Consider the following 125,243-nt stretch of genomic DNA (forward strand, 5'->3'; position numbering starts at 1 on the left):
GGAGTTCCGGGGCGCCGGCAGGGGGCCCCGCCCTCACCGCTCCCCGCCCGCCCCCCGGGACCCGGCGCCCGCTCCCCGCCCTCCCACCGGCCCGGGGACGCGGCTCTCGACGCTCATTGGCCGCGCGCCCCTGGGCCCCTCCCTCCGAGCGCCCGCGCGCCAGTCCCGGGCCGAGGGGCCGGGCCGGGACCCCGGGGCCGGGACCGCAGGGGCGAACCCCGCCAAAGCCCGAGGGAGGGAGGCAGAGGCAGGTGGGAGAAGACCCGGAGCTCATCCGCGGAGACCCGCGGGGCGCGGACGGCTCGGGGACCGGGGCAGCGGGGGGCGGCGCGGGCGACCCGGGCGGCGCGCGGCGGGCGAGCCCGGGCGGGGCGCGCCGAGCCCGGCGTGGCGGGCGAGCCCGGCGGCCGCGCGGCGTTTCTATCGGGGCCGGAGCAGCCCTCCTCCTCCTCCTCCCCTCCCTCCTCCCCCTCCTCCTGGTCTCCGTCCTCGACGTCTCTCGCGCGGCTGGCAGTGCCCGGGAGCCGAGCCGGGAGCAGCCGGTGACCCCAAAGCTCGACCCCAACTCCCTCCCCCGCCAGCCATGGATCCCAAGGACCGCAAGAAGATCCAGTTCTCGGTGCCCGCGCCCCCCAGCCAGCTCGACCCTCGCCAGGTGGAGATGGTAAGGCGTCGCGCCCCATCCAGGGGGCCGGGGCGCCGGACAGCGCTCCAAGTTCGCTTCCGACGCGGGCAACTTTTTCTCCCGCCGCCCCGACCCCGGGCCTCCGCGCTCGCGGCTGGGGCAGCGGACCCGGGCCGCGAGCCGAGCACAGGCTTCAGGCTTGCTCGGGGTCACCGTCCCCGCCCCCAGACCACCGCCCAGATCGCAGGTTCCAGCCCCGGAGCTGGTCCCGCGGGCAAAGCCTGGCTCCTCGCGCGGTGACTCCATTCCCTGGGACGTCGCCTCGGCTCCCCACGGTCCCGTGGGCGTCCAGTCCCATCCCGCATGCCTTGGCCTGGGGTCCCCAGAACGGTGCTCTGCCCTCTTTCCATCAGGTCCTGGCGTCCTAACCCTAAGGAGGTGAGGCCAGTCCTTCTCCATCTGGGAGGCTTCCCAAGGCAGCGGAGGGGGAGACAGAGGTCTACACCCCCCAAATCTAGCAGGGAGCACTTGTTGCTTAGACGCTCTAGGCTCCTGATGGGGATGTAAGACTGGGATGGAGGACTGGATCCAACGGGTGGGTCAGGTTGGTCTAAGCAGTTTTCCTTCTGGAGTGCTGGAAGCCTTGCCAGGGGGAGGTGACACAGTCGGCCACCTCACCTGGTTCTCTGTGCATTTCCCTGGAGCTCCAATGAGACCTACTTAACTGACAGTAGGTCTGATTGCCAAGGGGGGTTGGGGGACAGCTGCTAGATAAAGACTGCCAGAGGAAATGGACCCTTGTCTCCAGAGACGACCCAGGCCCACATCTGAGACTCCACTGGAGGTTAGAGGTGCGGGCAGGGCCTGCCTCAGTCCTCAGTTGCCCTCTACAGCTGGCCCTAGGGTTTGGGGGGCTTTTTGTGTGTGTCTTTTTTTTTCTTGAGCTCTTGAGGTGTCAGAGGGCTCCAGACAACCTCATCCAGTTTCAGCTACCAAAAGCTTCAGAAACTGGAGAGAACAAGGAGAAAAGATGAACAGGAAGATGATGGTTCTGGGGTAGCCATGGTGTGGGATGGGCCTGTGCTTCCAGTCATTAAGGGTTTTTTCCTAGACCTGTGTGCACTGCTGAACCTTTCAGAGCCTCAGGATTTTCATCTCTGTAGAGGAAAGGGTTGGGTGAGCTACTGAGTTCCTTTGGCCCTGCCAGTCTTTGATTCAAAGGCTCCCTGTGGACTCTAAAGCACTGTACCCTGCTGCTTGTGGGTGGGGGCCAGGGAGGGGGTATCTAGGGTGTCTCTCCTGCTCTCCCTTCCTCCATCTCCTTAGATCCGACGCCGACGACCCACCCCTGCCATGCTGTTCCGGCTCTCAGAGCACTCCTCCCCAGGTAGGGCTGCTTCGAATAGGGCCAACACTCCCCTCCTCCTCAGGGCCCCAGCCCAGACCCCACCCTAACTCTGGTGTCTTGAAGTGGGGATGGGGGCTCTACCAAAGTCCAGTGAGCAAGGAGCAGAGCTGAAGACTGGGGAGAGGATGAGGTCTGCAAGCCCCAACTTGGCTGGTCTTGTGTTGGCATGCCACCAACCAGCACCAGGAGGAAAGGGGCACACTTCCCCTCTCCCAAGAGACTGAGGCTTTGGGAAAAACGACTCAGATATTTTTCTTTCTCCCTCTCTTCTTCCTCCTCTGCTGGTGTATTTGGTGACCCCCCCACCCCAGAGGAGGAGGCCTCCCCGCACCAGGTGAGTTTCCTGAGGTGGCTGGAAGGAGGCAGGTCTGAGTTCTTTGGGTCAAGGTGGACAGGTGTCTGCAAAGCCAGACACTTTCACAGGGTGCCACAGGACACATTAGCATATCAATTGCACCTCCTCTGAAAAGGCCAGGTGCCAGTGTGTACCAGCAAGTCCTTCTTCTCTCAGACTTGGGACCTAAGGTCTTACCTAAGCCAGGCTCTGACTTATGGGGAGCTCTTCAAACAAAGGGGGAGGGGCCGGAGAGTCACAGGCTCAGCTTAGGTTCACTGTCTTTCCCTGCAGGCTATAATCATCTGCCAGGTTACTGCAAGGGGGGGGAGGGCTGGGGGAGCTCAATTCTCATGGATTTTTCCTACAGAGAGCCTCTGGAGAGGGCCATCATCTCAAGAAGAGAGCCAATCCCTGTGCCTATACACCTCCCTCACTGAAAGGTATGCCCCCCCCACACCCACAGGACTGGCTGTCCTGTGGAGGCCAGAGACTCTGCTGACCATGGGGGAAGGAAGGAAGGGGTGGGAGGACTATTTCCTCCACCACCACCTGACTTGGAGATGGTTCTTTCATAGTCTCTCACTTGCAAAAGACAAGAGACATGAACCAGTGGCTCATGCCTGAAATCCTAGCTACTCAGGAGGTAGGGATCTCAAGATCACAGTTTGAAGCCAACCTGAGCAGGAAAGGCTATGAGACTATTATCTCCAATTAACCACCAGAAAATCAGAAGTAGAACTGTGGCTCAAAATAGTAGAGTGCTAGCCTTGAGCAAAAAAAAACTCAGGGATAACAACCAGGCCCCGAATTCAAGCCCCTCAAGAGGATGAAAGGCACAGCTGTGAGTCTTAAAAGCAACTGAGTGTTGCTGGCTCATGCCTGTAATCTTAGCTACTCAGAAGGTTGAGATCTGAGGATTGAGGATCTTAGTTCAAAGGCAGCTTGGGACAGAAACATTTGTGAGATTCTCCAATTAAACACACACACACACACACACACACACACACACACACACACACACACAGCCAGAAATGGAGTTGTGGCTCAAGTGATAGAGGACTAGCCTTGAGTACAAAAACAAAAGTTCAAAGACAGTACTCCGGCTCTGAGTTCAAACACAAAGAAAGGAAGGAAGAAAGAAAGAAAGACAGACAGACAAAAGAAGGAAGAAGAAAATAAAGCTGAGAGCCGATGGCTCACCCCTGTAATCCTAGCTACTCAGGAGGCTGAGATCTAAGAAACACCCTTCAAAGCCAGCCTGGGCACAAAAGTCCATGACGCTCTTATCTCCAATTAATCACCAGGAAACCTGAAGTGGTACTGTGGCTCAAGTGGTAGAGCACTAGCCTTGAGCTGAAGAGCTCAGGGACAGTGCCCAGGCCTAGAGCTCAAGTCCCACAGTTGATGAAAGAAAAGAAAAGAATGCAGATTGTAGGGTTGAAAAAGAATACCCTGGCCTCAAATGACAACAAGCATCAAGGGAAAAGAGACTCCACTGTGCAGTGTCTCCTGGATCACCCCCACCCAGTGAGAGGGCACCTTCTCCCTGTGGGCATCCTCTGTCCCCCTTCCTGTTTGCCTGGCATTTGTAGCCATCTGCATCCTAGACTCTCCCCTTGCCTGTCTTAGTTCTGTATTAAAAGACAAAATCATTCCTGTAACACACACTTGCTGAGCACCTAGTATATATGCTAGGCTTCCCTGGTGGGCACTGGGAAGAATAAGATTTGGGGGTCAGGGATGTGGCTCAGGGCTTGCACTCTTGCTTAGCATACACGTGGCCTCAGATTTCTATCCCCAGAACAGCTAAAATTTTAAAAAATGAGTATGAAATCCCTGTGCTCCTGAGCCATCTGCCTTCACAGCTCACAGAGAGTTTGAAGTGGCATGTTTAAGTCTAGATTAGAAGAATCACAGAATTAACAAGTGAAAGACAAAGAAAGGGGAGAAGATATGAAAGGGGCAGGAGGTGTGATCATAGTGGGGAAAGAGTGGGATTTAGGGCTAGCCTGGAACGTTGGTTCCCGGTCAAGGAACTATGGGAGAGAGGCCTAAAGGAGAAGCAGGTGAGGACTGAGTGCAGGGAGGGGCCTCTTCTACCTAGGCGTCAGGTGCCTCCCCACCCCCCTCTTCAACTGTAGGTGGAGGTGCATCCTGCCTGGCCAGCCTCACCTCCCATGGAGGGAAGGAGGGAGACCCGGAAGGGTGCTGGGTGAGTTATGTTCCCAGCACCTGCCAAGGTCAACAGGTGCAGCTGTCAACTTGCCTGCCAAGGCTGGGAGCAGAGGGAAAGGAGAAGGGGTTCCTTCTCCTCTCCCAGGACAGGAAAGTAAAGGGACAGAGCTAAAACCAGCAGGCAGTGTAGAAGGACTTCCTCACTGGTGGAGATGGGTGGAAGGACTCAAAGTAGGTATGAGGAAGAGAGCATCTTCTCAGCAGATATCATAAGAAGCATGTCTGCTTCCCACTCTAGCAGGGCAGATATAACTGTTTTCTGAACCTTTTGGCAAGAGGCAGGGGAGGACACAGGGGATTCAACCCAGGGCCTTGAGCATAGTGAATCATGTTCTATCCCAAGATCTCACTGTCTTCCCCCTTCCTTCCTCCTTCCTTCCTTCCTTTCTTTCTTCCTTCCTTCTTTCTTTCCTTCTTCCTCCCTCCTTCCTTCCTTCCCTCCCTTCTTTCTTTTTTTTGTGCTGGTCCTGGGGCTTGACCTTTGGGCCTGGGCACTGATCCTGAGTTTTGTTTTGTTCTGTTTTGCCTAAGGCTAGCATTCTACCATTTGAACCACAGCTCACTGAATGGTTTTTTGGGGGGAGGTGGTTCATTGGAGATAAGAATCTCGCAGGATTTTCCTGCCAAGGCTGGCTTCAGCCCCCTGAGTAGCTAGGACTACAGGCGTGAATCACTGACGACAAGCTTCTCCCTGGATCCTTTTTTCTTTTGTGCCAGTTTTAGAGCTTGAACTCAGGGCCTGGGCACTGTCCCTGAGATTCTTGTGCTCAAGGCTAGCATTCTACCACTTGAGCCACAGCACCACTTGAAGCTTTTTCTGTTTATGTAGTATTGTGGAATCAAACCCAGGGCTTCATGCATGCTAGGCAAACACTCTACCACTAAGCCACATTCCCAGCCCCCTCCCTGGATTCTTGATTGTGAGCATGGGGCAACTGGGGTACTGCCCTATCCATGTATCCTACAGTGACTAAAAATGTGCCACAGCTCCAGTGTGCCCTGTGAGCCATTCTCAGAGTCTAAGTGGAGACAGGCAGAATGTGGAAAGCTGTTAGGAGAGGGGTGGGCCATCTGGGGGCTGTGCTGGAGTTCTCATAATTTAGAAGGGGAGACTTGAGGGGCTGGGAGTTTGGCTTAGTGGTAGAGTGCTTGCCTAGCATGCACCAAGACTCGGGTTCGATTCCTCGTACCACATATATAGAAAAGCCAGAAATGATGCTGTGGCCCAAGTGGTACAGAGCTCAAGGACAGTGCTCAGGCCCTGAGTTCCAGCCCCAGGACTGGGGGGGTGGGGAATGGGAGACTTGAGGAGGGGGATCAGGATCTCCAGAAGCAGAGAAGCTAGATAAAACAGCCTGGGAAGGAAAGGTTGCCCCAAAAGGATCCAGCAAGGCCTAAGGGAGGGGAGGTGAAGCATCTGGAGACTTGGGGACACCAGCACAGGCAGGCACTGCTGACAGCTACTGTCACTGTGGTTCAGGAACTAATCCTCCACCCTGGGCAGGAGAGAGGAAGCCCTGGATGCCACCTTCTCTCTTCCAGCCTCAGGGCCCTTTCTGTGCCAGGACAGACTTTACCCCTATCTGGGTGAGGGAAATGCCTGGCAAGACTGGGGGCTTAAAGAGAAGGATTCAAGGTCCCCCTACCCCACTAGGGTGGGTAGACTGCAGTAAGTTGACTAAGAGGGTACCCAAGGGTGCCCCAAAGCTGGAACACTCATCCTTGGCTCCAAGTGAAGTGTTGCCAAGTCCCCAAGGTCAGAGCAGGGAAATTTATTGTGCTTTTATTGCCTAGGTAGCTTGCCCAGAGCCAGTGGGAGGCGCTGGGCTGGGAGCTGGGGGCAGGGTGGGGCAGCGGGCACACACAATACACCCTCTGTGCCTGTCCCCAAGTTGGCAGAATCTCTGGCCCAGCTTACAGCACGAGGTTTTCAGCCAGAATCTACCCCCTGGGCTGGTAAGAGGAGGGGCAGCTAGCTGACCAAGAAACTGTGGCCCTGCCCTTCAGGGCATCATCTGCATCAGGAGCTGTGAACTTAATATTCCACCTGCTCCCAAATCCCACCAGTCCTGGCTTCCTGTTGATTTAGAGCCAGTCTCAGCTTGCAGCACCCCTTCAGCCCCCACCAATCCTTAGACTCCCTCTAGCCTGGCCCCTTTCTCACACCACATCGATGCCAAACTTCTCTCTAGCTGCCCACCCTGGTCTCCTTCTAGGCTGTGTCTGAGCAGGTCTTGGTGCTGGTGGGGGGTTTGCTGCTTTCTAGGTCACCACAGAGGGAGCTGGGAGCCTGGGGATGTGGGTCAAGATTGTGGGGGCTGCGTCTGAGCAGGATGTTTCTCTTGCACAGACTTCACCAGCCACAGAACTGCCGTGACCTTAGTCTCTGAGTCACATTCCTGCCCTTGGAGTCTGGGGCAGGGCATGTGAATTGACATCTAAGACTGGGCAGTACGGTGGAAGGGACGCAATGCAAAAAAGGATTGAGATAAGCAGGGAAACTGGCAAATCCCCCAGGTATAGGGGGATTTGTGCTAGGGCTGAAGTTGGTCAACACTGTCCAGTACTGAATATTTGGCAATACAACACTCTAGCCAGGGGATGTTAATCCACTGCTGTGTCCGCCTGGTCTTGCCCAGCCTGGCTCCCCGTGGTGCTGGTCTTTTTTTTTGGGGGGGGGGCATCATCTTGGGACAGCTTAAAGACCAGTGTGATGAAATCTGCCCCCTACTGCTCCCATCTGGCTTGGTTTGGTCCCCAGCAGACTGGCCTATCGAGTTTGGGCCTTGAACTCATGGTCCTGAAGGAGTTAATCTGCCCCTGGATGACCCTTGCATTCCTGGGTCCCCCTCCTGTGCTAGCTGTGCAGCAGCGCATTGCTGAGTCCCACCTGCAGACCATTAGCAATCTGCGTGAGAACCAGGGCTCGGAGGAAGAGGATGAGCTGGGAGAGTTGCGGGAGCTGGGTTACCCTAGAGAGGAAGAGGAGGAGGAGGAAGAAGATGACGAAGAAGAGGATGAAGAGGAAGACAGCCAGGCTGAAGTCCTGAAGAGCATAAGAGAGTCTGGTAAGCTGAAGGAGCTTCAACCTGGGGATTCCCACCACTACGGGCTAAGAGTGGGTCCTCCTTGAGCATCCTGAAGCCCCCTCACGAGCTGGTTTCTCACCCTGAAGTGACAGCACAGGCCACCTCCCATACAGCCATATCTGAGACCAGACCTACTGTGTCTTGGATTTAACTATAGAGAGGGAAAGGGTCCCATACCCCGATTTCTAAACATATGGTGTCATCTCAGCCGGATCCAGGGAGCCAGCTGGTTGATCTTCAGTCTTAGAAATGTTTTCTTTTTCCTTGCTAGGATAGGGTGTGGGAGGGTGCCCTCTAGTGTCCAGATAAAGAATCTAGGATTTAAGAACCAATCTGAGCCAGAGCACTGGTAGTTCACACCTAAAATCCTAGCTACTCAGGAAGCTGAGATCTGAGGATCAGGGTTCAAAATCATCCTGGGCAGGAAAGCCCATATGAAACCCTTATCTCCAACAAACTACTCAAAAAAGCTGTAGGTAGCACTGGCTCAAGTGATTCAAGTGATAGAGCATTAGCCTTGAGCACAAAGAGGTTCAGGGACCGTATCCAAGCCCTAAGTTCAAATCCCAGGACCAGCCAACCATCCAACCAACCAAACAACAACAAAAACATCGATCCTCTAAACCTCCAATTTCAGCTGCCTGGGGGAAGGGGTGGGGGGGGCTAGAGAAAGACCTAAAACCTACACAGTGGGCTGCAGAGCCAGAGGCCCTAGATCCAAATACCTTACAGAAGGTCTCAAATCCCAGAGAACTAGAAAGCAGGACCTCCCTTCCTCCCAGGATGGTTTCTTCCATATCCAGCTATGCAAGGTTGTACCACATTAAAGTTTTTGGTCTATTACTATTCATTTACTCTTCTAATTTATTTATATGTTTGTTTAGTAGTGGGGTCTGGGGATTAGGTGCAGTAAGCATTCTACCACTTGAGCCATGCCTCCAGCCTTTTTTGCGTTGTCTTTGGGATAGAGTTTTGTGCTTATGCCTGGGCTGCCCTGGGCCATAATCCTATTTATGCTTCCTGGAGTAGTTTTTGGCTGAGATGGGCTTTTACTAATTTTTTGCCTGAACTGGCCTTGAACCACAATCCTTCTGATATTTACCACCTGAGTAGTGAGGTTACAGCTATGAACAACCACCAGCCCCATTACTTATAGGAATTGTAGTCCCCTGCTTGAAGCATTTAGCCCTTGTACCCCAACAAGATCACTTGGGCCTCCCGACTGGGTCATATGACTTAACTATCAAGGGGTAGCAGTAGCCCCCGAGTACATCTGAGAAGCTTCTAGGTGCTGGCATTAGTTCAGGCAGGTATTACTTCACTGAAAATAATGTATAATGGCCCTTTTACACAGAATCTCCTTCAGAAAGGTGACAGTTGACACACCTAAGTCACAAGGCCCATTATTGGGAAAGCTTTCTAATCTAATCTGTCGGCTATGCTTCAAAAAGCTTGGGCCTTGGCCCTTAGATGTAGTTTATGGCTCTAGGACAGTCAGATAGGCATTCAGAATCTGTGCTTATATGCCCTCTTTTCCAGGTGGGCAGAAGATAACCTGTGGCCAGGGTCTGGAGGGGCCCTGGGAGCGCCCACCTCCTCTGGATGAGCCCCAGAGAGATGGAAGTTCTAAGGACCACGTGGAAGATACAAAAGCACTAAATGGTAAGGCTGAAGAGGGGCAGTGGGAGGCCGCTGGAGACCTTTGTGGGCAGGGCCCACTCCTGAGTCCTTCTCTGACTTGTCTTACAGAGCCTGGGGAGGAGCCTCAGTGCCCTGGTCTCCCTGGGCCTGGCACATAAGCTTCCAGTACTGCATCTCCCAGGAGGGAAGTGGAGGCATCACTATTCCCCAGAAATCTACTCTGTCCCCATATTGCTTTGTACCCTTCCCCCCATCTGCTAGGGCTGCAGCTTCTCACTTCTAGAAGACTAAGTAAGGCTGGTCTGTGTTTGCTTGTTTGCCCAAACTTGGCTGATGCCCGGAATTCCTCAATACATATCCCTGCCAGTCTTCCCTCCATTCACCCAGTGAGAAGTGGGATATGAGAGTGTCCACAATGGAAGCACCAGGAACCAGAAATCATTCTACTCCCCAGATCCTCTCCCCTGGGCACCAGAGACCCACAGGGCAGGACCCTAAGATCTGGGCAGAGGAGGTGCTGAGAACCTGCAGGTGTCCTTAGCTCTTCTTCATCCTTTCCCCTACAGGGACCCTGAGTTATCACTTCTCTCACTGGCTTCTACAGGGTCCAGGACTCAGCCATTTTCCTTCATGGTCTCAACATTTTGGACATATTCCCCTATCGCCCCTGCCCCTCCTGGGTGTCTGGAAGATGGTCTGGCAGCAGCTGCTTTGTTACATTTTCGTTTGTGCTTTGATGCCAAGAATGCAGTCTCATATATATAGTAAATATCCTTACAGGGCGCACAGGGGAGCCAGGTTCTCCTTGTACTCCCACTGCTCTGCCCCTTTCCCCCTTCCCTTCCCCCTAATTCTAGACCCAAACCTCTCCTGTGCTGTAATAAATCTTTGTAAAGAATTGTGCCGAGATCTCTTCTTTCAAGGGAGAGGGGGAAGGTGCTAATTTCATGATAGGGGAGGTTGAACGCAACAGGTTCAGGGCATTCTTTAGGAAGGACGGTGGAAGTTCTACCTCCCGCCAGGGGATGGCTGAAAGGAGACTGGGATAGCGGGCAGGACGTAGGAGTCCTTGAAGAGTAACTGGGTTGAGGAGGGTGGTTGGTGCCGGGAACCCCCAGCATTCGGAAGGCGGACGGAAACATCAGAGCTCCAGGCCAGCTGGGGCTGCACAGGGAGACCGTCTCGAACGATAAGTGCGCCGGTTTCCTCCCGTCAGCTTCCCTCACTCCCACAGGCTGCTCCTCCCGCAGCTCTTCCTTTTTCAACAGTGTCAGGCTGACGCCCCTGGTCTTCCATCCCACCCCTCCCGTCACCGACGGCACAGACCGAAAACAGTCCAATTGGTTGGCAGCGGCACTTCCGGCACCAAGCTCGGGGGCGGGGCCGAGCCCGGTTGGCGGTGAGGGGGCGGGCTCGGGGGCGGGGCCAAGCCCGGTTGGCGGTGAGGGGGCGGGCTCAAAAGCGGAAGTGGCGCCGCCGGGAGATCTCCTTCCGCTCTGCGAAGCTCCGGGAGCTGCTGAGCGGTACTGCGACTACTAGGGCAGGAAGAATAGGCCCCGTCCCAAAATGGAGCAGGTGGGTCTTGCAGAGATTTATGGGACCGGGTGGTGTCGCGAGGGCTTTCTCTGGCCGGTGGATCCCGCTCTCCTGCCGGGTGTCCGTTCTTGGTTCCGTCCGACCCTTCCCACGCCCTCGGCAATCCAGGTTCCGCCCCCCTCCTCCTCCTCGGCCTGGCTGCTGAAGGCTGCGCGGGGCTGGCGGCGGGGGGTCTCGCGCGTTCGTCCCCGGCGGCCCTCCCTTCCCGAGAGGGCGTCCCCGAGGACGTCGGGGATCGCTGTCCAAAGCCTCCCCACGCAGCGGTGAGAGGAGAGGCGAGGGGACTGTTACCCGGGCATTGGGGGCGGGGGTTGGGAGGGGTCAGGACGCGAGGATGAGGGGGAAAACATCTCTGCATCCCCCCGGCCTGCCTGTCATCCACTCTGCCCAACTTCCGTTGGGTACCACCGCCTGTAACTTCCTAATGGTTATCTTTCTTGAGTTCTGAAGGCGCATAATACCACTGACACTCACTTCTGGTTGACTCCCCTTCCTTTCCTTCGCCTTACCCGATCTTCCTCCTTCCTCCCCGACAGTAGGTCAGAGATACCGCTTCACATTTTCTTGCACGACTTCTCAGTCGGCACACGGACCCTGGTGGCCCCATCTTCTCTCTTAGCATCAGCTTCACACCAGCTAAGGACCCAGATCTAGATGTGGGTGGGACATCTCCCATGGAGCAGATCTCTGGGTCCAAATCTGAACCGTTCTTTGCTATCGCATCCCATCAAAAAACCATCTTGCATTTCCTCTTCTCAGTTTTCACATTTATGAAATGACGTTGAGGAGCTAACTTCCTGCTCCTTCTTTTTCTCTGTTACCACCCTTGTTGACATGTTTCTGATCAGGATGACTACAATGGTTTCCCGGAAACTTCCACACATGGCCTGCAGCCAGGCTCTAAACTCTCCTACAAGACCTTTTAGAACACAAGTCTGATTGTGTTGATTTCTTATAACCCTGATGGCTTCCCAAGGCCTGTGGGAAAAGGCTGAATGCCAATCACAATTTATTATATTCTCTGATGTGACTTTTCCTCTAGTAATCTCCAGTATGCACCCTAAGGTTCAATTATATGGCTGGGCAGGATGGTCTTGCTCACACATTCCTAGTCTCTATGCCTTGCACACAGTAGCCTCTCTAGCCTCAGATCTGCTGGGCTTCCTTCTACTCATCTTAAACTGTACTGCTCATACAATATGATCTTTAGTTCTCCCCCTCAAACTTAGTATCTCCTGCTTCACCTTTCTGAGTGCTAGGACTGCAATCATGAACTTCCAGGCCTGGCTAACACCCTCTATAGTAACATCATGACTGAGAATCTAGACTTAAGTTGTACTTGTCCCCCGCCCCCCACACACAATTTTTTTTTTTTGGCCATGGAACTTGAACTCGGGGCCTGGGTGTTGTCCCTGAGCTCTTCAGCTCATGGTTACTGCCCTACCTCTTGAGCAATACTTACTTCTGGTTTTCTGGTAATTGATTGGTGATAAGCGTCTCACAGACTTTTTAGTGCCCAGGCTAGCTTTGAGCTGCTATCCTCAGATCTCAGCCTACCAAGTACCTAGGATTACAGGTGAGAGCCACTGCACCCAACTCGTTTGTTTTCTGTTTTTTTGGGGGGGAGGGGTGGGACTTGAACCCAGAACCTTGTTTGTGTGTTTGCTTGTTTGGTTGGTTTGGTTTGGTTTTTCTTATTGGTTATGAGACTTGAACTCTGGGCCTGGGCGCTGTCCCTGAGCTCTTCAGCTTAAGGCTACTGCCCTACCCTTGAGCCACAGCACCACTTCTGGTTTTCTGGTGGTTAATTGGACATAAGAGTCTCATGGACTTTTTAGTGCCCTGCCTGGCTTTGAGCCACCATCCTCAGATCTCAGCCTCCTAAATAACTAGGATTATATGTGTGAGCCACCACCCCCAGCTCCTCTAGCACCTTTTTGAGTTGGATATTTTCAAGATAGGGTCTCACTTTATGCCAGGGCTACTGTGTTCCTAATTGTGTTTACTCATGTTACTGGGGATAATAGTTGTATGTCCAGCCATTGACTGAGATGGAATTTTGTAAGCTTTTATTACTGGACTGGGCTTGAACAACAATCTCTTCCCCCTCCCCCTTCTGCCTCTTTAGCTACTAGCAACTCTAGTAGTGCTGGGTATTAACCCCTGGGTCTTGTGCAGGCTATACAAGCATTCCACTACTGGCTACATCTCCAGTGATCTTAGGACTTTGAAAAAGTCAGTGCTTCACTTATGTGTAAAATGAAGATGAGTAATGTGTCTTCCTCATAAGGTTGTTGTGAGTATTAAATGAACTAGGCTTTAAAATTGCCAGGCATGTGAGAGCTCAGTAAATAAGCATTAGTTATTATGACTAATAGAGGAGCAATCAAGTTCACTGGTTATGATTTATACGTTTATAAGCTGCTTGAGGATAGTTGATGTGGCTTGTTATTCTAAGGACAGGATCTGGATTTATTAAATGAAGATTCAAGGGTGAAAAGATCTAAGCCTCTGATATTTGGTGTGGGCGGGGAGAAGGAAAGACAGGAACGTTGGGGATGCAGTTAGAGGTGACTAGAGATGTATCTCAATGGTAGGGTAGTATGTTTGCGTAGCTTGTATGAGATATTTGTATCCATCCCCACCAGGAGAAGAAAAACAGACATGAAAAAGGCCAAGACATGCCATGTTCTGGTGGCTTATTCCTGTAATCCTAGCTACTCAAGGAGGCTGAAATCTGAGGTTGTGGTTCAAAGGCAGCCTGGGCAGGAAAGTCCACGAGTCTCTATCTCCAGTTAACTACCAAAGAAGCTGAAGTGGAGCTGTGGTTCAAGTTTAGAGTGCTTATATTTGATATGAATCTGTTCAAGAAAATGGGTCTGGAAAGGGTAAGTTGTTACAGGGTTAAGCCATAATTCTAGAGTGTAGCCAAGGTAAGCAATAATTCTAGAGTGTAGCCAAGGGAGAGAAGAGACAGATGCAACTTCCCAGAGAAATGAATATACCCAAGGGAAGGAAATTGAGGTTGGAGTGGCATTCACCAGGGCCTGGCATGTGGGTGGTCAAGTTGGGGGTGGTGTTTGATGAAGAGTTTAGCTTCTGTTTCAGCTTGATTCCCCTCGTCTTCCTCCTTCTTCTGAAGGAAAAGAGAAGTAGACTTGTTTTTGACCTTGCCATCTAATTGGTCATTGTCACCATACCCCCCTTCCTATAAATTTCCACTTCCCCAGAGAACTTTCCAAGCCCTCTGGTTATGGCTGTTGGCTAGCTGTCCGCAAGAGCCACTGAACTCTGAATTATAAGAAAACCCCAAGTAGGCCATCTGTTCTCAGCTCCCTGAGAGTAGGACCCCTCTTACTGGAAGCATCCAGCAGGACTGGTGAACCCTCACTTTGGACAAAGGGCTGTGCTGTAAATGCCTAGCCCAGGCCTTGCCTCTGCTATGAACCCACAAGGTGGGCAATGAATTGAGCACATGCACTGTACTTGTGACATTGTTAGTTCCTTTGAGCTCTGTGACATGGATATGGTACTTCCATTTTGTGGATATGGAGACTATTGGGTCTAGGGCACACAGTATGGTAAGGAATGGCCTTGAGTTTTGATCTTAGGTCTGATGATGACCTCAGACCTGGCACATCCCCTTTCCAGGATGAGCCTGTGCATCCACATATCAGTGAACACCCTAGACGTGCAGGAAGTTCCTGGGTAAAGCCTTGGGTTGGAGCATGTTGGATTTGCCCATCATTCAGGGACCAAGTGATAGGTGGAGAGTTCAAGAGGAAGAGCCAGGGGTTTTGTGGGCCAGGATGGGAACTAGGTGAGCTAAAGCCATGAGGTTTGAGGCACTGGAGAAATTACGTTCTGTTTTTTTTTTTCCTTTGTGCTGGTCCTGGAACTTGAACTCAGGGCCTAGGTGCCATCCCTGAGCTTCCCCCCACCCCACCTCCCTGAAAGCTAGCACTCCATCACTCCATTTTGGTGGTTAATTAGAAATAAGAGTCTCAGGGAGGGGGTCTGGGAGTTTGGCCTAGTGGTAGAGTGCTTGCCTAGCATGCATGAAGACCCGGGTTCGATTCCTTGGTACCACATACACAGAAAAAAGCCAGAAGTGGTGCTGAGGCTCAAGTGGTAGAGCTCTAGCCTTGAGAAAGTCCAAGGACAGTGCTCAGGCCCCGAGCTCAAGCCCAGGACTGGCAAGAAAAAAAAAAAAAAAGACTCTCAGGGACTTTCTGCCAAGCTGACTCCAAACCCTCAGATCCTAGCCTCCTAAGTAGTTTATGATTAAAGATGTGAGCTACTGGCCACCTAGCTTTCTCTGCCCATCCTCCCTCTCTCCTTCCCTCCCTCTCCCACCCCCTCTCTTTCTTTCTCTTTCTGGGACTTGAACTCAGGGGCCTGGGCACTGTTCCTAAGCTTGTTTTGCTGCCCAAGGCTAGCAGCACTCTACCACTTGCGCCACAGCACCACTTCCAGCTTTTTCTGTCTATGTGGTATGAGGAATTGAAGCTAGGCTTCATGCATGCTCAGCAAGTACTCTACTAAGCCACACTCTCAGCCCCCTCTGTTTTTCTTTTCTATTTTGTTGGTCCTGGGGCTTAGGACCTGGGCACTATTACTGAGCTCTTTAGGTTTGGTTTTTGTTGTTGTTATTGTTTTTTTTTTTTTTTTTGGCCAGCCCTGGGGTTTGAGCTCAGGACCTGGGCACTGTCTTGGGCTTTCTCAAAGCTAGAGCTCTAACACTTGAACTACAGCTCCATTTCTGGCTTTTTCTATGTATGTGGTACCAAGTACCAGGTATGTGGTACCCAGTCTTCGTACTTGCTAGGCAGGTACACTCTACCACTAGGCCAAACTCCCGGCCCCTCCTGAGCTCTTTTGCTCAAAGCTAATGGTCTACCATTTTGAGCCACAGTGCCACTTCTAGTTTTGGAGTGGTTAATTGGAGATAAGAGTCTCATGAGAACTTTTCTACCCTGGCTGGCTTTGAACCACTATCCTAAGGTCTCAGCCTCCTGAGTAACTAGGATTATAAGGTTTGAACCACTGGCGCCCTGCCCCTCCCTCCTTCCCCCCACCCCGTTCCCCCCCCAATCCTGGAGATTGAACTCAGGGTCTGAGCACTGTCCTTGGGCTTTTTCAAGGCTAGCACTCTACCACTTGAGCCACTGTACCACTTCCGGCTTTTTGTATGTATGTGGTACCAAGGAATCGAATCTAGTGCATGCTAGGCAAATACTCTATCACTAGGCCAAACTCCCAGCTCTTTTCTCTTCTTTTAACAGAGCAGACGGCTGTGTTGAGAAAAGCTTTGGGCTGAGGACCTGGATATTCAGAACTCATAGCCACTGAGAGACGATGGCATGGCCAGGGGAATATAGAGGTAGCTGAGCAGCAGGCAGATATCAACTGAATCTAGGTCTTGATCTCCCCTTCCCAGAGCAAAGGCTCTTGTGCTCAACAGTCCCTACCCCAGGGAAAACTCGTCTGCCCCTTCCTAATGGGGGCCTGTGGGCAAGTCTCTCAGAGCCTACCTCCTTCCTATGGAAAGAGAGTGAATGATAGAGTAAAGGAGATGATGTCTTTGTGGTACCACCATGGGCTACTGCCAGCTGGATTTGTTGTTCTGTGGTAGCCTTCTGGATGACATTCAGGCCTCTAGTCTGCCTTTTGCCTCCCTCCTCATCTCCAAACCAGCTGCCTGCTGAGCTGGCTGGCTGCAGGACACAGGCTGAAGCCAACCTCCTCCACACCCAGAGCTTACCCTCACTTAAGCTGGGCACTAGCACACTGTTGGACTCAGACATTCCAGCCTGGCATGAAGCCAGCACACCAGCAGTCAGCACCCACGACTCTCTTCCTCTGAAGAGGAGGCAGGATAGGAATAGTAGCTGACTCTCACATGATGGTCACTGTGTCGGGGATACTGTAGGTCATGATATGGAATGAGTCATTTACCCCATAGAAGTAGGTTCCGGGTTAGGTTTGCATGATGATATATACATGGAATCTCAGTGGCTTGGGTGATGGAGACTGGAAGAGTAGAGGTTTAGAGCCATCCTGGTCAAAAAGTGAGTGAGACTCTAATCTCAACTAAGAAGCCAGGCCTGGTGGATCAGAAATGTGACGCCAGCCTACTCAAGAGGCATAAATAAGAGGATCGGGGAATGAGGCCTTGCCTAAGGCAGAATGATGAGGGAGGAAAAAGAAATTAAAGATAAATAAATAATTACAAATAAAAACAAAACCAGTTTTTTTAAAAGGAAGAGATATTTAAAAATATCATTACCCCATTTTACATTGGAAGAAACCAAAGCACCAGAGATTAATGACCAGGGAGATAAAAATCCACAGTTTACCCTTCTCTCAACTTGGAGGTTGGCTTTGTTTTTTCCTGCCAGTCCTGGGGCTTGAACTTAGATCCTGGGCACTGTCCTTGGGCTTTCTTAAGACTAGGGCTCTACCACTTAAAAGGCCACAGCACCACTTCCAGCTTTTTCTGTGTATGTGGTATCAAGGAATTAAACCTGGGTCTTCATGCATGCTAGGCAAGCACCCTACCACTAGGCCAAACTCCTAACCCCGGCCCCTCTTTTTTTTTTTTTTTTTTTCCCAGTCCCAGTCTTGAGCTCCTCTCTTTTTCTTTTGGCTCTCCTGCAGTTTGAACTCAAGGTCAAACATTTGCTAGGCAGATAAATAACTTGAGTCTCTCCCCAGCCCTTGGAGTCTAATTCTTGCCTGTTGTCCCTGTTTTGTTCTGAGTTGGAGACCCTCTGGCAGCCCTCAAGGTTAGCCTGAGGCTAACCTGAGGAAGGGAAAATAGCCGTCTGCCCTTCTCCCTGGGCCCTGAGAGAGCTTGGAAAATCCACACTGCCCAGAAATGTTTTCCTTCCAGGTCTAGATGTCCTTTGTCCACTGTGGGACAAGCCCTGGGACCCTGGAGATTGTTGGTGGGATGTAGGTGTCAACACTTCACAGATATCATTCTTCCTAAACGCTCAGAGTCCAGGCAGGTAACCCCACCTTACACGTATGCTGGCTGAGGCTTGCCTAGCCTAAGTTCTGTGTTCGTGACACAGGCTTGCCTTAGCCTAGAAACATCCATGGAGCTGTAGCTTTAGATCTGTTCCTAGGGCTTCTGGCTTGTGTTTAAGAGCTGGTAAAGACCCTACCTGTGCCCCTGTCACCCTGTGGAGATCAGGAACTGGGGTGGGAGTGGGAGAAGGCCTCAGCTGTCTGCATTAGAGGTCACAGGTGGGAGGGGGTCCCACCCTCTCAGATGGGAGGGAAATCCCTCCCTCTGCAGGGAACCAAGACTGTGCCCCCCTACTTCTTGTCCCCAGCCTGACCTGGAGATCCACTTTCTCCTGGAGCTGGAATTACTAGCCTCCATGTGAGTGAATCAGGGCCCCTGTGGGAGGAATAAGTTTGCTGTGGGCTACACAACAGGTGAGTTCAAGTGTGAAGCCAGGCTACTTAGGGCAGCTCTTATTACACATTCCTAGAGTGCATGTGACACACACTGCCATCAATCCCACCTTTCTCGGAAGGCCTTGCCAGACACTTGAGTAACTTAGCTACCACTGACTGACCAAGTACTTCTCCCACCCCCGTCAGTCTCAGCTCTGATGTGGAAATCCTCCAGACTCTGGGTTTGCTAAGGATTGGGGAACAGTGGGAAGAGGGTAGAAGGGAATGCTTGGTAATATATATATAAAACAAAGTATAGCAATCTGAAGTAAAGGAGTCAACTGCTCAGTATAAAATACACTTAGCTGGGAGAGAGTGAGGAAACAGAAATGTACTCATTACTTGACTCACATAATTGTAATCCCTCTGTACATCACCTCTATAATAACAATACAGTAAATTAATTTTAAAAAATACGCTTAGGAGCTAGGTGCAGGTGGCTCACTCCTGTAATCCTAGCTACTCAGGAGACTGAGATCTGAGGATCATAGTTCAAAGTCAGCCTGGGCAGGAAAGTCAGAGAGACTCTTAAGTCCAATAAAATACTCAGGAGAGGCTGAAGTAGTACTATGGCTCAAGTGGTAAGGTATTAGCCTTGAGCCAAAGAAGCTCAGGAACAGCATTCTAGGCATGCATACACACACACACACACATACACACACACACTTAAAGAGAAGGCCTGGGAATAGTTGGGCATGGTGGTTCATGCCTGTAATCCTATCTACTCAGCAGGCTAAGATCTGAGCCAACCCAGGCACTAAAGTTCATGAGACCCTTATCTTCAATTAACCACCAGAAAACCAAAAGTGGTGCTGTGGCTCAAGCTGTAGGGCAGTAGCCTTGACCTGAAGAGCTCAGGAACAGTGCCCAGGCCCAGAGTTCAAGCCCCACGACCAGCAGGAAAAAAAAAGAGGGCTGGTGATGCTTCTGCTCAGTGGTAGAGCACTTACCTATTACATGGGAGGCCTTAGGTTCAATCCTTAGCATTGCAATGATAATAATAATAATAATAATAATACAATCTTAGAAAGGTTTGAGCACAGGATCAGGAAATTAGCAACCCTAGCTTTGAGTCCTGGCTGCAGAATCCATTCCTTTTTTTTTTCCTCTTAACATTTCCTGACGTATTGGGGTTCTACTCCAGGGTCTTGTACACAAGAGACATACACTCTACCACGAAGCTACATCCCTCAGTCAGTCCACTGCTTGAATCAGCCACTTCCTTAATCTGTTATCCCAAATGAATCTTGCAGGGTTGCAGCTGTGGCTGTTCTTAGCATGTCCTGGGGGCCCATAAGGGAAGGGAAGCGAAAGTGCGGGAAGGGGTGTAAGGCCTGCACATAGCTATCTACCAGAAGCAGCAGTGACTTGAAGGTCCCCTGGACCACACACCTGACTTCCACCTCTCCTGCCCTCTTTCACCTTCCTTCACTCTCCAACCTAGAAAAGCAAAACCTCCCTTCTCTCCCCATCTTCTTCTCCCTCATTCTCTCCCCCTCCCTCTCTGCCGCCTGTGTCTCCTTCTCACTCTCCCTAAGCTTTAGCAGCTCAGCTTCCACAAACACACAGGTGTCAAGTCTGCAGCCATCTTGGGCCGGCTGTTTCACTGCCTCACGCGTGTGGCATGCTCCCATTCCCCTCCTGACACCTCTGAAGGCGCTTTGGAGGGGCCGGTGACAGCAGGTGGTGGGTTTGGGGGGGAAGGGGGTTCTGCTCCCAGGGGACTGGATGGCAGCCCTGCTGTCATTTCTGCCTCCTGCCTGGTGGGTGGGTGCAGACAATGGGTGGAGCCTGTGCTGCCAGCTGCCAGCCTCTGCCTTCCACTGGCCTAGAACAAGCCTGAGAATTCACTCCAGGCAGGCCCAGGCCTAACATGTTTTTTTTACTCCACCTACAGGTGGTCTGAGTAACTCACAGGCTTTTTGCTGTCCTGTGTTAACCTGCCTTTCACACTGCATCTGTCCTAGGAAGCTTTTTGTCTGGAGGGACTTTAAGGAAACATCAGTCCTTCATGGTGGCTCCCCATTTCACCTTCACCCATCACACTCCAGCTTGTGTGTGTGTGTGTGTGTGTATGTGTGTGTGTGTGTGTGTGTGTGTGGTGTTAAGCATAGAACCCTGGGCCTCAGTACACTAAACTTGAGCTACACCCCAGTAGTCCATTTCTTAAAAAATCTGTTTTATGTATTTAGGATTTAAGTAATGCTTTTAGTTTGTTTGTTTGTTTTGATGGGTCTTGGGTCTTGAACTCTGGCCTAGGTGCTGTCCCTGAGCTCTTCAGCTCAAGGATACCACCCCACCCCTGGGCTTGGGCCTTCTCCCTCAGCTTTTTACATCAAGGCCACCACCCTACTCTTGAGCCGAGATAAGAGTCTCAGGTCCTTTTTTGCCCAGGCTGGCTTTGAACCTTGGTCCTCAGATCTCAGCCTCCTGAGTAGTTAGGATTGCAGGTGTGAGCCACCGCACCCGGCTTTATTATTATCTTATGTAGTTATTTTTAGTGTTGGTCCTGGGGCTTGAGTGGTGTCCCTGAGCTTTTTTGTTCAAGGTGAGTACGTTATCACTTAAGCCACAGCTCCACTCTCAGCTTCTTGTAGTTAACTGGAAGTAAGAGTTCTATGGACTTGCCTGACTGGGCTGGGGGCTGGCTTTGAACCATGATCCTCAGATCTCAGCTTCCAGCCTCCTGAGCAGCTAGGATTACAGGCATGAGCCATTGGTACCCAGCTTCAAGGTTTGTTTTTTTTTTTTGTGTGTGTGTGTGTGTGTGTGTTACTGTTTTGTTTTGGTCTTGGGACTTGACTCTGGGCCTAAGCGTTTTTCCCTGAGCTCTTTAGCACAAGGCTACTGCCCTACTCCTTGAGCCCAGCAACACTTCCCAGTTTTCTAGAGGTTAACTGTAGATAAGAGTCTCACAGACTTTAGTGCCCCTGAGCTGGCTTTCAACTGCTGATGCTCAGATCTCAGCCTCCGAAATAGCTAGGATTACAGGCATGAGCCACTGTGCCTGGCTATCAAGTTTCATTTTTTAAGATCTCTCTCTCCCTTTCTCTGTCTCTCTCTCTATCTGTCTCTCTGTCTCTGTCTCTCTCTCCAGTCCTGTGGCTTGAACTCAGGGCCTGACCACTGTGCTTGAGTTTTTTTGCTCCAGTGCTCTACCACTTGAGCCACAACACCATTTCTGCCTTTTTCTATATATATGGTACCAAGAAATCTGAACCCAGGGCTTCATGCATGCATGCTAAGCAAGCATCTACCACTAGGCCACACTGTGAGCCCCCAAGATTTCGCTCACTTTTTTTTTTTTTTTTTGCCAGTCCTGGGGCTTGAGCTCAGGGCCTGGACTGTCCTTGGGCTTTCTCCAAGTTAGAGCTCTAACACTTGAGCCACAGCACCACTTCCAGCTTTTTCTATGTATGTGGTACCAAAGAATCAAACCTGGGTCTTCATGCATGTTAGTCAAGCACTGTACCATTAGGTCAAACTCCCCGTTCAAGTTTTCTCTCTTAAAAATAAAAAAGTAAAGCTGGTTTGGTGGCTCAAAGCACCAAAGTTCTTGAGACTCTTATTTCCAGATAACCACTAGAAAACCCGGTGCTTTGGCTCAAGGATTAGGGTGGTAGCCTTGAGCTGAAGAGCTCAGGACACCACCCAGGCCCAGAGTTCAAGTCCCATGACCGACAAATAAATAAATAAAAGAAGGAGCCTGGCACTAGTGGCTTTTATCTGTAATCTTAGCTACTCAGGATTGTGGTTTGGTATCAGTAAGGGCAGGAAAAGTCCATGAGACTCTTATCTTCAAAAAGCTAGAAGTGGAGCTATAGCATAGGTGGTAAAGCTTTGAGTGAAAAGGCTAAGGGATAGTGCCCAGGTCCTGAATTCAGACCCGGGATGAGCTGCAATACTACTGACCTTTTCCCAGATAACCAGGCTTGGCAAGGAGGAATTAACTGCAGTTACTGAAAGTCGGGCTGCCCCAACTGCGATACAGGTAACTCTGTTTGGGACCTGTGCTCCATATGTACTGGAGCTGCTTCCCTGAGGTGGAGGTGGACTCTTGGCAAGCTGTGTCCCTAACCCCATCACCCCCTCCTCTGCCTTCAAGTCCTGGAGCTTGGCTTCCAAAGCCTCGCCTCTTCAGCTCTCCCAGGCTTTCCAGTGCTTGTTTTCAGCTCCAGCCGAGTCTCTCGCTTCCACAGGACATGTCCTGGTGTGTCAGTGTGGTTAGCTGCCACTCTAAGTGTGTCTCACACTCAAGCTGCTGCCACCCAAGTCCTGTGCCCAGGGAGGGAGGGGGAAGATAAGTAGGGGAGCTGTGACACCCAGAAGTGAGACAGGAAAGATAGGGATGGGGGAGAGGAGAAGGGGGGTTTGAAAGAGAAAGGCAGAGATAGAAATGAGGAGGGTGGAGAGAATGACTTCCCAAGGGAAGGGGGAGAGGAGGGAGGGAGGATGGGAAAGAGGAAGGGAAGGAGGGAAGAAAGATCCATGCAAACATGGATATGATGCCTTCTGGGGCTGTGGGTAAACAGGCATTCTTATACATAACTGGTGGGAAGGCAAACTGCAAAGGGAATTTGGCTACTCTGACAAAACCATGCATGCAATTTATCTTTCCCAAAGATAAACTTCTGGCAATGTACCTCTAATCCTAGCTACTCAGGAGGTAAGATCTGAGGATTGCTGTTCAAAGCCAGCCTGGGCAGGCAAATCTGAGAGACTATTACCTCCACTTAATCAGAAAAAAAAAAAACCCAAAGCAGATTTGAAGTAGAGTGCTCAAGTGGTTGAGCACCAGCCCTGAATCAAAAAGCACAAGAGTGGGGGCCGGGAGTTTGGCTTAGTGGTAAAGTGCTTACCTAGCATGCATGAAGACCTGGGTTCTATTCCTCGGTACCACATACATAGAAAAAAGCCAGAAGTGGTGCTGAGGGTCAAGTGGTAGAGCTCTAGCCTTGAAAAAGACCAAGGACAGTGCTCAGGCCCTGAGCTCAAGCCCAGGACTGGCAAAAAAAAAAAAAAAAAAAGCAAGAGTGTAAGGCCTGAATTTAGCTGTATTTGCACGTGCCCATGTGCACACATACACACAATTGTTACAGAACAGTTTCCAGGGTATGATGTTAAATGAAAAAAATAGCATGTAACAAAGGTCTGTAAGAAAGGTAGGATACAGGGAATATATATATTCTTTTTTTTTTTTCTTTTTCTTTTTTTTTTTTTTTTTGCCAGTCCTGGGCTTAAGCTCAGGGCCTGAGCACTGTCCTTGGCTTTTTCTCAAGACTAGAGCTCTACCACTTGAGTCTCAGCAACACTTCTGGCTTTTTCTAAGTATGTGGTGCCAAGGAATCAAACCCGGGTCTTCGTGCATGCTAGGCAAGCACTCTTCCACTAGGCCAAACTCCCGGCCCATATATATATTCTTTTGCATTAAGCACAAGAATTATAAACCAACACTAAAAAGATGTTACTGATATGAGTCGAATTATATCCCTCTGGGGGAAAAAGGATACACTGAAGTCTTAACACCCTGTACCTCAGAAGTAACCTTATCTGGAAATTGGTAATTGTGGACCTATCAGTTAAGATGAAGTCAAATTGAGCAGGTTGGCCCCAAATCTGACTGGTGCCCTTATAAGATGACAGCCATGTGAAGGGAGACATATGTGACCATGTGGAGTTGACAGGCTGGAGTTAGGCAGCTGCAAGCCACAGAATGCCAGACGTTGCTGACAGCCCACAAAGTTAAAAGGGAAAGAGAGGTTCAGGGCAAGCTGATACTGATTTGTATTCTGGCCTCCAGAACTGAGGTGATGTTTTTTCCTTTCTCTTTTGTTGTTCTGATGGTGGAACTTGGGACTTCAAAGGGGCTGGTCTAGCATTCCACTGAGTTGTACTTACCTAAATTTCCAATTTCTGTGTTTAACAGGAAAAGATGTAGTAGAGAGGTAAAAAGGATACAAAATATAAGTAGAAGCTGGGGGGGAGGAGCGGGGTGGGGCTCAAGTGGTAGTGTTCTTGTCTAGTAATTGCCAGGCCCTGTGTTCAAACCCAATCACACACACACACACACACACACACACACACACACACACACACACGTCACTTTATAAAAGACAGAAGAGAGGAGAGGGGAGAGAGAGGGAGATGGGTTTGCAGGATACAGGAGAGCCATTTGAGACATGGAAATGTCAGCAGCTCTGGAGCTATGTTCCATCAGAGTGAGGTATGCCTATGGTCAGGCATTTACCTGGCTGATGTATGTTAGGGGGACAGTCTCCATTGCTGGTGGCCTGTCACATCCCCTCTACCTCCTACACTGCTCACCTTCTCTCAGCTCCAGATGAACTTCACAAGGGACCCTGTGGGTGGCCCTGAGGGAGACCATAGGTTGAGTGGACTAGCTTACTGTGAACTTTCTGGCCACAAACCAGACTATTGGGGATCGGATAAATTGAGGGCCTAGGACAGCAGACCAAAGGCTCAGGGATAGCAGATTTAAAGAAGGGGTGCTTAGATTCTGCTTTCCCGAGACTTTCCTTCCACTGGCCACTAAATCTGTGTCCCGGTACTTGGGATATGAGAAGACTGGAGATGGCTGATCAAGTCCCAGCAGCTCAGGCTGCTCATCAAGCTATGTGTTGCACTCAAAACTCAAGCCCTTGCCAGTGTGGCTCACACCTGTAATCCTAGCTACTCAGGAGGCTGAGATCTGAGGATCAAGCAATATAAAGCCAAGAAACTCTTAATCTCCAATTAATCACTAGAACATGCAGGAAGTGGGGCTGTGGCTCAAGGGTAGGGTGGTAGCCCTGAGCTGAAGAGCTCAGAGATAGCGCCCAGCCCAGAGTTCAAGCCCCATGACCCCCTCCGCCCCCAAAAAATAACCTCAAACCTTCTGACTTCCAAGATGACCTTTTCTCTCCTGGACAGCAGGGCCCCTGAGGATCCCAACTGATAAGTGGGTCTGGGACACTAGAGCTGGGGCTGTGTGGAAGGGAGGGAGTCTTCTGAGGCTCTTTTGCTCTCATGACAGCTCAAGGTTACACAAGATGTTAAGGGAGGCGATGAGTCCATATCCATTCCCCCAGAGCTTTAGTTGTATTTTCGAATTGGGTGGAAGCATTCTGGCCCACAGGGGTTGAAAACGGCCATGGACATGGAGGGGGTTTGGGGCAGCAGAACACTGGGCTGGTCTTGGGAATGGTACACTCTTAGGGTTTGTCTTGTTCCCCTCTTGCATAGCATGAGGCTGAGGGCTAGGAGCCCCTCTGGAGGGTTTGTTTATCCAGCAGCCAGTTGTGAATCTCTATCACACATTTTGCTGGACAACTGCACAATGTGACTAGGTCAGGCAAAGCTCCTGTGCCTGAAGGTGGAGTTTACAGACTATGGGAGAGAGGACAAACCATAAAGTAAAATGGTCAGAGGCGATTCCAAATGCAATGAGTTCCCTGAAGAAAGTCAGGCAAAGTGATACGTGCTAAGCGGGGGCCAGGAAGGGGCTCTGAGAAGGTTTTCAGGCAGGAGAATATTCTAGGCAATAGAGGCAGCTTCAAGGGCCAGCTATAGGACAGGGTGTCACCAAGAATGGCTGTGCAGTGGGGGTAGGGGGGAGGAGAAAGGGACTGTCTTATGGGAATTGCTGGGCAGAGCACCCCCAATCCCAGAGCCTGGGACAAGGCCCTAAGAACAGCAGGGAATCCTAGGAGGCTAAGAAGGGAAATGGCAGCTGCCTTGTAGGAAAGGGCTTGTTGGAGGTGAGGATAGGCAGTGATGGTTGCACTTGGAGTGGGTAGGAGGTGATAGAGGTAGAGAGAAGGGATGTCAGTGGCCCTGTCTCTCACTCTCTCTGCTCCTAGTCCCTCCCAGTTGCCATGGATTAAGGGTGGAGGGGAGGGCTGGCTGCTAGGAGGAACTGTGGCTTTGTGCTAGGAAAACAAAGAACAGAGCCTGGGGCCCTCTTCTCCTGGGGGGTGGGAGGGACCGGCCCTGGGGCGTGGACTGGATCTGGGGAGGCTGAACTTCTGCAATCCACAGCCCTTCCTGCCACCCACCTAGGTCTGTTCCTCTAGAATTTAGGAGGAGGTGAGTGTGGCTCACTGAGGCCTGGGCTGTGGTGTTGGGACTGGGTGAGGCACCTGAAATGGAGGTGCTCAAGGCTCTATGGGAAGGAACATTAAGCAGGGGACCTCCAGCACTCTAAAGGTCATTTGCCTGCTCCCCCAGCCTTGCCGCTGAGGCCCTGCGATCCCCACTTCAACGTGGAGGCCCACCAGGATGAGCAAGCTGCCTGCGCAGCTGGCCTGCGACCTGGAGCGCAGCCTGCCAGCTGTGGCCTCCCTTGGCACATCGCTGTCCCGCAGCCAGAGCCTGTCCTCACACTTCCTCCCGCCAGCCCCGGAGAAACGCAGGGCCATCTCCGATGTCCGCCGTACCTTCTGCCTCTTCGTCACCTTCGACCTGCTTTTCATCTCTCTCCTCTGGATCATCGAACTGAATGTGAGTGCAGGTTGAGGCTGGGGGAGAAATGGTGTTGGGGTCCTCAGACCTCCATGTGTCTGTCTGCCACTTGTGAAGATTCCTCTGCCCATAGAATGAAGTATCCGTGTGAAAAAAACGAACATAAGAACGGCTGCTATTGTTAATAGGTTAACGCTGATGAGTGTGTTATATACATGTATGGAACTGCCACAATGAAACCCTCTGTACAGTTAATACTTGCTCCCAAAAAGAGGGATAGAAAAACAAAAAGCACAGCTGTTGTCATCTTCCAGATGGGGAAACTAGGACTCAGAAGAGTTGGGTCATGGGCCCCAGGCTCCCCTGTAAGTCTGGGAAGAAGGAGGGTGGATGGAACAGACCTTCCCTTCCTGATCTGCTGTGGCCTCTGTGCCATACTGCCCCCTGGTGGGAGGGCTCCATGTAAGATGAGAAGGGCCTCTGACTGAACTAATGAAACTTCTTTTCTTTTCTTTTTAAATAATGAAACCAACATTCATTTATTTGCATTTATTTTATGCTAAATTTTTGTTTCTTCAGTTTCTTTTGGGTTACAAAAGGAAAGAAAGAAAACCATTAAGTTTTTAGAAACACCAACTCTTCATTTTATGATCAAGTCAAGAAACTTGTTTTCTTTTGCCCTCTGGCTCCAATTCATCCATCCATTCATTCATCTGTCATTCATTCAGTAAACATTTATTTTTTTCCCTTCTGTTGTGGGACTTGAACACTGGATCTGGGCCTTGTCCCTGAGCTCCTCAGCTAAAAGAGCCTACCCCTGAGCCACAGCCCCACTCCCAGTTTTCTGGTGGTTTATTGGAGATAAGAGTCTCTCAGACTTTTGTGCCCTCCTGGCTAGCTTTGACTTTGAGCTGTGATCCTCAGACCTCAGACTCCTGAGTAGCTAGGATTATAGGCATGAGCCACTGCACCTGGCTGCTGTAAACATTTTTTGAGTCCCTGCTGTGTCCCAGGTATTGTGCTAAAAGCACAATGGGAAAAGCATCTGACCCTGGTCGCCAGTGTTCTAATGAGAGCTGGTTGCCTTTCAGCACAGGATCCATATTTCTACCCTCTGCAGGTTTGGCCCACCCTTGGGCCTTCAGTGCCACAGTGGCAGGCACAATCCTGTTCCCAGTTCCTGCTCTGTTTATTCATGACCTTAGTCCTTCAGAGCCTCTCCCCATTTTCCTTCTACAGCTTGGACTCAGAATCAGAATTCTGGATGGTGAGAGCTCCTCCTTCTCCAGGTTTCAAGTTGGATTTGATGGGAAAACAAACAGTGATGCTGTCTTGGCTTTTTCTATTCATACCTGACATTTTACCAGTTGAGCCACACTTGTACTACCAGCTTTTTGCTGTGATTAAAGTCTCTTGGATTTCCCTGCCGAGGCTGGCTTTGAACTGTGATTCTTATATCTCAGCCTCCTGAATAGGATTACAGGCACAAATCTCCAGCAGCTGATAATGACTTACCTGAGAGAAGTAAGGTGCTGCTGCGGCTGTGGTGGGGTGGCTCATGCCTGTAATCCTAGCTACTCAGCAGGCTCCGATTGGAGGATTACAATTCAAAGCCAGATTCAGAGATTTAAAGCCAGCTCAGGTACTGAAGTCTTGGAGACTCTTATCTCCAATTAACCGTAACCCCAGGCCCAGCCAGCGTTCAAGTCCCATGACTGACAAAAAAAAGAAGTAAGGTGCTTGGGGTAGGGCTAGAGTAGGGGAAAGAGAGGCAAGCTCGATTATTGTGTCTTAGTGGGCTAACAGGAGAGGCCCTGCCTTTCCTCAGGCAGGGCCCTGAGGTGGCTGACTGTCTTTTGCATCTCACCATAAGTGAGATGGAGCCACCACTATGGGAGGGCCGACGCCAGGGAGGTTCAGAGGTCTCTGGCTCTTCCTTTGGAAGGTGTCAGCTGTTATCAAAGCATACCCTGAGATGCACCCACACCCTACCTTTAATATGTATTTTATAACCAGAGAAGAACTGAGAAAACATTTTTCTCATTTTACTTTTGAAGTTATTTGGCTGTCAGCTGTGATTGCTTGCCATCCTCATGAATACTTGAGAACGTTTGCAAAGTGAGAAAACCTAACCCACAAATTGTTTTCAAATGTACTGAAAAATTTCAGATTAGATTTACCTATTAGTAGTGTTGGCATGGTGTTTCACTTGGCAGATATTTAGTGAAAATGTTAATTTTCCAGTTTTATTTCTATTCATTTCAGTCTGTTTAATTTCCCAGTTTATTTTCATACTTTGAACCTTTATTTATTTGTTTTTAGTGACCCTGGGGATGGAACCAGTCATATGAGCTCAGTGCTCTGCCCCAGAGCTATACTCTGGTCCTGTTTTTCATCTTTTGGAGCATATTATTTTTAGTTTTCTGCTGTATTGTGTCTCTGTGACCCATGAACCCCCAGGGTTCATGTGATTAGCACCAAGTTTTATAGCCAAAGGCTGCAAAGCAGGGATGAAAACCCCACTCCCCTGAGTCATCCTTGCAGCGCTGCCGCTGTTAGCTAACCTGGCTTCCAGGCTTGGGGTGAAGAGCTCAGAGCACTGATGGATGGTGGCTTCCAGGGATGGGAGAGGCTGTGAGCCCCAGAGGGAGCAGTGTGAAGAGGATGAGGGGGGCCGGGGTGAGGTGGAAGGTCAGGCTGGGGCCTTGCCAGCAAGCAGAGGAGAGATAGTATCTGGTTTTACAGGGCTTTGTGGTTTGGAAACAGAGGCACAAGTGGAGATATAACAGGTGTGCTTGTGTCAGAGAGGGGCTCTCCTAGCACTTTTTCTTTTTTTTTAAACCAGTACTGGGGCTTGAGCTCAGGGCCTAGGTACTGTCCTAGAGCTTTCTCAAGGCTAGAGCTCTAGCTACACCAGCACTTCAGCTTTTTCTTTGTATGTGGTACTGAGGAGTCGAACCTAGCACTTTGTGTATGCTACACAAGCACTCTACCACTAGGCCACACTTCCGGCCCCTAAGAGAGAGGGGTTCTCCTGACTGGAACCCCTACCCAGCCTCTGAAACACTTGGGAAGTGTTTTGTTCTGTTCTGTTTTGTTGAGTCAGGGTCTTGATATGTAGCCTAGGCTTAGCCTTACCATTGGCCTTAATGTTTTATTTCATAAATTAATATGTTTCTATGACATACAAACCCTTAGCCTAATTGTGATTGAGTTCTAAATGCTGAGTCCCAGTGATTGTAAATAGATTCCCTCCTTGAACACTTGTATGTTAAACTTGTTATTTAAAATATGATGTAAAAATCAACGTTAATAAATTCTTTTTAAAAAATTCATAATCATTACCCTTTAGCCTCCTGAGTGCTGGGATTTGAGGTGTGAGCCACCGTGTCCAGTTTACTTAGTATTATAAAGATTCCTGACTAGATGCTGTGGCTCACATCTATGATCCCAGCTATTCTGGAGGCAGAGATTGGGAAGATTGTGCTTTGAGGTCAGTTGTGCCAAAAGTTAGTAAGAGTGAATGTCAACAAATACAGCTGGAGTATTAGTTCATGTTTGTAATCCTAGTTACTTGGGCCTTAGGGAGAGAGGATCACAGCCTGAGGCTAGTCTGGGCAAAGTGAGATGCCCTATCTGAAAAATAAACAGAGCTGGTGGTTTGGCTCAAGTGGTAAAGCACCCATGAGCAAGAATAAGGACTAAATTCAAACTCCAGTATTCCCGCCCCCCAAAGAAAAAAGAAAAATTCTTGATGCTCAGCCCTGAGATTCAAGCGCAGTGGCCCTTAGCACCTGTGACTTAACAAGTCCCCCTAAAATCCAGATGACCTCCCAGCAATGTAAGTTGTCATTGAGAAATTTCCTGGGTTCCATGCCCAGAATCCTGTATCCCTTTCCTTCTCCAGCAGCCTAGAACCCTCATCCTTTCTGAGGATATAGGCTGCAGTCTGGCTCTTGTAGTCTTATCTACCCTTCCCCCCTATTTCACCGGACACCCCCACCCCACCTTGACCCTGGGCTCAGAACAAGGTTCTGGTATAAACCTGTGGTGGCTGAGGCAGAGACAGAAGTTGGACAGGTCTAGCTTTTCATGCTGTCTTCATCAGCAGTGTGATGGATTTTGCTCATTAAGTACAAACCTAATCAATTGACTTACCACCTGGGGCTCTGTCTGACCCATTACCCACCCTGGCCCCATTACTCTAGATGGATTGTTGGCCGGGAGGATGGAGGGAAATGGAATGACATGAAGCAGGTGCCTGACATCCATCCCTCTCCCACACCTCGCCTCCCCTGCACAGCTCTAGGCCTTAAGGTCTGCCCATTCCTGGGCACTGCCCGCCTAGGCTGTTAGATCCTTGGGCACAGTATGGGTGCCAGGGTCTGAGACCTCTGGCCAGGCTCCTTCGCTATTTCAGGAGCCCCTTTGGATGGTGGTTTGCATTTCTGCCTCTCCTTCAGGGTCCCCAGCCTGTACTGCCTCTTAGAATTGGAAGGGGGGGCTGGGGAAGGGGATTGTAGAGAGCCCCTGGGCTCAGTTCTCTTCCTGTCTTCCTCTCCCAGACCAACACAGGCATCCGCAAGAACCTGGAGCAGGAGATCCTTCACTACAGCTTCAAAACGTCCTTCTTTGACATCTTTGTGAGTGTCCTGACAACAACCTGGGATGCTAGGGACAAACAGAGCCAAGAAACGCCATCTCTAGATTGCCTCCCTCCTGCAGCACATATCCAGCCCCTTGGTCTTCAAAGGACTTCTTAGCAGGGCCCAACCTCAGAGAGTTCCAAATTGCTCCAAAGAAACACGGGTCCAGCCATTGTTTCCTGAGGCAGTGTGTCCATGGAGGAAAAGCAGGGGGCAAGACTGCAGCAGGAGTGGGGGCACCAGCTGGCCTCTGAGCGGTTGATGCCTTCCCTGGTAGGTCCTGGCCTTCTTCCGGTTTTCTGGACTGCTCCTGGGTTATGCTGTGCTGCGACTCCGGCACTGGTGGGTGATTGCGGTAAGATGCCACTTTACGGCAGCTCTGGGGCCCGATGGTGGGCAGGTGCACAGGGTGGAGTTGGGGAGGACTCATTCCCCAGTCTTGGCTTCCCTTTCGTCCCACACCTTCCCTCCCCTACAGGTCACGACATTGGTGTCCAGTGCGTTCCTTATTGTCAAGGTCATCCTTTCTGAGGTCAGTGGTTCAGGGTCTAGCTAATCTGGTGGGTGTCTGGCTCTTTTCAAAGTTGTAATCCTTGCTACTCAGGAGGCTGAGATCTGAGGATCAAGGTTCAAAGCCAACCCAAGCAAGAAGTCTGTGAGACTCTTATCTCCAAAGAGCCAGAAGTATCTGCTCCTGTTGTCTGCCTTGCAGTGAGGAGAATTCTGTCCTTGGATATTTCCAAGGAGTCTTTCTCACTACTCTTTCCCCCACAGCATGCCAAGAACCAGAAAATTCTTCCTGCAGCCTAACCACATTTTATCCTGTTCCTGACATAATTAATTTCAGAGTTAATTCATTTCATAAGCCTACACAGCTGGTATCAGGAAAGGATGTAGGTTGGATGGTTGTTCAGAGCTGGTGGCTATGGGGTAGCACTGGTGTGAGGTGACCCCTGCATGTCACTCAGCCCCTTCCTTCTACTTTAGCTGCTCAGCAAAGGGGCTTTTGGCTATCTGCTCCCCATCGTCTCCTTCGTCCTCGCCTGGTTGGAGACCTGGTTCCTTGACTTCAAAGTTCTACCCCAAGAGGCCGAGGAGGAGCGATGTGAGTGCTGGAGTGGGGCCTGGGTTCGTTGAGGATCATCTTAGCTCTGTGAGAGGAGAGTTGCAGGCATGAGTCAGTTGTGAGCCATCTTGCTACCTCCCAGAGGCTGGAGAATGAGCTGGGGAGGAGGGGGGGGGGGGAAGGATATGGGGCCCAGGCTGCTGTAGCATGGCTATTGATGGTCTGGGTTAATGACTGCTCATGTCTCTTCCCCCAAGGGTATCTTGCTGCCCAAGCTGCTGTTGCTCGTGGACCCCTACTGTTCTCCAGTGCTCTGTCTGAGGGGCAGTTCTATTCTCCCCCAGAATCCTTTGCAGGTGAGGGCTGGTGCTGGCGAAGGGGGGTGGGGGAAGCTGCCTTCAGGGAGGGGCTGCATGAGGAGCAAGGGAGGCTGGGTCTGTTCTTTCTGTTCTGTCAGGCTCCCTAGGGAAAGCCAGCAGCCCTCCCCCACACTCTTAGCCCCCACATCCTTGCACTTGAGTCCCAAACCCACCACCTCCTACGCTCTCTCCTACTCCCCTGCCATTGTCGTCTGCACTTATTTTTCACAGGGTCTGACAATGAATCAGACGAGGAAGTCACAGGAAAGAAAAGTTTCTCTGCCCAGGTATTTGGCTGCACACATCCACCCTACCCTCAGAGTCCCACTGAGGCGGAGCCAGGGCTGGGTTTGGTCAGGGTCAAGCCAAGTTTCCCTTGTGAGGGTGGACCTCAGGCAGCCTCAGGACCCGTTAGCACCCGTCCATGCCAGAGTCTTCCCATAGCGTCCCGCTCTTCCTCATGACTGGGCACCCACTTTGGGAAGCCTTCAGGACCTGGGGACGCCAGCCCTGTCCTCCCCCCACCCACCCCTTTGGGAGGAGTTGTCGAATGCCTGAAGGAACAGGCAAAGAAGGCCACGCACAGGCTGAGCCCTTCTCATCGCCCACCCCTGGCAGGAGCGGGAGTACATCCGCCAGGGGAAGGAGGCCACTGCTGTGGTGGACCAGATCTTGGCCCAGGAGGAGAACTGGAAGTTCGAGAAGAATAATGTAAGGAGTGCCTTTTCCACCCGCCCCTCCCTTGGGTGTTAGAGGTTTTCATTCCTTTTTTGAGGCCTGAGAAAAGGTGAAGGTTGCAGGGCCATAATTACATTCCTGCCCCCAGAAGAGAAGGACTGAGTCCTGGGGTAGGCCTTCAGGAAGGAGGCCAGGTTGGATTGGCCATTTCCTGTGGTTCCCCCACTTCTGCAGCCTTGTCCTCGGCTCCTTGCTCCTTGGCGCCTTAGGCTCCAGGCTCTGCCCTGTGTTTTGTTTCATGAACAAAACAATGCCTAAAGGGCTTGCAGAGAACAGGGCGGTTTGCCTCATCCCCTTCTTTTGGCCAGTCCCTCTGGAGGCCCGTGGTGCTCCCGCACTTCTGGACTTCAGCGTGAGAGCAGAGCCTCTCTCCTGTGGCTGTTCTTATCAGGACCACTGTCCCAGGCTCCCGTAGTTTTCCACTGTGACTTGCTGGAAGCCCTTGCCTGTTACCTGTTCCCTTGCCTCCCATCTACCCCTTCTGCCCCCACTCTCCTCCCTGACCTCTGTCCCTTCCACAGGAGTACGGGGACACCGTGTACACCATTGAGGTTCCCTTTCACGGCAAGACCTTCATCCTAAAGGTGAGTGAGGGAAGAGGAGTCTTGGGATCTTCTGTTACAGCTGGGGCTCCAGGAAAGGGCCCCTAGCAGGTCCCCAAGCAGACAGAACAGCTGGAGTGCCAGGCTGCTGTGGTATCACCCAGCCCTGGCCTGCCCCTCACAGACTTTCCTGCCCTGCTCCGCCGAGCTGGTGTACCAGGAGGTGATTCTGCAGCCGGAGAGGATGGTGCTGTGGAACAGCACGGTGACTGCCTGCCAGGTGAGCCAGCCTCCCCCCCCCCCCCCCCACACACACGGATCTGAGTGCAGGCATTTCCCCACAGAACCAGTTATGCAGTCGGCCACTGGTTGGGTCTTGGGGTCCCTTTGTGTCTCATGTTCTCTGTCCTCTGGGAAGTTGAATGATGGTCAAGGCAAGGTGGGTTGAGTGTCCAGCCTAGGGCCCACACATGGACATGGCTGTTAGTACAGGGCCCCAGGCAGGAAGGAGGCTGCCCTGGGAGCTTCCTGAGATGCTAAGACTGTCCCAATTGATCCCCAGATACTGCAACGGGTCGAAGACAACACCCTTGTCTCCTACGATGTGTCGGCAGGGGCCGCAGGTGGTGTGGTCTCCCCCAGGTGAGTGTCCCAAGCCCTCAACAAGGCCTGACCCAGACCTTGGGCTCCATGTCCCCTGTTGTGACACTTGTGTCCTCCTCCTGTTCTGGCACTTGTGTCTCCAGGGACTTTGTGAACGTCCGGCGCATCGAGCGGCGCAGAGATCGATACCTGTCATCAGGCATTGCCACCACGCACTGTGCCAAACCCCCAACACATAAATATGTCAGGTGAGTCCGGCCTTAGAAGAGAAGAGGGTTGGGCATCCACGCCAGCCCCTGAATAAGCAGCTCAGAGTACAATGTTTGCGGCTGGGTGCTTTCCCCTACGGAGGCCTTGTTCCTGCTTCCTGTCCTGCTGGGCCTTCACTCTCCCAGCCCTTAATCCTGCTAATCTGCCTGGCTGGAGCCAGGCCACAAAGGAGGGGTCTGAGGGGTGGGCAGCTGGCCCAGAATGACTATGAGCAAGAGGACTAGTCCAGGGATTGGGAGTGGGGCTGAGGAGTTATGAGGTCATGCTGGGCTCTGAGTTCTAGTTTCATCTTCCTGCCTCAGGAGACGTGGGGCCCCTTTTCTCCTCCTCCTCCCCTGTCCCTATTGCCTGGACCTTGCCCTGGATGATGTGAAAAGTGCCCTCAGGAAAAGGTGTTGTGTCTTGCTTGCTTGCTGCCAGTCTAGGCCTCCTCCCTAGCGCCCCCTGCTGGCTAAATACTGGCTGCATGCAGTGCTGGAGAGAGCACGCTTCCTAGAATTTAAGATTGGGGCTCTGTCTTGGCACTGAAACAGACGCACCAGGTGTTGGAGCAAACACACTCTGGCTGCCAGCTTCCTTATCTGCAGGGTGGGCTTAAGCGTGCTTTCTGAAGAGGTCATAGGAGGTGAGCCCACACCCGGCCCTGGCCGTGTCCTTAGAAAGCGCCCTCTTCTGGGGCCTGCAGTACCACACTGCTCCCTGAGTTGAGCAGGGTGAGAAGTGCCACTCCAGGCCATCCCCTCACAGCCAGAGCTGGCATCAAAGAATGGATGTGGCCAGGCAGGTGGTGAGCTCCCTGCCATGGTCTGTGCCAGCCCCAGCAGGCTGTGCGAGCAGGGGAAAATCTGAGCCTGCAGCCTTAGATTGGAAGTTCCTAGACCAGCATCTGTACCCCTCTTCCCCACCATCTGAGTTGGGCCAAAAATTGGGAAGATGGGGAGAGGCCAGGGGCCTTGCTGAGCAGGGCAGTCACCCTCAATGATACCCTTGTCCTAGGGGAGAGAACGGACCTGGGGGCTTCATCGTGCTCAAGTCAGCCAGTAATCCCAGAGTCTGCACGTTCATCTGGATTCTTAACACAGATCTCAAGGTGGGGTGCTGGGGGCTGTGACATGGGCCCCAGACTGCTGTGTGACTTTTGAAATCCTCTGCCCAGCTCAGGGCCTCCTAATTTTAGCTTCCTTTCTTACTTGAGGCTGGGGTCAGAGTCCGATGGTCTTCTCATTCTGAGTTGTAAGCATCACACGGCTCCCACCTCATTTCCTACCTCTCTCCCAAGGCCCTGGCAGGGGTGGCTGGCTGCCAGCCCAGCCCACTTGGGCCTGTTTGCATTGCTGGTGCCAGGAACTGGGCACAGCATGTTCTGTCCATCACCCTGGTGAGAGGGGGGGCCCCCAGGGCAGATTCCAGAGCTGCGCCTGCCCTCTGGTCCAGGACACCCCTGCTGGTGTGAGCTGGGGGGGTGAACTCTGCCTGGGACAAGTCAAGGGGTGACTTCCTGCCTTCCCCCAGGGCCGGCTGCCTCGGTACCTCATCCACCAGAGCCTCGCAGCCACCATGTTTGAATTTGCCTTTCACCTGCGGCAGCGCATTGGAGAGCTGGGAGCTCGGGCGTGACCGTGCCTCCTCCCCCACCCTGCAGGCCAGGGTCCTGACACCACAGCCTCCACAGCTGGAAAGGGAACTCGTCGGGCTTACTGAGGCCCTTCCACAGGGCAGGCAGGGAGCTGTGGCCTCAGAGGTGTGGGCTTGATTGTGTGCTTTGGGGACCACTGACTGAAGGAGGAGTCCTGTCCTAAAGCTCTATCCTGCTCCAGTTCACATGCAGGCCCTGCCTCAAGGAGGAAGAGATCCATGTCCCCTGTCTTGCCTTTGGGGAACAGGGCTGGAATGGAAATCTCAGACTTGGCTGTAGAGGGAGATAGAGCCAGAGGAGGGCCCGGTCCTGAAAAAGGCAGAGCACTGCCACGAGTGTAAAGGTGACAGGCCCTTCTGCCTGCTCTCCCATCACATTTTCTTAAGGTTATTTAAGGTCTGGGACCTTTTTCCATATGTACTTGTGGGGAAGCAGGGACAATGGGTGTTGGCAGGGCATCTGTCTCTCCCGGGTCCTCCCCTTCTCCCCAGGGCCTCCTTGGGGATGTTTGTAATTTGAGCCAATTAAAAAATATGAACTAAAAAAAACAAAATTTCCAGCAGCCTTCTTTGTGCCTGTGCTAGGGCCTTGGCTTCAGCTAAGGCATCTGCAGGAACCCTGTTCCTGAGCTCTCTTCTCCCAAGTGTTCAGCCCAGTGTGCCACAGGCCTTGCTTAGCCCAGGCTGAGGTCTACAGCCGAGGGAACATGTTGGGGAGGTGCCTAGGAATACCTGTGGCGGGCTTTGACTATCCCCAGGTCTCAAGGCCAGGGAGGCCTAGAGTTGGGGCCAGGTTATAGAGATTGCCGTGGGACCCCAGCCTCCCAGAACCATAGACCACTGGATTGTACTCAGCCTCTACAGCCTGGGGCCTATGATCCAGGGAAAGCCAGGGCCTGCTTGCTTGCCTGCCTTTGGCCAGTAGGCTTCCCAAGCTGGCGTAAAGCAAAAGAATCCTGTCTTGATCTTGGTGTGTGTAATTGTGTCCTAATCCTGGGTGTCTAACTCCGGGCAAGTCACCTCTCTGAGCCTCCGGATCCAAAGTAGGATGCGCCATGTATGTATACCCGTGAGATGAGAGGCACCCAGAGCAGGCAGAATGCTCACCAATCAGGCTGGACACGGGTGGCTCACCCCTGTAACCCTAGCTAGCTACTCAGCAGGCTGAGATCTGAGATCATGGTTAGAAGCCAGCCAGGGTAGGAAAGTCTCTGAGATCCTTATCTCTGATTAATCAAAGAAAAAGTTGCAAGTGGAGCTGTGTGGTAGAGCACTAGCCTTGAGCCAAAAAGAAAAGGAAGGAATAAAGAAGGAAAGAGAAAGAGAGCTCAAGGACAGCACATAGGGCCAGAGTTCAAGCCCCAAGACTGGCAAAAAAAAAAAAAAAAGTCTTCTCAGTAATCACCCCAGCACTCCTCTTCCTGTGTCCACCACCCTGCTTGCTGGCTGCTGCTTGGAACAGGAACTGCACCTATAGGTGGCCTCAACATCTCTTCTTATCTCCATGAACAAAATCCCCTCCCAGGTAGTTCATTGGAGCTCACCCCATCCCACCCCCCAGCTCTTCTGTCAGCCCATTGCAGCCAAAAAGTAGGGGAAAATGAAGCCCAGAGATGGGCAGGGACCCATGGTCAGCTCCACAGCCACCTTGGAGCTAGAGCTGGGTCTTTTGCCTGTGACTGTCAGAATGCCTAGGTTCCCATCACTCTATTTTCCCACTTGACCTGGTGGGGGGCAGGGGCGGGGGTGGGGGAGTGGGGAGGGTGGTGTCTGAAGGCCTGTCTCCCATACCTGCTGTCTTCTGCACTGGCTGCTCTTCTCTGGCGGAGAGCTCCTGGCTGAGCTTCATGCCCTAGGGTCCCCAATGTGGACTTGATGTCCCTTTCTCCCTGCTGGCTTGGGATGAGGCCTTTAGTACATATGCCTGAGGACATGGCTGCACTGTTCCTCTGATCCAGGGGCCCAGCCTAGGGATGTGTCCTTGAGCCCAGGATGGGCGGGGGCTGGGGGAGGGGGTCAGAAGCCCTGGAACAGATCAAGGGACATCAGTCCTTGCTGTCTCCTGCTCTGTTTACGAGCTACCAGCGTCCCTGAGCAAGAAGGAACAGGCGGGGCAGAGGGCATTGCCAAGGTGGCACGAGGCGGGACATGTGCCTTGTGTGAGACGGTGTCTGCCAAGTGTCAGGCACCTGGAAGTGCTGCTCTGAGGAACCCGAGCCCCCCACTAGAGAATCTTGATCCCTTGAGAAGCTGACCTCTGACTTGGAGGTAGCCAGCGTTCAGGGACCCCCTGCCCCCGCCCTGACTCAGAGCCCCTCCACAAATGAGTCTTGGCTCTGCTTATAGCATCTGACGCCAGAGGGGCTGAAAATAGCCCCTGGAGAAGGGGGAGAAGGGGACTATTTAAAGGGCCCAGGAGGAGCAGAGCAGAGTAGAGGGAACAAGGAGCCAGCGATCATGGCTACCGTGGAGCTGAGCTGCCAGGTGTCAGAGGAGAACCAGGAGCGCCGGGAGGCCTTCTGGGCTGAGTGGAAAGACCTGTCTCTGTCCACAAGGCCGGAGGAAGGGTGAGTCTGGGTCAGCTGGGAGCCCTGCCTCTGTTTCCCTCAAAGCCCTCTCCCGAGCCATCTGAGGCTAGTGTACAAAGCCCCGAAGTCCCTATGGGTGAGGGCAGGAAGGGTGATCGCTGAGGAGAGCAGAGTAGCCCCTGCAGCCCCAGGGAGCTCCTACCAGGCCTGCGCCTGACAGGCGACAGCTCTCGGGGGCTCACGGCCTGCATCCCCCTTTCCAGCTGCTCCCTACATGAGGAGGATAGCCAGCGGCATGAGACCTACCACCGGCAGGGGCAGTGCCAGGCCCTGGTGCAGCGATCCCCCTGGCTGGTGATGCGCCTGGGCATCCTGGGCCGAGGGCTGCAGGAGTACCAGCTGCCCTACCAGCGAGTGCTGCCGCTGCCCATCTTCACCCCCACCAAGCTGGGCGCCGCCAAGCAGGAGCGTGAGGAGACCCCCATCCAGCTGCGGGAGCTGCTGGCACTGGAGGCAGCTCTGGGTGGCCAGTGCACAGAGCGCCAGGATGTGGCTGAGATCACCAAGCAACTGCCTCCCGTGATCCCTGTCAGCAAGCCCGGAGCCCTTCGCCGAACCCTGTCCCGCTCCATGTCCCAAGAAGCCCAGAGAGGCTGAGAGGAGGCACTTGACGCGGGCTCCACTGTGCCTGCCCTGGGCTGGGCCCATCCTGGCCAGGACCATGGAGCTGCTGGCCGTGGCTGCTTTGTAGTTTGCCCACAGTTGGGGGGCTATGGAAAGTAGGAGCCAGAGACCAGGATGCCTGGGTCCCCTGAGTTCCCAGAAGGGAGGGGAACAAAGATGGTGGACGCATGGGGTAAAGAGCTGGGGGCCAGCACAGCCGAGCACCCTCAGCTTCAGAAGTGACTGAATGATGCTGGTTAGGGCAAGAGGCCCCTGGGGGCAGTAATGTGGTCCAGGCTTCAGGTTCAGAGAAGCCAAGACGAGTGGGAGTGAATCAGGAATGCTCTGGGAAGGAAGCTTGGAGACTGGAGGGAGGGGGATGTGAAGAGGGCAGAGGCAGGGCAGAGCCCCGGCACCCTCTCTTAGTACTGCAATAAAAGCTCAACCGTGTTCCAGCCTTGCTTCTTTCCTTGTGGTTACGGGGGCCCAGTGGAGGCCAACCTGTCGGTGCCTCTCTATGCACTTCTGGGAACAGCCTTACATCTGAGCTAAATATGGCAGAGCCAGAGGGTACACCTCATACTTGGGAGTGGGGTTCAGAGCAGAGCTGTAAAATAAACAGGTTGGCTGTGTGGTCCTCTTCCCATCTCCTGACTGATTCTGCTGCCCACTCCTGGCTTCCATGTCCAGCCCCTGGCCCTGGGGGGTACCCGGCAAGCCAGCTGGCATGGGAATTTGTGGAGAATCTGAAGGGGCTTGGCATCAGGACTGTCTTTGGCTGTGCCTAGAGTGTGTGTGCCTGGGAGGTCAGTGACCCCAAAGTCCTCTCAGCTATATTTCCAGACAGAATCCATCTGTGGCTGGGGTCAGGTTCTCTACGCTCCCTGGCCAGAGTGACTGGGAGGAGGGGGGAGTGATGGGGTCAAGTTCCTGTCTGTGACCCCTGCAGCTGTTACAATGACTCATGTCCCTGGCTTCCTGGCTCAACAAGACTTTCTCCTTGGGACAAGGAGGGGCACAGACTAGACTGGGATTAGAGGAAGCCAGGGGCTGATCTTAGCAAAGGCTAGTAGCCTACCCAAGGCAGAGGGGCCTTTGGGCAGGGCGGGGGGATATCATGGAGATGCTGTGGACAGAATGGCTTCCCATTTGAGGGGATCTAGCATCTTTCCTGTCTGGTACCTGCAGGCCTGGCCTGGACAGGTCCCCTCAACAGCAGGCAGAAGTGTGGTTGGAGAGAGGACAGGGGTCAGAGATTCCAGCCCAGCAGAGTACCAAATATATGGTCTCCCCACCCCCAGGGGTCATGAGCAGGCAGAGCCTGTGTTCAACACCCCGTCACCTGGGCTGGGTGTCGCCAATATGGCAGGAACACAGGGAACCTTGTGCCCTGGGAAGCCCAGATAAACATCTCAGAGCCCAAGGGGCCTCAGAAAGGTGGGGCCTGGACCTGGCTGTTCCCTGTTGGGCATGCTAAGTGCATTAGCCCTACTCACCTGGCCTATCGCTGCTTCCATTGGGCAGGACAGGGAGACTGAACCCAATTCCAGGCCCCAGGGCAATTGTAGCAGAGGCCAGAACAGACTGTTCTTTGAGGTGGGGATGGCAGGCACTGGAGGAGGGCCAGAGGAGAGTTGGGGTGCCATTACTAAGGGTGTCCCAGAAGAAAGGGAGCCAGTGGGGCTCTGGAGACCTGGAAGGAGGGCACTGGATTTTGGGGACTGGGAGGAACCAGGGCCTAATTCAGACCTGGGGGAAGAGAAGGCATGGGATGGAGAGCAAAAAGAATAAATGGCGGCCAGAAGCTGGCAGAGAGAGAAGCCAGGACACCGGGGAGAGGTGCAGAAGGCTCAGGAGCTGAGGTGGGGGCTAGGGGAAGGACCAAGGCTGGAGGGCTGTGGGAGGCCCTGCAGAGGGCGGGTGGAGCGGGACCTGATGTTCCAACTCCCCCCCCCCCCACCTCCGGCCTGTCTGCTACCAGGACACTAACAGAGATGGATGGGGTGTCCAGGCGCAAGCGGCCCGGGGCGGCTCATCGCTCAGCCGTGGCCCCGCAGCCCAGCGGTCGGGGCGGGGGTCCAGCAGTATAAAGGGGCGGCGAGGCGAGCGGGGCACACGGCAGGCCAGGGCTGCAGGATGAGCCGCGCAGATCCGAGTCCCGCCGCCGACGCGAGCCTGGGCCCCGACCCGGGCCGGGCCGCCGTGGCCTCGGCCTACCAGCGCTTCGAGCCCCGCGCCTACCTCCTCAACAACTATGCACCGCCCCGCGGGGACCTGCGCAGCCCCGACGGCGTCGGGCCGTGGAAGCTGCGCTGCCTGGCTCAGACTTTCTCCACCGGTGAGCCCAGCACGGGGAAAAGGAAGCAGCTGGGATAGAGAGCATGAGCAAAGGAATGGTGCGTGTGTGCGTGTGTGTGCGTGTGCGTGCGTGTGCGTGCGTGTGTGCGTGTGTGTGAAAGAGAGAGATGGGGAACAAGAAGCAGAGATAAGTAAGTAATGGATGTCATTACTTGGCCTAGTAGAGTGCTTGCCTAGCATGCACAAAGACCTGGGTTCGATTCCTCAGTACCACATACACAGGAAAAGCCAGCAGTGGAGCTGTGGGCTCAAGTGGCAGAGCTCTAGTCTTAAGAAAGCCCAAGGACAGTGCCCAGACCCTAAGTTCGAGACCCAGGACTAGTTAAAAAAAAAAAGGGGAGGAAGAGGTAGCTGAGCACACTGGCACACGGCTATAATCGCCGCTACTGCCCAGGCAGGAGGATGGCAGCCTCTGAGGAGATCCAAGCCATCCTGAGGAACGTGGCAGGACTGGACCTCTTGAAGAGAGAGGGAGGGAAGGGTGCTCAGGGGCGGAATAGGGGGCGCAGAGACTGTGAGGAAAGCAGATGCAGAAATTGGGGAGAGGAGTTGTGGGAAGGCCAGATGCCTCCAGGCCTCCCCACTTAGACCTCCTCAGATAACTGTTTTCCAGATGTGGAATCGGAGCCACAGAAACCAAGCTCCTTTCCCAGTCAGTCAGTCCAGGCCCGACCCCAGGGACAGCCTGATTCGGTCTAATTTCAGAGGGCCACCGAGGAGGGAGGAGGAAGGCTGGGGGAGGGTGGAGAGGCGGAGGGGGAGGGGTGTCTGAAGCAGGGCTGACTGCTTGGGCAGGCACAGAACCTTCTTCCTTTCTTCTGCCAGGTGAGGTGTCTGGACACTCCCTCATAGACATTGGCTCGGGTCCCACCGTGTACCAGCTGCTCAGCGCCTGCAGCTACTTCGAGGACATCACCATGACTGACTTCCTGGAGGTCAACCGCCAGGAGCTGGGGCTCTGGTTGCGGGAGGAGCCCAGGGCCTTTGACTGGAGTGTGTACAGCCAACATGTCTGCCTCATTGAGGGCGAGGGGTGAGGAGAAGGGGTGATGGCAGGACCTTCCCATGGAGCGGCCAGTGGGGGGGCAGCAGAGGGCCGAGGGCGGGCGGGGGTGGGGGCTGAGACCTGCCTTGTGTCCCTCCTCCCCCCTGCACAGTGAATCCTGGCAGGAGAAGGAGCGTCTGCTGAGAGCCAGAGTGAAGCGGGTCCTGCCCATTGATGTGCACCAGCCTCGGCCCTTGGGAGAGGGGAGCCCAGCACCCCTACCTGCCGATGCCCTGGTTTCTGCCTTCTGCTTAGAGGCGGTGAGCCCAGACCTTGCCAGCTTCCAGCGAGCCTTGCAGCATATCACCACACTGCTGAGGCCTGGGGGGCACCTGCTCCTCATTGGGGCCCTGGAGGAGTCATGGTACCTGGCTGGGGAGGCCAAGCTGGCTGTGGTGCCTGTGTGTGAGGAGGAGGTGAGGGAGGCCCTGGTGCTGAGTGGCTATGACGTCCGGGACCTTCGCACCTACGTCATGCCTCCCCATCTCCGCACAGGGGTGGATGATGTCAAGGGCATCTTCTTTGCTTGGGCCCAGAAGAAAGGGGGGTTGGAGGTGTGAGAACCCTGTGTGCCCATGCCCCTGGCCTTCAGCCACCTGCTCTCCCTATTGCCTGAGGTGGCACCTAATAAAGATATCCTTCCCTGCTGCCAAGTGTTCGCTGTCTGTAGTTCTGGGGAGTAACTAGGGGGCAGAAGATCTCATATTAGAGGTGTGCGGGGCCCATCTTAGCCTTTGTTTTTGCTCAGAAGCCTCCATGAGGGTAGCATTCCGTACACTCCTCCATCTCAAACTCAGGAAGGCTATATAGCACCTATTGCTGGCTCCGCCTTGCAGCTCAGTGGTGGGGGTCCTGTTGTTCGGTTGCCAGGAGAAGCTCAGAGCTGTTAAGTAATAAGCTGCAGTGACTCAGGTTCAGAGCTGAAGCTGGAGAGTCAGGAGATAAGTGGAGTGGTGATGGGGTGGCAGGGAGTTGAGGGGTGTTAAAGCAGGCCTGAGTGAAGAGAAGCACCAGTGCCAGCTTTCCCTCCCTCCAGACTGGACTTGAGTTCTGTCCAGCCTCTGCTTTTGGTCTTTCCCACTGCCCTGCTAGAGACCCTACCTCTGTCTGTTGCCTCCTTCCCACCAGCCCACTCTATACACAAATATGGAGTAGAATCAAAGTGGTGAGACAGGAAATCAGTTTATTATGCATGTGTCTTGCTATCTCCCACTTGTAAAATAGTTCTTTAGTATCAAAAGGGTCTGAGGCTGGAGTCAGGGGCCAGGGCCGGGAGTTTGGTCTAGTGGTAGAGTGCTTGCCTAGCATGCACAAAGACCCAGGTTCGATTCCTTGGTACCACATACTTAGAAAAAGCCAGAAGTGGTGCTGAGGCTCAAGTGGTAGAGTTCTAGCCTTGAGAAAAATCCAAGGACAGTGCTTAGGCCCTGAGCTTAAGCCCAGGACTGGCAAAAAAAAAAAAAAAAAAAAAAAAAGAAGAAGAAAAAAAAAAGGGACAGAGCAAAAGTCCAGGCTCTCGGGCTGCACCACACTGCCTTCAGGAAGAAAGAGTGCCACAGAGGACAGCATCATGGCCGCGCACAACTGCCAGGGGTCACCTCCACTGGATGCCAGCTGTGTAGCCAGGCAGAAACCAGATTCTGCCACAGCTCTTTCCCTCGATCCTCCAGACCTGCTGACACATCCCAAAGTCCAGGCTGTGCTGAGAGCCTGGAGTCAGGAACTGGGAAAGGAGGATAACTATGGAAGGCAAGGAGACAGGGAGGCCTGAAGACTTGGAATCCCCATTTTCCTTCCCTCTGTCCTCCAAGGGGCTGGTTCTAGAAGGATCTCTTAAGTTATGTGAAGTCCTATAAGGTTTGGAGGAGGATATCAAAGAAACATATGCACACCACACACACACACACACACACACACACACACACACAGAGCTGGTAGCCTGACCCCAGTCAAGTCACATGCATATCTTGGCTGTCAGCCTGGCTGCATCATTTCATTCTGCTCCAACCTCCCCATACTGCATATGGCACATGCACCTGCATTTGTGCTCATCTCAGTCACATATCCGTGGCACACTCACACTAAATCACACCTTTCCCAAACCTATGCTCTCCCACTGGTATTTGAACACACACATACACCACACACTCTGCAGGCCCAGGTCTGAGCTCTCCATGCCCAGGCCTGGTTAGCTGGCTTACACACTTTTGTGTAGCCTCCCAACCAGAAAAGCAGCACAGGATTCTTGTCCAGGACCCAGGAGCATTTAAAGGGAGTGTAGTGAGACTCTGGAAGTCTTCATGGAACAGGTCAGATGAAACTTCAATCCCAACCAATCCCAACAGCTTGATCCCTTGAAACCCATGGGGAATGGAGCTGGGCAGATGAACAGGCATCCAGTGCCACCTAGTGGCACTCTGGGGGGATGGCAGGGGTAATAAGAAACCCCACTGTATCCCAAAGACCTGTAGTACTGGTATTCCACTGATGAGGGGTGGGATGGGGGAGACAGAAGCAGCATGCCTCTGAGTGGAACTTGGTCCAGGCCCAGTTCATTTGGAGGTATCAGAGGGGCTGCCCAAACGGTTAAGAGACTCCAAGACCTGGGAGAGCCAACAAGGGGTGGGCAGCTCCATGATTCACTGTCCACAATTGTTTTGAGTTCAAAACACTAAAAGGAAGAAATAAGTCATGTCACGAGGGAAGGAGGAAGAGGAAAGGATCTGTTCCTAAGGTTTAGTCCAGCTTGAGCTTGGCTTCTGATTCCCTTAACAGGTATAGGCTGTCATCTTCCAGGAAGCTGTAGGCAGAGGGAGAAGCTTATTGAGGATGGCACCTCACTCTGAGCACAGCCTGGGATAAAGGGGTGAGGGGCACAGGCAAGCCGGAAGAGGGCTATGGACACATGGAACCCTCTGTCTCCCTTAGGAGTGGGCAAGGAAGGGCACAGAGAAGATGAGCATAGGGCTGGGGCTGGCACCCACCTGAAAAAAAGGATGTAGACAGGGATGGTGCTGATGTGCCAGATGGCATGGGCATCCAGGACCCAGAAGAGGGGTGGGAAGTCCAGCAGCTCGAGCAGGGACAGCCCATGCAGCAGCAAGACCACTGCCATGCACTTGCGCACATGAGGCAGCTGATGACGGTTCCACAGGCACCAGGCCAGCCACCACACCAGGTTCACCACACCTGGGGGCCCGTGAGCAGGACAGGCCCACTCATCAGACCTCCTCCTTGTCCCCAGGTTGCCCCCTCCCCAAGTGCTTTGTCCTGGGACCATCCTCAGACTGTCCTCTCAGCCTCATTTCTCCCTCCTCCTCCCAAGGCCTCTCCAGAACCTCCAACTTCTGGAACCATGTCCTGAACCCATCTGCCCCACAGTTCTGCAGAAAGCTCAGCCTCCGGGGGTTCTGTCCTGCCTTACCAATTGCCACGTTGACCACCAAGTTGTAGCCGTAGTCAAAGTGGATGAGGCTCAAGTAGGAGACGTGTGCAGTCAGCAGCAGCAGCAGGAGGGCGCGGAAGGCACTGGCCACAGACGGGTGCTGCAGCCCCACGGTCCTGCCCCGCCACCCAAAGCAGCTCAAGATGCCAGGTAGCTTTCTTGCTCCCTGAACCACCTTCTTCAACAGAAGCACAGCTTGCTGAAGCCACTACCCTCTTCCCTGCCCAAGGAGGGCAGCCCTCCCCCCACCAGGGGGGAAGGCCAAGGAAGAGGCCCTGAATAGCACCCCACGAGAGGATGAGGAGCCCCTCATCCTGAACCCTTCAGATGGACTCACCTGACACAGCACAGGTAGACAGAGTGCAGGATGACGGCAGAGGCACAGAAGTAGTCCATCTTCTGAGGAGGGGGAGGGCCCACAGGGCCGTGTGAGGAGAGTAGGGTACTCAAAGGCTTGCAGAGGGCAGAGCCCACAGAGGGTGCACATAGGGACAGGGACAGGGAGGGCCTGGGCCTGGGCTTGCTGTCAACAGAGGCGTGGTCATATGCCTATAGGGTGCCTCAACCCTGACGGACTCACTATGTTCACATTGCACAGTGGTTTTCTGTGCCTGTGTTTATGTGTGTGTGTGTGTGTGTGTGTGTGTGTGAGTGAACTGGGGCTTCAACTCAGGACCTCACACTGGCTTGATTTTTTCACTCAAGGCTGATGCTGTCAGAAGGGGTAACAATGTCCATCAAGAAATGTACTCACAGAGCCAGGCGTGGTGGCTCACGCCTATAATCCTAGCTACTCAGGAGGCTGAGATCTGAGGATCAAAGTTCAAAGCGAGCCCGGGCACTAAAGTTCATGAGACTCTTTATCTCCAATTAACCTCTAGAAAATGGGAAGTGGGGCTTGGCTCAAGGGTAGGGCAGTAGCCTTGAGCTGAAGAGCTCAGGGACAACGCTCCGGCTGAGTTCAAGCCCCATGACCCCCCCCCCCCAAAAAAAAGTACTCACGGGCCAGGTGTTTGGCCTAGTGGTAGAATGCTTGCCTAACATGCACGAGGACCTGGGTTCGATTCCTCAGTATCACATACATAGAAAGGAGCCAGAAATGGTACTGTGGCTCAGGTGGTAGAGCTCTAGCCTTGAGAAAGCTCAAGGACAGTGCTCACCCTGGCCCTGAGTTCAAGGCCCAGGACTGGCAAAATAAATAAATTAATTAATTAATCAATCAATAAAATAAATGTACTTACTAGGGCCAGGAGTTTGGCCTAGTGGGAAAAGTGCTTGCCTCGCATGCATGAAGGCCGGGTTTGATTCCTCAGTACCACATACATAGAAAAAGCTGGAAGTAGTGCTGTGGCTCAAGTGGTAGAGCTCAAGGGGTTGATTCAATATCCCTTGACATACACCTCCACTTCCAGCTTTTTTTTTTTTTTCTGGTTAATTGGACATAAGTCTCAAGGATTTCTTTGTTGGGCATGACATCAAACTCTAATCTTCCGATCTCGCCTCCTGAGTAGCTATCATCCTAGCTAAGATTACAGGTGTGAGCCATGGTTTCTCAGCCCTGGCACAGTGATTGAAAACCACGCTGCAGCCAGGTTTCCACGGCATTGGTGTGTGTGCCACCTTGAGTGCACAGCACGGAATTCAGAGCTCAGGGACACTGGTCCTCACACACACTTCTACTAGCTGTTGGCCTTGAGTAAATGAATTCACTTCTCTGAGGCAAAATGAGCCAGTGATGGAACCTCACAGCCTTAGGAGCCCACGTGCTAGAGGCCGCTCTGCCCAAACTCCTGGGCCCCTCTGGCACTGTCCATGCAAGGGGATGAGAGGCACTCACCTCTGTGAGATCAGTGTCCCTGGTGTGGAAGACTGTGGACCAGAACCACGCATTAAGGGACACCTGAGGAAGGAGGGGTGGGTGAGTGTGTTGCATCAGGGTGTGGGGACTCCATGGGTTCACATCCACTGCCTTTGGGATGGGCTCTGAGGGAGAAAAATGTGCTTTCTGGGCCTCTAGACTCAGCCCATTTCCCCTCAAAATTGTAATATATCCTCCCAAGGCCCCCAAGGCCACAGGGACTACAGCCACCATAGGTTCTAGCCTGGCCTGGGAACCAGTCCTGGCAAAGCAAGTTTCCAGGTTACTCAACAGCTAAGGCAGCAGCCTGAGGGGCCTGCCTCCTCCTCCTCCTTCCCCCCCCCCCTGACCTCCTCCTCCTCCTCCTCCTCCTCCACCAGCCAGGTGAAGACAGCCACACCTGGGCCCAGGGCAGTGGGTGACCTCAGTCTCTGGGGGTGGGGCAAGGTGGGTGGAATGGGGGGGAGCTTGGGCCAGCCCTGGGGTGTGTCTCTGAGCAAAGGAGGGAGATCCCACTAGGGCCCAGCCTCTGAGCACAGCTGCCAATCTAGCCTAGCTTTCTTCTGACCAGCCTGGCCCAACCCGCTGAGCCAGAGATTCGTCTAAGCCCTGGGAAGAGCAGGGGCAGGACAGAGGGGCTGCAGACAGCAAGGGCCCCTGGGAAATGACATGGAGAGAGCAGGAGTCATCTTGCAAATGAGCTCGAGTCTTATGGGTGTTGTTGCTGGCGCTTTCTTCAGGGCTGGCTGGGTTCTGGGGTGCAGTGTTGAGGCTGGGCAATCAAGGGAAGGAACAACAGGGCCAGCCCTGTGTGCCCCAGAGGAGGGGCGGGATGCCTAGGGTGGGACTGGCCTGCCAGAGATGAAAAGGACAAAAGAGCTGCTAGCTTTGGTACCAGGATAACTGAGCAGACCAGGGGCAGAGGGAGCAGGGCAGGAAGCCATTGGGTCGGATCCAGCAGGGAAGGCTAGGCAGACATCTGAGGGGAGAGTGGGCAGAGCAGGAAAGGAGGAGGCACAGGATTCAGCCAGGCCATCCAGCTACCATCCCGCTGTTGGGATGCCTGTGGCCTGTCCAGCCCAGGCCTTGCTCTTCCGCTGCTCTGGACACTGGCAAAGGCCCTGCCTCTCAGCCAAGCTCCCTGTCTGGGACACATGTGGGCTAGCCTGAATGGTCTTCCATTCCTTCCTGCCCCTGAGGGCTGGTAATTTCTCCTCCTTTAAGGACAGCCATTCTGTCTCTGCTACCTGCCTCCAGGCTCCCTGCTACTGTCGGTTCCTCTGGGAAATAGGACAAAAGCTTCTGGCTTCTTGGACACTGGGTTACAGAGGGTCACAGCTGGGAGAGGAGCTGCCCAGAGCTAGAGACAGATGTGGGCAATTGCCAGAGCCAGGACTATGCAGGACAGATGCAGGGACAGCTTAGGGAAGAGACAGGCCCAGGAGCTAGTGTGGGAGGAAGAAGGGAAGGAGCAGGGACTAGCAGCCAGCCAGGCCTCCTTGTCATCCACAACAGAAAGGAAGAGGCCACAAGAGAATCAAGTGGAAGTTGGAATACCCAAAAGCAGCAGGATTTGCATTGGGCTAGGCCTTTGCTCCACAGGAGAGATGGTGGGGCGGGGGGCGGGGGGAGGGAGGGGAGGGGGCTGCTGGGTCCCCTGCCCTGCCTCCTTCCTGGAGCACCTTTGGCTTTGAGACCCAAGTGAAACCTGGAAGCTGCACCCCTTGGCAATCTTCTCTCCCTGAGAGAGTATCCAGTATGGGGGGTGACTCTTCTGCCAACCCTTTCCTTAGACTTAGAATTCAGGGCTCCAGTGGCTCATATTTATAATCCTAGCTACTCAAGAGACTGATATCTGAGAATGGTGGTTCAAAGCCACCCCAGCAGGAAAGACTGTGAGACTCTTTTCTCCAATTAAAAACCAAAAAAGGGGGCTGCGAGTTTGGGCCAGTGGTAGAGTGCTTGCCTAACATGCACAAAGACCCAGGTCCGATTCCTCAGCATCACATACATAGAAAAAAGCTGGAAGTGGTGCTGTGGCTCAAGTGGTAGAGCTCTAGCCTTGAGAAAGTCCAAGGACAGTGCTCAGGCCCTGAGTTCAAGCCCCACAACTGGCAAAAAAAAAAAAAGAAGTGATCACAATGTGCTAGTCTTGAGCATAAATAGCTCAGGGACAGTGCCTGAGCATTGAGGTCAAGCCCCCAGACTGGCATAAACACATAAACACACACACACACACACACACACACACACACACACACACAATGCAAGCCCTAGAGCCACACTGTTAGGGTTCAAATCTCAGTTCTGCTTTCCCTGTGTGTCCTTGGTTATTTAGTCTTGCTGTACCTCAGTTTTCTCATCTGTAAAATGGGAACAACTCCAGTGTTGACCAGGGCTTACTGAAATGCAGTGTAGGGCATGCTGCTGGGCCAGGGCAGAATTTTATGTGTTACTTTTGTTACCAGTGGGCTAGCAATGGAATAGCTCTCTAGAGTCTTGAGGCCAAAGATCAAGTCTGCTTCCCATTCTCTCCAGCCAAGGAGGTCTATATTAAGTGCTCAAATTAGAACAGAATATTAGCTATTTTTATTTTTTATTTTTGGGGGAAGGAGAATATATTGGGGTTTGAACTCAGGACTTTGTGCTTGCTAGGTAAACACTTTACCATTTAAGCCATACCCCCATATCTTCTTGCTCTGTGTATTTTTCAGATAGGGTCTCCTACTTTTTGCCCGGGCTTGTCTTGAACTGTAATCTTCCCATCTCTGCCCCCTACATATTTGGAATAACAAGTATGAGTCACTCAGCCTGGCACATTGTTTAACTGGGACTTGAATTTGGTATCTGATGCTTTCACTCACTGGCTGGCAGCCTACCACCTGAACCATACCTCCAACTCGCAGCACATTTTATTGAGAAGGGGTCTTGCTATGCTGCCCAGGCTAACCCTGAAGATCTAAGGTCAAGTGATTCGCTGACCCTTCTCCCCAGGTAGATGGGACCCACAGTCACCTGCTGCCACACATAGCTCAGCTGTGGGTTTGTTTGTTAGTTTTTCTAATTTTTTTTTTGTTTGCCAGTCCTAGGGCTTAAATTCAGAGCCTGGGTACTGTCCCTGGGCTTCTTTTGCTCAAGGCTAGTGCTCTATTACTTGAGCCACAGTTCCACTGCTGCCTTTTCTGGTAGTGTAATGGAGTCTCATGGACTTTCCTGGCCAGGATGGCTTAGAACCATGATCCTCAGATTTTAGCCTCCTGAGTAGCCAAGATTACAAGTATGAGCCACCAGCCTGGCTCAGCTGAACAAGTAACCAAGCTTCTGTGATGATCTCAGTGGCCTCACCCCCAGGACAGCATTAAAACAGCACCTGTTTTCTAGGAGAGCTGTCTTATATGCGTGGTAAAAAAAAAATGGCTGCTGTTATTCCTGCACAGTCCACAGCTGATGTCCCATAAATGTTGTTTTCCTTAATTTGGTCCAGTAGGCTGACTCCATCACTTTCCTTCATCAGCTTCCCTGTCTTTAAAGGTCATCAAGTTCAAGGTCAAACCTTGGGATTCCTGGAATGTAGACACCTTGCCCTGGGTAGAGCCTCTTTTCCTAGTTCCAGAGACAGTAGCCCAACATTAGGATCCCAACTGATAATGTTTCTCTTCTGAGTTTGTAACCAAGGCACAAGCAGAGGACAGATGGACAGAGAAGGAAGGGAAATCCCCAGACACAAGTGCATGGCTGCTCCAGACTCCTCAGCCAGGCTGGAGGGGAGTGCGAGGGGCACACATGATAACCAGCCAGAGGTCAGTGGACTGGCCCAAACACCAAGCAAGAACTTCACAAACACTGAGGAATGGAAGTGGCCAGAGCAAGGTGCCAGTGATGGGGGGCGGGGGAACAGCAGGAAGGAGAGGACAGGGACGAGGGGCTGGTGCAGTCTGCTGGAAAATAGGAAAATTGAGACAAAAATATCACAGCCGTGAAACTGGTTGCATGCCAAGGGAGCCAGATCTGTCAGGAATTTGACCCCAGTGCTAAGCCCCAGTGCTCTGGGCTGTCATTGACACCGTAGTGGTGGGGACAAGTGAGTCTTTAAATAGCTCGGTGTCTCAGAAGTGGAGGAGGCAGAATGTTAAATATGATGCCTGCTGCCTCCTGTCCCCTCCCAGGGGCTAGTGTCTCACCCTACCTCAGGCTCAGTAAGCCTGCCCTGGCTCACTCTCCAGAGAAGAGGAGCTTTTTCCACCATCAAAAAGGATTCCTTGATTTCCTGCCATTTCCATTCCACTGGCTCTTTTCTGATCATCAGAAAACCCTTCCTGAAGTCTAATCAACATTCAGCTGCAGGAACAACCTATCTCTTCCTGTGGTTTCCCTCAACAGAGGTGACATATCAGGCCTTACCTCCAGAAATCATCCTATAGAGACAGTCAGGGCTTCCCTTCAACTGCTTCCTGTCACTCTTACACTTGAGGACCTGTCCCTACTAGAGGAAGGGATAGGGAATTCCTTTGGTCTCCTAGCTGCAGGAGAACGCCAAGTTTCCTTCTCCTGGAAGTCAATGAGCCTTTGCTAGGTGCCAGTGGCTCACATCTATAATCCTAGCTGCTCAGGAGTTTGAGATCTGAGGATCACGGTTCAAAGCCAGCTCAAGCAAGAAAGTCTTTGAGACTTTTATCTCCAATTAACCCCCAAAAGAGCCAAAGTAGAGCTGTGGCTCAAGTTGTAGAGTACTAGCCTTGAGCAAAAAAGCTCAGGGATACTGGGAATGTGGCTTAGTGGTAGTGTTTGCCTAGAATGCATGAAGCTTGGGTTTTCTCAATACTACATAAACAGGAAAAGATGAAAGTGGCTTTGTGGCTCAGGTGGTAGTTAGCCTCAAGCAAAAGAAGGTCAGTGACAGTGCCCAAGCCTTGAGTTCAAGCACAGGACATTAAAAAGAAAACACACACACACACACACACACGCACGCACGCACGCACACACACACACACGCACGCTTCAGTATGCAGAACTTAGCAGGCTATCCAGCCTTGCTTTCCCAGCCATAGGCCAGGTCTATATAGCAAGGCAGGGTAGCTTTCTGCCAAAGCTTCACTAGCCTCCTCGGGACTATCGTCTCTTCATTTCCCAGAGACAAGGCTATTACACCCTTAAACCAAGACATAGCCCAGAGCTGACAGTGGCCTTCCCATTGCACCCCAATTTACAGAAAGGCCTCATTATTTCCAGAAGACCAGCCCAGGACAAAGACCACTGCCACGCCCTCCAAACGACTCAGACTTTCTCCCTCCTACAGAAACATACAGAGCTTAGGGACAACTGAAGTAGGTGGGCTGGCCTGGAAATATGCCTGCAATCCCAGCATTCAGTAAGGAAAGCAAGAGGACTGAGAGTTGGAGTCCAACTTTGACTACAGAGTGAGACCCTGTCTTAAAACAAAACAAGCTGGGCTCAATGGCTCACAGTGGCTCACGCCTATAATCCTAGCTACTCAGGAGGCTGAGATCTAAGGATTGTGGTTCAAAGCCAGCCCAGGCACTAAAGAACATAGGACTCATCTCCAATTAACCACTAGAAAATGGGAAGTGGGGCTGTGGCTCAAGAGGCAGGGAAATAGCCTTGAACTGAAGAGCTCAGGGACAGCCCCCAGGCCCAGAGTTCAAGCCCCATGACCCACACCAAAAAAAAAAAAAAAAAAAAAAAAAAGCCAGCACAGTAGCTCAGGTCTATAATCCTGGTTATTTAGGAGGCTGAGATCTGATGATCACAGTTCAATGCCAGCCCAGGCATTAAAGTCCCTGAGATTCTTATCTCCAGTTAACTACCAGAAAACTGGAAGTGGTACTGTGGCTCAAGGGGCAGGGTGATAGCTCTGAGCTGAAGAGCTCAAGGACTACATCCAGGCCCAGAGGTCAAATCCCGTGACCAAAAAATAAAATAAAAATAAAACCACAAGAATAAAAAAAAAACAAACTTGATCATCCTCTATAGTGGGTCTGAGGCCATGTCCACTGAGAGCCTTGTGATGGCAACAAGGCGACCCCCTGACCTAGCACCCCATGTCCTGCAGAGTCCTAAGGCCTAGGCTCCATCTATTTGTTCTCTACTTCCTGCCCCACATCATCCCCAACTCTTGCCCAAACAGGTCTTGGCTATACCGGACTGCTGGTATTTCACTAAGAAGTTGAGGTGCAGATATAAGAGATGAGAGAGCCCGGAATCAAGACCTTCTGAAGTGCCCTCGGGACTGTGGTTCAAGCACAGAGGTATTGAGCTTTGTTCTTGACAGCATTACCTGGTGGTCTCTAAGAGGGGTTGGGAACAAGGCGGGCAGACAAAGCCATGGCCCTAGAAGAACCCCAAGGGAAAGGGGATAGGTGGGACCTTTTCAATTGCCTGCTTTCCTGCTTTCTTGACCAAGACCAAATTCCCTTCTCAGTGGGGGGTCTATCCAAGAAGTGGGGGCTCAGGCCAGGAGTGTGACCTAGTGGTAGAGTGTTTGCCTAGCACACATGAAGCCCTGAGTTCAACTCCTTGGTATCACATACACAGAAAAAGCTGGAAGTGGTGCTGTGGCTCAAGTGGTAGAATGCTGGCCTTGAGAAAGCTCAAGGACAGTGCCCAGGCCCTGAGTTCAAGCCCCTTATGCTGCCCTAAGGCTGCCTGCACAGGCCCCACCCATATTCCTGACCCCCCTCCATGGAGTGACTGAATCTTAACTCCTTTCCCCCATATACCCATGTCTAAGCCTTGTCATGCGCACAAGTCTCCCATGACACCTCTCCTCCCTGGTATTCACTCCCTCCTAGACGACGTGGCCTCTCTGCCTCAAAACTCCCCCAGCTACCAACCTGGACCATCCCAGGCTCTGCCTGCCTCCTGCCTCTTGCCTCCCAAGGGAGCTAGGCCCATTACATTTCACTCTCTAGGACAAAGCTTGCAGCCCCTACAAGTACCAACTCCATGTCTACCCACAGCAAATGCTCAGCTAGCTTTCAGCCCAGAATATGGAAGCAGCCCAGGCTGAGAGCTTAGGCCTTCAAGTCATTGTGCTAGTGGTTAGACCTAGTTCCTTTACTTGCTAACTAGTTAGCTATTCACTTGCCAGATCTGAACCTTTCTCTGATAAGGATTACATGAAGGAATATATGTTCAGTGCTCAGGACATAATTTCTGTTCCTTCTAGGAGCCTGGCCCAGGGTTCTGCTGGAAGGGAAGACCTGACACAATCCCTTCTCTGGTACAACTGTAATTTTAGCCTTGGAAAACTGGGTGGCTAGAAGTCCTGGGGGTCAGAGGATCAAGAGCTCCTCCTGTCAGGTCACCTACCCAGGCGAAGGCCACGCAGGTGTGGTACATGGGGGAGGAGGCTGGCACGAAGGCGCGGTAGCGGCAGAGCATCACCAGGCTGGCCAGGCCATTGAGGAAGGAGGCCACGGCAGAAGCTGGCTCTTGGATGAACAGGAACCGAGAGAAGGGCCACTGAAAAAAGGAGAAGAGGGCCGTGGTCTGAGGGACAGGCAACCCCTAGGGTGCTACATCAACAGTTTTCCAGTTGTTTCCTCAGCTCTGGACTTTGGCCAAAGGCTTTGGTTTTCCAGGTGAATGAGCAGCTCTACAGTCACTGCTGGTGAGGATCAGGACCTTGTGCCAGCCAGCCACACTTCTCTACCTCTGAGGAGAACAGGTACGCCAATAAAGATGGTGTGTCCATCCGGACAAGAGGTTTTAATCCCTCTTCAAGTGCTTCCCACATCCTTGGAACATCAGCTTATACTCTAGCAAATTAGGGAGAATAATTCCTACCAACCTCAACTGTTAAAACGACAATATTATGCTAAAAGGCACCTGGAGAGTGGGCAATCTGAGGGGTATTAATATCAATACTGGCTGCTACTGGAGAAGCGACAGAAAAACATGCCATTATGAGAACTTCAATGACTTAAGAAGTCCAACACCCCTCTCCAAGGAGACCTCAAAGCCGCCCAGATCCTATTCCTCCAAATCCACAAATGGGCCACATTAGTTCCACCAGATCACAGGAAAAGACGTGGCTTCTGACTAGGCCTTGCTCCAAGCACTCACCATCACCCCGCACTTCAGACTGCTTGCATAGTATAGACCAACCAAAGTACACCTCGTTCCTACCACATCTCCACCAACATACCTTCTCTGACCTTGCCACTCACCTTGCCATGGAACTGAGGCACTCTGTAGCCTTCCTGGAGGTAAAGGCCAACGGTGACCCACATACACTCATACTTACAGTCATCCCGACAAGTCCAGCCTGAAATAGATAAATGGAGCCAGTCGGCTCTCCAGCCAAGGGAGGCACAGAGAGAATCAGATGGAGGTCCAAGTATAAATGAGGGCCAAGAGGGCCTAGATGTTGGAGAGAATCAGAAATCTTAAATTTCTAGCTTTCCACCTGTGTAGAGAGAGAGAGTGGGACTTATGCATAAGAGGAAGGGGTGTTGATATACATAAGCAACTTTTAGGGGTGAGAGAAAATGGAGATGTTTCTTCTTTCACCCAAGTTGGAAGATTGTGTATGTGTGTTGGTCCTGGGTTTAAACTCAGGGCCTCTTGCTCTCACTTTCCATTTAAGGCTGGCACTCCACCATTGAGTCATATTTCTATTTCTGGATTTGGGCTGGTCTTTGGGGCTTTGGATTTGTTGGCCCAGGTTGGCTTTGAACTGCAGATCTCAATCTCCTGAGTAGCTGGAACTACAGGCATGAGCAACCAGTGCCTGGCTTCAAGATGGGGAGCTTAACATCTAATGGACTCACCTATGGACAACTGAGTGTACATTTGCCCTTTCAGAACATGTGTTGTTGTTATTTGTCTAGGAGGAGTTCTTTCTGCCTCCCTATGTCCTGGAGAAATGAAGCACAAATGCTTCACTCTGACTTTTGAGGTTCTGAGTTGCTTTCCCACCTCACTTTTCATACTCTGTTCTTGGGTAAACTAAACCATTGAGTGTACCCACCTCTGTCCTCCATGCTCTCTGTTCCATCTGTATGGAATGGAAGAAGGTAATACAGTACAAGCTGCATCTCAACTTTACCGTTTATAATCTGTGTGACTTTGGGCAGGATCTTAATGTTTCCCCCATTTGTTAAATAGAGAAACTACCTCAAGGCTGAGAACGTGGCTTAGTGGTAGAGTGCTTCTCTAGCATGCATGAATGAATCCCTGTGTAAGTTCAGGGACAGTGCCAAGGCCTGAGTTCAAGCTCCAGAACTGACCAAAAAAAAAAAAAAAAGGAAGGAAGGAAGGAAAAAAGGAAAAATTACCTCAAAGGCTGTGGTGAAAGCTATTTGACCTGGTGTGCCATACAATAGGTGCTCAATATGCCTGTTCCTAAAATTATGGATGGGAGTCAACTGTGCTCATCTGGAAGCCATTCCTTCATAACGTATTATGTATTATGCATTTTCTTATGCCTCAGAGAACACTTTTTATGATACTTTCTTAGACATTAAATTCATTTTTCACATGATATTTTATACAAGAACACTTCAGATGTGCTATCAGAGGTGACTGATTTTAACAAATCCTGTTAGATTTGTATCAACTAGTTACAAGTTCTATTCATAGTATTTTGTGAATTACTGCCTTTTCGTTTAAAAAAAGATGGCCTGTTTTGAGCCTTTGTATAGGTATATTCCTGCTTTTTTGACAAGAGAAAAACTTTAAAACTGTCCCAGACAGAAAAAGTCAGAGCTATCAGAAGTGTTTTTAGTGTTTCCTGTAATGCAATTTGTTCATTGTAAAGGTGGACATTTAGTGTTCCGTGTAATCTTCAATTAAAAAAACAATTAAAATCTGTTTTTAAAAATATTACATAAGGATCCCTCCCTTCCCCCATTCTAAAAGCCAGAATCTTCCTTTCTGAGTCAGTGCTGAATCGTTAGCAGAGGCTAACAGCTCTCATGTCTGGACCCCCTGCCGGCAAAGGCAGGACCTTGGTCTGCTTTCTGGGTCACTCCAGGGCCTTGCTCTGCAAGAAGCATTTAATAAACAGCAGTTTTAATTAATTAAAAAAAAAAACTTCCAGGGTCATAAGTCAGGATGATAAGAAAGTCCACCACTCCGAAGCTTCCACACAATCTTAAGGGTTCCGCGGGGGAAAACACAGAGAGCGCGCAGAGTGTGCAGAAGCTTGGGGGCGCGAAGGGCGTGGCCAAAGACCGTGGGCGTGGCTTCGCAGAGGGGCGGGGCTTACCTGCCAGGCTCATGTAGATTGGCTGTCGGGAACGGAAGTGGCTCAGTGCGCCCCCTGAACAGTTCCGCTCCTCGCATCGGAGCACGCAGTCGCGGTACACCGGTTCGCGGTCGCCTTGAGAGCCGCTCACGAGCGCTGCTGCCCCGGCTAGCAGCATCAGCCGTGCTGCTCGTTCGGCCATCCCGTCACTCCGGCTGGCGACGTAGGGAGGAGCTTAGGAGCATAAAAAGCCTGCACTTCCGGAGTAACCGGAAGTACCTGTGTTCCCTTTTGTACCGTCCCCCGACGTCCATTCATTTTAAAGGAAAGTTCCCGGATGGCGGGCGCCTGCCCCGCCCCTCGCCCCGTCGCCGTGGTTGTTGTTCAGATGCCGGTCCTGGGGCTTGAACTCTGGGTCTGGGCGCAGTCCCTGAGCTTTACTGCTGACGCCGGCGCCATCCTTACATCTCAGCCTCCTGAGCCGCACCTTGCTTTACGCGCCGGAGTTAAGGGCTTGCGACGCCGGATAGGATGAAGAACAATCTTTCTTTTTTTTTTTTTTTTTTTTGCCAGTCCTGGGCTTGAGCTCAGGGCCTGAGCACTGTCCTTGGACTTTCTCAAGGCTAGAGCTCTACCACTTGAGCCTCAGCACCATTTCCGGCTTTTTTCTATATGTGGTACTGAGGAATCGAACCCGGGTCTTCATGCATGCTAGGCAAGCACTTTAACCACTAGGCCAAACTCCCGGCCGGATGAAGAACAATCCATACCGCACGGCAGTGGCTCACGCCTGTCCTAGCGTGAACTACCAGCTTCACCATTCATGACTTGAGTTCAAGCCCCAGGATGGGCACCAAAAAAGGAAGGAAGCAAAAGGAAAGGAGGAAGGGCGGGAGGGAAGGGAAAAGAGAGAAAAAGAAAAAAAGTGCACTATAATTTAATATTAAAAATATAATTCATGCCAAGTGTGGTGCCTCACACCTGTCATCCTAGCTACTCAGGAGGCTGAGATCTGAGGATCAAGGTTCAAAGCCAGCCTGGGCACAAAAGGACCTGAGACTCTTATCTCCAATTAACCTCTAGAAGACGTGAAGTAGGGGTTGGCTCAAGGGTAGGGTGGTAACCTTGAGCTGAAGACCTCAGGGACAGTGTCCAGGCCGTGTTCAAGCCCCATGACCCACAAAAAAACCAAAAACAAATCATCCCAGGTGTGGGTTGCAGGTGGCTCACCCCTGTAATCCTACCTCCTCAGGTGGCTGGGATCTGAGGATCACAGTTCAAAGCCAGCCGGGGCAGGAAAGTCCATGAGACCATTACCTCCAATTAACCACCAGAAAACTGGAAGTGGTGCTGTGGTTCAAAGTGGTAGAGCGGGATAGCCTTAAGCTGATAGAGCTTAGGGACAGTGCACAGGCCCCAAGTTCAAGCCCCATGACTGACCAAAAACAGAAAAAAGAAATAATTAACATGAGATTCTATTCACTCAGCTAGCAAATACTTTTTGAGCCCTTAGCTCTAGCACTATGCTAAGCTAGGTATGCTCGAACCTGCCATTCACATTGCATTTTCTGTGAATGATGCTGGGTAGGGGGTACCATTCACACTGTTTTCTGAAAAGTTACTTCTTATAGAAAAAATAAAGTAAGGTCAGGAGTGTGGCTTAGTGGTAGAGTGCATGCCTACTGTGCACAAATCTCTAGGTGGGATTCCTTGGTACCACATACACAGAAAAAAACCAGAAGTGATGCTCAAGTGGTAGAGGGCTAGCTTTGAGAAAGCTCAATGACAATACCCAGACCCCGAGTTCAAGCCCCACAACCAACAAAACACAAAAATAAAAATAATTATTAAAAAGACAAAAGAGGGGCCAGGAGTTTGGCCTAGTGATAGAATGCTTGCCTAGCATGCATAAAGGCCTGGGTTCGATTTCTCGGTACACATACATACAAAAAAGCCAGAGTGGGGCCGGGAGTTTGGCCTAGTGGTTAAAGTGCTTGCCTAGCATGCATGAAGACCCGGGTTCGATTCCTCGGGGTACCACATACATAGAAAAAAGCTGGAAGTGGTGCTGAGGCTCAAGTGGTAGAGCTCTAGCCTTGAGAAAGACCAAGGACACTGCTCAGGCCCTGAGCTCAAGCCCAGGACTGGCAAAAAAAAAAAAGCCGGAATGGTGCTGAGGCTCAAGTGGTAGAGCTCTAGCCTTGAGAAAGTCCAAGGACAGTGCTCAGGCCTGAGCTCAAGCTCAGGACTGGCAAAAAAAAAAAAACCCAAAAAACAAAAAAAGACAAAAGAAAATAACATGGAAAATGTCCTCATGTTGAGAGCACACTTGACAGTGACTGGGAAATTGAGTAAAACACCACAGATGAAAATAATAAAACAACCACTCAGTAGCTAAGAGAAAACAAGACTAATACAAATTTGCATCTGGCAGATGGGGATTTTTTTCTTTTTCTTTTCTTTTTTTCCTATTTAACCCAAGCTGGCCTCAAGCTCCTGTAGATTTGTCATTTTATAATACTTTTGTCCTTTCATTTTATCCTTACTATTTTGTGGATGAATTTATTTTTTGTGGGTCATGGGGCTTGAACTTGGCCTGTTCACTGTCCCTGAGCTCCTCAGCTCAAGGCTACTGCTCTACCCCTGGGCCTGGGCATTGTCCCTGAGCTCTTCAGCTCAAGACTACCAACCTACCCTTGAGACAAGCCCCACTTCCTGTTTACTAGAGGTTAATTGGAGATGAGAGTCTCAGGTTCCCTGGGCTGGGAGTTTGGCCTTGTGGTAGAATGGCCTAGGGTGCACGAAGGCCCAGGTTCAATTCCTTGGTACAACAGAAGTGGTGCTGTGGCTCAAGTGGTAGAATTCTAACCTTGCGAAAGCCCAAGGACAGTGCTCAGTCCCTGAGCTCAAGGCCCAGGACTGGCAAAAAAAAAAAGTTTCAGGTCCTTTTATGCTGTGGCTGAGATCCTCAGATCTCAGCTTCCTGACTAGCTAGAATTACAGGTGTGAGGATGAATTTTTTTTTTTTAAATGAAGCTCTCCTCAAAGGGACCCTTTGAAAGAATTTCTGGGTAAAAATAGGACACTAAGGGCCAGGAGTGTGGCCTGGTGGTAGAGTGCTTGCCCACCATGCATGAAGCCCTGGGTTTGATTCCTAAAAGTCAGATGGGTACTGTGGTAGAGTGCTAGCCTTGAGAAAGCTCAAAGACAGTTCCCAGGCCCTGAGCTCAAGTCCCAGGACTGGCAAAAAATAATAATAATAAAAAAAAGAAAATAACAGGGAAAGAACAAAAAGAAAAAGAGAAATAGAACCTTAAAATTTTTTAGTTTCAGCCAGGTGCTGGTGGCCATGCCTGTAATCCTAACTACTCAGGATCACGGTTCAAAGCTAGCCCAGGTAGAAAAGTCTATAAGACTCACTTCCGGCCCCGGGAGTTTGGCCTAGCGGTTAAAGTGCTTGCCTAGCATGCACAAAGACCCGGGTTCGATTCCTCGGTATCCCACATACACAACCAAGCCGGAAGTGGCAGAGACGAGACTGCAACAAGCGACAGAGAGCGAAAGCAAGCAAGTGGAGCCCAACCGAGTGGTGGCCGGAGCGAGCAGGACCGGAGCGTGCGGGAGCGAGCCGAGCCAGAGCCAGCCAGGCCGGAGCGAGCGGGGCCAGAGCGAGAAGGGGCCGGAGCGAGCAGAGCCAGGAGCAAGCGAGAGCTGGCCGGGCCGGAGCGAGCGGGGCCAGGAGCAGGGCCGGGCCGGAGCGAGCGGGGCCAGAGCAAGCCAGGAGCAGGGCCGGGCCGGAGCGAGCCGGGCGGAAGCAAGCGGGGCCTGAGCTAGAAAGGGGGCCGAGCAGGGCCGGAGCGAGCGGGGCCGGAGCGAGCGGGGCCAGAAAGAGAAAGGGGCCAAAAAAAAAAAAAAAAAAAAAAAAAAAGACTCATTTCCAATTAACCACCTGTAAGCAAGAAGTGGTGCTGTGGTTCAAAGTGGTAGAGCACTAGCCTTGAGCAAGAAGAGCTCAGGGACAAGTGCCCTAGTTTAAGCCCCATGGTATTAAAAAAAAAAAAAAAAACTAAATTGGGCACCAGTGGCTCATACCTGTAATCCTAGAGGCTGTAATCAAGAGGCTGAAATCTGAGGATTCTGGTTCAAAGCCAGCCTAGGCAGAGAAATTCAAAGCACTTGTACCCCCAATTGATGAGCAAAAAGCTGTGGTTGAGCAGTCTTGAGCAAAACATCCAAAGGAGAGTGCAAGGCCCTGAGTACCCTCAGCATTTGGGTTGCAGCTGGGGAGGATGGCCTAGGACTGTGATCCTCAGCATTTGGGTTGCAGCTGGGGAGGATGGCTCAGGCCTGTAATCCCTCTGTAATCTACTCTGGAGTCAGACATCAGGAGGATCACAGTCCTAGGCCAGCTCTGGCAAAAAGCTAGGGAGATCCCTATTTTAACAAACAGCCAGGAGTGGTGCCACACATCCATGATCCCAGCTACAGAGAAGGCGTAGGAGGAAGATTGAGGACAGCAGAGCAAAACAGTGGAACAAAAAGCAAGACCCTATCTGAAAAATAGCCTAAAGTACAAAGGTCTTGGGCATGGCTCAAGTAATACAACCCTACCTAACTAAGCGCAAGACCCTAGCTACATCTACACCCACGTGTAAAATCGTGTAAGTACTGTGCAAAGCTATTTGCTGCAAGCAGCACTTTTACCTCAGGGTCTAGGTGCTGTTCCTGGTTTTCTTTTGCTCAAAGACATAGTACTTCACCACTTGAGCCACAGCTCTACTTCTGGCTTGATTTTTTTTTCCTTCAGTCAGTCATGGGCTTGAACTCAGGGCCTACCTTTAGTTTAAAAACCAGAAGTGATGGACTTGGAGTTTGTCCCAGTGGTAGAGTGCTTGCCTAGTATTCACGAAGACCTGGGTTCGATTCCTCAGTACCACATACACAGAAAAAGCCAAAAGTGGCGCTGTGTCTCAAGTGGCAAAGCACTAGCCTTGAGCAAAAAGTGTCTAAGAGACAGTGCCCAGGCCCTGAGTCAAGCCCCAGGACTGGGAAAGAAAAAAAATCTCTTGGATTTTCCTCCCCAAGCTTGCTTTGAATGGAGACCTTCAGATCCCAATCTCCTGAATAGCTAGAATTCCAGGCATGAGCAACTATCCCCTGGTTTGGTCATTATTTTCATAAGCAAAAACAAAATGAACCCGGCATTAGTGGCTCACATCTGAAATCCTAGCTACTCAGGAGGCTAAGATCTGAAGATCAAAGCCAGCTCAAGAACTAAAGACCTTGAGACTCTTATCTCCAATTAACCACTAGGAATCCAATTATCCACTAGAAAACCGGAAGTGGCTCTGTGGTTCAAGGGGTAGGGTGGTAGCTTCAGCTGAGGAGTTCAAGGACAGCACCCAGGCCCAGAGTCCAAGCCCCATGACTGACAGAGAGAGAGAGAGAGAGAGAGAGAGAGAGAGAGAGAGAGAGAGAGAGAGAGAGAGAGAGAGAAAATGTCAATGTCTGCCAATAGGAAATGAAATATATTAATTGAAAGAGATAGAATATCCCTAAAATGAATTGTGGAATAGCAATCAATAGAAACGAGGCAGGTTGTAATGGACTGATATAGATGCCTCACAATGTGGAACGACTTAAGTGTGGACATAGATATGCACCCACATGAATATATGCATTACTCTTGTGAAGAATACACAGTGCTATTTTAGACTAGATCTAGAAATATGTGTTAGAAAATGGAAATACTCATTGCATCTGGAATAAAATAGAACATCCCTATTTAACAGTGAAGTGAGAGGCAATTTTTATTTTTCTTTTCTTTTTTTTTCCAGTCAGTGATGGGGTTTAAACTCAGGGCCTGGGTGCAGTCTCTGAGTTCTTTTGCTCAAGGCTAGCACTGGGCCACTTCCCGCTTTCTGGGTTAATTAGAGATTAGAATCTCATGGACTTTCCTGCCTGGGCAGGCTTTGAACTGTAATCCCCAGATCTCAGCCTCCTAAGTAGCTAAGATTATAGTTGTGCACTACCGGCATCCGGCAATTTTTATTCTTACATTTTTTTAAATTTTTCTGCATCTGTCATCAGTTAAAACAAAGAAAAAGCATTTAAAAAATCATCAGTTTCACAAATGGACAAAGGTTGAGTAAAAGGTGATTAGATAATGTAGTGACAAGATTGGGGAACAGAGAGGAAGGTGAAGCCTACTTTGGGCTAGTAAGCTGGAGAAGTCTTAACCTGGAGGAATTGGCTCTAAAAACCCCTGGGGCAACTGGTGCAGGGCTGGGCACTGGCTAGGGCCAAGGCCCTAAGGCCAGATTGAGTTAGACATCTTTGAAAAACAAGAAATTCACCTAAGTGGCTGGAATGCTGACAGACTGGAGCCACAGCGAGGGTGGAAAGTAGGAAGCCAGTAAGGGGTATTTTAGGCCCTGGAGTGAATTCCATAATCTGATTATGTTTAAAATATGTACTTTGGTGGATTCAGAAAAGAGGATCCTGGGAGCCCACTGGCCTGAAGAGAAATGATAAAGGCTTTGACTAGAGGTGGTGGAGGTAGAAAAAGAACTGGGACCAAGAGTTTGGGTAGTGGTAGAGTGCTTGCCTAGCATGTATGAAGATCCAGATTCGATTCTTCCGTACCACATACATAGAAAAGTCGGAAATGGGGCTAGGGCTCAAGTGGTAGAATATTAGTCTTGAGGAAAGCCCAAGTACAGTGCTTAGATGCAGAGTTCAAGCCCCAGTACTGAAAAAAAAAATGTGCTAAAGGAGGAGCTGGTGCTGGTGTGTGTGTAGGTGTGTGTATGTACAGAGTCTTAAACTCAGGGCTGGCTTTGTCCTTTAGCTTTTTGTTCAAAGGCTAGTACTCTATCTCTTGAGCCGCAGTTCCAGGTCTACTGCCTTTTTGGTGATTAATTAGACATAAGAATCTCAAGGACTTTCCTGCTTGAGCTGGCTTTGAACCATGATCCTCAGATCTCAGCTTCCTGAGTAGGTGGAACTACAGGCGTGAGCTACCTACACCAGTCTTACAGACACATTTTAAATGGCGGCACATATGTCGATGTCAGAAGCCTATACCCTGACAGCCTTGCCTGCATAGGCAAGTATGGAAGTCACCCAGGCTCCTTTGTTAAAGCATACAGTGGATGGGATCTAAGGACTGAAGGACACTTTCAGTTTCTGTCCTTGGAAAATAGCCTTGAAAGAGACGAGCTCCCAGGTCCCAGCCTGCATTCCCCAGATATAAGGGAGAGGGCCTGAGTCAGCCCATCTGAAGATAGGCAATGTCTTACACTGGAGCTAACTCTGGGCCTGGAAGCAGTTTCACGGTAGGACAGCCTTCTGTAGGCTACCTGGGACTACTTTTAGGAAGAACCAATTTTCTTATCAGAAGTGTCTAAATGCTGTTTATTTTTATCCTGGTGTGGTGTGTGTGTATTTTCTTGCAAGCACCTACTCCATATAAACCCTTCCCAAACAGCCATTGCTTTCCAGCCTCAAGGCCCTGTAATGTAGGCCCCAGTTTGTGGCCTGGACCTCGGACTGTGGACCAGACCTACTCCTCCCTTTTCCTTCTGTTTGTTTTCAGTCCTATGACCCCAGGCTGGCTAGTGTGGTAGGCAAAAGGGTGGAGACTAGTGCCCGAGTGCACGTGTGTGTGTGTGTGTGTGTGTGTGTGCTCGCGCGCGCGCACACACACACACACACAGCCTCCTATGCCCACCCCACCCCACCCCCCAGTGGCTAGTCAATGATTGACTGGCATTTCATAGGCTGCTGCTTTTAGACCCTAGCCTGGTGACCCTTAGAGGTCACCTCCATAAGAAGCCAGAGCAATGTCCTACTTCTCCAGTCGGTGGTCCCCTCTACTGCCTGCAGGCCAGTACCTGTTGCCAAGAGATTTTTTCATGGAACCTCATGGATCTTGCCCTCTGACCCTGGCTTTGGGGGCCCCCACTGGGCTTCAGTCCCCACCCCTCTTTGCTCATCTCTATCTTCTCAGGTCACTCAACTGGACTCCTCTCTGTGGATCTGACAACTCCCCTCTTATCCTCTGTCTTTGTCCCTCAGACATCCTTTTTCCTTGCCCTCCTGCCAGACCCAGCTAGACGGACAGTTGGGCAGAGAATCAGATCCAGTAGCGTCCCCTTGCCCCCTCCTACCCCCTCTTGTCAAACACCAGACAAGGTTTTTTCCTCTTCCTTTCCAGCTCTGAATGCACTCATTCTCTTCGGAAGCCTCCTCCCTGGGGCGTGAGTTCTGACCCCAGCTCCTCCCCCATCCATGCTCTGGCCTGCTGGCTTGGGTGGCTCCACCTTCTCGGCAACCCACTGGGACTGGGCATTGTCTGCCAGTGCTGGTTTTTTCTAGGACTCTGGGATACCCAGAAGTAGCCTTCCCTTGGCAGGGCACAGAGTAAATGCAGAGAGAGAGAGGCTCTTTAAGAACCAGGAGTAGTTTATGCCTGTAATCCTAGCTACTCAGGAGATCTAAAGATCACAATTCTAATCCAGCCTAGCAGAAAAGTCTGAGATACTCTAATCTCCTAAAAAGCCAAAAAGTGGGGGGTATGGCTCCAGTAGTACAGTGACAGGTTTTTGTTGTTGTTGTTTTTGCCAGTCCTGAACTCAAGGCCTAGGCACTGTCCTTGGTGCTCTGCCACTTGAGCCACAGCACCACTTGTGGCTTTTTCTGTGTATGTGGTTTCAGGAATGCTAGGGGAGCACACTACCACTAGGCCACGCTCCCAGCCTTTTCTTTTTCTTTTTTTTTTCTTCTTTTTGGTTGTGGGGCTCGAACTCTGGGACTGGGTGCTATCCCTAAGCGTTTCAGCTCAAGGCTAGTGCTTTACCACTTGAGCCACAGTGCCACTTCCAGTTTTCTGGTGGTTAATTGGAGATGAATCTCAGGGACTTTTGTGCTGGGGTTGGCTTTAAACCTCGATCCTCAGATTTCAGCCTCCTAAGTAGTTAGGATTACCACCAGCACCCAGCTTAGAGTGACAGTTTAGACTGACAAAGCCAAGTGACAGCGTGAGGCTCTGAGCTCAAGCTCCAGTACCAGCACCAAAATAATCAATAAAAATTCAAAAGAAAGAGGGAAGTCGGGCCGAGAGTTTGGCCTAGTGGTTAAAGTGCTTGCCTAGCATGCATGAAGACCCGGGTTCGATTCCTCGGTACCACATACATAGAAAAAAGCCGGAAGTGGTGCTGAGGCTCAAGTGGTAGAGCTCTAGCCTTGAGAAAGTCCAAGGACAGTGCTCAGACCCTGAGCTCAAGCCCAGGACTGGCAAAAAAAAAAAAAAAAAAAAAAAAAGAAAGAGGGAAGTCAAAACTTCCAGGGCTCAGTTCCCAGCTCAGCTTTGTACCACCGGAAAAATTCCTTTAACTCTGAATGTCAGGATGGGGAAAAGATAGACAATTCTGGCTTCCTCTGGAATCGCAGAGACTGGTGTATTGAGAAATGTGACTCCAGGACACAACATACGGGTCCAATAAAAGATGCTACTCCAGCAGTTCCCCAGCTAGACCTGAGCCCTTCCTAATACTTGGAGAGGTGCGGCCTGGGGGGAAATAACAGCTGGAATTCTTTTTGTCTTTCTTTCTCTCTCTTTCCCCTCTCTCTTTCCTTCCCCCCACTCCTCTCTCCCTCCCTCTCCCTCTCTCTCTCTTTCTCTCTCTCTCTTTTTTCTTCCGTGGGGGGACTTGAACTCAGAGCGTGGGTGCTGTTCCTAAGCTTTTTTGTTGTTGTTGTTCAAGGCTAGCACTCTACCACTTTGAGCCACAGCATCACTTCTGGTTTTCTGGTAACTAATTGGAGTCTTTCGGACTTTCCTGCCCAGACTGGCTTTGAACCTTGATCCTCAGATCTTAGCCTCCTACGTAGCTAGGATTACAAAGGGTGAGCCACGGTGCCTAGCTATGACTGCTCTAATTCTGGCCATTTCCTGGTTCTGATGCCTCTTTAAGGTCGAGTGCACTTGCTCTTGTGTAAGCACTCCCGTGTAGAACCAACAAGTGATTCTCAGTCAGGCCAGGGTATCCTCTCCCAGAAGGGCTGAAACACTGTAGATCTGCGAGGCTGTGCGTTAGTTATGGTGATATTGATGAGGGGATGGTCAACTACTCCTGTTGGCTATAACATGTCTGGAGCACATTACCTTTTTATTTTATTGTTTTTAAGACTCAGGGCCTTTTGCTTGATTAGCTGGCACTCTGCCAGTTGAGCCATACCTCCAGCCTATCTTTTTGCTGATTAATTGGAGACAGAATTCCTTCCAGGTCTTAGCCAGCTGAGTATTACAAATGTAAACCACTTGGTGCCTGGCTTGCATACTGGGACTTGAACTCAGGACCACATTTTTTTTTTTTTGCCAGTCTTGGGCTTGGGCTCAGGGCCTGAGCACTGTCCTTGGACTTTCTCAAGGCTAGAGCTCTGACACTTGAGCCTCAGCACCACTTCTGGCTTTTTTCCATATATGTGGTACTGAGGAATCAAACCTGGGTCTTCGTGCATGCTAGGCAAGCACTCTACTACTAGGCCAAACTCCTGGCCACAGGACCACATTTTTGCTTAGCTTTTTCCATTAAAAGCTGAAGTTTTTCCACTTGAGTCATACCTCTGCTTCTGGCTTTTTGTAACCCTAGCTACTTTAGCAGGCTGAGATCTGAGGATCAAGGTTCAAAGTCAGCCTGGGCACGAAAGTCTATGAGACTCACCTCCAATTACCCACCAGAAAATCAGAAGTGGCATTGTGGCTCAAGTGGCTCACTAGCCTTGAGCTGAAGAGTTCAACAACAGTGCTCGGGCCCAGAGTTCAATCCCCATGACCGACAAAAAAAAAAAAAAAAAATCCTCAGATCTCAGTATGCTGAGTAGCTGAAATTTGCCTCTTTTGAGGCTCAGTTTCTGTAATCCTCAGCTGAACACTAACCTAATTGTATCACTAATCTAGAAAACAGAGACTTTGATGGCCACCCTGAAGGGCTGTGTCCCAATATGCAGCAGCATTTCTCAAACATTCCTGACAATGAAGCGACAAATAAGTCCACTTTACATCATCAACCCAGGACAGACACACAAAACTATCCCTAGGCCCCACTACATGTGATGTATTTCATTCTTTTTCATTCTCTCTCTTCCTTCTTTTTCTTCTTTCCTTCCTTCACTCTTTCATTTGTCTCTTCCTACCTTCCTTTTTTCCTTTTTTCCTGTGCCAGGACTGAACCCAGGCCTTCCATATACTAAGCAAGCACACTGAACCACATCCCCAGCCTTCTTCCCTCTATTTACTTCTTAACAACCACAACAAGCCATGCAAAGATGGATCACTCCTGTAATCCTAGCTACTCAGGAGGCTAAGATCTGAGGATCATGGTTCAAAGCCAGCCTGGGCACAAAAGTCTGTGAGACTCTTATCCCCAATTAACCACCAGAAAACTGGTCCTGGCAGTGTGGTTCCAAGTGGTAAAGGGCTAGCCTTGAGCTCAGGGACAGTGCTCAAGCTGACAAAACAACAACAAATAGCAACAACTTTGCTTATTTATTTATATTGATAAAGGCAAGCTTCAGGCCCTCATTTGCATGTATATGCCTAATTTTGAGCGAATAACTTTGTATTCCCTTTTTTTCTATAAACTTCCATCTCTATAAAGCTTGGATCTGCGTCAGTATCTAACTAAATCTGGGACCATTTGTTGAGCAACTATTATGTGCAAGTATATGCTGAGTGTTTCAGTATTATCTCCTTTAACCCCTAGCACAGTACACCAGATGCTATCTTCCAGATGAGCAAACGACAACCCAGAGACACTGTCACTTGCCCAAGGCAACACAGAGAATGTGTGATGTAGTCGAGAGTTGAATCTAGATCATCTCGAGCCTAGACTCCCCCTGTTCCCAAAGCCCCTACTTGCATGTGCACTCATCAATATAAGCAGATTAAGAAAGTGTTCTTCGTATTCTCACGCTTAACAGGTGCTTTTGGTCCTCTGTTGAGGACCCACTTGTGCTATTGGCTATTCCACCCAGCACCACCAGATTCAGCAAATAAAAGTAGGGGTGCAAGTTAAACTTGGATTGCAGATAAACAACAGGTGATTTGTTAGTGGGAGTGTCCCCAACAATATGTTGCTCTCATTTCCGACAAAAAAAAAACATGCCTCCCTACCACCGGACCTTAAGAATAGGGGTTAGGGGCTCCTGACCCTGGAATGGGGCTAATGAGAGACAAAAGGAGAGATGGAGTGAATGAGGCGCGGGACTCCCTGCTAAAGAAACAGGAAGAATGTTCTTCCAAGGAATCAGACAGGAATCTTCGTTTGTCTCTTCCCAGATTTGTGGACACCCCCCCCCATTAAGACCACGCGTTTTCAGGGTGGTGATACCTAAAGGCGTGGAGGTGCTTTCCCAAGGAGCCTTGAAAAACCCCAGTTAGCGCGTATCCTTTTCCTTGGCTGATTTTACCCGTCTTGTCACACCAATAGGCGTGGAGTAAGGGCGCAGAGACCCCACAAGAATGTTTAAGATTAAAAAAAAGAAAAGGAATGAGGACTGGCGTCCTGGAGCAGCTTCCCCCCGACGGCCGGGACGGGGAGCGGAGGGGGCGGGACCACCCGCCCGGGGCTCGGGTCCCCCGGCGCGGGGCGGGCGACCTGGAGCCGGCAGCCCGGGCGTCCCGGCCGGGCCGGGCGGAGAGGGAGCCACCCAGGCCTGCGCCCGGAGGGAGAAAGTGAAGCCGGGAACTGCCACTCCCAGACTTGCTGGAATGCAGTTGGAGGGGTGGGGGGGCGCCGGGAGCGCGCGGCTCCCAATCACGGGCGGCCGAGGGGGTGGAGGAGGCGGGCGGCTCGAGGAAGTGCGGCGTGAAGTTGTGGAGCTGAGATTCTCCGCCGCCGGACCCGGAGTCCCCGGAGCCCCGCAGCCCCGGAGCCCCGGAGTCCCGCCGCCGGCGGCCGGCCGCGCGCCCCTTCCCAGCTCAGCCTCTCCCGGCGCCGCCGCCGCCGCGTCCCCCGCGCTCGGCGCCCCCGGCCACGTCCAGCCCAGCCCGAGCCATGGGGCCGGAGCCGCAGTGAGCGCCATGGGGCTGGCGGCCTGGTGCCGCTGGGGGCTCCTCCTCGCCCTGCTGCCCCCCGGAACCGCGGGCACCCAAGGTGGGTCTGGACCCGGGAGGGGGGACGGAGCGGCGCCGGCCCCCGCGGCTGCCCCCCACCCCGCCCACCGCCCGGCGGGCTCGGAGGACCGGGAGCGGGGGGCGGAGCGGGGGTGCGCGCCGCCTCGAGGGGCGCGGGGAGGTGGGGCGGGGAGGGGGGTCCCGCCGCGGCGGCTGCGCCCGGCCCACCGAGGGCACCCGGGCTTCCCGGACCTGGACGGAGGCGCCGGGAACTCGTCGGCAAAGTGCTCCGAGCGGTCCAGAAAGTTTCTCTCGCGCTCCCCTCCTCCCCCGCTCCCCGAGGGTGTGCTGGGGGTGGGTTCCCCGCCACCCCCCTCGGACTCTCACAGCTTCTGGCCGTGGGCAGCCTCGGCTCCGGACTGCACCGAGCTGGATTCCTAGGGGTCCCCCCCCCCCCGCCCCGGGACGTGTAGGGACTGCAGCTTCTGCAGGGTTGGTGGGGGAGAGGGCGGGGTAGAGTGGATCCGGGGGGGCTCACCCGGATCGGGGGAGGGGCAGGCGTTTTGTGTGGAACAAATCCCCCCCCACCTCGAGGTCTTGGGGATGGAGCCCAGGGAGGGCCTGGCACATGTCAGACAAACTCCATCTACTGCGGAGTAGATTTTACCTCCCGGCCCTGTTTTGCGCAAATCTTTTACTTGGGGAGGGTGGGGGGTCAGCTTAGGGACGGTGTGGCTTCGGGGGCTCGAATCACCGAGGGTGGTGGTGGGTTTTCTGGTTTTGACCTATATAGGAAGTCACCTAAGCAGCAGAGGGGAGGAGAGTTAAGAAATTAAGCCAGCTTGGGGTGTGTGTGTGTGTGTGTGTGTGTGTGTGTGTGTGGTGGGGGGGAGTGTGGGGCGGTGGGTGTTGTCTACCCAGGGCTTGGGTGTGTGTGTGTGTGTGTGTGTGTGTGTGTGTGTGTGTGTGGTGGGGGGGAGTGTGGGGTGGTGGGTGTTGTCTACCCAGGGCTGGTGCTTCCACTGCTGCTTTCTTCATGCTGGGGGTGGAATGGGAGGAGGGGAGGTAGCTTCACAGTGTGGACCCCATCCATGTGTCCATCTGTCCTGTAATGATAGAGGACAGATACTCTGTACTGGGTTTTTGCCGAGACTCCCCTGTGTAGCTGTTTGCCACCTAAATCCGAGTTGTGGGGAGGGGGAAGATGACCACGTGAGGATGTTCTGGGGAGCATTTTGAGGCCACCCGTGGGTCTCTATAGGTCTGGGAGTCTGAAGAGGGGTGGGAGTCACCACCTCTGTGTGTGTGTTTCCCCAGGGGCTCTTTCTTAACACTGTGTATGTCTGAGTATGTGTCTGTGCTGCTTTGTGTTTCTTTGTGTTTCTGTGTCTAGGCTTTGTATTGCTAAACAGCAATCTCCCTTGATGTCTTGGGGACATTGGCTGAACTCTGCCCTCTCCAGGAACTCCCTTTAAGGTGCTGGGCTAGATCTGCTGTAAACACTGGGAGGTGGCCCTTGGCTTCCAGCTGGGGAAGGAGGCTCCTCTCTCTGGGAGCCCATCCTTCACCTCCCTATTTCCCAGGAGGGCATTTCCACCTCTGACCTTCTGCTGTGAAGGGTGAGGCCAGGCAGGACTGTGCCCTCACGTAGGCCTGGGAGTAGAGCTGGGGGGAGTGGCCCTGTGCAGAACTGGGAGCTGAGAGGTGGATTCTGGCCTGGAGGAGCCTCCTGGAGTCTTTACCCCTCAACCTGCTGGGTGCAGAATCTCAGAACATCTGTACAGGGCAGGGAATGATTACAAAGATAGTACATCCCCTAGTGGAACCCAGATTATATCCCAGAGCTGGAGTCCAGGGGAGGAATGTGGAGATGGGGGACCTAGGGAAGGAGCTGAAAGTTAGGATTTGGCTAAAATTCTCTCTTAGAGATCAAGATTTTGTGTATTGCTGGGGGGCCAGTGGCTCATGCCTGCAATCCTAGCTACTCAGGATGCTGAGATCTGAGGATCATGGTTCAAAGCCAGCCCAGACTCTAAAGTCCAGGAGACTCAACTACCAGAAAACAGGAAGTGGTGCTGTGGCTCAAGGGAGAGGGCAGTAGCCTTGAGCTGAAGAGCTTAGGGACAGCGGCCAGGCCTAGAGTTCAAGTCCTACAACCGACCAAAAAATATTTTGTGTATTACATCAAATGTCCTTTTAGTTTTGCAGAGCTCATTCATATTTTAATTGTATTATGATCCCCCCAAAACACTTTTTACCTTCTTTTTAACTATACTTAGGGAAAACACTTACTTTGATATCCAAAGAAAATTACATCTGAGAAGAGAAGATCAAATAGAAAAAAAATGCATTTCCAATACACTTCTCTTGCTTTGCAGTGACTTGTATCTTGCTGTGTGACCTCCCTCACATGCACTTAACCTTTTAAAAATGTCTGGCATGCTTCTTAAATGTCGCTTCATTCCATCTCAGCACCATCCTGTGAAGTAGGTACACAGATGAGCAAATTGATGGTCAGAAAGATGAAGAGAATGATCAAGGTCTCAAGCCACCCAGTAATGTCCAGGGCATTTTTGGATTCTAGTGAAGAAGGGTTTGGTCAAATTTTTAGTCCCTTCAACAGGAATAGGTTGAGAAAACATCGGGAGTAGCCAGGCAGCTGCACGGAGGAAGAGGTATGCCTTTCCCACCCTCTTGTCCAAGCATTGGCTGAGATGGGGGTGAGTGGCAGCAGAGGAGGCCCCTCCCCAACTAGCCCACACCTGCCATGCTGGTGGGCCCTTCCAGCAAGGGCCAGGGATGGAGGGCGGAAGGGGTCAGAGGACAGGGACACACAGGCCTATGGATGAGGGAAGCAACTGGAGTGGAAACATTAGGGACCAGTGTGGGGCTGAGTAGGATCCAAAGTATGCTTACTCTTGCATGATGGAATGATCTGGGAAAAGATTCCCCCACTTGGCTTCTACCTATGAGAAGCCCCTGTCCCCCTTATTACTAGTCCCCCACCCCACTCCAGGGAGTTCAACTCGGGGCAGGGGATGTGTGTTCCCAGGTGGAATGGAGCAATTATTATAGCTAATGTTTGTGTTGCCTCAGGACTGTTTACAAACCCTTCTCATGTTTACAGACTGCTTCTCTAGTCACTCTCTCATTTAACTCCTGCACCTCCTCTGAGGGAGTCAGAGTTGTTATTTCCAAATACTCACCAAGGGCCAATAACTAAGTCACAGCACTGCTGGGCATGGAGATGAATCTGACTTAACTTCTGGGCTGAAGGTCTAGGTCTGTATCTGTTCAAGGTCACACAGAGAGGGGCTCTGGTCTAAAGATCCGAATCTTGGGCCCTGGCCTGATACTTGAGTCTTAATAGTTCAGCCATCAATGGCAGGTGAGTGAGCCCCTTGAATGGGCTCTGGTCCTTAGGTCCAGGACTAGTGAGCTGGGGATAAAGATAGTTTTTTTGTTTTTTTGATAAAGTTCATGAAGACCAAAGGAAGTGTTAACTTTCTTGTGAGAAAAGAAGCATCTTGAGGCCAGGAGGGTTTGTATTTCAGTAGCAGAGTGCTTGCCTGACATACAGAAGACAGACAGAGATAGACAGACAGATGGAGAGACAGAGAGACATAGAGACACAGAGACAGAAAGATGTGCTGGATCTTTCACATGAGACTCCCTCAAGACTAGGACTAAACCCTGACCTCTGAAATCCAGCAAAAAAGGACTTAAAAGACTGACCAGCTGTGAGCAGCAGAGAGATGGGTACTAATCTCTTTTGGTTGAGACTCTCGACTAGACTTCACTCATTCGTTCATTCATTCTGGGCCGCCTCATTGTCCTTGTCTCGGAAATTTAGAGGATGAGTCTTTTCAAGAGCAGGTGTCCTGGAGGCAAAGGGCACCTCATTCGGAATTAAGACTTTCTGACCACAAGAAAAGCATCAGGGCCAGGTGGCGATGAGGACCACGGTGAGGGTAGGTAGGGGATGCCTGGTAAGGAAGCGGGGAATGAGAAGTAGAGACAGTATTTGGAAGGACTTTTTGGCCCCCTGTCAAGGGGGTGTCAGCTGGTAGCCTCCAGTTCCCAGAGAGTAGGTCTCAGGGTACCAGTTTTATCACTGCAAACACTTTAAGAGTCTTACTCAAATGGACCACAAATCTGGTAAACAAACTTACTATTGGGCGAGGTTGCCACTCTCCCTGACCTCCTTCCCAGCCCAGCCAACCAGCCCTGCCCTGCCTCTGTGTGTTTGTTGGTGACATCAGAGAATTATTGTGTTTTTACACTTGTGTGCGGGGAGGCGGGGGGTATGTTATGGTATTCGTGTGTGCAGTCAGGCTTAATGGAAAGAATGTGGAATCTTAAGTCAGACCTGAGTTCAAATTCTGCATCTCCGGCTCACAAACTTGGTGACTTGAGGTTTGTGTGTTTGGTCAAACTAGGGATTGAACCTGGGCCTTGCACATGGTAGGTAAGTTCTCTGCCTGTGAGGAGTACCTTTCAGCTCTGCTGTATGACCTTAGCAGGTTCTAACCTCTGCCAGCCTCAGTTTCCTCCTTGGTAAATGGAGCCAGCAGCCCTAGCTTCTGGAGGAGGACAGGGTTTGCTGCTTATAACAGTAGATGCTCAGGTCAGTTACCATGGTGGTTGCTATTGTTGTTGTTATTTTATTGCTTGGCTGCCACAGCTGGTGTCCCCTGGAGGTGGCAGAGGGCCACAGGGGGTAGACTGATGGGAGAGGGAGGGGTGAGGCCCCTACCCCAGCCCTGCTGTCCCTGTCCCCAGTTTGGCCAAGGCCCGGGGTCTGGGTCTGGGACAGCTGTGTCTATAAGCAGCTGAAGCAGCGGGGCTGAGGCTGGGGGAGGTTCTGGCAGGGCGTTATTTTTGGGCCTGGCCTACCACCCCCAGCTCCTGTTTCTCTTGGGAGTCTGTGGGGGAGAGAAGAGGAGGGACAGGAGTAGTTGTGGCTTGCTCCATCTAGGAGAGAGACCCTTGGGTTCTATTTCTGGACTCTCCTTTTCCTCCCTCTTTGCCTCCTTCCCTATCTTCCTAGGGGGCTGAGATAGAGACCCCCCCCCTCCTAGTGCTACCAGGATACCACCAGCTTGTGCCTCTGGACAAAGAGAACTCCACCCTTCCTGTAGCTCTTTTTACCCCCCTCTTCCCCCAAGACTGGATCTTAGGCTCCAAGTTGCTGGGAGAGCAGAGCCCTTGATGTCAGTGCAAAGCCATTGTACCAGAGTCCCTGGGAGGTAGAACAGTGACTGGCAGGAATTCTGGGCAACTCAGGCACCTGTGGGCCTGTGTATTCCAGGGCACCCTCCACTCCCCCCCCCACCCCAACCTCCTGGGCAAGACACACCAGGTGATTCATCTTCTCACCAGAGCAGAAAAACAAGTTCAACTGGGCACCTTAATCTCCCCCCCCCCTCTTACTGGCCTACCTGGTGCTGGCTGCTACCCAGAGCCCCCTCCCTGGCCTCCTGAGCCTCCAGTCTGCCTTGGTGGGGCTCAGTGGGAGCATCTGGTCTCCAGTACATCAGGCTGACAGCCAGGTGGGCAAGGGATGGGAACTTCTCTGGATGCCCCTTGGCGGATGCTTGGCACTGGGCAGGTCTGTAGAACTGACGTAGTGTCTTTGTGGCAAGAGTTTCGTGGCATAGATTCTGCCAGCTGGTTCTGGAGTCTTGCCCTGAGGAGGTGGTAAAGGTGAGGGTGCTGGCGTAGGACTCTGCGGAGCACGCCTCAGCCTGGCTGGTATCTGCAGCCTGGACCCCTTAGCCCGGGGTCACAGGCTTGGTTTCTCTATTCAGAGGTGTTCTAGAGATTTCTGCAGTGATGACCAGACTTTTGACTGTCCCCTGCCTCCTACCCGCCCTAAGCCATGACTCCAGCTGACCTTCCTAACTCACTCTGTGGGTGGCATTGCAGGGGCTGGTGTCCCTTGCCAGGAGGGTGACATGTGGGTGTGTTGGAATGGCAGAAGGAGAAAGCCTGGAGTTAGTTTGTTTGGGAGAGGGTCAGAGGGTATCCACAAGAGTTGTGATTCATCATTTGTCTTTCTTGGGGGATTTTTTACTCTCAGCTCTGAGTCTAGCTTGTGGGGACAAAGGGAGACTTTCTTTGGCAGCTGACACCCCTGTATTGGTGACAAGTGCCACAGGCTGACACACTGGGCCCCTATGGCTCCTCAGGGTGACTGGACCTGGGGGACCGCCCCACCCAGATCTCTCCCTTTCTTCCTAAACACAAAAGCTTTCCTCTGATGTTGACCTGTGGGTAGAAGGGTCCATCAGCCTTGCTTTTCTCGGCGTGTGGGATGGCATGACTGGGGAGTGGGTTTGAGGAGGCGACTGGGTTTGGCCAGTGACCCCCTGTTCCTTCTCACCAGTGTGCACTGGCACGGATATGAAGCTGCGGCTCCCCGCCAGTCCTGAGACCCACCTGCAAATGCTTCGACGCCTCTATGAGGGCTGCCAGGTGGTACAGGGCAACTTGGAACTCACCTACCTGCCTGCCAATGCCAGTCTCTCCTTTCTGCAGGTGAGGCTCATGGATAAGCCCAGCAGGGCCCAAGCAGAGGCTGGAGGTAGAGGTGGAGGTAGAAGAGGGTACTCTGTCCTTCTGTTTCCTCTCCAGTGGTTCCTTCAGCTGGAGATCCTTTCTGATGTCTAACTTCCTCCTTGAGGGCTTAAACTCCAAGCCTGGGCTATGTCCCGACCCTCTCCGTGCTCAAGGCTACTGCTCTACCACTTGAGCCACAGTGCCACTTCCAGCCTCTTTCTGCAACCCAGGGCTTCATGCATGCTAGGCAAGCACTCTACCACTAAGCCACATTCCCAGCCCCTCCCCCCAGTTTTTGACAAAGTCATCTGATTCCATCTTCAGTGTCGCTGGCTGTGGGTGTCTGGTGGGATGCTCTCCTGCTAGCATCTTTTCTCTCCCCTGTTGGCCCTCACCTGTCCCTGTCCTGGGAAGAACTGGTGGAGTTATGGACTCCAGGCCCAATGTTGACACTCACTAGTCACCTGACGTGGTCCAGGCCTTTGGCTTCCGTGGAGCTCAGCCTTTCCATCGGTCTAGTGGGACGAGCAGTGATCCTGGAGGTCCCATTGGGAGGGTCAGGAGAGAATGCGGGAAGATTCTGAGCAGAAGTCTACTGGACTGTCTGTGAGCCCTGGAATAGGGCCACCTGTGCAGTGCTTTGGGCTGACTGCAGACGCCATCTTCTCTAGGCCTTCCTTTTTTTTTTTCTGATGGAGAAACTGAGATGCCTGGAGGGTGGAGCACTTGCCCAGAGTCTCCTCCCCCCCTCATCCCACCTTTTATCTTTCTTGATCAGTCAGGAATCTGGTGCAGCCAGATGGAAAACAGCCTATTGCGCCATCTCATCTTTACCATGACAGAACAGGACTGCACAGCGGCTGGGGGGCCTCCGAGGCCCGAGGAGGGGGGTTAGAAGTGCTCAAGGCCCAGGCCCGCCTCATCCCTTGCCCTCCCCCTTTCCCTCCCAGGACATCCAGGAGGTTCAGGGCTACATGCTGGTGGCTCACAGCCAGGTGAGGCAGATCCCGTTGCAGAGGCTGCGGATCGTGAGAGGCACCCAACTCTTTGAGGACAACTATGCGCTAGCCGTGCTGGATAATGGAGACCCTCTGGACACTGCCACGTCTGCCACGGGGGCTGCCCCGGGAGGGCTGCGGGAGCTGCAGCTTCGAAGCCTCACAGGTGGCCGTCACCATCATTATAGGAGCCTTTCCTTGGTCACTGAGAACTGCCCAGAGCCACGGTTAGCCATCAAGAGGCTCTGTGCGCATGGGAGTGTTGTCCCCTCTTGTGGTGCAGGCAGGGTCTCCCCTGGGAAGATGAGGGAAAGAGAGTTGGGGTGTAGCCCAGGGGCAGAGCACTTGTCAAATATGTGTGAAATCCTGGATATCTGAGTATCAGGACCATACAAAGGAAAGAAAGGGAAAGAAAAGGAAACAGAAAGAAGGGGAAGAATTCTGGGTAAGAGGGAGGGAGGAAAAGAAAAGGGAAGGGAGGTAAGAAGAAAGGAAGGGAAGGGAGAGAGGAAAGGAAAAGGGAAGGGGGAAGGAAGGAAAGAAAGAAGGAAGGAAGGAAGAAAGAAAAAAAAATCAGGCAGGTGGATTCTTCTTTTCAGGAAATTGTACCTTGTACCAACCTGCACAATTTAATCATTAAATGCTAGCTAGGATTTTGTTCCCACGTGGCCAAGTTTGCAGTAAGCGAGCTATGGAACTGTGTCTGGTGAACTGTATGCCACAGAATGTCTGTGATGCCAGACAGTGGATTCCATGTGGTAAACTATACATGGTGAACTGTATGCAGTGGCACTGTAGCTCAAAGTGGTAGAGAGCTCAAGGACAGCGCCCCAAGTACAAGCCCATGAGTGACCAAAAAAGAGTAGACTATATGTGGTAAACTGTATATGGTGGCGTGACTGTGGTGGAGTGTATACAGTGGTCCTGGAGTTCACAGCGTCTCAACCTCAGGCAGCATTCCAGGAACCCATTTCCTTCTCCTCCTCTCCTCTTCCCCTCCTCCTCTTCCTCCTCTCTTCCTCCTCCTCCTCCTCCTCTTCCTCCTCCTCCTCCTCCTCTTCCTCCTTCTCCTCCTTCTTCTCCTTCGTCTTCTTCTCCTTTCTTTTTTTTTTTGCCAGTCATGGGGACTGAACTCAGGAGCTGAGCACTGTTCTTGAGCTTACATCAAAGCTAGTGCTCTACTACTTGAGCCACAGCACTACTTCTGGATTTTCTATATACGTGCCTCCGAGGAATTGAACCTGGGTCTTTGTGCAGGCTATGCAAGCACTCTACCACTGGGCCAGACTCCCAGTCTCTCCAGGCATCCATTTCATTTAGAATCTTACTTTATTCAGATAGCAGTCCTATAAATTCTTCCCTTAATCCTTCAGTGTTCGTTTTCCAGATGAGAAGACGAGGATACATGGCTTACTCACAGTTATACAGCTACTTAGTGGCTAAACTAGATTTCAGACATTAGAGTCCCTCTGTCTGTCTCTCTCTGTCTGTCTGTCTCTCTTTCTCTCTTTTTGCCAGTCCTGAAGTTTGAACTCAGGGCCTGAGCACTGTCCTTGGGCTTTCTCACAAGATTAACACTCTACCACTTGAGGCACAGCACCACTTCCAGCTTTTTTTCTGTGTATGTGGTACCGAGGAATTGACCCCAGGGCATTCTAGGCGAGCACTCTACCGCTAGGCCATGCTCCTGGCCCTAGAGTCTCTTTTGTATGTACATTTGTGCAGTGTTGAGACTTGAATCCAGAGCCTTGATATGCTCCACCTCAGAGCCCCTGCCATCTTGGGGAACTGTGCTTGTGTGAGAGGTTATGTCCCTTTCAGAAGGCAAGAGGCTGGGTGTGGTGACTCACGCCTGTAATCTTAGCTACTCAGGAGGCTGAGATCTGAGGATCGAGATTCAAAGCCAGCCCAGACACTAAAGTCCATGAGACTCATCTCCAATTAACCACTAGAAAACTGGAAGTGGTATTGTGGCTCAAGGGGTAGGGTGGTTGTCTTGAGTTGAATGCACCCAGGCCCAGAGTTCAAGTCCCACGACACACACACACACACACACACACACACACACACAGAAGGCAAGAGGCATTGAGGAGAGGACACAGCTGATGTGACAAGGCTCTCCTAACGACTGCCCTTCCCACAGAGATCTTGAAGGGAGGAGTTTTGATCCAGCGGAACCCCCAGCTCTGCCACCAGGACACCATTTTGTGGAAGGACATCTTTCACAAGAACAACCAGCTGGCTCGCACAGTGATAGACACCAACCGCTCCCGGACGTGTAAGGCACATTCCTGCCTGCCTAGCCCATCTACTGACTATACCAGCTCCCCTCAACCCCCCCCCCCCGCCAGTCTCTCCTGCCATATCTGTGTCTCTTCTCCTCTGTATCACCTCCTCTGCCTTAGTTCAGTCTCTGCCTCCTTGGAAGCCTCTTTCTGGATCTCTCCCTTGCTGGGTACCCACTGACAGGTGCTTGTCCTGAGCCCTTTCCTTGCCCAGTATTTCTCATCACTTCTCTCTGGTTTTGTCCCCAGGCCGACCCTGTGCCTCATCTTGTAAAGATAACTATTGCTGGGGAGAAAGTTCTTTGGACTGTCAGATCTGTGAGTGGAGGGAGGCCTAGTGGCTGGGAGGGGCGGGGCAGGTAGACAACAGGTGACCTGAGAGGGGTGGGGTAATGGGCTGTTGACAACTCCCTGGGGATGGAAGGTCCCTCAGAAGATGACGGTGGCTTGCCTGGTATCCCATCTACTCGGGAGGCTGAGATCTGAGGATCACAGTTCAAAGCCAGACCTGGTGGAAAAGTCTATGAGACTCTTACCTCCAGTAAAGAAAAAGCCAGAAGTGGCGCTGTGGCTCCAAGTGGTAGAGCACTAGCCTTGAGCAGAAAGAGGCTCAGGGACAGTGCCCAGGCCGAGTTCAAGGACCAGCAGAAACAAACAAGTAAATGAAGATGATGGTGGTAAAAAAATTTGTTGTCCAGGGCTCAGTCTCATCTTGTCTCTTTCCAACAGTGACTGGCACCATTTGTGCCAGTGGCTGTGCCCGTTGTAAAGGCTGGTTGCCCACCGACTGCTGTCATGAGCAGTGTGCTGCAGGCTGCACGGGTCCCAAGCACTCTGACTGCCTGGTATGCATCTCCGCCCTTGTTACCGGAGCCCTAGGGTGTCGGGGGTGGGCACCTTGCTTTGGTTGCCCTGTTGCTCTTGGCATGCCAGAAAAAAGCCAAAACCAGCAGCTTGTCCCTGCCAGGCCTGCCTCCACTTTAACCACAGTGGCATCTGTGAGCTGCACTGCCCAGCCCTGGTCACTTACAACACAGACACCTTCGAGTCCATGCCCAACCCCGAGGGACGTTACACCTTTGGCGCCAGCTGCGTGACCTCCTGTCCTTGTGAGTGCATGGGAAAGAAGCATGGTTTGCATGGTCTGGCATACAGGAAAGGGGCGGGCACCGTGAGTCCACGTGTGCTGGCTTTGGAGGGCTACTCTATTCATTTAACAGCTGAGGAGCAGGTGGCACAAAGACAGGCAACTGAGAACTGTGACCTGGAGCTAGACTGCCAGGTGTATGCCCTGGCTTTACCGCGTAATTGTCTTATTGCCTTGTTTTGGTGCTTCCATTTCCTTACCTGTAACCTTGCATGGTAGGTCTAATGTTTGAATGAGTTAATATTTGTCAAGCTCTTAGAACAACATTTAGTGTTTACTGCTGGGGTACCAGCACCTCTATTCACTGAAGGATGCTGAGGGCTAGGCTTTGTTGTGGGGAATTGCTTTCTTCCTCTGGTGGGAATCAGAGTAAGCCTTTAGGTTCTGGTTGCACTTCTTCATGATGGAAGAAGAGGGCAATTGGACACACCAATTTGCATAATTCTGTGCCTAAATTCACAGTCTTGCCATCTTTTTTTTTTTTTTTTTGCCAGTCCTGGGCTTGAGCTCAGGACCTGAGCATTGTCTTGGACTGTCTCAAGGCTAGAGCTCTACCACTTGAGCCTCAGCACCAGTTCTGGCTTTTTTCTATGTATGTGGTACTGAGGAATTGAACCCGGGTCTTTGTGCATGCTAGGCAAGCGCTCTATCACTAGGCCAAACTCCCAGCCCCGGTCTTGCCATCTTGCTTGGGTTTTTGCTCAAGGCTGGCATTCTACCACTTGAGCTATATTTCCACTTCTGGCCTTTTGGTAGTTAATTGGAGAGAAAGATCTCACAAATTTGTCTGCCCAAGCTGGCTTTGAACCACAATTGTCAGATCTTAGCCTGCTAATATGAGCCAGTGAAATCCATATTAGTTTCTCTTTTTGCTAAACACAAAGCTTTGTATTTACTTTCTTACTTATGTACTTACTTGCTTACTTTTAATGGTTTTTTTTTTTAGGTTGAGGAGAGTCAACCATAGGGCTTGAACTCAGATCCTGGACCCTGTCCCCGAGCCCTTTTTGCTCAAGCCTAGTGTTCTACCACTTTGAGCCATAGCACCGCTTCCAGTTTTTAGGTAGTTAATTGGAGATAAGAGACTCATGGACTTGCCTGCTCCAGCTGGCTTTGAACCTGGATCCTCAGGTCTCAGCCTCCTAAGTAGTTAGGATGACAGGCATAAGCCACAAGCGCCCCGCTTTTAATTAAATTTTATTAACCAGCTTTGTTGTTGTTGCTAGTTGTGGGGCTTGAACTCAGGGCCAGGGCATTGTCCCTAAGCTCTTTTGCTCAAGGATAGGACTCTACCACTTTGAGCCATAGATCTGCTTCCTAAACATAAACCCTAGTGCTGATAAAGTATGGGTGTTGTTAAGGAGTAAATGAAGGTCCAGAGTTCAGATGCATAGTTAGGGCAGTTAAGCATTGATTGGTAGTATTCTTCTTGAACCATTGCTCATGGAGGGTTGTGAAGGGCCAGGGCATATGGTGTGTGTTCTGCAGACAATTACCTGTCTACGGATGTGGGGTCCTGCACCCTGGTCTGCCCTCCAAACAACCAGGAAGTGACAGCCGAGGATGGAACCCAGCAGTGTGAAAAATGCAGCAAACCCTGTGCCCGAGGTACCTACCCACTTTCGCACTTCCTGGCCTGGCTGAGCTCCCTGTCCCTCTGCATACCCACTACAGTCCAGCCCTTAGTCCCACAATTCTTTGGGTATATCCATCCTTTTCTCCCATGGACTGCTGCCCTGCCTCAACCAACCCCAGACCAAGTTCCCCTGCATCTCCTGACAGTGTGGTCCCAGAAAGGAACTGCACACAGGATTTTGATGGGGCAGAGATGGCTCCTTTACCTCCTGTCCATTTTCCTGCAGTATGCTATGGTCTGGGCATGGAACACCTGCGGGCAGCAAGGGCAGTCACCAGTGCTAACATCCAGGAGTTTGCTGGCTGCAAGAAGATCTTTGGGAGTCTGGCTTTTTTGCCAGAGAGCTTTGATGGGTAAGGATGGGCACAATAGTCTGAGGCAATGTCAAGGTGGACACTGAGTCCTGAGGTCCTAGAGCTGGGAGTAACATCTCTGGGGGATGATCAGGGAGAGGTTGAAGCCTGGGAATGCAGAAGAGGCGGGTGAGAAACCAGAAACCAGGGGCTGTGGGATGAGGTTGTAGTTTTTGTGTGTGTGTGTGGGCTGTGGGGCTTGAACCCAGCCTGGGTGCTGTCCCTGAGCTCTTCAGCTCAAGGCTACTGTCCTACCCTGGAGCCAAGCCCTACTTCCCATTTTCTACTGGTTAATTGGAGATAAGAGTCTCAGGTCCTTTTGTACCTGGGCTGGCTTTGAACCTTGATCCTCAGATCTCAGCCTCCTGAGTAGCTAAGATTATAGGCATGAGCCACTGTGCCTGGCAAGGTTGTGCTTTTTTTTCGTGTGTGTGCCTGTTGGTCTGGGGTTTGAACCTGGAACTTTCCTGTAGATATGAGTCTCATGGACTTTTATTTTTTACCGAGGCTGGCTTTGAACCGTTATCTCAGATCTCAGCTTCCTGAAGAGTTAGGATTCTAGGTGCCTGGCTTGGGTTGTATTTTTGTAAATGACATGTTGTCCACAGACATGAGCTCCTGTTGAGGTCCAACCCTGTAGATAAAGCAAAACTCTCTTACGGTATAGCAGCTTTATTCATAATAGCTTCAAATTAGAAATGACCCCAGTGGATGTCAGCAGGTCGTGTATGCAGTGCAGGCCCACACAGCAATGAACCACTGACACGTGCAATGTGAATTAATCCCAGAACAATGCTGAACTGGGCACTGGTGGCTCATGCCTGTGATCCTGGCTACTTGGTTGGCTGCCAATGGGAAGATCATGACTCAAAAAAGTCAGCCTGGGCAAAAATGATTTCTGAGACCCCACTCAGTTCATTGCTGGGTGCAGGTGCATGCTTTTTCTGTTCTAAAAATGTCCATCAGGGAAACTGGAGGCTAGTGGTGTGTGCCTGCCTCAAATGACAGGAAGCCTGAAGTAGGTAGATCTCCATGCAGGAACATGCCTAGATAGGAAGCGAAGCTCTACCTTCAAAATAACCAGAGAAAAACAGCTGGAACTGTGGCTCCATGATAGAGCTTCTATTTATTGAGTGTGAGGTTACAATTTAAAAGCTCTAAGACTACACAAACAAGCAAGCAGGCAAACAAAAGAACATGTTGATAGAGGGCCGCAGTGGTACTCACTGGGCACCATGTTGAAAATGAACTATACGGGCCAGGAGTGTGGCCTAGTGGTAGAGTGCTTGCCTAGCATACACGAAGACCTGGGTTCGATTCCTCCGTACCACATACAGAGAAAAAAGCCAGAAATGGTGCTATGGCTCAAGTGATAGAATTCTAGCCTTGAGAAAACTCAAGGACAGTGCCCAGGCCCTGAGTTCAAGGCCCAGGACTGGCAAAAGAAAAATGAAAAAAAGAAAAGAAAATGAACTATACAACTTGTGGATGGGAACAGTGGGAAAAACTGGGAGAGAGCGAGAGAAGGGGTGACATTATCCAAAAAGAAAAGTACTCATTACTTGATTTATGTAACTATAACCCCTCTGTATATCACCTTTACAATAATAATAAAAAGAAATTTTAAAAAGAAGAGCATGTTGAGCAAAAGCCAGAGTCAAGGACCATTGTGGTAGCCCATTCCTGTAATCCCAGCACTTGGGAAGTTGAAGCATGACGTTTTTTTTTTAAAAAAAAAAAAAATCCCAGGGTCAGAAGTTTGCCTAGTATGCATGAAGACTTGGATTCGATTCTTCAGGACCATGTACATAGACAAAGCCAGAAATGATGCTGTGCCTCAAGTGGTAGAACTCTAGCCTTGAGAAAGCCCAAGGGCAGTGCTTAGGCACCGAGTTCAAGCCCCAGGGCTGGCAAAAAAAAAAAAAAAGCACCCAGATTCATATAGATTCCATACCATATAATTCCCTTTATGTGAAACTCTGAAAATACAGATCTACTGTGGTGAGAAAAATGAGGTCAGTGATTGTCCCAGGGTAGATGCAGGAAAAGTAATTCTTCTTGTTCCTTCCAGGGACCCCACCTCCAACATTGCCCCCCTGAAACCTGAGCACCTCCAAATGTTTGAGTCCCTGGAGGAGATCACAGGTAAGCTCTGTTTCTCTGTGCCCTACACCTTAGAGGCTGAGGGAAGGGCCGGAATCCCAGCCCCAGACTCCTCCTCTGCCCACAGGTTACCTGTACATCTCAGCTTGGCCAGACAGCCTGCCTGACCTCAGTGTCTTCCAGAACCTTCAAGTCATCCGGGGCCGCATTCTGCATGAGTGAGTACCAGGAGAGGAGGCCCTGGATACAGCGAGTACACTGGTCCCCAGGGAACCCTCTGTGGCATTTCCATGGATGTTGGCAGAATACTGGGACAGGAGGAAGGGGTGGACGGTTTTCCCTGATCAGGAATGGGCCTGGGGTAAAGTATCCCCCAGTTACTGAGCACCCCACTTTCTTCAGTGGCGCCTACTCGCTGACTCTCCAAGGCCTGGGCATCCGCTGGCTGGGGCTGCGTTCGCTGCGGGAGCTGGGCAGCGGGCTGGCCCTCATCCATCGCAACTCCCACCTCTGCTTCATACACACGGTGCCCTGGGACCAACTCTTCCGGAACCCCCACCAGGCCCTGCTTCACTATGGCAACCGGCCAGAGGATGAGTGTGGTAAGAGAACCCAGCCCTGAGCGAGCACATACGAGTCTCCTGGGCCCTAGCTGTGGTCTACTACCTGTGCAGATGGCCTATTCTTGACCCAGCTCTGGCTGACTTGGCTTCCCGGCATGGCTTATGGCTACATCCCACCATGCTGTCTTGTCATCGTTCCCTTCCCTCTGTTTCTTGTTCTCCCTGCATTGCCCTGTCTGCCCCTTTCCCCTCCAGCCCAGAATCAACATTCATCACCTCTTTTCATGGCTCACTTTTATCTGGGTTCTCCCTTCTCTGAGAGCCACCTCTGACCCCCTTCCTCTTCGTTGCAGCGGGCGAGGGCCTGGCCTGCTACCATTTGTGTGCCAATGGGCACTGCTGGGGGCCAGGGCCCACCCAATGCGTCAACTGCAGTCAGTACCTCAGGGGCCAGGAATGTGTGGAGGAATGCCGAGTCCTGCAGGGGTATGCCAGGCAGAGGAGGGGGCAGCTGGAGGGGTGCCCACGGTTCCTCCCAGCCTTCTCATGACCCACCCCTTCTCTCAGGCTTCCCAGGGAGTACGTGAGGGACAGGCACTGTCTACCCTGCCACCCGGAGTGTCAGCCCCAGAATGGCTCAGTGACCTGCCTTGGATCGGTGAGGAGCGGGTGGGAGGGGCGTGTGGAAGAGGGCCAGCAGGAATTGGGCAGGTGTGTCAGACATCCAGTGTCCCTGGGGAAGGCTCTGGGCATCAGGAGGGGGGGAACTTGGGGACAGTGAGTGTCCTGCTGGGCTGCCCCTTCAGACGGTGGCAAGGTCCCCACAAGCCCCCGATCCTTGGCTGTGGCTGTCTGATAGAGGTTAGATGCACAGACTCAGGCCTCAGCCCACCTGGATTCAAGTCCGGGTCCTGCTTCCAGCCCCAGTTTTCGTGTTTATAAAGCAAGTGTTGTAACTGTACCCACCCTGTTGGGTGTGGTGAGAACAAAATTAAACCAGGCTTGGCACTGTGCCTAAGCCCTGGAAAGGCTTTGTCCGTAATAGTTACTGTCTGTTACACCTTAGATGACACGCACCCCTCTCTCTGCCTCCAGTTCCTTGTCACTACCACCTCTCCTGCCCCCCACAATCAAGTTCTGAAGGAGGGGTGCTGGGGGCAGGGCTACAGAGGCTGAAGTGTTTGTCCCAGGAATAAGGAGACTGGCTGCTGACCCTCTGCAGCTGGTGGTGCCAACCCCTGCCCCTCCCAAACCCTTCCTTCCCTAGGAGGCAAACCAGTGCGAGGCCTGTGCTCATTACAAGGACCCTCCCTTCTGCGTGGCACGTTGCCCCAGTGGTGTGAAGGCCGATCTCTCCTATATGCCCATCTGGAAGTTCCCAGATGCGGAAGGCACGTGCCAGCCGTGCCCCATCAACTGCACCCATTCGTGAGTCCAGAGTTCTTGTGTATGGAAAGGGGAACAGTTTCACTGCAGGCGCCTTTCTTGGGGATTCTTATTATAGGGAATAGATACGGCTGTCTAGGCTTACCCTGAGATGATTTTTTTTGTTGTTTTTTTTTGCCAGTCCTGGGGTTTGAACTCAGGGTCTGGACACTGTCCCTGAGCTTCTTTTGCCTAAGGCTAGCACTCTACCACTTGAGCCAAAGCATCATTTCTGGCCTTTTCTGTTTATGTGGTACTGAGGAATTGAACCCAGGGCTTCATATATGCTAGGCAAGCACTCCACCACTAAACCACTTTCCAAGCCCCTTAATTTTTTTCATCTCTTCTTTTTCTGTGAGTAGTACTGAGGTTTGAACTCAAGAGCCTTCTATACCACTCAGACCACACTCCTATCTTTTTTTGCTTCAGTTTTGTTGTTGTTGGTGGTGGTGGTCTTGGGGCTTGAACTCAGGGCCTGCTCATTGCCCCTGAGCTTTTTTCTTGAGACTAGGGCTCTACCACTTGAGCCATAGCTCTACTTCCAGTTTTCTGGTGGTTAATTGGAAATAAGAGTCTCACAGACTCTCCTACCTTGGCTGGCTTCAAATCACAATCCTCAGATCTCAGCCTCTTTAGTAGCTGGGATTATAAGTGTAAGCTACCAAGGCCTGGTTTATTTTATTTTATTTTTATTATTCAACTCTTCTACCTATAATCAGCTGGGATTATAGATGTAAGCCACCACACCCAGCCATTGTCACCTTTTTTTCTAATCACACACACACACACACACACACACACACACACACACACACACAATACGTTCAAATGTTTTATAGCCAGGCACAGGTAGCTCATACCTGTAATCCTAGCTAGTCAGGAAGCTGAGGTCTAAGGATGACAGTTTGAAGCCAGCCCAAGCAAGAATGTTCTTGAAACTCTTATCTCCAGTCAATGACAGGAAAAGCCAGAGGCGGGACTGTGGCTTAAGTGGTAGAGCACTAGCCTTGAGGGAAAGGGCCCAGGGCCAGAGATACACATACATAAAGTTCTAACACATGAAACATACATGAATGTTGTTAGCAGTTCTGTCTTTTGGAATGTTTTGCCTCCTTTTTGGGAAAGGGAAGGAGGGTCAGGCTAGAGATAAAACTCAAGATATGACACATACTAGGAGTGTTTTACCACTGAGCTATGCCCTAGCCTGCTTACCTGTGCCTGTTCTTTTTACCAAAGTGAGATTGTAGACCATTTGTATTATTTCCAAATTGCTTTTTGTGTGTATGTGTGTGCTGGTCCTGGTGTTGGAGCGTAAGAACAGCCTAGGTGCCATCTCTGAGCATTTCTGCTCAAGGTTCACACTCTACTACTTCTAGCTTTCCTTACTTATTTTGACATTAATTGGAGATAAGAGTCTCACAGCCTTTCCTGGTTGGGCTGGCTTCACACCTTGATCCTCAGATCTCAATTGCCTGCAGGCCTAGATCCTCAGGAGGAGGCTGAGATCTGAGGATCATAGTTCAAAGCCAGCCTGGGAAGAAAAGTCTGAAAGTCTTTTATCTCCAGTTAACTACCAAAAAACAAAAAGCTCTCCGAGCTGGAGGAGAGCTAGCCTTGGGCAAAAAAGCTCAGAGACAGTGTCTTGGGTTCAAGAGCAAGGATGAGCACACACACACACACACACACACACACACACACACACACGCAACAACAACAAACTTCTCTATAGTGTAAATGTTATTTGACCCTGTTGCTATTTGAGAAATATCGAGCTTGATCGTTTTTTACAGTTTCTTGCAATCCTGTGCGTGCCCCAGTGTCCTGGCGTTGGCATTGGGGGTATATACTGAGATGGAACTGCCCCATCGTAGATGTTATTTTGTTGATTGATTGGTGCTGGGGATGGACACAGGCCTTGCACATGTGAAGCACTCACTCTACACAGAGCCACACTCCCAGCCCCACCTTGTGAAATAGGTGTTGCCACACTTTCCTTAGAGATTAGGCAATGTACCCCAAGACTCCTTCATGAAGGAAATAGCTGAGATTTCAGAATCAGTGTTCTTTGGGATGCATATCCCTTCCTGCCCTGCCAGGGAGGGCCAGGGGACCAGGGCGATGGGTTTCTAGGCTGGAGAAGGAATTTCCTTGTGGGCTGGTAGGCAGAGCCCTGGTAACCTTGAGCCCAGTTTCTGCCTTTTGTCTTGCTGGGGATTATACCTGGCCACACCCGCCCCAGGAGGCTGTTCCCAGAGTTGTTGACAGGACTCCCTACTCTCTCTTCTGCAGCTGCGTGGACCTGGATGACAAGGGATGTCCCACAGAGCAGAGAGCCAGGTGGGCCTGGGCCCCCAGAGGTACCCTGTGGCCTCTTCCTTCCTCTCTTCCACCCATCACTTCCCATTGCATTCTTCCCCCATTGATTCTTCTTTCAATTTGCTTCTACAAGTGGATGGAGGATGCTCAGGATGCTGGGGGAGGGCTGGGGAGGGGAGGGTGGGTCAGGTAGCCTATATACAGTGCCTCCCACACTAGAGTAGCCTAATGTCTCAAGGGATGCAGGCCAGTTCAATACATGATAGGCTGAGCAGAGTATGGCCAGAGCACTGGGAAGGGTTTGGGAAACATTTTTTAAGGTATGGTTTCATATAGGGCAAGCTAGTTTTTGTTGTTGTGAGATTCTCCTGCCTCATCCTCCTGAGTGCTGAGATTACAGACCTTTACCACCTGGGAATTCCAACTAGGATGCTGAGAGGCTTTGAGGGTGGCAGGAAGCGTTCAGGGGGGCACTACAGATGATTCCCCTGCCCTTAGATGGAAAGCTTTGCCAGGTGTTGGCCAATCCAAGGGTGTTCAAAGACTCTGGTGCAGGGGCTGCTGAACACATAGAGAGGGAGAGAAGGGAGAGGTTGGAAGCAGGTGAGAGATAGATTTAGAAGGCAGAGGCCTTGACCATCAAGCCACAATACTTGCTTGTCTGGCAGTGGGAAGATTTGAAAAAGACAGACTGAGAGTATATCTGGGTGATTATTTGTCTCATAAACCCAACATTCATCATGGTACCTGTGTGAGCAAGGGAGTGTCGGGGGTTGGGGGGCAACAGTGGAAGGGAATAAGGATAACTGGAAGGTCAGGTAATTGGGCATAGTAGTGCATGGCTGTAATTCCAACCTTCTGGAGGCTGAAGCCAAGAGAGTCTCAAGTTTGAGACCAGTCTGGATCATATTGCAAGATCTAGTCTCAAAAATTTAAAAAAAAAGTCCAATTAATACTCAGATGTTTCATCTGCTCCAGAATGAGCTTTTTTTTAAAAAAAATTTAAACATTACTTCATGTTAGTGGAGGGTGGGGGGGAAATGAACTTAGTTTTAAAAGATGAAGAAATTGTGGTTCTGGCCTTAGGAAGAGTATATGCGAAGGCTGGGAGGTGTGAGAAAACAGGACTTGAAGGTGAAAACTATGATTTGACCATTGGAATCCCTCTGTGTACATTCCTGGGCCTCAGGAAAGGCAGCCATCAGAATCCACGGGAGTAGGGCTCCTGAACCCTGCATATTAACCCACTCCTTGGTGAATTTTACACCATGAAGTTTTAGAGCCCTGAAGGGTAAAGTCATTGAGGATTTGGAACTGTGCACGTTTCAAGAGTTTGGAGCTTAAATATGGAGGTAGAAGGGAGCACAGGCAGGTTTTAGAATAGTGAAGAAAGTGTCAGAGCATGCCGCACTTCCCTTCTGGAATGCCAGGGACCTTCATGTATTTCCAGATGGCCCCTTCAAACCCTCTGCTCCAGACTGGCCCCTCTTGCTAAACCTGGCTCCTCTCCCCAGCCCCGTGACATCCATCATCGCTACCGTGGTGGGTGTCCTGTTGTTCGTGGTCATAGGAGTTGTCCTTGCCATTGTAATCAAGCGAAGGCGCCAGAAGATCCGGAAGTATACAATGCGGAGGCTGCTGCAGGAAACCGAGGTGAGGCGAAGTGAGGGACTCCCAGCCCAGCTGAGGCCTGCAGCTTGCTGGGCACTGACCCACCATCCCCTTCACCCAGTTGGTGGCACCTCTGACACCCAGTGGAGCGATGCCCAACCAGGCTCAGATGAGGATCTTGAAAGAGACTGAGCTAAGGAAGGTGAAAGTGCTTGGATCTGGAGCTTTTGGCACTGTCTACAAGGTTAGGGGCAGGACTGGGGTGAGGGGTGGATAGATAGCAGAATGGGGCCCAGCTGTGTGTGTGTGTGCGTGTGTGCGTGCGTGCATGTGCGTGAGCATGCGCACGCTCGTGCATGTGTGCATACTCTGTGAAGACTCCAGGTAATGCTGTTTGAGGGAAGGAATGGGCCAAGCTGGAGGGAGGGGAAAGAGTTTTCAGAGCATGAAGAAGAACCTGGGTCTGGTCCATCCTCCTGGCTAACTCATCTTCCTCTTCCTGCTCAGGGTATCTGGATCCCAGATGGAGAGAATGTGAAAATTCCTGTGGCCATCAAAGTGTTGAGGGAAAACACATCCCCCAAAGCCAACAAAGAAATCTTGGATGTAAGCCTGGCTACCTTCTCCTACAGGAGTTTGTGAGGGACAGCCTGGCTACATGTTTGGACTAGATTAATGAAATCTGACTTCGATTAATCCAGTCTGCAGGCCAGGGCCTTGTGTGTGGAGGGGCATGAGGTAGTTGGGGAATTGGTAGTATTCCATGTCCTCTTAGGGTCTTCTCCTCTCCAGGAAGCTTATGTGATGGCTGGTGTGGGCTCTCCCTACGTCTCCCGCCTCCTGGGCATCTGCCTGACTTCCACGGTGCAGCTGGTGACACAGCTTATGCCCTATGGCTGCCTTCTGGACCACGTCCGAGAACACCGAGGGCGCCTGGGCTCCCAGGACCTGCTCAACTGGTGTGTGCAGATAGCCAAGGTATGTGTTGGGGGTTGGGCCCTTCAGGTCCCTTGGGAACCAGTCCCTGTGACCCCCTGGGACTAGGATGGGTGGTCTGGGAGGGTGGCCTCGGTGAGGAGGCCTGATCCACAGGTGCCTCCCGCTGCAGGGCATGAGCTACCTGGAGGAGGTGCGGCTGGTACACAGGGACCTGGCCGCCCGCAACGTGCTGGTCAAAAGTCCGAATCATGTCAAGATTACAGACTTTGGGCTAGCTCGACTGCTGGACATCGATGAGACTGAGTACCACGCGGATGGGGGCAAGGTGGGAGGAGACAGCGGGATGGGCAGGGTGGAGAGGAGTCGTGGTGGAGGTGGGGGAGGCTGAGAAAGATCACCTCCCCATTACAGCCAGAGGGCTTTTTCCTCTGCCCTCCTAGGTGCCCATCAAGTGGATGGCATTAGAGTCCATTCTCCGCCGGCGGTTCACCCACCAGAGCGACGTATGGAGCTATGGTGTGTGTTGGAGGAGAGGCTGCATGAGGAGCCACAGTGTGTGGGGGGGTGGCATTTGGAGTGGTGAGAGCACCACGGGGGAGAGGGGGCCCAGCCAGGGATAGAGGGGAGGCTGCACATCTCCCCCCACCCCTTGCCATTGCCCAGGCCCCTGGGCGCAGCCTTTGCACTTCCCAGCCCAGCGCTGCCTCTCACCCTCCACTCCCGATGCCATTCGTTGTAGGTGTGACTGTGTGGGAACTCATGACTTTTGGAGCCAAACCCTACGATGGAATACCAGCCCGGGAGATCCCTGACCTGCTGGAGAAGGGGGAGAGGCTGCCCCAGCCCCCCATCTGCACCATCGACGTCTACATGATCATGGTCAAATGTGCGTGGGGAGGGGGAGGGACTCCCCTGGGCCCCCAGGTCATCAAGAGCAGCATGGAAGTGGGCCCAGAGGCCCTGGTATATTTGAAGCAGCTCATATCCCTTTCACAGTAGAAGTCCTGAGCTGCTATAGCTTAAGAACCAAAGGGGCCAAGAGAAATGCCCCAGTGTTGCAGCTCAAGACCCCTGAGTCGCCTCAAGATATGCTTCATGAAAACTCTGGGCATCAGCCAGGATTGTCTAGGCCAGACTAGAAGGGGGGCGGGACAGGGCTGCAGGGTGATGATGCTGAGCTCCTCCTCCTCCTCCCCTAGGCTGGATGATTGATTCCGAATGTCGGCCAAGATTCCGGGAGTTGGTGTCTGAATTTTCCCGCATGGCCAGGGACCCGCAGCGCTTTGTGGTCATCCAGGTACGGGGCCTTCCTATCCCATGCCTCGCCCTAGGATCCTGCCCTTCCTGCAGAGGGAAGCAAGGGAGAGGAAGCCGATGTCTGCCTCTGGTCCTCTGTGAGCCAGATGCTGCACGCCAGGCCGGGCTCTGCTGGGGCCCCCACTCTGTCTCTCTCCTCCCTAGAATGAGGACTTGGGCCCAGCCAGCCCCTTGGACAGCACGTTCTACCGCTCTCTGCTGGAGGATGATGACATGGGGGACCTGGTGGATGCTGAGGAGTACCTGGTGCCCCAGCAGGGTTTCTTCTGCCCAGACCCTGCCCCAGGCACAGGGGGTACTGCCCACCGCAGGCATCGAAGCTCATCCACCAGGGTCAGTGTTCATAGTCACAGTATTGTGGCTTGGTTGCTTACTTCTCCCAGGCTGATGACTGAGTATCTCCCCACCTTTTCGGCTGGTCATGGGGCTTGAACTTGGAACCTGGGTGTTGCCCCTGAGGTTTCTCATTGGAGGTTAGCGCTCTACCATTTTGAGCCACAGTGCCATTTCCAGTTTTCTAGTGGTTCATTGGAGCTAAGAGTCCCACGGACGTTTGTGCACTGGCTGGCTATGAACTGTGATCCTCAGATCCCAGCTTCCTGTGTAGCCAGGATTACAGATGTGGGCCACCCAATCTGAGTACCTGTCTTTGGTGCTCCCCTACATTTCCCTCTTGTGAAGACCCTATTATCCCTGAGGATTCTCATTGCTTCTTAGCTCCTGTGATCCCTTTCTTTCCCCCAAGACTGTCGCACCCCACAGGTGATAGTTTTCTTCTATAACCCTGGCACTTCCCATGAAGGCCCCTCCTAGACCCTGTGAGCAGCTCCATTATCATTTTCTGTCTTGTCTCCAGAGTGGAGGTGGTGAGCTGACCCTGGGGCTGGAGCCCTCTGAAGAAGAACCCCCTAGGTCTCCACTGGCCCCCTCAGAAGGGGCTGGCTCTGATGTGTTTGATGGCGACTTGGGGGTTGGGGCAGCTAAGGGGCTGCAGAACCTCCCCCCACATGACCTCAACCCTCTGCAACGGTACAGTGAGGACCCCACAGTACCTCTGCCCCTGGAGACGGACGGCTACGTTGCTCCCCTCACCTGCAGCCCCCAGCCAGGTATGGAATCCAGGCTGTGTTTTAGGCAGGGGGAGTTGGGAACCTTCAGGCCACACCCGCTGTGGGGGCAGCAGTGATGGCAGGGACATCTAACAAACCCGGTTCACTTGGCTTTTCAGAATATGTGAACCAGCCAGAAGTTCGGTCACAGCCTGCCTCGCCCCTGGAGGGTCCTCTGCCTCTTGTCCGACCTACTGGTGCAACTCTGGAAAGACCCAAGACTCTCTCCCCTGGGAAGAATGGGGTTGTCAAAGACGTTTTTGCCTTCGGGGGTACTGTGGAGAACCCAGAGTATTTGGCACCTCGGGGAAGCACTGTCACCCAACCTCACCCTTCTCCAGCATTCAGCCCAGCCTTTGATAACCTCTACTACTGGGACCAGGACCCATCAGAACGGGGGGCTCCACCCAGCACCTTTGAAGGGACCCCTACAGCAGAAAACCCTGAGTACCTGGGCCTAGACGTTCCGGTGTGAGCGAAAGGCCAAGTGTGCTGAGGCCCTGCTGTACCCCTGGAGTTGGGGCAAACCTGACTTGCAGCCTGTCACTGGAAAGTTGGCCGAGGGCTCTCCAACCACGGCAAGGGGAGCTTACGGTGCCAGACACATGTTCTAAGGAAACTTCCTTCCTGCTTAAATTCCCAGGCAGCCAAGAGGGGCCCAGCCTGGATGGCAGAAGGGGCGCACTGGCAGTCTTGGTTGATTTTGGAACCCCGCCCAACCAAGACTTTGGATGCTGCAGCCACAGTCTGCACACCAGAGGCTGTGGCTCTGCCGGCCTTCTTCAAGACCTTGCGTTCTGAAGGACCGAAGGAGATTAGGCCTAGGAGGGAAGAGGCACCGAAGGCCCATCTGAGAATGAGGACAACCCCAGAACAGACTGTCCCTGAGACCTGCTGCTCTCCTCTGCCCCAGGAGGAAGGGAGCTACACTAGTGTCCAACCACTCCTTGTACAAAGTATTTTTTGTTTGGTTTTTACATATTTTTGTTTTTTAAAGATGAAATAAGGACCTAGAAGGAGAGTGGGTCTTCTATTGGGGGGGGAAGGTATTCTCAGATTTGGGGAAGAGAAGACTGCACACTCATTTGCCAATAGATTTTAGAAAACAGACGGGCCCCAGCCTGTCTTGGGGTGGCTCTAGCTTACTTTACATACAACATTCTTGGGAAAACGGATAGGAATCTTCTAAAAGCTTGAACGAGGAGCCTAACTTCCAACTCCCTAGCTTTGGGTTAGTTGGGGGACTGGCAAATTAAGATTTCTCTCTGAGGGCTCTTTGACAACTGGATCATTCTTTATTTTACTTTGCCAGTCCTGGGCCTTGAACTCAGGGCCTGAGCACTGTCCTTGGATTTTCTCAAGGCTAGAGCTCTACCACTTGAGCCACAGCACCACTTCCAGCTTTTTTCTATGTATGTGGTACCAAGGAATCAAACCCAGGTCTTTGTGTCTGCTAGGCAAGCATTCTATCATTAGGCCAAACTCCCAGCCCAACAAACTCATTCCTAGGGCCACCCACCAGAATGGGGTCACTTCCTTCCTGTGGAGAAGGGGAGTTAGGGGCAGGGAGGGGGAGAAAGGAGGTGCTGTCTATGATATGACTCATGTTCCTTGCCTTGGCTAAGGGAAGAACTCCCTGAAGTAAGCAGCTGTCCAGAAGGAGCCCACCCACCAGGTGGTATAAAGGCTGGGCTGACCTCCTTGCCCCCTACACTCCCAGACTGGACATAAACATACACTCATTGGCACAAGTGTCTGTAGTGCCTCTTTATTACCAACAGCTGACATTGCCCAGGGCTCAGGGGAAATAAATTAGATCTGCAGTGGTATCTGACAGGTATTGCCAAGCTGAGGAGAGGACTGGGCAGTTTCAGGCACTGATCCTATAGAGGGGTATAAGGCTGCTGTAGAAATGTCCAATGGGAAGCATCATTCTTAACCCCCCAAACCACAGAAGTTTCTATTCCCTCCTTGTGCCCAAAGTGCAGACCAGGATCTCTTAGCTGGTGGGAGCTAAGAGAGGGGAAAGAGGCAGGGGTAGTTCCCAGCAGAAACCAAAGTTAGAACCCCAGAGCAGAGCAGGAATCCAGAATGACGGGCAGTCACAGGATGACGCAGGGAGGCCGGCTGTCGGTGATCTTTTCTAGGGGTTCCCCGTTACTGGCTCTCCGGATGGCCTCGATGAGCTAGAGGGCAGGGGTGCAGAATGGGATGTTGGTGCACCCACCGCTGGGGTGAGGATGTCCCAGAGGGTCCTCCCCGATGCTGCAGATACTCACGTCTTTCTCGTAAGGAAAGCCTCCATTCTCCAGTTTGGAGAACACCAGCTGTCCATTGATCTCAATTTCAAAGGCCCCTGAGGAGGGAACAAAGGCATGAATGAATGCTAAGAGCAGGTAGAAGTCAGGATCAGGCTTCCTTCTAAGGAAATGTCTCCCCACCTCCTTACTTATCGCGGTCAGCCCAGGTACCTAAGGGAGGTCTCCGCGATGGGTGTTCCTCCCCTCCAAGCCTAGGGAGGAGTGTCAGTTTCCCCCTTCAGGCCTCCCCTAGACGGGTGGGTCATCTGTCCTGGGGGCCGGACATCACCGCCGCCACACGCACAGCAGCCAGCGCTGGGGTTAGGCAGTAGGAGGGCTGCGGTCTGGACCCCAGAACGGAGTCAGCAGGTGTCTTGCGGACTCACCTGTCCCTCCTAGGCGCGACTCGATCTCGATGCCCGGATATTGCTCCTTCACGGCGCTCGCCAGCTCCAGGTAGGTCGCCTCGAAACCGCAGGGTTCGCTGCGGAGAAGATGGGGGGGATGGGGGTGGGCTGGGGCCCCGGGGCGCGGCCTCCCGAGGACCGACCTCTGTCCCGCCCGCCCGCCCGGGGAGCAGCAGGGCACCCCCAGCTCCAGCAGCTCACCAGTACTCCACCACGATGCGGACCCCACTGCCCGGCTCGGCCTCCCCGGGAGGGGGCGCTAAGGACGCCTCCCCCGGCTCCCCACTCATTGCTGCCAGCTCCGCTCCGGCCGCCGCTTCCGGGTGTGACGCGGCGGACACGTGACGGGGCGGGGCCGCGCCGGGCGCTCGGGCTCCCCCTTCAGGCGGCGTCTGGTATTGCGCTCGAGTTTTCTTTCTTTCTGCGGCCGCGTGTTTCAGGCTGGGCTGGGTGAACCGGTTCAGGTCTCCCGGCCTGTGAGTGCCAACTTTCCCCGGGTCTGGAGAACTTGGTGTCCTTTCTTGATCTCATGAACTGTCTTCGATTGCAAAGTCCTTACCAGTTGACACAGAGTAAATACGCGGTCAGGCCAGGCTCCACTAGGGATGGGAAGGGGATGGGAATGGGGTGGCCTGTGGTATGAAAGAGCTGCCTTTCCGCGCAAACACGGTGGGGGCACATTTGTTTATTTAATTTGCTGTTTGCTTATTCAGTGCCCATACTGAGGCTCGAACTCAGGTCCTGCTCACTCTGCCGCTTGAGCCCCACCTCTTCCAGCTTTTCGGTGGTTCACTGGAGATGAGAGACCCTCAGACTGCCTGCTCGGGGTGGCTTGGAATCATGACGCTTGGATCTCAGCTTCCTGGGAAGTAAGGATCACAGGCGTGAGCCACTGGTGCCCAACTTACTGTGGCATTTTGTTTGCTTGCTTGCTTGTCATAGGGCTTGAACTCAGAGTCTGGACACTGTCCCTGAGCTTTTGTGCTCAAAGGTACAGCACCACCTCCTGTTTTCTAGTGGTCAATTGGAGATAAGAGTCTCATAGCCTTTCCAGCCTGGGCTGACATTGAACTGCAACCCTCACTCAGGACTCAGCCTCCTGAATAGCTATGATTCCAGGCATGAGCCATCAGTGCCTGGCTAGAAGTAGAATTGTTGGTTGGATGGTAAGTTTATGTTTGAGTTTTCAAGCATTTGCCCAATTCTTTTTCAAAGCGGCTCCACCATTTTACCTTCCCAAGGACAATATAATACACGAGAGTTTGTTTGTCCATATAATTAGCAATATTTTCAATCTGTTTCTTTGGTAACTGTTCTAGTGGGTGTGAAGTTGTAGGTATACTATTGTGGCTTTAATATATCTCTAATCACTAATGTTGGACATCTTTACATGTGGCAGTTAGCCATTCATATATGTTACTTGACACATCTATTCTTTATTTTGGCCTACTTTTGTGTGTGTGTGTGTGTGTGTGTGTGTGTGCATGTGTGTGGAGGGTAGGAGTGGGGATGCAGGTTAATGTGTGTTTGCTGGTCCTATGGCTTGAACTGAAGACCTAGGCTCAATCCCGAGTTTCTTTTGCTCCAGGCTAGTGCTTGACTACTTGCAGCTTTTTTTTGTAGTTTATTGGAGTTAAGAATCTCACAGACTTTCCAGTCTGGCATCAAACCATGATCCTCAGATGGATTACAGGCATGAGCTCTGGATGCCAGGTTTTTTCCTAGTATTAGTTGGGTTGTATATTCTGGTTATAATATCCCCACTAAGATGACTTGCAAATAGTTTCTTTCAGTTAACCTTTTTTTCTTTTTCTCTCAGTAGTGAATATCGACCTCATGGTCTCAGCTGTACCACTAAGTGTTATGTTATATTCCTCACTTCCTCTTCTTTTCCTTAGTTTTTTGAAGTGCTTTTTTTTCTTTTGGTGTGTACGGTACTGAGGTTTGAATTCAGAGCCTGCAAGCACCCTATTCCTTAAGCCATACCGCCAACCTGAAGTGAAAACATTTTAAATTATGATGTGTGTGTGTGTGTGTGCGTGTGTGCATGCCTGGACTAAGTGGGGCCTTAAGCTATAGCTGGGCTTTGGTTTTTTTTTTTTTTCCATCACTGCTGTTGTTCTACCACTTGAGCCATAGAGAGCCACAGGTGAGAGTTTCTAGGATTTGTTTGCCTGGGCTGTCTCCAAACCACAATCCTCAGATCTCAGTCTCCTAAGTATCTAGGATTTCAGGCATGAGCCACCAACATGTAGCCTTTTGGTGTAAGTATGTGTGTCAGTACTGGGGCTTGAATTTAGGCTTAGAGCTCTCAAATGATTTTTTTTTTTAATTCATGACTGGTTCTCTACCACTTGAAGCATTTCTCTCTCTCTCTCTCTCTCTCTCTCTCTCTCTCTCTCTCTCTCTCTCTCTCTCTCTCTCTCTCTCTCTCTCTCTCACACACACACACACACACACACACACACACTTACATACAGTTTTCTTTAGGTCTGAGTAGCTCGTGCTGTCCATCTGAGCCATGCCCCTGGAAGGATATCTCCAGTCTAGCTCTTTTGCTGGTTAATTGGAGATAATCTCATGGATTTGTCTGCCCCAAGTTGGTTTCAGACCTTGATCCTCAGATCTCAGCTCCTGAGTAGTTCAAATAACAGGCATGAGCTACCTGAACCTGGCTTCAAATGCATTTAATACAAACTAAAACTCACACTTTTATTGAGCATCAGTAGCTCATTCCTATAATCCTAGCTACTCAGGAGGCTGAAAACCTGGAGTGTCTCAGTTTAAAGCCAGCCCCAGAAGAAAAGTTTCTAAGGCTCTATCTCCAATTAATCAGCAAGTAATCAGATTGGAGACATGGTTCAAGAGGTATAGTACCAGCCATGTGAGACCGAGTGCTCTGAGTTCAAACCAGCACAAAGAAAAAGGATTCCTTTTTGTCAGTCCTGGTAAACACACACACACACACACACACACACACACACACACACACACACACACCCCTATACATCCACACAATCTCAAGACAGAACAGTTCCTTGTCTCCCAGAAGTCCCAGTGTCCCCTGCTTCCAGTCCCCTCCTAGCCCCATATCTGTTACCTCACCCCTCCAGAAGGTTATAGACAGGAACTCCTATAGTACCTGGCCCTCTAAGTGGTTCAGCCTTCAAAAACCATAAAGATCTTTCCAAAGTGTGGACCTGCCCACTCTTTTTGGTGCCTCTGCTTTAGGCCCAGATTGAATCTGTAGGGTCTGGCCTCTGCCCACCATTCCGGCCAGTCTGGACAAACAGGATGGATGGCTCTGGTACCTGGTTTGTAGAACAGTCACCTGAGGGCTTGTCAATACCTTACATTCCTGAGCCTCTGGAGCTGAAGAATGGCCCAAAGATCTGTTTTTCTCCTCAGCCCAAGAGACTGAGAGTCTGGTGTTCCCATGCCCTCTTTGAGAAGCTCACTGTGCTTTTCTCCATGCCTGGGATTCCTGCCCAGGCTCACCTGGGAGTCTCTTTCCCCTCCCACCCCACTCAGCCTCTGTATTCCACATCTCCTCCTATTTGGGCTTTTGCCACTCTCTCCCCAGTCACCTCTTTCCTAGTGCAGCCAGTTTCCTCAGCTCAATCCTTACTTCAGCAGAGAGGTGACTCCCTAGCAACTTGTGAGTCACTCTCCTGGCATAATTGCCATCAGTCATTTCATATTTGGGTGAATCTTTAAGGTCAGTCTCTCAAACCGGGTTTCAAGAGTGTAGGGGCGGGTCTGTTATGGCTGCTCACCTCCATATCCCTAGAACCAAGCAAGAGACTGACATTATGCTAGGTATGTAAACAGTTGAACACCAGAATGAGTGGGTTGTCTGTGCCTTTGCCCAAGCCATTCCTTGATCCAGGAGGCCTTTGTCTCCCCCTGCCCCCCACCCCCTTGCTTGGCCTACTGGTTTTTCAAGGAAAACTGGGGAAAGTTGGGTTTGAGGCCGCTCCTCGGAGCTCCCCACGGCCCCCCCAGCAGTCCTCTTATCTCCCCGTGGATTGTTGATTTTCTCAACTGTCACCCTCCTCTAGCTGGAAGGCGGCCGCTGCCTTTGCCTTTGATCTTGGCCTCCCAGCCCCTGTTCCTGCTCCCCGGTGCTTGTTTACCGACGGCAAAACCCCAGAGCTAGAGTTAACCGCTCGAACAGGGCTCCCCAGCACCTGGGCTCCAGTTTTCCCCAGACGCCCGCGGCGCCTCCCGTCGGGAACTGGGCTTGGAACCCCCTGCGATTTGCGAAGTGGAAAGTGAGAACCCCAGGCTTTGCTCGGAAGGGAGGGAAAAAACCAAATAATAATAATAATAATACAAAGAAGCAGAAAACAAGGCCTGGTGCCTCGCCCGCGCCCTCGGCCCTGGGGGTGGGACCCGGGCAGCCGTCGGGCCCCCGCGCCGGGCCCAGGACGCGGGCGGCCGGGAGGCGGGGCGTGGCAGAGGGGCGGGGCCGCCGCCCCGGCGTCTCCAGCCCCGCCCCCTCCAGCCCCGCCCCCACCCTCCCGCCCAGGTGAGTCGGGGCTCCCGATCCTCTCCCCCCGCCCCGTCCCCCGGCACCTGCCGCGGCCTTCCCCAGGCACCTGCGGCCGGGAGGGCTCGCGAGGGCAAAACAACCATCCGGGTGGCCTCCCGGCCCAGCCTCCGCCCCGCGCCGCCCGCCCCGCCCCCACCTGCCCGGGGCCTGGGATCTGGAATCCGGGGCTCCCTCCTCCTCCTCCTCCTCCTCCTCCCCCTCCTCTTCTTCTTTCCCGGGCGACGTCTCCGTCCAGCGTCGGGTCACTTTGCTGTCACCTGTGGAGACCAGGTATCTAGGGAGGGAGGAAGGGGGGGCCCGGGGTCCAGCCTCCCCTCCGAGGCTCCCCCAGGTACCGGGGCGCAGATCGGGCTCCGACGACCTGCTCCGACCCCGGCCGCCCCGGGCAGGGCCGCAGGCTGCGTCCGCCTCGGGGCCGTCGGGGGGCGGGGGGCGGTCGCCGGGCTCCTTCCTCGCGCAGTGGTGTCGGTCGCGGGGCGGGAGCCGGGGGGGCCCCGGCCGGGGCCCCCGGACAGGTGTCCAGACGCCGCCCGGGGGCCAGGGGGGAAGCCGAGCGGCCCCCGGACCTGTGGGGGGGTCCGGGGCGGGCCGGGGTCGCCCACCGCCTCGTTTTTCTGCCCCACCGGCTCCCCACCTCGAACACACCCGACTTCCCGCCGAAAACGGGCCCTTCCCACGCCACGGAGCAGAGCCGGCGGGGAGGGGTCCCCGGGACTCAAATGAGGGCGGCGTGGAGGAGGTAAAGGAGCGGGGCTCCGCGCCGCTGAAGCTCCACGGTGCCACCCCGTGTTCTCGGGAGAGCGGCTCCTCCTCCTGCCCGACCTGCAGGCCCCGGGCTGTGGACGAGGCGGAGGGGCGCGCTGAGTGAGGGGCCTGGGGAGCGTGGGCAGGGGGCTCCCGGCGTGACGAGGCTGGGGACACATCCCAGGTTGGAGCCCCGAGACACCTGTGGGCTAGGTGGAACTGCCCCCAACCTATTGCACCCCAGGAATACACACCCGCCGGGATCTAGGTTAGCAACTTGGCCTGGACTCTGCTCCCAGCTCTCCCCTTCATATCCTACTCTGCATGCGTGTGTGTGTGTGTGTGTGTGTGTACTGTGTGTGCTGTGTGTGCTGTGTGTACTGTGTGTACGTGCACACACATTCCGGAAGGCAAAATAATGATTAACTTCACTTTAACATTCTTTCCAAATTAAACTTTAAAAGAGCTGCCCCCCTTCTCCTATTGGAGGGAGGGAAGGACTGGGCGGGGCCTTCCTTCAATTCCTGATCATCTAGGGGTTTCCTTTCCTTTCTTTCACCCCAGCCATGTGCCCCCAAGTGGTAAACTATCCCCTGGAAATCCTGTTGGGACCAGGCCTATAGTACTGGGCCAGATAGGGAATTCCTGCCACTGAGACCCCTAGGCTTTCTCCTGGGCCTCTGGGTGCCCCGTCTCCCCCACCAGTTCTCACTCCCCCAAGTAAGGAAGGTGGCCTTGTTTTCTGTTGGCCCCAAACACTGGGCCTTGCCACCTGCCCTTGGGCCTGCCAGGTGGGGCAAGATTCAGGAAGTAAACAAGGCAGCTATGAGGGTAGGAAGAAGGGTGGGGCTGGAGCAGCTGGGGCAGGAGAGGCAGTCTGGGAAGCCATGGTTTAGAGCTGTGGCATAGCTGTGGCATGTGATTTGAGGGTGGGGATTTCTCCAACAGAATCTTTTTTTTTTTTTTTTTGCCAGTCCTGGGCTTGAGCTCAGGGCCTGAGCACTGTCCTTGGACTTTCTCAAGGCTAGAGCTCTACCACTTGAGCCTCAGCTCCACTTCTGGCTTTTTTTCTATGTATGTGGTACCGAGGAATTGAACCTGGGTCTTCGTGCATGCTAGGCAAGCACTTTAACCACTAGGCCAAACTCCCAGCCCCCCAACAGAATCTTTGCTGAGGTCCTAGTATGAAAAGCTAAAGACCTCTTGTCAGAGAGGATCCCTCTGTCCCAGCCTCACCTCTGGGCCTGACCTTCCGCTCCCCTGCAGCGTGGGGAGGGTCTGAGATGGACCTCAGCCAGGAATCAGTCAGCAGTCCCCATGCCAGACTCTAAATCCACATCTTCCCCTTTGAATATTACCCTCATCACTGTTGGTGTCTCATTCTGGGGAAGGGGAGGCCCTCTTAGAAGCCCTTGCCCCAGTTATCCCTGAAATGGGATATTAAAGGTGGGGTATCCCTGGCTTGTCGTGTGCTGAGGCTAGGAGGTGGGTGTCACCTCGGAAGACCTTTCTCTGCCCTTTTGGGCTTTTTTTTTTTTTAAACTCCATTTTTACCAAGGAATCGAACCCAGGTCTTCCTGCATGCTAGGCAAGCACTCTACCACTAGGCCAAACTCCCGGCCCTTTACTCCATTTTCTGACTCCTGTGGCACCCTAAGGTCTGGAGAGTGTTAGGAAGTTCATCCCCAGGCTAATGAGAGACAAGTCTCCTGGATCCTCAGGGTGGAAAACACAGGATGAGAACCTGGCAGACCCCAGGCCGAGAGTGGGGAGCTCTGCGTGCTGCCTGGGGGTGAGAGAGATCTCCACTCCAGTGGGACTGCAGTGGGCAGACTGCAGGTGGGACTGGTCTCACCTGGCTCAGGGTGGGAGGAGGTATGATGTCAGAGGAGCTACAAGCCAGTCCTCCTGCCCATCCTACATATCCCCTGGCCCTCCCCTTCCTCCCAGCCTACCTGTGGGTTGAGGATTTGGGAGTGGAGGGCAGAGGCCCGGTTGTTTGTGTTTCTCCTGGGCCAGGAAGTCTTGTGGGTGAGTCAGGGTTGAATGGAGAGCCTGGGGCAGAGGTGTCCCCGCCCCTTCCTGACTCACCTGTCTCCCCCCCCACCCCAGCCCTCATGCCCTGGCATAGGGGACAGGTGCCTGCCCCATCCCAGCAGTGGGGTGGGTGGGCATTGCTAGGTGTCCCAGGCTGCCTGGTGGTCCTATCTGGAGAAGAATTGCAGGTAGGGGCGGGTCTCCAGGTCACAGCATCTCACACAGGTGACCAATGCTGTCTCTCGGCTCTGTGGGCATCGGTGCCCTTTCTCTACTAGTTTTACTTGTCCTAGGTGTCCCTGTTTGTGAGTACTAAGACATGGGAGCCTGGCAGGGGTACCCGATGCTGTCAGAACACGGGGTGGTAAAATGGGTGCACGGTAATTTGACACAAAGGCCCCAACACAATGTGAAAGGGAGCCATTTGGTGTCAGTGTGGCAAATCCAGGGAGGCTTCACAGAGGAAGTGGCTCTGAGCAGAATGAGGAGCCTGGGGTGGGGTGGGGGACCACATACAAGGTTTAGAGGCTACTGTGGCAGCAGACTGCAGGGTAGGCCTTTCCCTCCCCTCCAACCCTCTTGCTTGCTGTCTTTCGTTGCCTCCCTCTCCTCTTTCTATATCAGTCGTCACTTGCCAGGTGTTGCCACACAGGCTTAGCAACTGCACCTCTAGCACCCCACACCAGGAGGCAGAAGGAGTGGTCTTTGCCCTGACACCGAGGGCTGAGTCCAGGCATCTGTGAGTGTAGCCAGGCATATGGCATGGGACCCTCTCAAACTCTTGTCCTCAACAGCTCGGCTGGAGGAAAAGCACCGAGTCCAAACCTCACCCAATGGGGACACTCAGTGCTTCCTTCTCAGGGCCTCCCGGTCCCTTTTTATAGAATGGGTTCATCCTCTCCTCTGAGGATTCCAGGAAAACCCAGCCAGAGGGAAGCAGTGGCAGCTCTGAGTGACAGCCGTGTGGAGTCCACAGGTTAGGGGACAAGGGCTCAGAGCGGGCACCAGGTTGTTCATCCATCCCCCATTTCCCTTCTCCCTCAGATGTCATGGAGCTGGATTTGTCTTCACCTCATCTCAGCAGCTCCCCAGAAGATGTGTGCCCAGCTCCTGGGACCCCTCCTGGGACTCCTCCGCCTCCAGATGCCCCTCTTTCAGGGGAGGTGAAGAGGTCCCAGCCCCTGCTCATCCCTGGCAGCAGGTGCGATGAGGTGATGGGCCTGGGGAGGGGCAGGTGGGGGAGGTTAGCCCTGGCTCATGCGCAGATGCTTCCTTTCCCTCCCCATTTGTTTGCCTTAGGAAACTTCGAGAGGGAGAACTCCAGGCCACCTCTCTACCATCCATCCCCAACCCCTTCCCTGAGCTCTGCAGTCCTCCAGCTCATTCTCCCATCCTCGGAGGATCCTCCAGTGCAAGGGGACTGCTCCCCAGAGATGCCAGCCGCCTCCACGTGAGTCGCCTGGGATGGGGCATTCTGGGCCTGGGCAGACGTGGTGCCTTTTGGTCAGGGGTCTCTGAGAGCGCAGGAAGGGAAGTAGCACTGGGTAGCTGTGGCCTACACTTGTAATCCTAGCTAGTCACGAGGCTGAGATTTGAGCATGGGAGTTTGAAGCCAGCCTGGGCCAGAAAGGACTGTGAGATTCCTATCTGCAATTAGAAAAAGAAACCAAGACATGAGAAAGGGTATCAATGTCTGTGAAGTAATGCACCTTCTATCTGGTGAATGTAATGTAACCCTTCTATTAATTACAATAAAAAGTATATGGAAAAAAAAAGAGCTAGAATTAGATGCCTGGTTCAAGTGGGGCCTTGAGCAGAAAAGCTGAGTAAGAGCTGGATGTCTTGAGTTCAAGACCCAGTACTGCCACCAAAAAGGAAACAAAAGAAAGAAAGGAGCAAAGAATCACCCTTTCCCTGCCCCAAGTCATTTCCAACTCCTGGGGTGTAGGTAGTGAAGGTGTACAGCGAGGACGGGGCCTGCCGGTCTGTGGAGGTGGCTGCTAGCACCACAGTGCGCCATGTGTGTGAAATGCTTGTGCAGAAAGCTCACGCCTTGAGCGATGAGAACTGGGGACTAGTGGAGTACCACCCCCAGCTAGCACTGGGTAAGTTGGGGTCCCAGGAGCCGAGCGAGCTGGGAGGCTGTGCCTGACATTCGGGGCCAGATTTGGTTATTTCCCATGAACCCATGCGTCTTTGTTTTTGTTTTGGCTCTTGACCCCAGAACGGGGTTTGGAGGACCATGAATCTGTGGTTGAAGTACAGGCAGCCTGGCCTGTGGGTGGAGACAGCCGTTTCGTCTTTCGGAAAAACTTCGCCAAGTATGAACTGTTCAAGAGCTCCCCAGTGAGTGTGTATGAGGGGGTCTTGGGCACAGGGACATTCTGGGTGTCCAACCCGTGCCTTTGATTCCCTGACCCCTGACCTTTCTCTGCTCCAGCACTCCCTGTTCCCGGAAAAGATGGTCTCTAGCTGTCTGGATGCACACACAGGCGTATCCCATGAGGATCTCATCCAGGTGATGGGTCCCCCACTTCATTGTAGTAGCAGCTTCCCAGAATGGTCCAGTGCCTGTCCACCCCAAAACCCTGTTACTCTCCTTTGTATGATTTTCTAGCCTGGCATCCCATGGCTCAAAGCTATAATCCTAGTTACTCAGGAAGCTGAGATCTGAGGATTGTTGTTCAAAGCCAGCCTGGGCAGGAAATTCTGTGAGACTTCCTTTTGTGTGTGTGTGTGTGTGTGTGTGTGTCTGTGTCTGTATTTCATGGGGCTTGAATTCTGGGCCTGGGTGCTGTCCCTGAGCTCTTCAGCTCAAGGCTGCTGCCCTACCCCTTGAGCCATAGCCCCACTTCTCATTTTCTAGTGATTAATTGGAGATAAGTGTCTCACTGTCTTTAGTCCCTGGGCTGGCTTTGAACCACAGTCCTCAAATCTCAGCCTCCTGAGTAGCTAGGATTACAGGTGTGAGCCACCTCGTCCAGCTGTGAGACTCTTATCTCCAGTTAACTACTCATAAAAGCTGTAAGTGGTGCTGTAGCTCAAGTGGTAAAACACTTGTCTTGAGCAAACGAACCTCAGGGACAGTGCTCAGGCCCTGAGTTCAAGCCCTAGGACCAGGGGGGGGGGGGAGGCAGGACACCTCCTTCACAGGGGTCAAACCACCACCCTCTCCTGTCTCAGAACTTCCTGAATGCCGGCAGCTTCCCAGAGATCCAGGGTTTCCTGCAGCTGCGGGGCTCAGGCCGCAAGCTGTGGAAACGCTTCTTCTGTTTCCTGCGTCGCTCAGGTCTCTATTACTCCACCAAAGGCACCTCGAAGGTGAGGTCTGGAGGCCCCATCCCTAGCCCTTTCCCCTCTGCCCTGCTGCTCCTCCTACTCCTGTGGGGTTGCTGCCCCTCATTCATGCCCTCACCCCCCTCCACCCCTGCTCAGCTCACCTCTCCCAGGGGGTGGCAGGAGACCCCCGTTTAAGTTAGAGTATACTTCTATGGTTGCTGTGTGAACATGGGTCCTTCCCCCTCCCTCTCTGGTCTTGAAGCCTCACTTGGCTGGCGAGGGGAGGAGGGCTCGTATTGAGAGATGGCACCTGCTTATACCAAGTTCTGCTCCCCTGTGCTGCTCAGGACCCGAGGCACCTACAGTATGTGGCGGATGTGAACGAGTCCAATGTGTATGTGGTAACCCAGGGCCGAAAGCTCTACACGATGCCCACGGACTTCGGCTTCTGTGTCAAGGTGATCACAGCTAGCCTGGCCTGCCGTGGCGTGGGGGATGGTGGGAACTACATAGGCCCCCAGGATCTTACCTTGGGGTTGTTTTTTTTTTTTTTTCTTTCTCCAGTTCTGGAGCTTGAACGCAGGGCCTGGGCTCTGTCCCTGGGCTTTTCTTACTCAAGGCTGGCCCTCTGTTTTAGCCACAGCACCATCTGTGGCACTTTCTGTGTATGTGGTACTGAGGAATTGAACCCACGGCTTCATGTATGCTAGGCAAGAACTCTACCACGAAGCCACATTCCCAGCCCTTCCCTTGAGCTTCTGAGCTCTCTTTTAGGGACCTTAAACTGTTGGAAATGCCTCGGTCCTGTCCTGCCCCGTGGATTTTCTGGAGATCTGATCCCAAATGCAGATCTGAGATCAGGCTATTTCCTCCCCATCAGCCCAACAAGCTTCGAAATGGCCACAAGGGGCTCCACATCTTCTGCAGTGAGGACGAACAGAGCCGCACCTGCTGGATGGCTGCTTTCCGCCTCTTCAAGGTGAGACTCTGAGTAGGGCAGGGCGCCCAGCACGGAGGAGAAGACCTAGCTGTCTCTCATGAATTCTACTGAGTCTTCATCCCAGCCTCAGGAAGCTCCCCTCCAAGGCAGAAACAGCTCTGCTCTTGGGGTGCCCAGCTCCCCCAGGACCCCTTGACCTTGGGTCCTCTTTGTCTCCCTGCCCTCAGTATGGGATGCAGCTATATAAGAATTACCAGCAGGCCCAGTCTCGCCACCTGCGCCCATCCTATTTGGGTTCCCCACCTTTGGTGAGTGTGTATACAGTGGCATTGGCAGGGCGACACCCCAGCCCTAGCCTGGAGCAGCCGTCCTGAACTCTGCCCTCCCTGTTCTGTCCCATCTCCAGAGGAGCGTCTCAGATAATACTCTGGTGGCTATGGACTTCTCGGGCCACGCTGGGCGCGTCATCGAGAACCCCCGGGAAGCTCTGAGCGCAGCCTTGGAGGAGGCCCAAGCCTGGAGGGTGAGGGGAGCTTGCGCCCATCTGCGTGTCTGTGGGGACATACCTGGATCTCTGTGGAGTTGGGAGAAGGAGGAGAGCTTGGGGAGACCCCTAGCTAGGGGTTGCCAAGGCAGCCCTCCCAACCCTGTATCCCCTACCTCTCTGCAGAAGAAGACAAGCCACCGCCTCAGCCTGCCCACCCCGAGCTCCAGCACAAGCCTCAGCGCAGGTGGGTGATGCCCTCAGGTTCCTCAGTGTCTTTAAGCATACCAGTCCAAGGACGGCTGTCTCCTTCCCCAGCTGACAGCCCATGTGTTCCCTCCATCCCAGCCATCCACCGCACCCAGCCCTGGTTCCATGGACGTATCTCTCGGGAGGAAAGCCAGCGGCTCATTGGGCAGCAGGGCCTAGTGGATGGGTAAGAGCCTGGCCTGGCCCATCCTTTACAGAGACCCTGGGGCAAGGCACAGTTATGCATGCTCGATAATGCTGCCTGATTTCTCCAAAGCCTGTTCCTGGTGCGGGAGAGCCAGCGGAACCCACAAGGCTTTGTCCTGTCCTTGTGCCACGTGCAGAAAGTGAAGCATTATCTCATCCTCCCAGTGAGTAGCTCCCTCCTTCCCAGCCGTCTCCGCTTTCTGCAGGACTCCCAGCAGCCTGTTCTCTTCAGCCCACTCACAAGGAGCTCCCTGGCCCATAATAAGTCTCCTGATTTTCCCTGTGTAAGAAGTGGGAACCTCGGAGCTAGATATGGGAGGCAGAAGCAGGAGGTACAGCCTCCAAAATAAGATGAGCATTGTCAGGCCCCAAAGGCTCAAGCCATTGGCTAGATCTGAGGATCACTGTTCAAAGCTAACCCGGACAGACTCATCTGTGACTCTTAGCTCCCATTAACCAGCAACAAAAGCAGAAATGGAGATGTAGCTCAAGTATTAGAGCACCAAGTTGAGTAGAAAAGCCAAATGAGGGGCTAGGAATGTGGCTTGGTAGTAGAGTGCTTGCCTAGCATGCATGAGGCCCCGGGTTCCATTCCTCAATACCATATAAACCGAAAAAGCTGGAAGTGGTGCTGTGGCTCAAGTGGTAGAGTGCTCGCCTTAAGCAAAAGAAGCTCAGGGACAGTGTCCAGGCCCTGAGTTCAAGCCCCAGGATTGGGGGTGGTAGAGTGTACATGAGGCCTGGGATTGAATCCCCAGTAACCCAAACACATGTGCAAAAGAAAAAGTAAAGGGGGTACTGGTGGCCCACACCTGTGAGCCTGGCTGCTCAGGAGACTGAGAGCTGAGGATCATGGCTGGAAGCCAGTGCAGTCAGAAACAGCCCCTATGACACTCTTATCTCCCGTTAACCACTTCAAAACCAGAGGTGGAGCTGTGGCTCAAAGTGGTAGAGCGTTAGCCTTGTGTAGAAAGAGCTCAGAGACAGTGCCCAGGCCCCGAGTTTAAGCCTATGACCAAACACACAAACAACAGAAAATCTGGGAAGCTCCAGCCCTGCCCCAGGAGGCAGCCCCTCAGCCTGGAGCTCCGCTGACCTTCTGTCCTCGGACACCCCCAGAGCGAGGATGAGGGCTGTCTCTACTTCAGCATGGACGATGGCCAGACCCGCTTCACAGACCTGCTGCAGCTCGTGGAGTTCCACCAGCTGAACCGAGGCATCCTGCCCTGCCTGCTGCGCCACTGCTGCACCCGCGTCGCCCTCTGAGGCCACCTGAGCGCTCTCAGCTGAGGGCAGCTTCGCCACAGCCCAGAATTCAATGAACTGGGACAGTGCTGAGAGTGGGAGGGGCTTTCCCCTTTAAACCTTTGCCTTCATCAGGCAGAACCCCCCCCAACCCCTTACACACACACCCACCCTGTCCATACCCCCCCAACCCCTTACACACACACCCACCCTGTCCATACCCCCCCAACCCCTTACACACACACACACACCCTGTCCATACTCATCCTTTTCCTCAGGGCAGACACTTGGGGGGGGGGGCACCTCTCCCCACTGTGGAGTTCCTGGGACATAATGAGAGAAATGGGTACCACCCAGGTAGTCTCATACCCCTTCCTGTGTACAGACTAAGAGGCCAGTTGATCTACTCTGTTTTATACCAGTGACAATAAAGATTATTTTTTGATAAATTCATGGGTTCTGTTTTGGCAGGAACTGAACCAAGGAAGGTAGGTTCCGGTAAACACTTGTGACTCTGTTCCGTGGGCACATCTGGGTCAGCCTGGGCACGGCAGTCTTAGTTATCTGAGAACTTCTGGTACCTAGTATGGGCCTTGGCACAGACTGGGTACCCGATAAAGAATGGGCAGCAAAGGACTGTCATTGTGATTTCCTGACAGCCAAGACCTGCAGGGATGACTAGACAGGGCCCAGAGTCTGGAAAGGAATTGAAAGAAAATAACTTGTTCTCAGCAGGTCCCCTCCCTCCCAACACTTCTGTGCATCTACACCACCTCCAAGACAGGACAAGCCCTTTTGCAAGCCCCTGCTCTCCCTCCTGTCCACTCACCACACTCCCCCGCCCCACAGCTTTCTGTTCTTACAGGCCCATAGACATGGACTTTTTATCCCTCAGCCCTCCGACTTGTTTTTTTCTCCAGACCCACCTTCAGCATCGGAGGGATCTTTCTGAAGTGTGAACCTGCCCACTGTTCAGTCCGTCTGTGGTGGAGCGTTTTATAGTTTGAGCTCCTATCCTGATAGGCATCTCCCACTGGCAACACTGAGTCTCCTGCTCAAATTAGAGATGGAACGTCCAACCAGGCATTATTTTTGCCAAGACAGAAGCAAAAGCAAACACAATTCTGATTCCTTGGATCCAGTTACAATTTATCAGAAATGTGAGGGACATTTGGGGCCACAATGAGGAAATCCAGATTGGGAAACTACAGACCAGATAACCCAGTTTCTTCCTTAATGACAATAACTTACAAGAAAAGCAAAGATGGGAACTCCAGATTCCAAGAAATGTAGACAAATGTCAACTAAATGTGATATGCCGACTTTACATGATTCAAACCTAAACTAGCTGTAAAATACATTCATTACTGGGGGAAGTTCAAACTGATGAGATATTTGATGGCATTAAGAATCATGGTTAACTTTTTGAGGTGCAATAACACTATTATGGTTATGGCTTTGCCTGTATGTGTGTATGTGCATGCATGCCTGTGTGTGCCAGTGGTGGGGCTTGAACTCAGGACCTCTTCCCCTTGCTCAGCTTGTTTTTGCTCATGGCTGGCACTCTACCACTTGAGCCGTACCTCCAGCCAAACATACAGAGGTGTGTTTGTATAGGTTGGGAGCTCACACCTGTAATCCTAGCACGATCTCAGATCTTGCTGAGATCTGAGGATCACAGCACAAAGCCAGCCTGGGCAGGAAAGTCCATGAGACACTTATCTCCCATTAACCACCAGAAAGTTGGAAGTGGCATGATGGCTCAAAGTAGTAGAGCACTAGCCTTGAGTGAAAAAGCCTAAGGGACAGCACCCAGGCCCCGAGTTCAAGCCTCATAACTGACAAAAGGAGAACTTCTCTTTAGGCTTTGGAGACCCAGAGCTCCCCCTTTTCCCAGGTGAGGACAGTCCCTTCCCTAGAGTCATCACCCCATTGTCCTGGTGGACATTCTTCTAGGAACGGAGGATTGGGGCAGGACATGGGGAGGGCTGGAATTTCAACCCAGGCCTGAGCACAAGGATAAGCATGTTCTGCTGTCAAAATGGCAGACTTCTAGGTGGAACTCCCCAGCCTCAATGGAAAACTTGTGACCTGTAGGGAGTCCTCCCTGGAGAGTCTTTCCTTTTCCCTATGTCCGTCCTGATCTTTGCAGGCAGCTTGTCCTGAGATGACCTTGATGGGGACCAGCCTTTGCCATGAGCCCTGGAGCCAAGCTCAGCAACCCTAGGCATTCTTGGGTAAGAAGCTTGGAGTCAGGCCTGGCAGACCAAGGAAGGCAAAGAGGAGGCCCTCCCTCCAACTCCAGCCTGGAACCTGCTGGGGACCTGACACAGCCCAGGTATGAGAAAGCAGCAGACTTGGCCGCTCTTGGCAGCACTGAGAAAGGGACTGGTATAATCTACCACTGGCCATCTGCCATGGTTCCCAGAACCATCCTCACTGCTAGTTCCAATCGCTTGGCTAGCGCTGGCTATGTGGCTGGCCATAGATGCCTGGAGCCACTTGTCAGGGAAGGGGGGCCAGGGTTCCAGACTGGAATGACAGAGACAAGGTCAAGCAAGATAAATCATCTTTTAAGCATGCCCAGGTGTTTAGGCTGCGTAGAAAAAGAACCCAGACAAGTCCTCTTATGTCGATCAGCTAATCGATCTCCCAATGACACCGAAATGGAAAACGGAGGCTCAAAGAAAGTGACCTCTTGGGGTCACAGAAGGAGTTAGGGAGAGCCATGCCAGGCTCTCTCCCAGTGGTGGGTTACAGCTGGACAAGACTCCCCAGCTCTGAGGAGGAGGGAACCTGCTGTTCCACCTCCAGAAAGCCCAGCATGAGGGCCGGGATGTAGCTCAGTGGCAAAGCGCTTGCCTAGCAAGTGCAACGTCCCGGGTTCGACCCCCAGTACTAAAAAAGAAAAGGCAACAACAACAACAACAAAAAATAGAGTTAAAACAAAACAAAACCAACCAACAGAAACCACAGCATGGCCTTCTGAGGCCACAGAGTAGAAGGGACTGCTCAGGACAGAAGCAGAGCTGGGTAATGAGGCCGCGGTTCTGAGCGGCGGAGACTTCCATGGGGAAGGCAGGGCCCGGACCTCTGCTGTTACCTTGATTTACAGGGTTATTAAGCTAGGCGAAGGTGGACACCATCTAAGTAAGAGCTGAGCTGGGGGGGGGGGTGATTCAACATCCGCAGAGGCCAGGCGGTCGCGTGTCTCCACCGCCAGCCGCCCGCCGGCACGCAGCGTGGAGCGGGTCCCGCCCGGGAGCCGAGGGTCGGCGCTGGCTGCGCCGCCAACCCCGCCCGCCCGTCGGCCCAGCCGCGCGGCGGCAGTGACACCTAGCGGCCGCGTCGGGAAGTGCGGGCGCGCGCGCGCGCTCCGGCCGCGCCGCTCGAGGTTCCCGGCGGAGCTGCGAAGCGGGCACCCCGGGGAGAGCAGCCGCGCGGCGCCCGCCGCCCCCATGGGGCGCTTCCCCGGCCCCGCCCTCGTTTCCTCCCGGCCAGCGAGCCCCGGGAGCTCCGACTCGCCCGCCGTGCCCGGAAGGGCGGGGCGGGACGCAGCGGGGGCGCTGGGCTGTGACCCCCGCGGTTTCACTTCTGGATCCCTGGGCGAGGAGGCTGGGGGGTCGCGCGGGGCCCGGGACCCCCGGGGTGTCACGCCACGAACGCCTCCCTCCGCTTGCCATCCCCCCCCCGTGGGATCCCCCGCACCGCCCCCTCCCCGGGGCTGGGGCTCGCTCCCCGCCCCGTCGGGGCTGCCGACCCCCGGGGAGGCTCGGGCGGCGTGGGCGGCCGGGGGAGCGAGCTGTGAAGCCGCAGGCAGGGGGGAGGCTGCGGGCTGCGGAGCTGCCGAGCTGTTTCTCAGAAGTGCAGCTGCCCTGCCTCACCCCCCCCACCCCTCGGCTCCCACCTAGCCCTGCATCCCGTCCCCTCTCCCCCCACCATCCCCTACTGGCCACCCCAGCACCTGCCCAGGAGCCCCTGGCTCTGGGATGCGCACCTGGGCACTAAGGACCTGGAGAAAGGGAACGGACCACGGTTCAGCCCCAGCCCCTAGGATCCACGCTGGGATCTGAAGGTCACAGGACAAGTTAGGACAATGACAATGCACCACCATCCCCAGGGCTCCTGTCTCCCCTGGTGCCTGAGTCTGGGGAGCAGAGAAGGGCCAGGACGCCTCCTCTTCCCGGTCTTGTGTCGGGATTTGGTGGGTGGGAATGTGTGGAGCAATGCCATTGAGGACAAGCGCTAAAGTCCCAGCCGAAGGAACTCCAGATTCAGGGGGAAAAAAATAATCAAGGCCCAGAAAGGGAAAGTGAAGTATTGGGGATCACCCAGCAAGAAGGAAGGCTGGGATGAGAACCAGGGAACCAGAGCCCACAGGAGGCTTTACCAGTTCAGACTCCCTCTCCCTCTCTCTCTAGCACGCCCTCTCTCTAGCTCTCTCACACACCACTGCTTCTCAGGAGTCGATGAGAGGAAGAGCTGGGGGTGCTGAGAAAGGAGTTCCAGTGGGGGTGCGCTGGGTGGCAGGAGGAGATGACACCTGCCCACCTGGTTCCAATCCACCCTCCACCCCCAGGGCTGTGGTTTATTTGACTAGGCAGCTCTTCTGGGTCAGGGGGCTGAGAGGGGGTGAGGTGAGGTGATGGGAAAAGACTGTTTAGGGGCTTCCTGCCCCCTCAGCTCCCTAGGTAGGGGTCAGATTATGTCACTCACAGACCTTCTAACCTCCATTCTTTCCACTGTGGAGTTCTTTCCTTGGGTTCTGTGGCATGCTATTCTGGGGGCAGGTCTGTTATTTAGGGGGCAGGGAGGCAGCTGCAGACTTCACAGGTCAAGACAAGAGTTAAAAAACAAAACCACAGCAGATTCAGCACCCTGTGTCCTTCAGGGACTTTCCATGACACCTTCCTGCCCCCACTCCCCCAAGCCAGGGAGTTCCTCCCTAGAGGGCCTCCCTGCCCCAGGTGCAGTGGCTTTTGGCTTTTATGCAAACAACCGACTGCCAATCTGCCAGGGGAAGGGAATGATCCACAGCCAGAACTTCTGCCTGGGCAACACACACACTGTACCCTCCTTCCCTCAGGCTACTCGAGGCCTTCCTGAGTCTCTCCTCCACCCTTCCTCACATCTGGGATCCTAAGGGATGGGGACAAGGGAAAGGGACGGAGTCCTTTCCCTGCCAGCCCTGGGTGACAGTTGCCGGCAGTTGGATGCCTCCTCAGCAGCCTGTATGACTGGCTTGGGGTGTTGAGTGATAGGGAGGAAGAGGAGAAGGAGGAGGAGGAGGAGGAGGAGGCTGCAGGTGTGGAGAAGCCTCCCTTGCTTGGGCCCACCACCCTCCAAAGCACCAAATTGGGTTCCAAGAGCTAGGAAGCTATCCTCCGGCTTAGAAGGGAGTGAGGCTCTCTCCTCTGTTCGTTGCTAATGAGATCAGGGTCTTCCTGTCTGCTTCTTTTCCCTTTTCCAAACCCTTGAAAGCTGATAATCAGCTGGGAATGGGGAAGGCCACTTTTGAGTTATGTAATGTTAAAAATTACAAAGGCAGGCGATGCAGCCATTCCCTTCTCCTGGTTCTTGATGTGGAAGGAGTGGGGGAAACCTGCCTGAGGTTCCTCAGATGCATGGAGAGAGTGTTGCACACAGAACCAGAAAATACTGCTGATCACAGATTCCAGAACCTTCTCCTCTGGCCTCTGCCACAGAAGAGGACAAATGTAGCGTGCTTTAGACAAAACTGGGCAGAAGGCCAGACCATCTTATAAACTCTGGCACTGTTTAAGAGAGACCACAGACATACGAGACAGCAAGACAGCAAAGGGCCCCTTGCCTAGCTTTCCCCAACATCTGGGATTTGGGCCTCTGCATATCTACAGTCTATCTGACAGGCCTGAGTTTACTGACAGCAATTTAAACTCAGGGCTAGCCTAATTTTCAAGAAGACTAAGGAAGGGGGAAAGCAGTGCTGGGGGAATGGGGAGATACTGCACTTGGTATTTTAATCTTTCAGAGTCCAGCCTCTCCCCTTCTTTCAGGCTCCCCATAAGTGAGCCCTCCTGTGGGGCCTGGGAGCCTGTGGGACCCGCCAGCACAGGCTCCGCTGGGGAGCTGCTTTATTTCAGTAATGATTTCATTGATTTTAATCCCTGGACATAAGTAATGATTCCTCAGGGGGCAAATGAAGTCCCTGCATTTCCTGACAGCAGAAATGACAAATGATAGGCATGTTGCAGAACGAATTATGAACCAGGATTTTTTTATTTTGGTTTTCAGGATGAAAAACCCCCCAACAAAACACAGTAAAGACACTTTTGATAGCATCCACAGGCGATTGCAGCAAAGAGGTCAGCGTACTAGATTCTAAGGTCATTTTCATGAGAGAGGGGACTGTACAGGGCTCTGGCTGGCTCTGGGCAAATCTGCAAAGCAGGGAGAGACACTACCAGGCAGGGTAGTTTCTGAGAAACACTAATGGGAAGCAGAGGTTGAGTGCAGGCTGCATGGAAACTACTAGGCAAGGGCCCTTTCCTGCACTCCTGGGCCACAAAGCCACTCAGAGCTCTAAACCACCTTCAGTTCCTACCTCGTCATTCTGCAGACAAGGGTCATCCACAGACCACACGTGTAGTGGCTTTGGCAGCTCGAAATTTAAAAATAAGGTATGGTTTTTTCCAGTGGCCAAAATGATCCTTCTTCAAAGCTCGTAGCCTTGAGAACCTGAGCATGCAAAAACCACAGTCTGGGGAAGACATGTCTGCTTTTTAAATGATCTGCTAATTCTTTGCAACCCACAGTAGTTTGGTTTCTGTGAACCCACAGAAGCGAGCCCACCAGGAAGGGCCTTTTCTGCTACTCTGGAAAAGTCCTGTATCAGTGAGTCATTTGCAGTGGGATCAGTCATTTTGAAGGTTGCCTTATCTTCCTAACATGTGGAAACAAGTATTCTTGGTCTTTTTAAGAGGTGAAGGGGCAAAGCTAAACTTTTTACAACGGATGAGTGACAAGAGATTTTTGGACAAGGTGATTTGTCACCATGGAGATTTTCTGGGGAGGACTCAGTAGACAATGCGTGCACGCACGCACGCACGCACGCACGCACGCACGCACGCGTGATAGTCCTGAGGCTTGAACTCAGTGCCTGGGCTGCTGTTTTGCTCAAGGTTAGTGCTCTACTACTTGAGCCACAGCTCCACTTCTGGCTTTTATTTTTAAGTGGAGATAAGAGTCTCACAGACTTTCTGCAAAGACTGACTTCAGATTGGGATCCTCAGATCTGGGCTTCCTGAGTAGATAGGATTGTAATTGTAAGCTTGGCTAAGAAAACTCTTTTTTTTTTTTTTTTGCTAGTTGTGGGGCTTGAGCTCAGGGCCTGAGCACTGTCCTTGGACTTTTCTCAAGGCTAGAGCTCTACCACTTGAGCCACAGCACCACTTCCAGCTTTTTTCTATATGTGTGGTGCCGAGGAATCGAACCTAGGTCTTTGTGCATGCTAGGCAAGCACTCTACCATTAGGCCAAACTCCTGGCCCTTAGCTAAGAAAACTCTTGAGACATAATGGTTGAAAGTTCAGAGCCAGGAAGGAAGCCAAGCTATTTTAATTCCCTGAGTGCGTTTTACAAAGTATAGCATATAGTTAAATTACACTGGTCCCAAAGTCCAGCATAGTCTGTCCTTTATGCATTTAAACATGGAGATGTGTGTTAGACCATAGTTGCCATGTGTAGTGGCATTATTATCATGGTCCTAGTATAGTTTGGAGTATTTTTCACGTTTCTATATTCAGACACGTATATACTTTACACACACCCACCCAGTAACATTACCCCACAGACAAAATTATGTCTCCACAACACTCTCCAAAGGTAGTGTTACTTCCCCTCCCCCCAGTCCTGGAGCTTGAACTCAGGGTCTGAGCAATGTCCTGGAGCTTCTTTTTACTCAAGGCTAGCACTCTACCACTTGAGCCACAGCTCCACTTGTGGCTTTTTCTGTGTATGTGGTACTGAAGACTTGAACCCAGGGCTTCATGTATGTTAGGCAAGTAGTCTACCACTAAGCCACATTCCCAGCCCTAGGTCCTTACATTTTTTTTTTCTTTTTTGGTCAGTCGTGGGACTTGGTTTCTGGGCCTGGGTGCTGTCCCTGAGCTCTTCAGCTCAAGTCTACACCCTACCCCTTGAGCTACAGCTCCACTAAGTGGTTTCTAAGTGGTTAATTGGAGATAAGAGTCTCACCATCTTTAGTGCCCCAGCTGGTTTTGAACTGGGATGCTTAGATCTCAGCCTCCTGAGTAGCTAGGATTATAGGCATGAGCTACCGAGCCTGGCAACTAGGTCCTTACATTTTAAGTCAAAGCTTTCATGTTTCTAGCTGGAGGCAGGGCTCAAGCAGTAGAGTATCCCTACCTAGAAAGTGCAAGGCCTTGAACTCAGACCCTAGGATCACCAAAAAAGGGTGTTATAAAACAATGTTTCAGGGGCCGGGAGTTTGGCCTAGTGGTTAAAGTGCTTGCCTAGCATGCATGAAGACCCGGGTTCGATTCCTCGGTACCACATACATAGAAAAAGGCTGGAAGTGGTGCTGTGGCTCAAGTGGTAGAGCACCAGACTTGAGAAAAGTCCAAGGTCAGTGCTTAGGCCCTGAGTTCAAGCCCCATGATTGGCCAAAAAAAAAAGAAAAAAAAAACCAATGTCTCAATTTCACACTGATTCCATTGCTTATATAAGATAGCCTATTAACATAATAAAGGGGATTTGCAGCCAACGTCTTCAAAGTGTAAAAACATCTTTAGGGTATGGCTGGCATGGTGGGGTACAGATTATCTATGGCTTGAGTAAATCAGAGATACAGTCTTATGAGATTATGAGCTCACAGTTCTGTAGGCCCTTCTAAGTCCAGTCTTTACAGTGCTCCAGTCTTAGAACCATCCAGTCCTGCCACCTTAAAAAGTCCTTTTCTACTAGACATTGGTGGCTTATGCCTGCACTCCTAGCTGCTCAGGAGAGTAAAAACTGAGGATCACAGTTGAAGCCAAACCATATAACACTAAAAAGTCTGACAAAGAGCTGTGGCTGAAGTGGTAGAATACTGGCCTGAACATAAAAGCTCAGAGGCAGTACTCAGGTCCTGAGTTCAAGTGCCAGGACTAGGGTGTGCGTGTGTGTACACACGTACACACACACACACACACACACACACACACACACACACACACAGAGTCCCTTTCCTATCTCAGGTGTAGCTTTTGGTTTCAAGTTCAAGCCATTTGGCCCATCTGATATCTATCAATAGAGATTTCTTAAACTGTACTCTGTATGAACATTAAAAACAGATTCTAATCCATTAAGTGATGAGATATCCCTATGTATGGCTTATTCTTTTTTTTTGCCAGTCCTAGGGCTTTAACTCAGGCCCTGAACACTGTCCTTGGACTTTATCAAGGCTAGAGCTCTACCACTTGAGCCACAGCACCACTTCTGCTTTTTTCTAGGTATATGGTACCAAGGAATTGAACCTGGGTCTTCATACATGCTAGGCCCTATCCTCTGCTTTTATTTGTTGTTTATTTATTTTTCCAGTCTGGGGCTTGCACTCAGGGCCTAGGCACTGTTCTTGAGCTTTCTCAAGGCTAGCACTCTACCACTTGAGTCACAGCACCACGTGCGGCTTTTTCTGTGTATGTGATACTGAGGAATCGAACCTAGGGCTTCATGCACACTAGGCAAACACTTTACCACTAGGCCACATTCCTGGCCCCATATCTTCTGTTCTTGATGCTGGCTTTTAGCACAAAATATTCACTAGTCCCCTTTCTTTTTCTTTTTTTAGTTCATAAGTCCTAATTCTGAAGCTTTAAGTATTGAATTTTCTTAAAGTCCTGAAGATCTTCTGAATCTTTCACAAATCTTAAATGTTCTGAAATTTCCAAAGCTCTAGTAGAGACCCAAGTACCTTTCAGTGCACTGAAATATTGTCCAGGTGGTCTTTCTGCTTGCCTGGAATATGTCTCAGGAGTATTGCTCTTTTCTTCCTTCTTTTTCTTGGTGCTGGGCATTGAATGCAAGGCTTTGTACATGCTAGACAAATCCTCTATCACTGGGCTACATCCCGCCCTGAAGTACTGGTTTTCCTCTAAGCCTCAGGTTTTAGCAGAGGGAGGAAAAAAAGCAGAGGAGGATAATCACTTTACAGATCTTTATCTGTAAGATTTAACAACACAGTGTTGTCATTGAATAAGGTTTTGTATATTCAAATATTTTTTTTGCCAGTTGTGGGGCTTGAACTCACGGCCTGAGCACTATCCTTGGACTTTTCTCAAGACTGGAGCTCTACCCTTGAGCCACAGCACCACTTCCAGCTTTTTTTTTCTATGTATGGGTGCTGAGGAATTGAACCCAGGTCTTCGTGCATGCTAGGCAAGCACTCTACCACTAGGCCAAACTCCTGGCCCCTCTTCAAATATTTTTTTTTGTGCAAAAGAAAGCTTAGGTCCTTTTCCTTTGGGTCCCTTTGAGTACAGATGGGCCTCATAAAATGGCAAGTGTGCTGTTCAAAGGTGAGAAAGTCCACTACTGATGAAGCCAAGCCTTGAAGAACAGCTCTTCATGGTTGCATAAATGGCCTTCACCCCACCTCTATCACCTTGGCTGCAAGGGAACTTTCTGTGGGTTTGGTTGGTCCCCAGATTGTGGCCTTTTATGTTTGTGGTGGGAGTCTGCACATAAGAGCTGGTGGGAAAGGAAGGAGAGACACCTACAGGATTCATGTGCAGGGGCTTAGGAGAGTGTTAACTGGCACAGGAGGGCATGCAGAGAGAAGCATTCTCCTCACTGGGCGGTGGTAACCCAGATGCCCAGCTGGATCTAACTGCATGACCTCTGCATGTGGAATTCCCAGAGAGACATCCTCACTGGAGTCAGAGGGTCCCAACTGAGTCTCTGAATGCCACCACAAAAGTGCATGGCCCATGAATTGACATCTTCCTCAGAAAACCCGCCTCAGGAGAATAGTAGTCATTCATCAAGTCCATAGTCACAGGACACAGGAGGATCTGATCTGCGGAATTCCTGGGCTGGTTCCATGGGCCATCTGGAGTTGCCTTTCTGGCAGACTCTAGCACTCAGGTTCTGGGAACATCCCCTTTCCCCAGCTTTCTCTCCTCCTCCCAGTTTGCCTGCTCTTGTCCCCTGAAGAGCCAATGGTATATGTGATATTTCAAGCTTATTATAAACAACTCCTTTTTCACCTAAGTATGAACACCCAAACGTAGCTGGCAGCCAAGTGTGTATTTCTTAATGAATTTTTCAGTCTGTATAAATATAGGGTACATTCCTTGTTACTTAAGTAAGATTGCTCTTTTTTTTTCTTTTTGGGGGGGGGGGGTGGTCATGGGGCTTGAACTCTGGGCCCAGGTGCTGTCCCTGAGTTCTTCAGCTCGAGGCTAGTGCTCTACCACTTGAGTCACAGCACCACTTCCCATACACGTATGGGAACCTTTGCTATGGAATTTCATAACTCCCTTTTCCCTGAGATAGATGCCATGATACAAAGAAGGCTAAGCCATTTGTGCAGTCGAGGGTGGAACATTTTAATTACTGGCAGCCCATAAACGAGTTGAGAGAGAGCCGAATGCATAAGCCCTTTAGAAACAAAACGCTAATCTACCAGGAATTTGGGATTCTTGGCTCTGGCAAAAGTGTTCATAAACCTGGCTCTTTGTTTGTAAATAGATTCTGTGAAGTTGTCCCTGGAAGCAGAGTTTATTTTTCCCAACACAAATTCTTAGAAAAGGAAGAAAGGAGGGAAAGAAGAAAGAGGAAGAAGAAGAGGAAGAGGAGGAGAGAAGGAATGGAAGAAAAAAGAAGAGAAGAAAAAAGGAAAGGAAGAGGGGAGGAAAGAAAAAGAAGAAAGGAAAGGCTTTGGTAAGCAGCAGTAGGTGCCAATTTGTGTATGCACATTGGGAAAGATCAATGTATCTTTCTTTCTTTCTTTCTTTTTTTGTTCCTTCCCACCATCTTTTTCACAACCACAACTCAGTGGTCCAAGAAAAAACTTTACACACTAACATCTTTACACAAAAAGTGAAATCTATTTGCATAAGTGGATTCTTCTGCTTAGTATCCACACATTAAGAAATTAAAAAAATAACGGGGTTACAGCATATAAATTTAAAGCTGCAAGGGGCTTTGAAGAACAGCTGCATCCACCTCTGATTTTATGGTTGAGGCAAGTTAGTTTTCTGAGTTAATTGATTGGCTCAGAGTAACACACTAATTAGTGGTAAATCAGCAGATGAGTGTTGTGACCACTTTTCCAGTACTGACTTTATAAATGTCATGGTGCTTCTTGGTACCTCTGTGTCCATTTATGTTGCTAGCAATCACTGATACATCTGTAGAACCCAGATCAGACTTGCTGGAGTTTTTGTGAACACAGCAACTCCATTAAAACTGTGTGTGTATTGGGGGGAGGGCGCAGTAGGTGTCT

The 125,243-nt window shown here is 52.1% G+C and overlaps 8 protein-coding genes across 13 annotated transcripts; 6 read left to right on the forward strand and 2 right to left on the reverse strand.

The window, feature by feature from the left end:
- Nucleotides 1-443: 443 nt before the first annotated feature.
- Ppp1r1b (protein phosphatase 1 regulatory inhibitor subunit 1B) lies at nt 444-10,236 on the forward strand. Its single transcript, XM_090350763.1, has 7 exons — nt 444-664; nt 1,952-2,012; nt 2,345-2,367; nt 2,738-2,810; nt 7,467-7,673; nt 9,234-9,356; nt 9,444-10,236. Exons 1-7 carry the CDS (start codon nt 584-586, stop codon nt 9,491-9,493), a joined length of 618 nt encoding a protein of 205 aa, XP_090206889.1. The 5' UTR covers nt 444-583; the 3' UTR covers nt 9,494-10,236.
- Nucleotides 10,237-10,810: 574 nt separating this feature from the next.
- On the forward strand, nt 10,811-37,274 carry Stard3 (StAR related lipid transfer domain containing 3). 5 transcript variants are annotated; one of them, XM_090350764.1, is made up of 15 exons: nt 10,811-10,910; nt 26,628-26,900; nt 31,427-31,504; nt 31,785-31,862; nt 31,986-32,039; nt 32,495-32,612; nt 32,831-32,929; nt 33,164-33,219; nt 33,551-33,643; nt 34,192-34,254; nt 34,397-34,492; nt 34,775-34,854; nt 34,959-35,063; nt 36,082-36,175; nt 36,598-37,274. In XM_090350764.1, exons 2-15 carry the CDS (start codon nt 26,679-26,681, stop codon nt 36,700-36,702), a joined length of 1,341 nt encoding a protein of 446 aa, XP_090206890.1. In that variant the 5' UTR covers nt 10,811-10,910; nt 26,628-26,678; the 3' UTR covers nt 36,703-37,274. The 5 variants fall into 5 exon arrangements, with proteins under 5 accessions (XP_090206890.1, XP_090206895.1, XP_090206891.1 ...); XM_090350765.1 differs by lacking the exon at nt 10,811-10,910 and adding an exon at nt 11,105-11,194; XM_090350768.1 differs by lacking the exon at nt 10,811-10,910 and adding an exon at nt 12,486-12,507.
- Nucleotides 37,275-38,974: 1,700 nt separating this feature from the next.
- Tcap (titin-cap) lies at nt 38,975-40,355 on the forward strand. Its single transcript, XM_090351684.1, has 2 exons — nt 38,975-39,287; nt 39,512-40,355. The coding sequence occupies exons 1-2, from the start codon at nt 39,178-39,180 to the stop codon at nt 39,903-39,905; spliced, it is 504 nt and encodes a 167-aa protein (XP_090207810.1). The 5' UTR covers nt 38,975-39,177; the 3' UTR covers nt 39,906-40,355.
- A 1,646-nt stretch (nt 40,356-42,001) lies between these two features.
- Nucleotides 42,002-43,874, forward strand: Pnmt (phenylethanolamine N-methyltransferase). The gene is made up of 3 exons (XM_090351685.1): nt 42,002-42,249; nt 43,095-43,302; nt 43,427-43,874. Exons 1-3 carry the CDS (start codon nt 42,048-42,050, stop codon nt 43,872-43,874), a joined length of 858 nt encoding a protein of 285 aa, XP_090207811.1. The 5' UTR covers nt 42,002-42,047.
- A 1,436-nt stretch (nt 43,875-45,310) lies between these two features.
- Pgap3 (post-GPI attachment to proteins phospholipase 3) lies at nt 45,311-59,066 on the reverse strand. Its single transcript, XM_090350770.1, has 8 exons — nt 58,849-59,066; nt 56,807-56,904; nt 55,947-56,099; nt 48,597-48,659; nt 47,097-47,158; nt 46,739-46,875; nt 46,299-46,503; nt 45,311-46,114 (listed from the first exon to the last, which is right to left on the reverse strand). Exons 1-8 carry the CDS (start codon nt 59,027-59,029, stop codon nt 46,051-46,053), a joined length of 963 nt encoding a protein of 320 aa, XP_090206896.1. The 5' UTR covers nt 59,030-59,066; the 3' UTR covers nt 45,311-46,050.
- A 12,625-nt stretch (nt 59,067-71,691) lies between these two features.
- On the forward strand, nt 71,692-98,053 carry Erbb2 (erb-b2 receptor tyrosine kinase 2). The gene is made up of 27 exons (XM_090350771.1): nt 71,692-71,987; nt 78,336-78,487; nt 79,459-79,672; nt 81,650-81,784; nt 82,041-82,109; nt 82,521-82,636; nt 82,759-82,900; nt 84,427-84,546; nt 84,801-84,927; nt 86,999-87,072; nt 87,158-87,248; nt 87,433-87,632; nt 87,947-88,079; nt 88,161-88,251; nt 88,861-89,021; nt 91,308-91,355; nt 92,849-92,987; nt 93,067-93,189; nt 93,453-93,551; nt 93,738-93,923; nt 94,054-94,209; nt 94,325-94,400; nt 94,624-94,770; nt 95,084-95,181; nt 95,346-95,534; nt 96,058-96,310; nt 96,430-98,053. The coding sequence occupies exons 1-27, from the start codon at nt 71,915-71,917 to the stop codon at nt 96,783-96,785; spliced, it is 3,768 nt and encodes a 1,255-aa protein (XP_090206897.1). The 5' UTR covers nt 71,692-71,914; the 3' UTR covers nt 96,786-98,053.
- Nucleotides 98,054-98,359: 306 nt separating this feature from the next.
- On the reverse strand, nt 98,360-102,745 carry Mien1 (migration and invasion enhancer 1). The gene is made up of 5 exons (XM_090350774.1): nt 102,605-102,745; nt 99,219-99,571; nt 98,997-99,094; nt 98,590-98,666; nt 98,360-98,496 (listed from the first exon to the last, which is right to left on the reverse strand). Exons 2-5 carry the CDS (start codon nt 99,305-99,307, stop codon nt 98,413-98,415), a joined length of 348 nt encoding a protein of 115 aa, XP_090206900.1. The 5' UTR covers nt 99,308-99,571; nt 102,605-102,745; the 3' UTR covers nt 98,360-98,412.
- A 1,022-nt stretch (nt 102,746-103,767) lies between these two features.
- Nucleotides 103,768-112,898, forward strand: Grb7 (growth factor receptor bound protein 7). 2 transcript variants are annotated; one of them, XM_090350773.1, is made up of 15 exons: nt 103,768-103,842; nt 107,398-107,554; nt 107,653-107,803; nt 108,302-108,458; nt 108,578-108,699; nt 108,794-108,871; nt 109,537-109,674; nt 109,980-110,090; nt 110,513-110,611; nt 110,800-110,880; nt 110,979-111,095; nt 111,243-111,303; nt 111,405-111,492; nt 111,583-111,676; nt 112,632-112,898. In XM_090350773.1, the coding sequence occupies exons 2-15, from the start codon at nt 107,403-107,405 to the stop codon at nt 112,776-112,778; spliced, it is 1,596 nt and encodes a 531-aa protein (XP_090206899.1). In that variant the 5' UTR covers nt 103,768-103,842; nt 107,398-107,402; the 3' UTR covers nt 112,779-112,898. The 2 variants fall into 2 exon arrangements, with proteins under 2 accessions (XP_090206899.1, XP_090206898.1); XM_090350772.1 differs by having other exon boundaries at nt 111,583-112,723.
- Nucleotides 112,899-125,243: the final 12,345 nt, after the last annotated feature.

Source organism: Megascapheus bottae, chromosome 17, assembly GCF_031878675.1.
Source record: "Megascapheus bottae isolate mThoBot1 chromosome 17, mThoBot2.hap1, whole genome shotgun sequence".
In the NCBI taxonomy this organism is placed as follows: Eukaryota; Metazoa; Chordata; class Mammalia; order Rodentia; family Geomyidae; genus Megascapheus; species Megascapheus bottae.

Coding starts and splice junctions, on each gene's coding strand:
- Grb7 (XM_090350772.1), top strand. CDS start 107,403: ATGGAGCTGGATTTGTCTTCACCTCATCTCAGCAGCTCCCCAGAAGAT. Junction 111,096..111,242: donor AGGAGGCCCAAGCCTGGAGG/GTGAGGGGAGCT, acceptor ACCTCTCTGCAG/AAGAAGACAAGCCACCGCCT. Junction 111,493..111,582: donor CAGCAGGGCCTAGTGGATGG/GTAAGAGCCTGG, acceptor ATTTCTCCAAAG/CCTGTTCCTGGTGCGGGAGA.
- Pgap3 (XM_090350770.1), bottom strand. CDS start 59,029: ATGGCCGAACGAGCAGCACGGCTGATGCTGCTAGCCGGGGCAGCAGCG. Junction 47,159..48,596: donor GGGACACTGATCTCACAGAG/GTGAGTGCCTCT, acceptor CCCCCTCCTCAG/AAGATGGACTACTTCTGTGC. Junction 46,504..46,738: donor GGTGGTCAACGTGGCAATTG/GTAAGGCAGGAC, acceptor ACGGGCCCCCAG/GTGTGGTGAACCTGGTGTGG.
- Ppp1r1b (XM_090350763.1), top strand. CDS start 584: ATGGATCCCAAGGACCGCAAGAAGATCCAGTTCTCGGTGCCCGCGCCC. Junction 2,368..2,737: donor AGGAGGCCTCCCCGCACCAG/GTGAGTTTCCTG, acceptor TTTTTCCTACAG/AGAGCCTCTGGAGAGGGCCA. Junction 9,357..9,443: donor AGATACAAAAGCACTAAATG/GTAAGGCTGAAG, acceptor CTTGTCTTACAG/AGCCTGGGGAGGAGCCTCAG.
- Pnmt (XM_090351685.1), top strand. CDS start 42,048: ATGAGCCGCGCAGATCCGAGTCCCGCCGCCGACGCGAGCCTGGGCCCC. Junction 42,250..43,094: donor GGCTCAGACTTTCTCCACCG/GTGAGCCCAGCA, acceptor TTCTTCTGCCAG/GTGAGGTGTCTGGACACTCC. Junction 43,303..43,426: donor TGCCTCATTGAGGGCGAGGG/GTGAGGAGAAGG, acceptor CCCCCTGCACAG/TGAATCCTGGCAGGAGAAGG.
- Erbb2 (XM_090350771.1), top strand. CDS start 71,915: ATGGGGCTGGCGGCCTGGTGCCGCTGGGGGCTCCTCCTCGCCCTGCTG. Junction 87,249..87,432: donor CGGGGCCGCATTCTGCATGA/GTGAGTACCAGG, acceptor CACTTTCTTCAG/TGGCGCCTACTCGCTGACTC. Junction 92,988..93,066: donor GGCTGCTGCAGGAAACCGAG/GTGAGGCGAAGT, acceptor CCCTTCACCCAG/TTGGTGGCACCTCTGACACC.
- Tcap (XM_090351684.1), top strand. CDS start 39,178: ATGGCTACCGTGGAGCTGAGCTGCCAGGTGTCAGAGGAGAACCAGGAG. Junction 39,288..39,511: donor TCCACAAGGCCGGAGGAAGG/GTGAGTCTGGGT, acceptor CCCCCTTTCCAG/CTGCTCCCTACATGAGGAGG.
- Stard3 (XM_090350764.1), top strand. CDS start 26,679: ATGAGCAAGCTGCCTGCGCAGCTGGCCTGCGACCTGGAGCGCAGCCTG. Junction 34,255..34,396: donor GCAAGACCTTCATCCTAAAG/GTGAGTGAGGGA, acceptor TGCCCCTCACAG/ACTTTCCTGCCCTGCTCCGC. Junction 34,855..34,958: donor GGTGGTGTGGTCTCCCCCAG/GTGAGTGTCCCA, acceptor TTGTGTCTCCAG/GGACTTTGTGAACGTCCGGC.
- Mien1 (XM_090350774.1), bottom strand. CDS start 99,307: ATGAGTGGGGAGCCGGGGGAGGCGTCCTTAGCGCCCCCTCCCGGGGAG. Junction 98,667..98,996: donor GTCGCGCCTAGGAGGGACAG/GTGAGTCCGCAA, acceptor TTCCCTCCTCAG/GGGCCTTTGAAATTGAGATC. Junction 98,497..98,589: donor GCTTTCCTTACGAGAAAGAC/GTGAGTATCTGC, acceptor CCTGCCCTCTAG/CTCATCGAGGCCATCCGGAG.